The 136,426-nt window shown below is 29.2% G+C and overlaps 4 protein-coding genes and 1 non-coding gene across 8 annotated transcripts in view; 2 read left to right on the forward strand and 3 right to left on the reverse strand.

Moving 5' to 3' along the window:
- The window catches only part of LOC107450793 (putative sodium-coupled neutral amino acid transporter 12), a 20,218-nt gene extending 1,693 nt beyond the window's left edge, over nucleotides 1-18,525 (forward strand). Inside the window, exons 3-11 of the mRNA XM_071180779.2 lie at nucleotides 1,354-1,475; nucleotides 2,502-2,640; nucleotides 5,782-5,848; nucleotides 7,450-7,514; nucleotides 9,308-9,338; nucleotides 9,434-9,533; nucleotides 13,412-13,517; nucleotides 15,666-15,759; nucleotides 16,481-18,525. Of these exons, the coding sequence (XP_071036880.2) occupies nucleotides 1,354-1,475; nucleotides 2,502-2,640; nucleotides 5,782-5,848; nucleotides 7,450-7,514; nucleotides 9,308-9,338; nucleotides 9,434-9,533; nucleotides 13,412-13,517; nucleotides 15,666-15,759; nucleotides 16,481-17,262 (1,506 nt within the window). The 3' untranslated portion in view covers nucleotides 17,263-18,525. The remainder of the gene's footprint in view (nucleotides 1-1,353; nucleotides 1,476-2,501; nucleotides 2,641-5,781; nucleotides 5,849-7,449; nucleotides 7,515-9,307; nucleotides 9,339-9,433; nucleotides 9,534-13,411; nucleotides 13,518-15,665; nucleotides 15,760-16,480) is intronic.
- Nucleotides 18,526-26,348: 7,823 nt separating this feature from the next.
- TRNAK-UUU (transfer RNA lysine (anticodon UUU)) lies at nucleotides 26,349-26,421 on the reverse strand. Its single transcript has one exon. It is a non-coding gene; the product is annotated as a tRNA-Lys (tRNA).
- Nucleotides 26,422-37,125: 10,704 nt separating this feature from the next.
- Nucleotides 37,126-77,394, reverse strand: LOC107443902 (uncharacterized). Of its 4 annotated transcripts, none has more exons than XM_087149728.1 (17): nucleotides 77,100-77,394; nucleotides 74,007-74,100; nucleotides 72,039-72,092; nucleotides 70,317-70,388; nucleotides 69,777-69,945; nucleotides 68,213-68,340; nucleotides 66,570-66,658; nucleotides 62,709-62,885; nucleotides 61,198-61,565; nucleotides 58,656-58,820; nucleotides 56,806-56,855; nucleotides 51,333-51,557; nucleotides 49,470-49,695; nucleotides 46,270-46,445; nucleotides 44,897-44,999; nucleotides 39,048-39,542; nucleotides 37,126-37,356 (listed from the first exon to the last, which is right to left on the reverse strand). In XM_087149728.1, exons 2-17 carry the CDS (start codon nucleotides 74,028-74,030, stop codon nucleotides 37,352-37,354), a joined length of 2,526 nt encoding a protein of 841 aa, XP_087005854.1. In that variant the 5' UTR covers nucleotides 74,031-74,100; nucleotides 77,100-77,394; the 3' UTR covers nucleotides 37,126-37,351. The 4 variants fall into 4 exon arrangements, with proteins under 4 accessions (XP_087005854.1, XP_087005852.1, XP_087005855.1 ...); XM_087149726.1 differs by having other exon boundaries at nucleotides 46,270-46,484; nucleotides 77,100-77,393; XM_087149729.1 differs by having other exon boundaries at nucleotides 76,901-77,378.
- A 153-nt stretch (nucleotides 77,395-77,547) lies between these two features.
- Nucleotides 77,548-80,288, forward strand: LOC107443904 (2,3-bisphosphoglycerate-independent phosphoglycerate mutase). The gene has a single exon (XM_016057920.5). It carries the CDS (start codon nucleotides 77,726-77,728, stop codon nucleotides 79,247-79,249), a length of 1,524 nt encoding a protein of 507 aa, XP_015913406.2. The 5' UTR covers nucleotides 77,548-77,725; the 3' UTR covers nucleotides 79,250-80,288.
- A 2,663-nt stretch (nucleotides 80,289-82,951) lies between these two features.
- On the reverse strand, nucleotides 82,952-118,728 carry Spt-I (serine palmitoyltransferase subunit I). The gene is made up of 14 exons (XM_087149730.1): nucleotides 118,483-118,728; nucleotides 108,727-108,831; nucleotides 108,473-108,564; nucleotides 106,333-106,426; nucleotides 104,873-104,945; nucleotides 98,823-98,955; nucleotides 97,358-97,487; nucleotides 96,382-96,471; nucleotides 93,001-93,108; nucleotides 92,825-92,920; nucleotides 90,334-90,430; nucleotides 87,338-87,392; nucleotides 87,134-87,254; nucleotides 82,952-86,139 (listed from the first exon to the last, which is right to left on the reverse strand). Exons 1-14 carry the CDS (start codon nucleotides 118,555-118,557, stop codon nucleotides 85,969-85,971), a joined length of 1,440 nt encoding a protein of 479 aa, XP_087005856.1. The 5' UTR covers nucleotides 118,558-118,728; the 3' UTR covers nucleotides 82,952-85,968.
- Nucleotides 118,729-136,426: the final 17,698 nt, after the last annotated feature.

A 136,426-nucleotide genomic window follows, 5' to 3' on the forward strand; every position in this document is an offset into this window, starting at 1 on the left:
TTGCAGAAGTCAGTTGAAGAGTATGGTTTAGTATGACAATGAGCCCTACTTACAAATTGTTCCTGACATGTTTCTAGTTAAAAACATGATTTCTAATTAAAAAAAAAGGAAATTCTGAAAATCTATCATGAAATAATATTTAGATACACATTGGTGTAATACTGCCAATCAGTTTAAAAATGGAAAAAAAAAAACAGATATGTTGGAAACCTTTACGTTATTTCATAAAGTTAGTACAGTCAATTCGCTGTAACTCGAAGTACGATAACTCGAATATTACTATAACTCAATTTTTTTTATGAGATCCCGACCCTTTTATCTTTAATTTCATGTTAATTATTCTCGATTACTCGAATTTTACTCCCTTTAACTCGATTTTTTTTTGGATCTTTTAAAGCAAGAAAAAAAAACCTAGGAGCTGAAATCTTTCTCCTCCCTCTGCAACAATATCTTTCGCACTCTTCATGTAGAAGATAAAGCTGTCCCTCTTGAAGTATGTGAACAGTGGTTAAGTGAAACTTTACCAAATTTACTTCAAGGATACATTTAAAATGATGTTTTCAATATTGATAAAATGGGTTTATTTTTAAAATGTCTTCCAAATAAGACTATGATGTTTAAGGATGAAAATTGCTCAGGGGGTAAAATGTGCAAGGAAGGTTTTACTGTCCTAGTTGGAGGAAATGCGTCTGGGACAGAGAAATTGCCCTTACTTGTTATCGGAAAATACCGAAATCCCCGATGTTTCAAGAATGTAAAAACGTATCCTTTGGATTACAAGTCTAACAAAAAGTTTTGGATGACATCAGTTTTATTTGAAGACTATGTAAGAAAATTGGATCCAAAATTATTCGCTAAAAAAAAGAAAAGTGATACTCTTAATGGATAAATGCACAGCGCATAGTGATCTACCTAATTTGAAAGCCGTAAACTTGCAGTTTCTCCCGCCAAACACAACAGCAAAGTTGCAGCCGATGGACCAGAGTATCATAAAGTGCTTCAAACAGTCTTATCGTAAATGGCTTGTCAGAAAAATGATCTTAAATATTGTAAGCATTTAGAAGATTTGTAATTAATAAGCATTAATTAAATAATCCGACAATATTTTGAGAGTCCAAAACCAAAACTAACGGTAAGTCGAACTTCCGATATGTCGAAGTTTTTGGTCAGTCCTATCAGATTCGAGTTATCGCGAATTCACTGTATAAACTTTTGCAATGTTTGGAAGATTTTAGCTTTTGAATAATAAAAACTCGTGTAAATAGATCATATTTTTTTATTAATAAACTTCATTGTTTCTTCAGTTTTAATTCTGTTGTTTCAATTAATTCAATTTAAAAAAAACTGTTATAGATGGGTCTCATGTACGTTTTCAACTTGATTGTGGGAACTGGTGCTCTCGCGATGCCTTCACCCATTGCTGAGGCTGGTTGGCTTCTCAGTCTTATCATACTCATCGTCCTCGCTTTTATGAGGTAAATAATTTATAATGCATGTTACTGAAATATATTTAGAATTTAGAATTTGTTACCAATATCACATAAGTTGAATTTGTAATGAATTACCAAATTCATGTATTATGTGGAGTTTATACTATGTTTACTCATGTGAAATTTTTATTTATAATTTTCTCAGACTTAAAGCTTGTTACATTTTGCTTCAGAAATTGTGTTTTATATAAGTTATTTATTAAACGGTGTATTAAAAGTTCATAGAATTCTATATTGAACCTTAATTCTGAATGAGTTAATTAAAATTGTATTAAAAACTTTTTTATAAATTTTACATCAATTTTAAATCTTAGGGGGAAAATTAACTTATATATGATTTTTATCGTTATGTTCAAAATATCAATATTCTTTTATGTAGATACTAGTTATTTGTAGAATGTTTAATTTATTAGTAATTATTCATTGTTGTAATTTAATACTTTTAAGCAGTTTTCTTTCGATAATACAAGAGAAAAATATAAAAAATTTTCTGCTTGAAGCTAAGTTTAGTTTAATGAGCGAAACTAAAATAAATGTGTGATGCCTGTTGCCAAGTTCAATGCTAGATTGTTATTGTAGAATTGTTTGTATCAGAGATTATGACTTTTATACAAACAGAATTTCAACATAAAAATTAATATTCTACTTATGAATACAATATATGATTTGTAGTTGTGAACTGGAATGGAATGCAATGGGTTAATTTAATAATATTTTTTATAGTAAGATAATGATTATTTTAAAATTTTTATATAATTATAAAATTAGGTTTATTTATACTACTTTAAGTGAAACATAAAAAAAAAATTATAGTTTTAATTTCTTAAGAAATTCATTAAGTTTATTTTTCTCTCGAGTTACTGCTTTGTAGTTGTCATTTATTTAAAAATTAGCCAAAAAAGAATTATGATCTAATTTTCAGTTTGAACCTTTTTCTTGTCTTTCTAAAGTATTCAATGTATATTTCTGCATTGTTATTTTATGATTATAATTTTTTCCATTGTTTTGTAGTTTTGTCACAGTGACATTTATGACAGAATCAATGGCTGCTGCTAATGCTGTTCTTCATTTTCGTACTGTTAAGCATTTAAAGAAAATTATAAAAAATGAAGATGTCATAATTGATGATTGTGGAGGCCAACAGTTAGTTGTAAGATGTTTCAATATATGTAATGTTAAGAGCAAAATGTTCTTGTTTATAACTTTGTATCAAGTTAACTTGGTATTGCAAAGGAACCATAATTCTTTGACTTATTACAATTTTAATTGATATAGTTATTACATAATGCAATTTTAAACAAAATTAAAACTATAAATTTTTTTGATTACGATAAAGTGCAGTTGATTTACTGCAATTTTATTTAGAAAAATTTAATTGAAAGTATTACTTTACATATGTATAATACAAAAATTATAAATACTTTTGTATTAATAAAAACATTAAAACTCTTTTCATAAAATGTCTTTGGTAAAGAATAGGTGTAGAGATATTCTATTTTGGGACTCAACGCTGAAAACATACCAATAAATAATAATTAGATTCATATTCCAAAGGAGTTATTTTTAGAATCTTGCCCCTTTTCACTTCCATATTAGGAAGCATTAAATGATTTTCCTTAATGTGTAGGGTTACAAGGTATGCGATGATTGAGCCTTTTCACTCAGTTTCTGTTAGTACTTAATGCAGGAGCGATTGTTTTCGCATGACTCTAGCTGTGTGATGTGTTCCATGTAAGATCTGCCGGAACCATCCGGAGTTTTGTCCACCCCCTCCCTTGTGGAGAGTGGATGTGAAATGTTATAGCCACCAGCCTACCCATAAATAAAACCAATGAAGAAATAAGTGGTTCACGTCTGAATTATTTAAGCTAATTGCAACCAATGATAACAGGGTTGTAGCCCTGTTATTACACACACACACACACACACACACATATATATATATATATATATATATATATATATATATATATATATATATATATATATATATATGTATATATTATATATATATATATATATATGTATATATATATATATATATATATATATATATATATATATATATATATATATATATATATATATATATGTATATATATATATATATATATATATATATATATATGTATATATATATATATATATATATATATATATATATGTATATGTATATATATATGTATATATATATGTATATATATATATGTATATATATATACAGTGCCCGCCGCTAATAAAATCACTGGATAATAAAATCAGCCGCTTTATAAAATCAAATCGGCAAGAACCGAATCGTTACAATATTAATACATGTTAAAAGCATCCTTTAATAAAATCAATGCCGCCGCTTTTTAAAATCAAAATTTTGACTACATAATAAATCAAAAGTGCAATATTTCAGCTTCTTTTGTTCTTATTTATAAAATTTCATTTTTTCAAAGTTTAAAGACTTTTTTAGAAGAAGCAACAGTTACTCACAAGCCTGTGAAACTGGTGTGGTTATCATTTTCCTGCGATATTCATAGTGTAAGAGTTACGGAAAAGTGTGGGTGGTAAGCGGCGAGTTCATAGAAATCAATGTCAATTCCTTGACTTGAATGAAGTTTGGAGAAACCTATCTCATTCAACAGGGGGTCGTATTCTTATCTTAATTTTTATTGAATGAACCATAGAAGGTAGAGAAGTTTCTTTTGTTATCTATCTTAACAGAGAATATGAGTAGATTTCCAAAAACTGTGCGCATGTTCCGTAGCTAATTGACGATAACCTGCAATCATCAGGAGAAAAATCTGATTCTGAAATTGTTACCGATATCAAAAATTTCAAAGTTATTTTCAATCAAGAAATGGAGGAATCAAACTCAGAAGATGAAATAAACTCATCAGTGCCATCTTCAATGGAAGTCAGAAAAGCACTTAATGTATTGCGGCAAGCTTAGAACAAAGAGGAGGAAATATCGAAAACTATAAAGACTTCTATAAACTCTCAAATGATGTTGAAAAGTTAATTTTAAGTACTGCAACTCAAGCAACCATTGATCGGTTACTATTTGCAATTTAATCTTATGTAGGGTTTTACTTTATTAAAATAATTAAATTAGTTAAAATGAAATATTAACGTTGTCATTATTTCAGCTTTTAAAGTGTGTGCATTTAGAATACAAAAAATAAAATTTTTTTTTTTTTTCAAATGTTGAATCGCCTCTTAATAAAATCAGCCGCTTAATAAAATCAAAAGAACATAAAACGAAAGTGATTTTAATAAACGGCGGGCACTGTATATATATATATATCTATATATATATACACTTATATGACCAATATTAATTCTGATAATTATAAGATAAGCTATCTTGTAGCAAAATCAGAAAGATAAAAAGAAAAGATTTTCTGTGGAAAATATGTTGGATATGCATAAAATAAATTTTGGTCACTAAATACTATACCATCTTATTTTTCTAGAGTTATAAGAAGAAATTTATTTTATTTCTTATCCAGCCTTCAACAGACAAATAGTTATGCATAGAGGAGTTTTTTTCTTTACTGAGGATTTCAACTATGGCAACATTATTTTTTTTCTCCCTTCTTTACTGCATTTGGAATTGTTCTTTAAAATAACTAATAAGAACAAGATATTAAAATAATAATAAAATTGATCATTCACTTATTTTTATTTGTAATATAGTTTAATTTTTAGGGTTTCTTTTTCTTACTCTGTGCGCAACATACCTTTATTAATGCAATTTTAACTTAGATTAATTTTTAGGGTTTCTTTTTCTTACTCTATGCGCAACATACCTTTATTAATGCAATTTTAACTTAGTTCATTTCCTGGTACTTCTGTTGTGTCACATTAAACAAACTCATAAAAAGAAAATTATTAAATCTTGTTATTTTTGTTAAGAATTACAGTTCTGTTTGTGTTTCACAGTTCTCATTCTTTACCTGAAATATATTTGTTAAATAGTTTTCAGTTTAATTTATAGTTTGTGCAAGTTGATTTCTTTTCCAGTGCAATACCATTGTGAAAGTTGATTTCTTTTTCTTTTCAAAAAAACTTCTGTAGAATGTCTGGATTAATCTATTTAACTTAACATTACCCCCATTTCTACATTTTTTCCAGGATCATAAAAATTTCTTTTTAAATCAATAGTTGGATGCTATGTTTTTCCGTAAACCTGGATTTATCTGTTGTTATACTACTGCTATGCTGCTGTTTTTAAAATTGTTTTAGTAACTTAGTTTCTATAAATGTCAATTTTCGAATTAATCTGCTTATATTTCTATAGGAACAATTTGATAATGATGAAGTAATTTGCAATTCAGCAGCAAATGAAAAAGTTCCACTGTTGTTAAGTAAGTGTCATTTATAACTAATTCTCAGTTTTTACTTATTTAAAGTCATGGTCAATAATTTAAGATTGTTTAAGTTACTAACTGCCTTTATCTGTATTTAATTGAATGAAAGAAGATCATTCTGATTGAATCACAATAAATTTTGTCTACTGCAGTTTGGAGTAGAATAAAGAGAAATGAAATAGTTGCATCATAGATTAAAAATCATACATTAAATATATTAAGTATATACAATCGAACCTCGATTTCACGAATTTTTCGATATCTCGAAGAAAAAATAATTCCCTTCAAATTTTCTATACACTCAATGTTAGAAAAAACTTGATTTCACAATTTTTTTTTCTAATCCCTCGATAACTTGAATTTTTTTCCATTAATAGTGTAGATTTTTTTTCTAAAATTAAACAAATATTCCAAAAAAATTTAAAAATGGCTGACAAGGCATGGAATGATGTGTCTTCCTCTACGATAATGAATGGCTTCAAGAAGTCTGGATTCATTAAAGATCATAAAAGTAGTCAAACAATCAATATCGTTAATTCTGCTAAAAACTACACCGAAAATGATTGGAACAGATTGACCGGATTCATGAAGCTTGATGACATGGAATTTCATGACTGTAAACGTTGAGGATGCAGTCAGTGGGATGACAATGGTATCATCACTCAAACGAAAGCTTCTTGTGAACTATCAGAAGAAGAGGATGAGGAAATCGAAGATTTACCGCTCAATGTTACTAACAAACAAGCACTTTCTGTAGTGGATATTGTAAGGAGATTTATTGAGAGGCAGCCAAATATGTCAGGGGAGACATTTAAAGCCATAGTCCACTTAGAAAGAGTTATAGACAAACTTTCTTACACATCTCTAAAGCAAACAACAATTGAATCTTTTTTTAAATGAAAGTGTAAAAAGTGTTTTTAGAATACATATGGAATAGTAAATAAGGTATGTAAAGAGCATTTTTCTTTATTCTACCATCGATCACATGCGATTTTCGATAATTCGGATTTTCGATATCTCAAATTTTTTTCTCCTCTCCCTTCAAGTTCGAGATATCGAGGTTTGACTGTATTTTAAATATAAAGTATTGCAAATATATTCATTATAGTGAAAAAAACAAAACATGGTCAGAAACATATATTAAAAATAAACATGGATTAAAATTTCAAAAAACCACTTTGTTTTATGATACTGTTATGAGGTAGTTGTTTCCTGTAGAAAAATCCTGAAAAGGTCATGAACTCAAAAGTTTGAATATAATTTAGTCTATTATTTGACGCAATATTGTATCTTAAATTCTAAGAGCATCCTAAATTTAATGTCAATAAATTATTAATACTTCAATAATAGCATAAATAAAATTAATTTGAATCATTTATCATTTTTTTATAAAATAAAAAAAAAAATACTTTATGAAAAATAGAGAAACTAAGATGTCAGAAATTTTCTGTTCTTATTTCTATTTTTCAATAATTAATAATTTAATTTAACTTCATATTCTTTTGATAGTTTCAAATAATTATTCTTTTAATTATGTTGTTTTCAAGTACTAGCTGTTGTTGAAATTTTTTTTTCTATTCCTAAAATTAATTTTATAGATTCTGTTGATACTATCACAGAAAACTCTACTGAGTATTTTAATATCACTGAAAGAATAGAAATGGTAAGTAAAAAACATTTTCCTATGTAGTTCTTCTTTAAAATTTTATTTTTGTCTTAATATGTGCTATTTCTTGATTGCCCATAAGTAATGATCTGCAATTGTATATCAAATATTTATTCAATAATATTTGAGTTATGCCTTTTTTATATATACAGGGTTGCCACAGGCGACTAAAATGCAACTATTTTCAGCATAAGGCGACTATGGCAACTTTTTTTGCCTAAAAAGGCTAAAAAAAGCAACTATTTTCAGGAAAAGGAGACTTTTCTGTACTCCTAGCAATTTTTTTTAGCATAAATTGGGTAGAAAACCTGCAGCCCGCAAAATCTTCTGAACACGCTGAATTTCTTTTCTTGAAAAATAAAAAAATGTAAAATAGAAATAATAAAATTTAAAAAAATTAAATAAATAAGTAAAAGAGAAATTTTAGATTTCGAATTTGAGTCATCACTTTTTAATGCGATCAATTTGAACCAGATTCTGTCGTAAATCTATTTCGTTTCTCGATCGCCTTTTCAACGGTTTTTCCACGAAATTCTGCACAATTTTAAAAAAAAATTTCATGCGATATTACGATTCATGAATTTTGAATTTGAGTAATCACTTTTCACAATCAATTATTGATAAAAGGGAAAATTTCTTAGAATAAGTGTGTTTTTTTCAATGAAAAAGTATTTTTTGAATGAATTCTAGTAATTAAAAGTTTTTAATTTTTTTCAATAAGAAACTTCACAGTTACAGTAAATATTAAAATTATGGCTGAAAATTTGGATAGTTGTTAGTTATTCGAATTTATCCTTATTATCACTTACTTGCGTGCATATAAAGTTATGTTTATCTCATTGTAAAGAGAACAAGGTGATGAAATAACTAATGGTTAGATAAGAATAAATGTATTTACTTTTAATACATATAATTTCTATCTAAATTACTTATAAATTTTAAGATTTGAGCATCGTTTCATCAAAATTTCAGAAGTGCAGAGTTTAGCGATATTACTTTGATATGTTGGCGCATTACAATGTTACAATGCGCGTTACAAAGTAGCATTTGTTTACTTTTCGTTACCAACTGTATAAAATGCTAGTTTGTTTTAAATTTCAACTAATTATGGAAATTTTTGTTTACAATTTGTTGAAATAAACAATACCTTTTCAGGTGAATATGCGATATTTTTTTCCTGAAAAAGTAATAAATTATATAATTTGTTTCATTAATTATTATTTCTCAAATAAATGGCATAATCATTATTAATTTTCATATTTTATTTAAGCATCTATTAAAAGCTGAAGTCTTTTCATAAGACTTTTTTTTTTTTCATTGACGTTAATTTTTTAACAATTTCAGATGCTAGACAATGTTTCTTAAAAAATCTGTAATATCATGTGCTTTCCAATCTTAAGGTTTATAAATTGATACTCTTAGAATAACAGAACCTTCAGAATAACACCAAATGAGCGAGTGGCGCCAATTTCGGTGTATCATCTGGCAACCCCCTTGGACAAAAATATGACGCCAGCGCATGCGCTCTTGGATATTGTCATCACTCTTTTCAATACTATCTAATCACTCTAGTAAAATGCTATGCACTCTAGTAAAATGCTATGCACTTTCTTTGGGATATAGTGCCCATATTAAGTTTCCGGTGCACTGCCGTTAAGGTCTAAAATATTTGGACAGTGATACACAAATTTCAGTGTTGAGGTTATATGATACAGAGCTTGTATTATAATTATAAATAAATAACTTTGTATAATCACTATTTGAATAAAGCATTTATTTTATTTTTAAAGGGAAAGATGGCCATGCTGTTTTTTAATAAAAGTAAGTTAAAAAATTTTATTCTTAAGCTATTTGTTCTTTTTTTTTTGCCTAACGTTTGTAATATAATATTTAAAAAAAAAAATTTTTTTTTTCAGTTGGTGTTAACATTTTCTACGTTTGTATCGCTATATATTTATATGGAGATCTTGCAATCTATGCAGCAGCTGTTTCAAAGTCTTTGAAGGATGTAACATGGTGAGAAGAACTTTTTTTTTTAATTGAAATTCCTTAGCATCTTGAAATTCTTAAGTCTAGCATAAGCTCCAAAAATGTTTGGAAGTAAAAATGCTTACAATAATTTCTTCTTGATTAATATTTTGAGTATACTTTAAACTCTTTTTTTTAAGACTCTTTTTGTTTGTCCAATAACAGGGTGGCCCCCCACCTGGAATTATCAGGGAATTGTTTTTGTTCTGGAAAAAACCTGGAAAAATCTAGGAAATTTAGATATAAACCTTGAAAAATCAGGGAATTTTAAAGAAAGGCTGGAATTTTTTTTTTTAGATAATTTTTTAATTTCACTAATTTAAATTATTTACTAATTTTCTTAATTCAAATTATTTCATCCATTCTACCCACTTTTTTTAGACGGAAATATATTGCCAAACAGTTGAAATATCATAAACTTAGTGATATTTTGCTTAGATCAAAATTTGCTTGTACAGCTCTGTTAAACTAGAATGTCACATAAAATCTCCCACGGCTGCTAAATGAATGTAGAAACCTTTTACTGCTATGGGACTGTGCAATTTAGTAAAATTCTGGCGGAGGTGGAAGGGATTAGGATATTTGTTTCTGTTTTTAAATTCTGTCTGTGGGCTGAATCCATTTAAGGCTCAAGTTTGTTCTGAAGCTTTGGTGGCAATTTTTTTCTATTTTGACAAAATGATTCGATATGTTTTTGTATTTTTAACTTTGGGAAATTCTCCAAAAATTAGTTGGTTATAATTTAATAATAATAGATTTTATATTGCATTCTATTTCTTCTGAAAGCTTTTGTACTCCCATTCAAAGAAATTTGTGAATTATTTTTTCTCAGCAAACCAACCAATCACACATTTTTTTTTACAATCGCTAACAGCAATGTTTGTCGACAAATTGTTACAATTGTTGCATTAAGGCTAATTTTTCTATTTCATTTTAACTTTTTATAGCCTATTTTAATTTCTTAAATAAATTAAAGGTTTTTTTAAGAACTAAGTATACATTAATATTTAATTTTACTGTTTTGTTCGTAAATATTTGATCTGTATAGTTATGTTGGTAAATATTTGAATAACGTTTGTTGGTAAATATTTTATTTGTATAGTTAAATTTGAATTGTATAGTTATCAACAATATCAGAAGTTCGTGAATGTTGCTTACTTTCCAGAGGTGATATTTTCAAAACTATTCCTCCTGTTACCCTGAAAAGCTGACAAAGACTAAGGAATGTATAGGAAATATATTAAATGATGTATAAACATAAAATATAATTTTTTTTTTATTCATATGTGTTAAGTACAAAGAAGGAAAACGAGACTTAGTGTTTTAGTTCTGCACTGTACAAGACTCTAGTTGTTAAAACAAAAACAATTGACTATACTAAACTAAAAAACTATGTGTTTAGATTGGAATTCTTTAAATATTTTAATTTCATATAAGAAAAAAAAGTATAAAATTTAAAGAATTTTATCTTTTTTTTCTTTTTTAGTTTAAACAACAAAAAATTAAACAATTTTACATTTGTGACATTTATTTTTGGATACTGAAGCTCTTAAAATAATAATGCTAATTAAAAAAAAAAAACACTATTTAAAAAATTTAACTTGAGATATTGGTTTGAAGAAAATATGATCAATTAATTTTTTAAAAAGTACTGTTAAGATAAAATACAGTTTACAGTACAGCTTTATATTGAAATGTAAATCCAGTGACTCGCAAAAGTGTTGGTACACTTATGACTTTAAATGAAATAAGATTATTCATTAATTAAAATGAATATTTCAGACTGGATATTTAATAATAAAAAAATATATTCTATTCTTAGCAAAACTGCATGGAATATTTTAAAAACAAAGCAAAAGTTTATTTGTAAGAAATCAATCGTCAAAAAGTAACAAACACTTTATCGCACAAAAGTCATTGTACACTTTCGAAAAAATCTCTGCCTATTAGTAAATATTCTAATTAGTAATATTTAGTAGAGTTTCCTTTCACATCTAGAATAGCTTTTATAAGTTTGTAAATAAATGTAACTTTTTTTTTTTTTTTTTTGTCTGGTCAAATTCGAGCAGAATTTTTTTTATAAAATTTTACAAAAACTTTTTCAGCACTCGATTGTAAATTTGTGAATTTTTCCACAAATTTTATAATTTTAATCTCTGATATGAAGTCCTTCTTTTAAACATTTTATCGCATATTACACAGTGCAATAGGACACAATATATCAATTTAACAATATTCATTATTGATTTACCTTTTATGATGACAAATAATCAACTTTCAAATTTGGTCTATTGTTTTATTATGACCATGAGGCGTTTTTAAATGATAAAAGAAAATATTGCAGTGAAACAAAAATTAAAATATAATTTTTCTATCTCAAATTTGATACTAGATTGCAAATAAATATTTAAAAAATTAAATGAACAATAATTAAACAAAAAAAATTAAAGCAACAGATGATAATTTTAATTCTGAAATCAGAAAACATTTCATTTTTGTTACTATATTTGATTATTGATATCTTAAAAATAAACTTTTGCTTTGTTTTTAAAATGTTCCATGCAGTTTTGCTTAAGATTAGATTATACATCTTATCTGAAATATTCATTTTAATAAATGAATTTTTATTGCCTATTTAAATAACAGTTATAAGTGAATGAAGACTTTTGGGAGCCACTATAATTATAAAAATTTATTAATATATAATCACCTGAAATGGTTTTCCTTTTTGTTTAATGAAAATATATTAAACAATACCTATCCAAGGTCTTATTGGTCATTCTTTTTTGCAATTTTCTAGGTACACTTTGAGCAAAAACTACTTAAAGTAACACATTAAAAAAATTTTATTCAATAAAAACAATATATTCTACAAGCTAATTGTATTTTTTCTCCACATGTTTTAATATCCTAAAAATTAATGTTGGATCAAAACATTAAACAGTAAATAAAAAATCTTGCAAAATTGTCAAAATAAATTATTTTTTTCAAGATGATATGTTAAAAAAATATGATTTTAAATAAAATATTTTATAATCTAGACACTTTTTTTGTGCACATCCTGCACTTTATAAGGAAAAAAAAGCGCAGATCTGGAAGTTCAAGATTTTTACTTGGAAAACCTGGAAGAATCAGGGAAATTTGAAATCTGATTTGAGTGGCCACCCTGAATAATATACACTAGATCACAGACATTGCAATAAGTATAATTGGGTGCTTGCACTCCAAGAAAAAGGAGACAACCCTTACCCACACATGTAACCTATGACATTAGCACCAGCTAATCTTTATTAGCAAAATGACATATTAAAGTTTAGCTTGCATAAGTTAGAATGTTAATTAACAATAAGTGATTTTTCCCTACGATTTTCGACTGCATTTGAAACATACTGTATAAGTAAATTACAAAAGAATTTACAAGATTTTTGTAGACAGCAGTATTTTATTTAGTTTGTATTATTATTCCTTCATGCAAATTTTGTAAGATAAATGATGCAACTAAATATAAATAAAAAATTAATTGATATTTTGAAGCTTAGCATAACGTAATATTTTTTATAAAATTTTTTGATACCTGCAGATAATTACCAATTTTTTTTAAAAAGGAAGATTCAATTTGAAATTAGTTATAGATTAGGATAATGCTTTGGTTGGCTAATGCTACATTCATACCTCTCTCTGACTAAGCATCTTTGAAATAGTTACAAAGTACTTCACTTTGCTATATAAATCTAATTAGAACTCAGGAATCCTTAAATAAATGTTGAATTAAATCAGTAATTTCATTTTCAGTGGGGTATGCAAATTTTAATTCAAGTTTCTCAGCATGAATATTTAAAGTTTTTTTTTCTTTCTATGCTTCATAGTATTTATACGCCAAGTGGAGCTTGCAATGTTACAAAGAACAATTCTATTTCTTGTTGGAATCCTGATATTCCAGTCACCAGAGGAGATGCTTACAGAATTTATTTGGTAAGTTAAATTTTTTTGAATTTATTTGATTGTGTAAGTCTTGGAGCTAAATAAAAATTCGTAATTTAATAGGTATATTTAAAATAGCAACCATGCTCTTTAGTAAACTTTAAATAACTAAAATTTTAATAATCTTTAGTAACTGTTTTATTTAATACATATTTGGATAAACAGCTCACCAGTTGAAATTCTCAAATTTATTAGAGATTATTCAAAGCCTTTCTGATAAAATGGTTTACTGTTTAAATACTGGATATTTTGTTTTACTTCGATGAAATGTTCAAAACAATTAAAAATTCCTTTCTATTATATTCTTAAGCCTAAGCATGCTTAATAAGGTGTAGTATTTTGGTTGAAATGAAAATTTATGATTCAAAACGGACCTCACTAATAAAAATGTAGATTAAGGATGCTTATTATTGATTTATAAAAAGATATATGGATTATATATTATCTTCTAAACATTCATGCAAATGAAACCAAAGGCTGTTTTGAAAGATAAACTACACTTCAAAATAATTTATAGTCTGTAATTGAGCCTATGCTTTAAAATGATAGAAAAAAATCAAATGGATAACTGACTAATGGTCAATGGCAGTTTTATCCAATATTTTGCAATCACTAATTCAATATACAGTCTTTATAAATCCATAATGACCATTCGTAATATGCATTTTTATTAGTGATGTCCCTTTTGATTCATAAATTCCAATTTCAACCGAAATACTATATCTTATTAAACATGCTTAGCCTTAAGAATATAATAGAAAGAAAGTTTAATTAGTTTTAAACATTTCATTAAGGTAAAACTAAATATCCAGTCTTGAAACAGTAAACCATTTTATCAGAAGGGCTTAGAATTATCTCTCTTAATTTAAGCTCATAAATTTGAGGGTCATTATGGATTTATAAAGACTGTATATTGAATTAGTGATTGCAAAATATTGGATAAAATTGCCATTGGCCATTAGTCAGTTACCTATTTTCTTTTTTTCTATCATTTTAAAGCATAGGTTCAGTTACAGACAATAAATTATTATTAAATGTAGTTTATCTTTCAAAACACAGTCTTTGGTTTCATTCATATGAAGGCTTAGAAGAGGACCGAACAAAATATTGTGCAGTAATAAAATGTTTTTATTTATGGTGGTTAATTATTTTCTTCTTCTTCTATATTTTGCCTTAATTATAATTTCCCCTCACTAGACATAACAAAATCACCCCAGTTTTAAGTTCTATGCAAAATATGTTCCCTAAATATTTCAATAAAGGCAACTTTACTATTAGGTTCTTACATTTAAAATGTCAGATTTTTTATTGTGATATTAAATAAGCATAACTTAAAACTATTTTAATAATCGAAGTAAAGACCATCACAATCAACACATTTTTGCCAACATGTCTCTAGTTTTTGGAAACCACTTTCAAAAAATTTGGCTCTCTGGTGTGAATAAAAGATTGAAAGTCATTTTTAATCTGTTGTAGATTGGTGAACTTACTTTCTCGGAGAAAGTTGACCTAATGTTTAAAAAAATCATAATGTTTAAAAAAAAATGATAATGAGATGTATGTCCCCCTCAATTCCTATTCTTCTCCGAATACTTTATAATACTCCCCCCCCCCCCAATAATAGCTAAAAATAACATTTTCATGAATCATCTTTGAATTAAATTCAGCTAAATTAAACTTACTATAAATGCATGAATTTCAGATTTGAAAAAAATCATACAGTTCTAATAATTTTTGTTAAATCACTCTTTGTGTCATTTACCCCCCGACACCAATTTTTATAAATTTTATGAAATTTAAAATGTTTTTAAAAAATAAATAAGTAACACATTGTGTTACATCCTACCTACTCTGTTTTTTATTTTTAAAGAATTTTTAAACATATGAAAGTTATTAAAAATTGGTGTAAATGTAAATTACCCCAAGTGTTATTTTTACATAAATTATAGAAACTACTTTTTTTTTTAATCGATGTGTTCTTAAAGTTTACATATATGACATTTGTAAATGATGGAATCGACCCTAAGAATCTTTTGAATTTTATGGCTTTGCTATGAATATTTTTCATAATTTTGTGATTTTATTGTTATTACTCTTTGTGAATTATTTGAATGAATAATTCCTGAATTTTTTTCACAGCTTTCATTTTTGCTTTTACTTGGACCTTTTACATTTTTTAATGTTCAAAAGACCAAATATTTACAAGTCTTTACTTCATTAATGAGATGGTTAGGTAAATATATTTTATTTTTTATGAATCTTTTTGTCTTGAAATTAATTTGTCTCCCTGGAAATTATATGCTAAATATGACTAAATCTTTTTTTATATATATTTTAAATTATCGCAAGCTAAACCACTTTTATTATATATTTTTACCTTTTTGGAATAATATATATTATAATCTTTAAGAGTAATTCTATAACTATTTGAAATAAAAACTAGGTTTATTATACAAATATATATATATAGTTCTTTCGCCAGGAGTTGGCTCCGCTTTAATCACATGGTATTCGACGATACTATTTCGCTATTTTTGGGAGAAGGATGTGAACAATCCTGAAAAAGATTGCTATTTGACGATCTTATGACAAAAATATTTATCTTCCAATCTTTATGTGAATTTTTTTCTTGTCTCAATTTCAAGCACGGAGACGTTTCTCTTCTTACTCCCTGCTCTGAAATTAACTCTTTGTCTGAGGAGATGGAGCCAAGTGCCAACTCCTGGTGAACGAACTATATATATATATATATATACTAACTTTCAGACTGTCTTATGCATGAGGCACTTCAAATAATTATGTTTATGGACAGTTTTAGTGTGTATTTTAGATAACAAATAGCTGTTTCTGACATATTATTACTGCATTCTCATAAATAGATATTACTTATAATATCTAACTTCATTAAAGTTTTTAATTCACTAAACACACGACTAATTATGTTTCTATTTCAGCATTTTCTACCATGATAATCCTGGCAGCTACAGCTATAATTAAGGGAAAAGGTAAGGGACACCCACCTATTGCCAGCCTCAGTGGCGTGCCTAACTTATTTGGAGTCTGCGTGTATTCTTTCATGTGCCACCATTCTCTCCCTTCACTCATCACTCCAATTCGAGATAAAAGCCGCATTTTCCGGCTTTTCGTGATCGACTACTCACTCATTCTCGTCTTCTATTGCCTTCTTTCATTTACAGGCATTTTCGCCTTCGATCAAATCAGGGATGTGTATACCCTGAATTTTGAACCCCAAAACTGTAACACCTCCTCCACAGAGGAAAGCATTGTGCCGGAAAGCGCAGACTTTATTCGATATTTCCTTGCTCTCTTTCCTGTGTTCACACTGAGCACAAACTTCCCAATTATTGCAATAACTCTGCGTAACAACCTAAAATCCATTTTTTTAAATGATAACAGAAATTATTCATTTTTTGTTGAGAAACTTTTGTTCCCCCTTCTAGCTGTGGTTCCGCCCATGGCCATTGCTTTCATCACGGAAGACCTGACTATTCTTGTAGGAATCACTGGATCTTATGCGGGGGCTGCAATTCAGTATATCATTCCTGCACTTTTAGTTCTTTACTCCAGAAAACATATCTTAGCATCATTAGGAGTGGGCGTGACAAACAGACATGCATCTCCATTTCGGCATGTGGCTTGGATTTATTTTGTGTTGTTTTGGGCAGCAATGTGCATTGTTTTCGTAACTGTTAATCATATCATCACACAAAAATAAATTCTGACATCCATTGTAAGAAGCGTACAATTATTAGGAATTTGAAAACCTTAAACCGAGCTAGTCATATAATGAAATATACCTTTTATTATTTCAATGAAATGTAGTAATATGATAGCTCTATAATTTTTATGGAAATATGTACAGTCGAACCCCGCTATATTGAATCAGGGATATATAATGAACACTTGATTGTGATGAACATTTTTAGTGATCTCTTATGAACTCTCATTTGACTGACATTATTTTTAAACATTTATAGTGGGCAACTGAAAGATTAATGGTAATTCACTTATAGTTGTCTCTAATTTCATTTTCTCAATTTTTTCATCTTAAGTTTGCAGGAATTGTGATTGCGTTGTGTCAAATTTTACTCTTTCATGTCCTTTGCTTTTAAACTAGCACAAACAAGCTGTTAAGCAGAAAATTTGATATCTTTTATCCCAGAAGTGAAATTGGCATTAAATATTCTGAATTGTTTTTTTCTTTGCAGAAATTGTTGACTAGGAAATTCTTCACTCATTGTTGATAGGAAAATTGGTGAACTCTACTTAAAATCAAATTGTAGTTAATCAAAAAATCAATTAGTTAGGTTAAAAAATTAATTAGTTTCATTTTTATTTAATTTATTATCTATTAAATAAGGTGATAATTTATAAACAAATTATCTTCGACTGTAATTGTTATTTCCAACAATACTATTGTCATATGCTAAAAAAATAATTTTTCAAAGAATTCGAATATCATGAGACATTATTTATTTATAGATCCACAGACAGTTCACTATAATGGGGTTTAACTGCATATATATAAATAATTTATGCAGTTTTAGTCTCTAAATCAATTACGCAAAAATATATTTTGACTTCCATTGTAAAAAATAGAATTTCTAATCTCATTTAATAAATTTGCAAATCTTTATAACAAGTTTTTGCAGTTTTTAAAAAAAATGCAAGTGTGCCATTACTGTAGAATTTTGATTATTTTTCATTGTATTTTTTGTGCCATTTTTCATAACAATATTTTAATGCAATCTTGTTAATCAGTTTATTGGATTTATGTCATTAAATAAATAACATAATGATAACAATGCAATTTTTTCACTTAAAATTTCAATTCATTTCATTTTTTAAAAATAATATGTTATTTGTAAGTTCATTTGAAAGGTTGGTAATTAAGTCACAAAGTCATCTCTCCAGTTTATAAATTCATTTTAATGTTAATTCCATATTTAGGTTTACAAGTAAATTGCAGGTAGCAAAATATTTATTTTATATTTTAAATTAAAATTGTACTAATATATTTGATAAATGAACTTCTCTTATTTTTTATTTATTTATTGTATTTAAAAAGAAATTTCAGCAATAGTACAATATTCTTCGCTTAAAATTAAACTATATAACTGGAACTGTGACATTCCATATTTTAAATATAATTATTGTTATTTTATATTCAATTATATATTTTTTAATTAACAAAAAATAAATTTTTTCCTTGTGTTGTAGACATGCTTTTATTTTTTTTATTATAAAGTGTATGAGTAAATGTCATTTAATGGTGCCATAATATCTTACCGTTAAAGGAAATTTTGAGTTTAAATGAGTGTGATTGGGTGCTTAAATTTATCTTTTGTTGTGTAGAATATAAACAATATACATATTAGATTTATAAGATGGACGCTTTAATATTTGCTACGACTGCATCTCGTTAATACTCATGATGAAATCGCTTATATCAGGAGCTTGATTTTATTATTTAATTTAGGTCAATCTTATTAGAAACTGTTATTTACGCTCACGATATTTTGTTTATTCTTTCTTGTTAATTTTTTTGTTTTATTTTGTTATTGCGGGTATGCAATTTTTCAAAGAATCTTTATATTTATCGTCTTCTTTCATTCATTGGTTGTTACTGGTTTATTAATAATATGTATATCATTCAATGATGAATTCTGATTTAACTCTATTAGTAGCTTTAACATTATTGAAGTTTTGTTAAGTGTTGAAGAATTTTTTGTAAAAAAATTCTACTTTCTCTATCTTTTTTTTTTTCTTTCAAATTATTTTTTATGCTGTTTTGTTTAATTTACTCTGTTTTGCTAAATACTTGTAATTCTCTATTAGTATTAATCTATTATACCCTAAATTGCCAGTTTATTTTCGAATTTATTAATTTGTAATTATTGTTTTTTAGTCCTTAATTTATTGACTACCTTTAATTAAATGTTTATTGACGCTAGTTTTAGCGGAACCGTCAGTAAGTAAACTAATGAAGCCTGTGATAAATTTAGAAAAAGTAATACTCTTTCTGAAATTTGAAATTAGTGTGTTTCATAAAATTTTAGAATTATTTAACCCAATACCAATCCCAAGTATTTAATACATTGTATATCACTTTCAAAAATCTTAAAATTACACACATACCTAAATTATTAGTTTTGATTCCTTTTTTTTTACATTTTTTTAAAAATATCATTGTTTTTTGAGGAATTTTAGTGATGTTATTTTATGTAAGCATACCTAATTTTAAGATTTATTGTTGAAAAACCATATTTCTTTTTTATATTTAAATAAAAGACAAAATTATTAAAATATCTATCACCATATATGTGATTTATTTCATAAGTGCCTTAACTAAAATGTTATTTTGTTTTACATAATTATATCTTTATGTTCAATTATTTCTAAAACTAGATAAAAGAAACAACCCAGAAATTTAACTTCCAAATTCAATGGTGCTAAAATTTTACCTCTCCTAGCTCTACCATATGGATTATTCTATATTAGAATATTCAATTTTGACATTTATTTGGTCATTAGATAAAATCACATAAAGTCTCTATAAATACATATGAACAAACGATGTTAGCAATATATTTTATCTAGTAATCCTGTAATGAAATTGTATCTTGTAATGTAATTGTATCCTGTTATGTAATTGTATCCTGTAATGTGCTTTAATGTTAAGTCATCAAAATTCAGAAAAACTTTTGTGTAAGAAATGATATGTGTTAATCAGATAATTAACTTTTCACAAAATGTGTCTTCCTGTATTAACAAATTATGAACTATTTTTTAGAAAGAATTTTATTTATTTATTATTATTAAGGATCAATTAAAAATGCAGATGTTTGTACGTTGGAAATTCTTAGCAAACTTCTTAACCTGTACTTTTAGTTAACTCAGCAAAGAATTTTATCTTCCCTTTTAATTTTTACTGTGCTATATATATATATATATATATATATAACACTAATAATTTTGTAACACTGTAGAAACGTTCCTATATTTTTGAAAGGAAAGAAATTATTTTAATGTGTATTATAATTATTCCATAATGTTCTCATTGTATTTTTTATTTATTTATTTTAACGAGCCTTGGAATTTTTGAGCTCAGAAAAAAAAATTTCTAATTTTATTTTAATACTACTTATTTTCTAGTGATTTTTTTTCTTCTTAAAGTTATGAACAGCTCTTTATTTATAAAAAGTTCCGCATTAAAGTTTAAATTGGATCAATATGTAATACCAAGGAAAATGTAATAAAATACCTGATATAGTTGAAATATATGCTTGTAACGAAATTGTTAATTATCTGAAAGAAAATCTCCATTAAAAACGTGTGATGAATGAACATGGCCAGCTCAAAATTTTTTGTTTCTCTCTATAAATGTTATCATTATAGTCCTGATTATATAGAATAATTGTTTATCCAAACTATTGAAAACTCATTAATGAAATATTTTAGCACTTTACAGTGCAGAACAAAATCTCTTGGAAGATCTAAACACTTTTGCAGTAGATTATGGGGTTGTACAAATATTACGTAAGCATTTAAAAAAGGAGGTATTTCTGAGTTGAATATTGAACTGCCAAGGGAAGACAGGGTGCGTAGCGTTTTTAAAAAGTGCTTAATGGTGCTTATTTTCGATTTTTAAAATCCCTTAAAGGTGCTTTTTTCATTGGCTGTTTTTAAAAAGTGCTTAATTTTTCCCCTTTCCAAAATGAGATTTTTTCTTTACAGTGTTGATTTTCGATACAAATTATGCAGAAAGGTACTGTTCACATTGTTCTATTCAACGTTTTCACAATGAATTCAACCCCAATCGATTTCAGTGCATCGTCAGTTCGTAGCGTATGAAAACGCCATTCTATTTACACGATTCAAAAATTTACTTTCTGAACCTGCCTAAATATGATATTTTTTTAAAGTGCTTAAAAATATTATTTGAGTGCTTAAAAGGTGCTTATTCTTTGTTGAATAATTTGGCTACCCACCCTGTAAGAGGCAGGTTATGAGCAATGCTTACTTACCTATGACTCTTAAATACCCTTATTCTCATTGTTTTTAAGTGCAAAAAAAAATAATAAAAAAATACTCTTATAAAACTTTCAAGCTTGAAATAAAAGTTAAATTTGGGGAAAGTAAAAGTTTGAAAAATATTTCTTTGGAGAGTTTCTAAATTATATAAAGAAACTAACTTATATAAAATAACTTTTTGCAGAGCTAAATTTTTTATCTGAATTTAATCCTAAAATTCTTAAAATTAGATAAATACAGTAAAAATCAAAGCAAAAAGGTTTAATTTGTAGTTTGCTTATTTTTGCTGAAAAAGGTGGCTTCGAAAAAGGTGAAAAATAGGGTCACATAATATTTGAAGGAGCTCTATCTGCTACCCCTTTCCTCTCCACCCCACTCAAAATAAATAATAATAATGAAGTTCCATCAGATGGTCAAATAGCTCTTCTTGAAGCTTAAGCTATAGTAAATAATTGCTACTGTTTTGATTTTTTTTTTTTAAATTTATTAAGGGGACAGTGGACTTTTAAGAAATCTAAAAGGAACTATTTTATTTTCATTAGAATTACAAAGACTCCATTTAAGAAAGAAAACTAATACAGATTCTTGGTAGTTAAAAATTAATTTTTTCAGTGGTGGTGAACTAAAACAGAATGCTTTGAAACTAACAATTTTAATAAGATTATTAGAACTTTTGAACTTAAACATTCAATGATATGATTTTATATGTACATGTTAAAATTACTTCAGTTTGGTGGTGGACAAAATCTTTTTAATTCTAATTCATTAAAATTTAAATGCATTGCTCTAGAAAAATTAATAACAAACTTTTTTTATGAAACTGCGAACAATCCATTGTAGTTGGTATCTCTGTATTTATAGATTATTATTATAATAAAAAACGAATTATTTTTATATGATGTAATCTGTAAAGTCGAATTTTTCTCTGTAAATTTTTTTATGAAATAATTTTAGTTTTCAAATTTTTTGGTCGGAAATGAAGTCTAAGACAAATGTTACTCAAAATTATTTTTATCATTTTTAATACGTACTTTAAAAAAAATAAAATAAATTATAAAAATTTTTTTAATTAAATTTTATGAAAATTTTTTAAATTCATTTACTTTATGATATGTAACATTTATTTTAAACCTCGTTTGTGACCAAATTTTTTAAAAATTTTATGTATGATAAAAAATATATTCTAACTAATATTTTCTCTAATTTTAAAACAAACTTTGCGCATTAAGTATCTTAAGCTAACACTCAAAAACCTTTTTAAAAGCTCACTGCTCAATCACATTTTTGTGTAGTTGCACCGTTTTTTAAAAAAAATTATTTTAAGTTAACTTTTTGATTTATAATGTAGAAAGAATTTTATTTTAATCTGAATTTTAAAAAAATCAAGCTGTATTTTAATACATATCAGGTTAGAAAAAAAATTTTGACAAAAAAAACATTCTTTTTAATGAAGCACATTTCTCTCAAAATGTGGTGATTTGTAAAATTAACTCATTGTTATGCAGAAATGAATTTACCTTGGTCTGTTTTATGATAATAAATTGTATGATAATATCTTTGTATACTTTGAGTATCATTTGTACCAAAGTCATATTTTTGTAGTCATATTTTTTAAATGTGAATAAAAACAGATCTTATTTATCTTATAAAAGTTCGCTTCATTTCCATTTTTAAAAAGTAGGACTTTTTTTTTCTTTTTTTTGTGGCGGTGGTCAATTTCAGATATTTCAAAATGATCAACTATAAAACATATCTTATTTTTAGTTCATTTTTCTGTTAATGCATTCATAAATTATTCAATGGTAAAAAAATAAAATATTTTCAAATAATATACTAATGATTACTTTAAACAATATATTGAAATTTCAATGACCTTAACCATTTTTCTTAAATTAGTTTTGTTTGAAAATATTATGCTTGCTCAAGCCAAATATTTACCTAATAAAATATCTCATTTCCAAATAAAAGGTTTAACGTTAAAAGATTTAAAATTTTGGTCTGCCTTGGTCATCGATTTCATACCCCCTTTGGTTAGGGTCGTTGCAAACTTCGCCCTCTCTTTCTATACGTCACTGCTAAAAATGTCAACAAAAAAATTATGAAAGAGCCCGATAAATAAAGATGAATCGTTAAACTTCATGATCTATAAATTAGTTCTTATATTTTATAAGTTAAATCTGGACCATAAAGAAAGAGAATAAGGAGGGGGAAGAAAACATTTCCACTTCTCACCTTCTAAATTAAACCTGGAATCTGAAGAACAAAAATAACTATTGTTAGGAAAAAAGATCACCATTTTGTCACTTAATAAATTGAAACTGGCGTTTAAGCGGAGAGAAACAAAAATAAGGAGAAAAACTGTTATTTTCAATAATTTTCTTACCTTATAAATTAGTTCACTTCTTTACATGGGTGTCCCAAGGGCGTAATACACAATCCAAGCAGTTTTCTAAATTTCACTCGCAAGAAAAAATTTTCTTTAAAGGGCTAAATACCAGAAAAAGTACGTATTAATAATTCTTATCCCTTTCTTGTCTTTAACTTTAAAAAATCACTAAAATTTTCGCTATTTGTCTGAAATATTTGAGGGAGACTTTTAGAGATTTTTAAATATTGAGGAGGGCATTTATACCGACCGCAGACGACGCCCATGCTTTTTTACATTATAAATTGGAACTGTTGCTTGAATAGCAAGAATAAACTATAATACTACCTGAGTAGAAATTCTTAATATGGAAGCTGTTGAGACCTTATGACAAGAAAAAGAAGGGGGAAAAAATCAGCAATAAAACAAATTCCTCATCATCCATTGGCTTATTATTATTTTTTTTTGGTGAATTTTATTTCGAATCAAAATCTCCTGAAAGATTAGCTGCAGTGTTTCAACTGTAAAAGATAGATTATTGAAACCTATATTAGCAATCCAGAGAAGCATGTTCGAATTTTTATTCTTGATATCTGTTCTTAAATCTGATCAACTATTTTAATTTATTAAGAGCTCCAACATGATTTTAAATTAAATATTATTTACGCTTCTTATTTAAGACACTAAAAAGTTTCGCCTTGGAAAGAAGGCAGAGCCGGATTATACCTTTCGTAGGCCCTAGGCATAGCCGTTTTTTAGCCCTCCCCTCCTTCCCCCACTCATCCCCTCTTTTCAAAATATAAGCTAAAATTTTCTTGCATATTTTTTTTTACATTTTTTTTAATATGGATTTTAATTTACAAATTTGTTTATCGAACTTAATCTGCAATACCGACATACTGCCGATATTGCAGTTGATATTGATAATACCATTATGATTAGTTCGATGAATAACTATGTAAACACTTCACGTCAACAACAAACCAGCAAAGAAAACAGTGAAATTGATAGTGAGATTAATTACAAGTTATACTACAAATAGCTTCATAGTTTTCTTGATACTACTATGATAACTAAGTGAAAGAAATTAACATTGTCAAAAGTAAATCTTTTGAAATTATTTATAAATAAATTTGCAAGGTTGGTTAAATGTTTACGAATAGAAAAAAATTCGACAGCATAAAACAAGATTTCGTTGAATCCAAAAATCGCAAAAAAGTAATATATTAGATCATAAGATTCTGCAAAATAATTTATTACCGAGAAATATTATATTTTTATTTATATCTTCATAATTTTGTGCGAAATACTCTTGTTTTTAAAGCTAAATTATTTTTGTCAGAAATTTTTTTTCTCCCAAGTTTTTAGTAGGCCCCTGAATTTCGTAGGCCCTAGGCACGTGCCTAGTGTGCCTATAGGCTAATCCGGCCCTGAAAGAAAGTCATTATGTTGTTTTAATCTAATGTAAAATTGTATTAATAAAAGTTTCAGGGGGAGGGGGGAACGCATTCTCCATTATTCCAATATTTTACCTAGGTATATATTAGATAAAACTGAGTACTGGCATATTTCCAAAAAATATTTAATTTATTCTCAAAAATAATAAACAATTTCGCATGAATAATATCTATTTTTGGAACTGGAGGCTAATTTATATAAAAATGAACGCACTTATACCTCTGTAGGTGTACAACAGAGTACGTCGCGAGGGAAGTGGTCAGTTCGATTCTTTTGTGAGTCAAAGCATATTTTTAAGAATAATGGATTTATATTTGTCACACTTATTGTTTTTCACTTCATGGAAAAACTGATCAAATTTTCATGTATCTTTTTTTTAAAAGATCGTGAATTTATAGTTTCAACTAAGAAAATATTATGAATATTTTTTGAAAACTATGGAAAAGGAATGAATGCAAACTTAATTTTTTTTTCTATTATCTGCCACTAACAAACAATTACTTCCTATGCTTTTGAATGCTTCTTACAAAAAAAAAGTCTAAATATTTTTCTAGCCATGTATAGGAATTGTGGGATTATGTGTTTTGAATGAGTCGCTGGGTGATCAAAAATTATATCAAAAAATTTTGTGCGTGGAAGTATAATAATTTTAAGTCACAAATTTAAACTAATTTTAAATCTATTTTTTAAAACTTATTTTGCAGTATTTTAATGACGATGACATACTTTTTTCTTTATCACATGTTAAAAATTTAGCAATTGTTCAATACCGATAATAACATAAAACGCAATTGCAGTTATCATTTTTCTTTCACTGGATGGAAAAGATGAATTAGCAATGATTTAAATAGTAGTAGAATCTTTGAAAAATGAAGTTTTTCCTTGGTGATGGAGGAGGGAATTGAGCGCAAACTTCTTTGCAACGAGTGGGAAAAATTATATTCCGCCCGAACAGGGACTCGAACCCTGGACCGTTAGGTTAAAAGCCTAACGCTCTACCGACTGAGCTATCCGGGCCCGAAGAAGAATTGAAAATTTTAGTAAATAAGCAAATATTTAGATAAAAATATAATTTAAAGAGCATTTTAAATTAGAGACAATGAAAATACAATGTCAACTGATTTTTAGTTACTTTACAGAAATATGTTGCATGTCATATTTATTTGTATTCCTTCCTGTGTCAAGTTTGTTACAATGATACCTGTTTTCTTATTTTTCAGATTTCGTATATTCAAAAAATATTCTAATTTAATTTGATGTTGCGAATGAGAAATTTTTATTAAATTTTCATCATTTTTATTTTTTGGTTGTACAATGATTTTTGTTAGAATTTTCTGAAAAGAAAAAATATAATAAGGGGAAAGAATTAAATCAAATCTTGATAAATGTGGTGCCATCTGTTATGGATTTTATTAAATGAATTTGAGAAGTTGTGTGTTCGATTATAACTTAAAGATTCTGTAATAAATTTGAGTTAAAATTGAGAGTAGAATTCATAATGGATTGAGTTAGATTTTTTTTTAAAAAAGTAATCATTAAAATTTTAAAGGGAGAGAGAAAATGAACAAAAAATCGAATTTATGATTTTAGAAATTAAATTACCTAGTCTTTTTCTTTTTAAAACTTTTTCATAGTGATATACGTTGGTCGATATTTTTATTTATTTATTTATTTATTTGGAATTTTTTTCTTTTTTTTCTTCTTTTTTTTTTTTTTTTTTTTTTTGCTAGTTGAAAGTAAATGACTCGACTTATTTGAAATAAATATTTAAATAAAGTTCTTCAATCCTACTAATTTTATAAAAACTCAATAGATGGCGACGCTAAATATATTGCTATTAATTTATTAAATAGTAAAAATATAAAATTTTTAAAATTTTTTTTATCAGACTTAAATAAATTTTTAAATTTTATTAACAATATTTACATAATTAATTTCAGAGTGATGGGAAAAATATTAAATGTATATGGCAATGTTTGTTTTACAATCTAATACAATTTTTCTTACCTTCTTAAATATTAAAATAAATATTTTTAATAACTATGTCTTTTTACCAGACATATTCTAACTTAATTTTATAATGAACAAGAAATTTAATTGAAGTAATTTTCAATGGACATATCTAAAATTGGATTAAAATTATCAAGAAACTGGAAAAATGTTCAACTTCTTATATTCTTAGGTATATTGCTTTCGTGCCTTATTAGGTAGAGCTTTCATGCCAAATTGTAATTTGCCATTAAAAATTCAATTTTTTAAAAGTAAGAATATGCAAAATTCTGCAAACCGTAGAATGTAAGTTTGCAATCAATATATATTTAAGTTCACTTGGTTAAAAAAAATTATCTATAGGTAAAAAAAACTTCCTATATGAGGGCAATAATTTTTCTATTAATTTCAAGAAAAAATTTATTTAGAGAAAATCCTCTGATTTACTTGCATTTAGTGGGAGTAAATTAATAACTTAAAATTTGATTAATTTATAACTAGAGAGCATCAAAAGTCTTAAGCCAATAAAGTGAAACAATTTTTAACAATGTTCTATTTTTAAAAAATCGCCGTTTGAGGGAGCCATTCTTTATTGACAGTAGTAACTCATCCATCGAATTGTCCTTTTCCCTATTCGATTTTACAATGAGGCTTTCACATATTCGTTCATTCACACTTGAATCTAAAATTTGATTTCCCACTTCAACTTTCCCAATATATACTAATTTTAAAATCAATATTATATCTACAGGCATAGAAAGGAATAGCAAAATTATTTTCTTCCATGTTTTCCGAACCAATTTAAACTCCTGGTTCATGAAGCTTTAGCTGACAAATATCTAGTTTTAATTAATCTAATTTTTCTAACAAAGTCAGTGTTTGTTATATTATTATGCTTCTCTTAGATATGGTGTTAAGAAAGAGCAAACAAAATTTGTAAATGAGACAAATAAAGAAAGGACAAAAAAAATTTCAACTCACTCTCAGTAGCAACAAATTTATGACAGAAGTAAAATAAATTGCGAGAATCAGAAAGGAAGAACTATCAATAACAAGAATTTATTTAATATCACATTTAGGAAACCCTTTTTAATTTGTATGAAAAATACTATTATTCGGACTTTGACTGCTCATTAAACTCCATTTTTGAAACATTGGCAAAAAAAAAAGGATTTAAATCATCGATTATTTGTGGGTAGGATTATGTTAAGCGGGTTGACAACTCACTGTAAGGTCATCAAAGAAAAGAAAGCATATATCAAAATTTTTATTTTTAGATACTATTCCAATATCGAATTTTTTAAGTTATATTTTAATTTGTTTCGTACCAGGTTGTACAGTGAGAAAAAAAAAAAAAAAAAGCCCGGATTATTTTAAGTAATTTTTTATCTAATGATCGAATCTTCACATTCTAGGTCTCATTCTTGATGGCTCGAGGAGGCGTACTCAAATATACTAATTAATTAAATAATCAATATTTTAAGTTACAGAATCAGACACAAAAACGTACTTTCGCTGAATAAACATACCTTTTTTTTTTTAGACGGATTCGAATTTCTGACCCCCAATATTCACTTTATTCCTGATGGAGGATCTCTCTATTATCAGAAGATGGTAGTACCAGCTGCTGTGACGTCATACAGGATACTGAGTGAATAGCCGCGGGAAATAGGCTCCCAATAGTTTGTTCAGGAGAGAGCTCTAAAGTTTGGACCCCTTAATGTTAATTTTACTTTTTCACCATATCTCGAGAACTTTTTAAGCAATTCGATAAACTTTTGCATACAATTATAAAATACCTAAATCCAAAGATAATTTCATTGGAAAAATAACTTTCAGTAAATATTTATTATTTTATTTAAAATGAAATCATAAAACGTAATGGTTGAAAAAATTTTGAATAGCAAGGTATAAAATTTTTTGCAACATTTTAAAGTATGTAATTTTACATGACAAAATACAAAACTTTGGCAATATTCGATCAAATTTTATATTTTGATATGTAAAATTACATACTTAAATATTTACTAAAATTTATTTTTTTGCATGAAATTATCTTTGGCTAAACGAATTTTATAACTTTGTGCAAAATTTTTTCAATTAGCTTAAAAAGTTGTAGCAAGACTTAGCTTAAAAGTATACGCAAGAAGTAAAATTAACATTAAGGGGTCCAAACTTTGAATAGCTCTCCTTAACAAACTATGGGGAGCATATTTCCCAGATTGCAGCCACCCCCTGTATATATCGGGGGCCAGAAATCCGAATTCGCGAAGAAAAAAGAAAGTATGTTTCAGAGAATGCACGTTTTTGTATGATTTCTCAACTTAAAATATCATTTGCCCGAACTAGTTAGCATATTTGAAGCCATCCTTTCAAACCATTAAGATTGAATTCTATAACATGACCGATCAAAAGTTATTCAGGGTGTTTCTTTTTTTTCTTCTCATAAATGTTTTCTAGAAAAATAAAATCACCCGGTCCTACCCCACTAGTAGGTTAAGACTGGGTATGCATGTTAACTCGATGGAAAATTTAGAAATAAAAGAATTTCTGTGAAAAGTAGCAGGCATTATGCTTGAAATTTACATGTGATGGCCATACTGAAGGGGGGTGGGAGAAGGGAAAATTGTCCAGGGGAAGTCTGAGGGCATGACCAAAATTTGTTTCAAAAATATCTAGGGCTAATTTTTTTTTTAGAAAAAGATCTTTATATCAATATAAAATAAATAATTTTGAATAACATTTTTTTGAGCTTTCGTGCTCTGCGGGACCTATAAAACCTTCCTTGATCCTTGAATGTAGTTATCTTCTTCCTCTACTGCTCTGCAGCTTCAGTGGGTCCACCACAGACTCACATAAAGGGTGTGTGGGGGGGGGAGAAACCCGGTTTTATCCCGAGAACAGAGACTATCAAAACTTAACAAAACAGAGCTGTTATTAGAGTAAATTCTATTAGTTAAAGTATAAATCTTAAATATACTTAAAATGAGCTAGATTAAATATAATTTTTGTAACTAATTATCTACACAGGCACTGTGAATCAACAATAGGGTCAGTCCTTGTTCTTGTTTAGTAGAGTATAATTCAGAGTTTGTCAAGTAAAAAACAAAAATAATTTCGACACAATCAAGGCACCCGGTTTCACTCCCATTAATTCCTATATTAAAGATTGAATGTAATATGGTAATCGTTACATGTATTTATTATTGAAGGACGAATCCTGTAATATTTTTAAGAATTTTATTATTTGTTTTCTATCACTTAAGTGTATGAAAGTTGCGAAAAATTAAAATCCTAATCAGGGAGTCCTAAATTAAATAGACCGTTTTCAAAAATGTATGCATATATATATATAATGTCTGTAACATAAAAAAAATTCAACTAATCTTTTCATGTTATTTCTTTTCTGTAAATCTTTTTAATCTATTATTCAAATAGAAACACTCTTGCTCACACTTCAATATTCACATCCTGTCTTTTTATCTATTTTTAGTTCAAATATGCATTAATTACCAATTTGGCGATTATCCTTTTAACTAACTCGTGGGAAAGATTTTTTCCCTGGACCTATTTAATAGACCAATTATAATGACTAAGATTTCTCTTATTCTCTAAAATGAAACATTTTACAGATTTACTTTGCAAAATTTCCCCTAACTTTTATTGAGGAGCGATAACTGTTCTCTCTCTAATAATTATTAAATAACTTTTGTGTCCTCTTTCCCTGCATGTTTTTATCCTTCCACTCGGCAACGACGTTACAAGTCGTCAGGATAAAACAGTAGATCTAAGATATGGAACATCTGATTTAAATGGACAACGGAAGGTATATCAATCATGTCTTCAACTTAGTACTAATATTTCAACAAATACAGTGACCTCTCACTTATGCACCATTTATACGACGATTTTTATAGGTCCCAGTACATTAGATAGGAAAATAATGATAAACATCCTTCGTTTATGCGTCGCTCTAAAAATAAATTCTTCAATTATGCGCCGAAATTTTAGGCTAACATTTTAATTTTTTAATCTTTTAAATATTTTTTCTTTTTTAAAAAAAATGTTTTAAATTAAAAATGAAGCAAATAAGCAAGCCTTGTTACAGATAAAAAGAATATATAATGTTAAATCCTATTGAATTTGCTTCCCCCTGTGACCTTTACTATGATTATTACTATGATTTTAAAAATATCCTTTGTTGCAATTTTGATTATTGGGAAATTCTGATTAATTTTTGTCTTTTCAATAATTATCTTTACAATGGAAAGGATATTTTTCTTCAAATTAATGGAATACCACAAGGATCTAATTATTTATCTCTCTTAGCTAACTTATTTTTGCATTATGAAAAAAATTATACTCTTAGTATTAAACTCGTTTTTAGATATATTGATGACTTAATTATCTTTAATTTCCAAGATTTTACTGTTTTGTTAAATGATATTTACCCTGAGGAATTAATCTTACTTCGTAATCATGATGATAATATTAATTTCAATTTTTTGGATTTAGGTATTATAAGAGTTGAAAATATCTGCTTTGTTGATTTATACGATAAAAGAAATGATTTTAATTTTAATATTGTTAAACTAATTGCTTGGAATTCTAATGTTTCTAGGAGCATCTATTTAAATACCACTTTTAATGAAATGAACAGAATTAAAAGAATATGTAGTAATATTTATTTATCCAAAAAACAAATCGATAAACTCTATCAAAATTTGATAAAAAACAATGGATACCCAACTAAAGTAATAAAATTTTATATAAAATCATTGAATAAATCGTATATTTTTGTGGATATATTTACTAAACATTTTCTTTGTTAATTTACATAATTTTGCCATGCGCAAATCCATTTCGGGTAAATCCATTGCCAAAATTATTTACTAAATAATTTCTTTGTTAATTTGTATAATTTTTCCATGTGCAAATCCGTGGTTAAAATTATTTACTAAAAAATTCCTTTACTAAATAATTTCTTTTGTTAATCTATATTATTTTTCCATGTGCAAATCCATTTCTGGCCAATCCGTGGCTAAAATTATTTACTAAAAATTTCTTTATTAATTTATACAATTTTTCCATGTGCAAATCCATTTTGGGCAAAACTGTTGGTAAAATTATTTACTAAAAATTTCTTTATTGATGTATACAATTTTTCCACGTGCAAATCCATTTCGGGCAAATCCGTGGCTAAAATTATCTACTAAAATTTTTTTTCTTTGTTAATTTTTCCTTGTGCAAATCCATTTCGGGAAAATCCGTGTTAAAATTATCAATTAAATTTTTTTTCTTTGATAATTTATATAATTTTTCCATGTGCAAATCCATTTCGGGCAATTTCGTGGCTACAATTATTTGCAAAACAGGCAATTTATGTTTCTCTTTACTATTTTTTCTTAAATAAACATCTATTTTCTAAAACTATTTATGGTCAACTTTTTTAAATTATCCAGTATAATATTACCTCGCGCACATCCATTTCGGGCCCATCCTTGGTAACTAACAAATCAGTGCACAGAATAACAAATCACTTCAGCATTGCAGTAAGAACGGCACTTTAAAACCCTCTAGTTACACTCAATTTGCGCTTTTGTTTTCATATTTTGTAATCTGGCAATCTTGTTGCGAAAACATTTTTAAATCATTCTTGAAAAATTTCCCGTCCATGTAAGTACATCTGATTTCGCTACTCGCTTTATGGTCTATGTTTCATGCTGTTTTTTCTTTTTATTTTATTTTCTGTTTTTACATGTTATTTTTACTTATTGTGTTCTATTTGTTGTAATTTTTGTAAAAAAAATTTTTGAGTGCTGCTCACACTATTGTATTAATATATTTTGCTTTGGCTATATTGATACAATTTTTTTGATAGCACTCTTTTTTGCCGATATAATAGTGTGGGCTGATAAAAAGATTATAACCCCCCCCCCCGGTTTTCTTAAATAAAATTTCATCCTTTTTTTCTTTTCTTTTTTTTAAACTGTTGTGTATTATTTTTTTATTTATTATTCCCCCCCCCCCTTTTTTTTTCATATGTCTATAATTTTTCTTTGTTTTATTTTCATTTTGAACTTGTGAGTTCTCTAATGAGTTCTATTTACTTGCAGCTCATGCGTAATAAATGAAACTTATTGTTTTTCTTAACTTTCTTCGTGCTTTCTTGTATTTATATATATATATATATATATATATATATATATATATATATATATATATATAAATACAAGAAAACACGAAGAAAGTTAAGAAAAACAATAAGTTTCATTTATTGCGCTTAAGCTGCAAGTAAACAGAACTTCTTCAGCCCACACGATTATATCCGCAAAACAGAGTGCTTTCTGATATTATATATATATATATATACATATATATATATATATATATATATATATATATATATTATATATAGATATAAGAAGTTTGTCTTTTTAAGTAAAATTTACAAAACAAAGCTCAGTTTTCTTGGTACACTTGCAAACTTATCCAGAACTTCTTCATCGCTTATTTTAACGTCTCTATGGATGGAAAGCAATGCAAGCAAGTCTATTTTCCGAAGTGGTCTTTCTTAAGTAAGACTTCAGTCTTCTTAAACTTGAGAAGCTTGCCACAGTCGCAACAGAAACAGGCAGAACTGCTAGTAATTTTAAAAGAATATAAATGTTAGGGAAGAAAGTCTTGTCACATTTTTCTAAACAACTAATTGCTGTTTTGGGAAGATCTTCAGATTTATTCTGACTCCACTTTTCCTTCCATAACATAAATTCACTTTTCACGATCTCTTTATGTGACAAATCGTCTTCGTAGAAATTGAAAGCAGCTTCCAGAGAACAGAAATCTGTTTTTATACAAAATTCTGGAAGTATGTGTTGTAAGGATGCAACTGTTTCCTTGTGAGATTGATAGCGTTCCTTCAGGGAGTTACAAAAATCATCAAGGTAAAAGAACTGGTGTACATACTCTTCCCACCACTGTTCATTAATTGGACTTTAAGATCTTTATCTCCACTGTTAGCTCGGTATCTCAGCAATGATCGAAAATTTCTGTCGTTTTTTTCGGGTTCTTCTAGGCCTATTCGTCCACCATCACGATGGCCTCTCACTGCTATTTGTTGCCTTCCGCAAAATCTTATAGTTTGCATTATAGGAATCAATCTTTTTCTGTTTTTTTTTCTTCAATATCCAATTTTCTTTGAGCATTGACTTGATTGATAACACTGTCAGCTTTTTTTTTACAATGGATTTTGTGCCTTCAGCAATCAAAACTGATGTTTTATGATAAGTGCAATTTTCATGTTTACGAAATATTTCCTTGGCTTTTTTCAAATTATTAAATGCCCGTGTTACTTGATGATCTCCTTTCCCTACACTATTCGAGGGTGAAAATATTACGCAATATTTACAAAAAGATTCGGATTTTTCTCAGAATAAGCTAACCACTCAAATTCTTCTAACCATTTCATTTGAAAAGTTCTAGTATGGGTTGAAGTAGAACAACTGGAATTAGAAGGAAATTTGTATGCAGGTTGTGGTTTTCAAACATTTTCCACAAGCGAAATTTTTTCTTCATTTGTTAACGAACGAACGGAATCGTTTTGACAATAGTTTCCAATATCATAAATATTTCTTCTTACCGGGTTGAAATCCTCTGTAAATTGGGGCTGGATGTGGATCAACCGTACCAATACCTTCGACACCAGAAGAAACATTCTTAGTAGCACAGCCAACTTCAGTACTGTCGTTAACAGACTTATTTACAATAGAAGCTTGTCTCTTCATCATGAATTCAATTGACTTAATAACAAATTTAAGATTCCACAACAGCAAAATGCAGATGATCGCTATCCAAGAATCTTACTCAGAGCTACAGATAAAACGACTTGGAGCTAACTACATGCATATTGTCTGTTTCCCGCTTATATAGATTTAGTTAGAGCGCATGAATTCGAGAAGCTTTGATTTCTGGAATAGTCTAAAATCTTCGAACAGGAATCTATTCGAAATTTCGATTGGGTCTTCAAAATAGGCCATGCCTTCATTGTATGCACTATGGCACACAAACATGGCCATTCAATGCACTATGGCACACAAACATTCGCTTGAGGCGTTGAACAGGACATTGAAAGGACAGGAAGATATAAAAAAACAATGACAAATTATTTGGCGGCACTCTGTTACTCCTTTCAGGTGATTTCAGACAAACACTTCCTGTCATTCCGCATTTAATGTATGCTGATGAGATCAATGCTTGCTTGAAATCATCTCCACTGTGGCGTAATGTTGAAAAAGTTCTACTAAAAGTAAATATGCGCGTCCAAATGCTTCAAGATCCATCTGCTGAAACATTCTCAAAACAACTGTTAGATATCCGTGATGGAAAAGTTACTAAGGATGAGACTGGATGCTTAAAATTACCGGACTATTTCTGCACAATCATTGATTCACAAGATGCTCTCATTAGCCTAATATTTTCCGATGTAACACACGCAATACATTCATCATGAGTGGCTGGCAGAAAGGGCGATCTTAGCAGCAAAAAATGTGGACGTCAACGAATTGAATCTGGAGATGCAACAGTTATTGCCAGGTAACTTGGTGACATATAAATCCGTTGATGAAGTTTGCGATCCCATTGAAGCTGCAAATTTTCCAACAGAGTTTTTAAACTCATTGGATTTACCTGGCATATCACCGCATAATTTAGTACTCCGGTTATTTTGCTTCGTAATTTGAACCCACCGGCGCGCGAATAGTCGTTAAAAAATTAATGAACAACGTAATTATTTTAAATGACAAATTCCGGGATGAAAGTATATTACTTCCACGAATCCCTATTATACCCACAGATGCGCCAATTCAATTTAAACGCATTCAGTTCCACATTAGATTGGCATTTGCAATGACAAGGCCAAACAATGTCTGTTTGTGTCTTAGATTTGAGCACACCATATTTTTCACGCAGACAATTATACGTGGCATGCTCTCGAGTGGGCAAACCATCCAGTTTATTTGTGTTAGCTAAAGATGGAATGACAAAAAATATTGTACACTCCATTGCACTAAGAGATTAATATTGTTGACTAATATTTTCAGAATTCGTTTAATTTATAAAAAAAAGTTACAATAAATTAAAAAAATTATTATTTGGTGTGTTGTTATTTTCACATTCCGTCATCGTTCACAGCGCTCCATGCCTCTTCCACTCATATACTACATACGCACACACTTACAATAAATAAGATATATTTTCCTACTCTAGAAATAATTCATATGGCAAAACAACGTTTGCCGGGTCAGCTAGTATATATATATATTAGCTAATTAAATTATTGTAGCAAATTCATGTGACATGACAGGTTTTCTTCCTAGAAATTCAGGATTTAAATTAAAAAGTTTTTCACAGATGTTGATGCAACTATCTTCTACAGTGTCTTTGCTAATTTCTTTCTCAGATTATAACATATGATTGAGACTAATGGATAAATCAAAATTATTTTTTCATTTTCATTTACTAAAAGATTAGTGAAGTGATTTTCAATTAGTATCATTCTTTTATATTTTTTTTTTACTAATTGCAGCTCCACATCTTCCAGAAATATTTTAAATTAAAACCAAGAATTCCGAGAGGAAAAATGTATACCCTGCCACTTGAATTTAATGCAAGATTTTAAGAGTAATTGAAACCCCATCAAAATAAAGTGTGACTCACAAGTAAACAACAAACAAATTAACTTTTAGATAATTTTTATTAGTTTCATAACAGTCTTAAACTAAGAAAGCAGTTAGAAAATTTTACAGTTTATTGTAACAAAACAAATAATCTATTGTTCTATTTTCGCCGAATCTAAAGTCTATGAAAGACAATGCTCTAAATTTTATGCTTATTACTTAATAAATTAAATCTTCGTTTTTTTTTTTTTGCACTATCCCGAATCATATAAGCAGCTTCTTGATCACACTGAAAAAAAAATGCGAAAATTAAACAAATAATAGATAATTTCAAAATAAAAAATAGATAAATAAGTAAAAATTTGAAGTCAAATGACAACTTATAAAACAATTTCTAGTTCGCGACTAATGATTTCAACGTTTAGCGTTTTTTTTTATGACATAAGAACTGGCAAACATGTATTATCGCAAAAAATTATTTCAGTAAGCTTATAGAGCATTTTTAAACCGGAAGTCATTACGAAGAAATCGTCAGAGGAAGGCATTGGTTTACATTAGGCTGTCTGGCCAACTATGATGATGCAGCATTTTTATAAGCCTCTCTAAAACCAAACCGTGGATTAATATTTTCAAAGTAGGAAGCATTTCATTTTATAATAAAGGTAATCAGTGCAAGTTCTTCTATTCATTCTTATTATGTATCTACATGCTGTGCCATTTTCAACTCACTTTGATGGAGAGCTCAAAGCCACCCATGTTGCTCTCCAACAACTTGCTGTTCGTCTTACCCGTCCTGAGAAAGCTGTGATTTTTTTTCCCTTCAGATTCTACCTCTGCACTTCAGGATCTGTCAAGCAATCCAGAAAATAGTAGTTCCCTTGTATTGAGCTGTAGAGAACTTCTGAAGAGGATTGAGGGAAGTGGTTCCATCCCATTGTTGTCTTCGAGGAAACGAAATGGTGGACTTTTTAGCCAAAAAAGGAACTTATATTCTTCAGAGATCTGACTTTCCATTCCGCTAAACTTGAAATAAAAAGAATCTTCAAATAATCGCTCCATTGTTTGGCATCTCATGCTGCTACAGATAAGTCCAGGAATATGCTCTGTGGAACTCACAGTGTTCCGCATTAACCTGGTGCTACTGCGACTTTTGACCGGACATGATTGTCTACATTCTCATTTATTTCGCCAAAGATGACTACTTTATCAGATTGTCTTTTATGTAACTCCGGACGAGCCATGAGTGAATTGTTAAGAAGTACTGGAGAGCTAGAAGCCTAATGACCTAATAGTCAATGGTTGGCATTTGTTTAATAATGTAGTTTTTTAACGATAAAATACACATTTTCCAGTTGAATAAATAGAGTGGTATTTTTCTTTTTTTCTGCAGAAAATTTAGAAAGAAAAGTAATAATTTTTTTCTAAGTGTATATGATTAAATTTATAAAATAAATCAAATATCAACCCAAATAAAAAATACTTTTGGCATAGAAAGAAGAATTATTTTTCCTTTGTCAATGCCAAAATAACTCATAACCATGTAATAAAATTATACATGTTTCACAATGGCTTTTATAAAATTTTACATAAACCTTTAACTGTTAAATAAAGTTTTAATACAAATATTCTTGCCACATAACATAATAAAAAATATCAAAATAAAACGATACGCTACTACTATTATACCATCTTGTAAAGCATAATTAACAGAATTATATAGCTAATTGAACTCTTTAAACAATGAATAATTTGATTGAAATGCTACATAAACTAAAAATCATCTAATTCTTTAAATATAACATTAGGTTATTCTTTTTACTATATGATACAATATGCACTTTCTTTTAAAATCTTCAAGTAAATGTGACACACACATATTGACAAATTTAACAAAAATATGCGAGACTATACAAACAAATCAAAAATTATTGCTGATTTTTTTTCAAAACATTCTTTTGTTGAAAAATTCTATCCACTTACCTTGTGAATGTGGAACATAATGAGTTTGGGAATGCACCATTCCAGCACTAGTTGGTATCATAGCCAAAGGAGTGTGCTGTAGCACATGTGTTGGAGTGCCAGCATGGTTACCAGCCGTTTGACCATGCAAATGGTTCTGTAGAGATGAGGTAAAAGTATGCGGTTGTTGCTGTAAGAGAACTATGGGTTGTGGCGTCCCTGGGTACGAGGCTGCAAACGGATGACCCTGATTCGATGATTGATGATTAGGGTGAAGAGGATGCGCAGCCACATGACCATGACTATACATGACTGGCTGGGGTGTAGGAGCGTTGCTCGGATGGCCAGTCGGAGTGGGTGGCTGACCGTGTCCACCGCTAGGGGGTGGCTGATGAACTGGAGAAGGTGCAGGATGGATGTTTGGAGTCTGGGACTGAGGAGTGGATGGTGTTGAATGTTGTCCACCATTACCACTAGTCATAGCATGTTGTAAACCAGGACCTGCAGGGTGAGACACTGTAATAAAAATGAAATGTGTTAAGTGTCAACATTTTAGTGCAAGTATAGTGTACATTTTTTTGTTTTCAAATTATGTTTGAAAAATTATCGACTGGAATTCGTTTTTAAGCTTGGCATCTTCACTAATTAAATAAAAAAATATCTCTTAAAAGTAAAAAATGTTAAAATTTTTGGAAATAATTTTTTATTTACACATATTACATTAATCTTAAATCAGAGTAGAATAAGAGAAGTTAATTTATTTTTAATTCAGACATGCAATCATCAATTCAGAGGAATAAGAGCAATGTTTAAATTAGTGTTAGCAACATGCAACCACAGTGTTCACGCATTGTTCTAAAAATAATATTACTCCCTTAAGTTTTAAACACTGGAAAAAAATAAAGGGCAGTTCAACACTATTTGAAATAAAATTACTATGCTAACAGAATATTTCTTGTTCATTTTTACATAAAGAAAAGCGTTAATATATTATCAGACCAAGAATATAGCAAAGCCTGAAAATGCACAATACAAGTTAAGAGAATGAAAATATTTATAACTTGTATCCAGACTATTAAAAAATTAAAAACATTGGTGAAATAAAATAAAGAGCAACAATCTTGCTATCATAATAATTAATTAAAATTTTTTTTCAAAACAAACTAAAATTTTTTATTAAATTCATATGTTTGAGAATCAAATCAGTAACCTTCATAGATTTTCCAGTCATTAGTTTCATTTTCTTCTTCTGCAACTGTTTAATTTGCAATTCCACTTTCCGTCTGCAGGACTCTCTTTTTTTCTCTTTTTCCTGGATATTATTCTGCTTCTTTAAAGCTTCATGATATTTCACAAGTGCTTATTTTACAAATCGTAATTTTTTTTTAATATAGGAACCTTTAACACTCCTCCATCCTCCATAAAATTTTATAGCATCGTAGACAGTTCTGAGAATAACTAAGGAATCTTATTTGATATTTTCAACAAGCATGTCCTTATTAATACTAAACCCATTTCTTACAGCAGCATTGCCATGTGATAATAAGAGATGTTTGCACAACTTCTCACAAATATGAATATTCTTCAGACTTTAAAACATTAAAATACGAATAAAAGTTTCTCTTTTCAGCTTCAGTAGCTCCACTAGCATTTAAGAAGCTTGATATTACTATGGTGACATCTACATTTTTTCTAAGTCTTAGATTATTAGGATCATCAAGGTCAACCAAAAATAAGCTATCCAATGATTTTGCTTATTCAAGTATACTACTTTTAACACTATTTTTCATTAGCTGCTTAACAGGAATGAAAATATTTTCATATAAGAAAGGCATCATTGGTTTGTATGTCTGAAATTGTTTAAGGAACAGCTCAAGAATATGAATCACACAGTCACATTAGCAAAAGAATATAAAATATTAAATTCTAAATTGACAAAATTATCTTTGAAAGAAATGCGCTTAAAGCAGCAGAATTTTCAAAAGAAAGAATAATTGAAGCAATAAAGAAAACAATGGAAATAAAAATACGACCACTGAAGCCGACGTCTTCAGGGGGTACCGGCCTCGGAAGCCATAAAAAAAAATTCTTTTCTATTGAGAGAGAGGAAAAATGCCAAAATTAACCCTCTCAGTACCCCGAAGGTTTTGTAGAAGTCCAAGAAAACAGAAGTACATGAAATACATAAAACCAAATCAGAAAAGAAATTTCAACAAAGTCTTGAGAAAATAAAAACTCACATTAAACCGGTCAAACAGCAATTTTACAAACAAACTAAATGCAAAGGAAACTTTAAAACAAAATAAAACAACGCCCTCTATTAAAATGCGTAGAATGAAAAAAAAATAGTAAAAGAAAAGATTACGTAACAAATTATTATACTGCTTAACTGGGGCTGCTTAATTAAGACTTGAAGTTCGCCCTGTTAAAAGAAATAATAAACTTGTATTCTTCAATCATTTTCTTAATCAGAAAATGAATATTACAATAATGAAAAGGAAAATCATTATTACTCAAATTATTCACAGCCTCCCGAAAACTTTCAACGTTATTGCAAATATTTTTAACCCTAACCAATTGTGAAAAAACCAAATTTTTGAAAATTTTATTACACAGATTAGTATTAAAGTTGCAGAAAAAAATAACTTTAAATTTAAAAGCTTTCCTTTTATCAAAAACACCAATTTTAATTATTTAATCAACAATATCAATTTTAAAATCTAAATATTCAACATTTAAGCAATTCTCATTAGATTTCTTCAAAATCAAATCTTTAGGATAAATACTATAAATAAAATTATAATTATCACTATTAAAAAAAATCAAATCATCAATATATCTAAAAGCATTAAATTCATTCTACTTAAGAAATTTAGCTTCAAAAAATATAAAAAGATATTAGCAAAAGCACCAGAAAAGGAATTACCTTGTGGAATTCCAATAATTTGTTTATAAAAATCTAAACCATTAAAATGTGCATCTCAAAAAGATTAAACCTACATAAATCCAACCAACAAGATTTATCTACTTTCTCATTAAATAAATACTTATCAAAAATGCTGTTGCAAATTTCAATAATCTGTGCATGTGGAAACCTGTGTACAAATCTTCAAAATCAAAAGTATTAATGCTAGAAATATCATTATTATTATATAATCCAAAATTTCAACATTTCTATTAATAATAATATTTTTCTCTTTTTTAATTTTAAGTAAAATAATTTTTAGAAAATTAAAAAAACTTTTTACTAATATCAGAATTGTATCAATTAGTACCACACGCAATAAACCTAAATTTAACTGGACTTTTATGAAATTTAACAATAGGAAATAAATATGGAAATATAATCCTATTTAACCTAAATTTTAATCTTTTACTAAATGCAATAATTCTTTTTTCAATAACTTCCAACTATGTACTTTTTAATTGTTTAGATTTTCATAAACAAATTATTGGAATTCCACTAGGTAATTCCCTTTCTGGTGCTTTTGCTAATATTTTTTTACATTTTTTTGAAGATAAATTTCTTGAGTATAATGAATTTAATGCTTTTAGATATATTGATGATTGGATTTTGTTTAATTGTGATAATTTCAATTTTATTTAAAGCATTTATCCTAAAGATTTGGTTCTGAAGAAAACTAAAGAGAATTGCTTAAATGTTGAATATTTAGATTTTAAAATTGATATTGTTGATAAAATAATTAAAATTGGTGTTTTTGATAAAAGAAAAGCTTTTAAATTTAAAGTTATTTTTTTTCCGCAACTTTAATACTAATCTATGGAATAAAATTTCCAAAAATTCAGTTTTTTCAAAATTGGTTAGGATTAAAAATATTTGCAATAACCTTGAAAGTTTTCAGGAGGCCGTGAATAATTTATTGAATAATTTGAGTAATGACGATTTTCTTTTTAATTATTGTAATATGAATTTTTTGATTAAGAAAATGATTGAAGAAAACTAGTTTATTATTTCTTTTAACTGGGCAAAATTCAAGTCTTAATTGAGCAGCCCCAGTTAAGCATTATACTAATTTGTTACGTAATCTTTTGTTTTAAAATTTTTTTTTCATTCAGAGCATTTTAATAGAGGGCGTTGTTTTCCTTTGTTTTAGAGTTTCCTTTGCATTTAGTTTGTTTGTTAATGTGAGTCTAATGTGAGTCTTTATTTTCGCAAGATTTTGTTGAAATTTCTTTTCTGATTTGGTTTTATGTACTTCATGTATTTTTTCTTGGACTTCTACGAAACCTTCGGGGAACTGAGAGAGTTAATTTTGGCATTTGTCCTCTCTCTCAGTAGAAAAGGTTTTGTTTTATGGCTTCCGAGGCTGGTACCCCCTGAAGACGTTGGCTTCGGTGGTCATATTTTAATTTTTATTCCCACTGTTTTCTTTATTGCTTTACACTGTCACATGACAGATCCAGGGAATGTTTTTTTACTAACCTCAATGTATTTTTTAAAAATGGTTAAAAACTTTCAACGCACTCTCACTAACATATACATTTTCTACCCAGTGGATAGAACAGAACTTTCTATGGAAATTCTGAAGAACCAGTAATCTCTAGGAAATTAGCCCGCCTGGCTGGATTATCTATAAATATTTCATACAATGCTCTTAGAGTAACATCCAGTTGATTTCTGCCCATACTGCAATGCACCATGGATTATATGTAATCCACAAGTGCCCAGATCTAATATTTGGCAATCATTTTCAGAAAAAAGTTCTTCTTTTACAGGTTTAAGAAATTTTAAATTGATATTCGGTTCATTCATGCTCATTTGCAAAAGTAACCCTTTAGTCAAAATCAGGTGCAACTTTCTAAAAATGTTTGTGTGTCAAAATTAGGTGCACAAAGGGTTTGTGTAGTACACATTAAAAATACCGAATTAAAATATCTTATAGAGACTAGTAGTTGAATCACACCACTACAACATCCATTTGACATTTTTGTGAAATATTATTTAAGGCTTTATCAAAACATGCTATAAATATTTTATTAATTAATGACTTTTGAAGAGAGACTTGAAAAAAGAAGGAACTTATCATAACAAATAAGTTAAGTCATTTTCGTACAATGTTTAGCAATATCACTATCTGTAAACATCCGTGAAAATATTTCAGCTATGTCATTAAAGAAAGAATGTGAAGCATCAAGCTTCAATGCTCCATAACAATTCAGCTTTAAAGAACTATTCTTGGACTGAAAAGTTCAAAATATGTTTATATTTGGACATTAAATGTGAGATTGATAGATTATTTTCTCCAGTATAAATGTTTGGTACAAAATTCTACATACTAAATGCTTTCTTTTCTTTTTTAAAGCAGCAAGCTTTTTTCTGGTAGCATGGCTGGTGGTCTCCATGTTGCTTAGGCTTATAACTTTTTTGCAAAAAGAGCAATAAGCAAACAAATGCATTGCCTGGTGCTTCTCTCACCCATTTAACGAAATTTGAATTGATATTTTCATCCTTCCAATCTGCATTCAATGCAGATTTTAAATAGCTCATTATTACAGCAAAATTGTATTTCAAATCCTGTTTCCCCCTAAAGAAAATTCGTTCTAGATCATTCCATTATCTGAACAGAAATTAAAATGATCTTAACAGATTTAAATTTAGAATTTGATTGAATAATCATAATCTAACAAATAAAATTTTCATTCAAGATTCATCCTAATTTTGTTTCCCTTAAGTCGAAGCCTGTGTTAGCTACATGTATTTCGTAGTAGATTTCACTAAAACCTTTTTATTTGTTGATTTGACAAAATGCTTATTTTAATAGATAAAGAAAAAAGGCTTAAAAACAAACAGTATGTATGAAATGTTAAAAATAATGTTCCCGGTTCCATTGCTGTAAAGGTGAACTTACTATAAACATGTGTTGGAATTTGAGGACTCTCCCCATAGGCTGCTGAAGTTGGCACCATTCCTACAGGTTGTGGAGTTAAAACACGAGGCATCAGTGAATACATCTGCAAAACAAAATATATAATCTCATTTCAAAAATAAATATTCAGATATATTTATGAATGAATGAATTTAGAATGAATTTATATCAAAAATTTAAGATAAAGAGTCCAGGACTTAATTCCTATAGAAATTTGAACCATTTTCATAATAACAGGGATGAGATTGATCAAAAGGCAAAGAAGCTGAATTTCCACAAGAGTAAATTTTATGTGTGTGTAATAGTTTAGTAATAAATTCCAGACAATTTAAGATAATAAATAACTATGTGCTGACATAAAATTGTGTAATAATTAATTAATATATGAATAATTACATCGATACTTAATATTTAGTAAAAAGTAAAATTACCAATTGAAAAAATAAACTAGAAATTATATTTTTCTTCAGTTCACATAAAGGAGACAATTATTACTTTAGAATCTGCCTAGTTAAGGAAATTAAAATTACTGAGAACATACATTAACATTCCATTTCTTTTAATAAATACTGTCGCATGATTTATAGCAAAAATATCACTAACATGATTTTTTAAATTATATAGAAAAGAAATTCAACTTTTACAATTGGAATCACTATGTTTATATTATAATCTTATCCAGCTAAGGCCCTTTGAAACATATCTATAACTGTGAAGTAGGAACATATAGTAACATAACAGCTGCCATTACCTAGCAAGTGATTCTTTTCCACCACATCAACAGTTGCAATTTAGGTCAGTTTTCATTTTTTTGAAAATATTATAGTTTTGATTTGATGACTCGTCAATGACTATATTTTATAAACTTCTTATCTTGTTGTATTGCATACATATTTTTTTAGGTCAGGAGCAGAAACAAAATATTTCAGTTTCTAAGCAGTTAAAAGCGGGAATGATTAGGGAGAAGCAGGAAATGGTTTTAAAAGATGTGCTTAGGATCAACTGAAGCTTGCTCCTTCCTCCAAGGTTAGCTTTATCAATCATCTTGAATTTACTTAAGTACTTGAATTTTGAAAAATTACTTGCAATTTCTTAACTATTCGTTCTATCTGGTTGATTTTGGTGACATTTGATTCAGCATAAAATTATATATATATATAAAAAAAACCTCACTCATTTACTTAGTAAAGTTCAAGTTTTTTTCACGAGTCTCCTTCAGTAAATTCAAGATGGGGGCTAAAGCTTACCTAGGGAGAAGTGACAAACTTCAGGTTTTGTTTAACCAAATCAAAACTTTTAAAACGAGCTTTCTCATAATTCTTTTTGTGTTAAAGAAGGCAAATGAAAGGACTTACCTGAGCATAGGCAAGCTGCTGTGGTGGACCAGGTGGATGCAACATTCCTGGAGGAGTAGCATACTGAATAGTAAATTGTGGTCCAGACAGGGTAGGCTGAGCAAGAATAGGTTGTCCAGTAGCTGCTTGAACGTGCACAGGCTGAGACAGGTCATGTCGTAGAGTCATTGGCATAGCTGAAAATATCATGTCTTCATACTGATAATGATCTTGATCTTTATACCAAAAGGATTTTAAAAAGGCAGAAGGTAAATTTGGAAGAACAGAAAAACTTTTTTTGAGAACATAACAAAATGATAAAGAGAAAGAAAAAACAAAAAAGGATTTTTAAGCAGAAAAAAACTATAATGCATGCAACTAAAACTTAACAGATTGTAATAAAATAATTGAAACTAAAATTTAAAAGTAAGAAACATTTTCAAAATTTTAAAGAACAACTATTATAATTTGATTCAATAAAAAACCTTATTTGGTTAGCTTTTATATAATTTAAAAAAAATATAAGGGAAGAATGAATAAATTTTACCTTATAACATGAGTTTATTTTGAAGAACCATTTTTCATAAATAAAATATTACAATGTGTACATATTTTGAATTTATGCCAATAAATTAAACAACTCTGGCTGCATGTTTTTTTAAAACCATAATTAAACATTAAATTAAAATTTATTTAGTACGCATTATTAAATTTATTGTTATTGTGTGTCACAATTACAAAAATTTTAAATTTAAAAAAAATTATATTTCAAGTAGGGTTTACACCAAAATAGGAATAAGTAGTCCAAAAAGACCACATACTTTTTCATTGAGTGGTCTCAAAATATAATATGGTAGGCAAATAAACGAGTTCAGCAATGCAAGTATATAGGTTGTACAAATAAATGTAATGCATAAAACAGCATCTACATTTTGATTTTAAAGTATTTCAAGTACCTTAAGTTTTCCATTTCAAAATATTCTTAATGCCATTCTTTTAAAATCTCCTTTTTATTTCTACAACATGCTTATAAAACAAGATTCTCAAATTAAGCAATTGAACTTTTTTTTTCTGGTTTGATTCACAAATATTGTATTATAAATCAATATCATAATTTTTTTGAATAATTTTTTTATTAATTACTATTGCATATACATGATTTTTTCAACAGTATGTACATATTTCTAAAGTGTTTTTAAAATCCTGATATTAATTGGCTATTATGCTGACAAATATCGTTCAGGATAATTCGATTGCAGATTGGCTTCTTGAAAGCTATTGAAAACAGATTTTAATGTAGGTTTTGAAATACTGGAATTTTTTTAAAAAAAATATCATATTTTTATGACAGTTTTTCAAAATTGTGCATTTCAGTAATCACTTGTTTGATATGCTACAAATCCAATCAGTCAGTTTTTTAAATCTTTTTTAGCAGTTATTGCTATGTTTATCACACGGTTTTATTATGACTTTTAAAATCCAAATTATTTTCAATGCAATAATATAATGGACAGAAAACAGGTTTTACTTGTCCTTTACGCAGTGCTGACAACATGTGCAGAGACCTTATTAGCGGTTGCTAATTCTGTTAAAAACTATTGTAACTGCTATTATGTTTTTGAACTGTATTGTGTTGCCTGTTATAGACAGATGGCGATCATGTCTAGATGTGGAGTAGAATTAAAAAAAAAAAAAAAACGAAACTTTGCATTAATTAGGTACTTGCACCTCAAAAAATGTGTCACCTAAGAGAATTGATACTTGAAGGGCTCGGCTTACTCAAAGAACAGAATGGAAGAAAAAAAGCTACATGTTTCAATAACCAATCGGAATTGAGATACCCACACTAAGTCACTTGCAGGCATCCCATTGTAGTTATGTGAATATGCTGGTGTGAACCCTAATTATAATTAGAACACTAATAATAAAAAAACATTGATCTTACAACTTGAAGATTACTTCAGAAGGAAAAATTTTTATTTATAAATTATTGAGCATTAGATTTAAAACGAAGCGATATACTAAACTAAAGTTAGAAAGAAGTGCCATAATAAACTAAACTCAATGACGCAACATCCCATAGAGGGCCAAGGCTTACTATGCCTATTTCATTTTTTTTAACTTTGGCCTCTATGGTGCAGGAGTGGATGTTGCGGTTGGATGGTCAACCGAAAGCGGAGCCCCCAGTGTTTAGTCCCCAAGCATGCTCAGTTCTCATTTATGAAAGGCTTAGTCAACATTGTCCGACCCGAGGATCAAACCTGCGGGGATTTAATTATCGACTATGTCAACCTTCATCTATCAAAAGGTACCTCATGATAGAATCAAGTTAACATGTCTTATATACTAGTGAATTGGTATTCAATATTTATAGTGGTAGTTACGCCACATTACTCCCCTTCCAGAATTTGATCTGGGATAGAATTCGATGAATGAATACCACTAGTTGATTCATGCTATGTATTTCAATTTTTGCTCACTACATATATATTTTCCCTTCATAGCATTTCGCTCGCTATTTTTTTCTTTTTATAGCTTTTGGCTATTATAAAAAAAAATTTCTCATAATTTTTTTGTTAATAGCATTCGCTCTTTTTTTTCTTTTTGTTGTTGTTTATAGCATTTCGCTCATTATTTTTTCTTTCTTCATTATTGTTTTTTGACCGGGAGACTTTAATTACTTCACCGGATTTTTTTTTCTTTGAAGCAGTATATTTTTAAGCAAATCAACTGCTTAATGTGGATCAACCATCGATATTGGCATGTTCTTATCACGTCCACAGGTCATCATTGTAGAGTTGTTTTATCACTTTAATACAAGAGAGACTTATTCAGAAAGTTAGCAAATATTTATTCACCATATTTGTTCTATTTTTCATCCAGACTGTTGCCATGCAACATACAAGAAATGATTTATAACCATCTTGCTTAATCGATTCATTATCGATTGAGAATAATACTACAAACCCAGGACCAGTGGCACGAGAGAGCAAAGCAGCACTACCACTCAGTGTCATTGGGTGTCTTGAAGTGTCATAACTGACAGAAAATATGATGGGATAACTTATTCATTACAAATCTTAATACACATATCCTTAAATAGAAAAAGATAAATTCTGAGCTAGAAATGAACTATTTGTATTTTTTGTCTAGCTGAAGATATTTTTTAAGTCTGTATTAGAGAAACAATAATTTAAAAAAAAAAAAAAGTTAGAATATACCTTTCCTGAACCTAGGTGCTTGAGCCACTGATGGAGCAGGAGTAAACGGAGGAGCCATTGAAACAGGTGTGGCAGATACAACATAATGAGGTGCCACATTAAACATAGGCTGGGCCATACCAGGCATTAGATGAGGTTGAGGCATAGCCATTATGGGGCTCTGACTGTGAAGTCTTGGTGGTGGCTGTACGGGTGGAGGCACTACAGCTTGTATTGGAACACCCCTCTGAAACATTTTGCATTATATTGCAATGTAACTTTTTAAACTAACAAACTGCATAATAGTTTATGAGTAAGCTTTTTTAAAATATGCAACATATTAACAAAGCTACCAACCCTGACATTTTAGATTCCCAAAATATTTTAAATTTAAAGTGATAATGAAATAACAAGTAAACATTTTATAAATTAGGTACATTTTTTATGCACTGTTGTTGCAAAAATCATTTTGAATCAAATGTTTAGGCACATTTAGGCATCACTTTAAATATGGGGTGAAAATCTCTGGCTCTTAGCTCAAAGCAGTGGCAACTCTGCATTAAGGATGTATAAATTAAGGAATTTATTGGAAATAAAATTCATAACAAGGTATGGCTTTAAAAAACTTAAATACAGTACAGAACCCGTTATCCGGAAATTAGAAAACCAAAAAACCGGAACGAAATTCTATAAATTTTCCCGCCATTTTTAAAAAAAATTTTTTTTACTCATAAGATTTCAGGATTTTTTGTTCTTTTTTGAAAGATGTTTACCTTACCATCATTTTGGAAATAATCATTAGTGTATTACTCAATCGTTTTTTCTTATTTTTAAGATTATTTCTAAATAAATTTTTTTTTTTTTAGTTGGGTTTAACAATAAAAAAAAAAGACTTTTTGTAGCGATTCAGAAAACCGGAAAAATCAGTTATCCAGAATAGCGATGGTCCCGATAATTCAGGATAATCTGTTCCCTACTGTATATAGAACTGCGTTTTATCTACATAAATGCTAGGGTTCAAAGATTTTTAGAATCGATTCATTCACAAAAAAGAATTTACAATGCACGAGAAAAAAAAGAATTGTTCAGAACAATAGAAATTAGCACATTTCTTAAAGGATAAATTTTTAAATTATTTTTTTCTCCCTTTTTATGAAACAGGGTCAATTCAAAGCGGGTTCAACTCAACTTAAATAAAAAGGGAGGTAAAAAGACAAAGTATGTTTACTGTAACTTTATATTATTTCTGCAGAACATCAAATAAAAAAAGTTTTAATATTAATTAAAAATTAAGAAAACAAATGAACAATTTTAAAACCATGAAAATATGAAGGGGAAAAAAATTTAAAACCAAAAAAGATACATAAGCACTTTTTAAACATTTTAAAAACAGTTTTATAAATAAGGTTTAAAGATTTTAAGAAGCCATACAAATCCTATAAAACTGATTGTGAAACAGAAAAAAAAAATCCAAGGTTAATTTGAATAAAGTTAAAACACTCGATTCTCTCGTTATTTAGTAAACAGGCACATTTTGGAGAATGTTTCTTTCCTATACCTTTTCCCCTTATCTAATAAATTGGTGTAATTAAACTAAGATTAAAACATGTAAAATTTATCGACTTGGCAAAATGTTCCTACCCTAGTCCTTTTCCTATCTTATAATATTTGAAATCTGGTTTAATTAAATTAAAATTAGGACAAACTTCTTCGAATTTTGTAAAATGAGCCAATTTTGTAGAATGTTAACTCCTATACTCTTTCCTCTCACAAATTAACATTGGTTTTAGTTAGAATAGAGAAAACTGCAGGTAGAAATTTAACTATATGCATTACTTCAAAAAACTTACACTAACAAGGAGTTTAAGACTTAAAAACACTCACAGGAGTAAAAGACTTTGCATTGGGATTGAAGACAAACTCTTTTGCATTGGGATTTAAGGTAAAATTTTTTGGACTTTCAGGAGTTTTCCTGTTATCAGGAGTCCTTCTTTCTTCCTCTTTTTGTCTCTCCTTGTGATGATGCTTAGTTGGGTGAGCAGACGAAGTCGCAGGGTGTACTTCAGGTTTTTGGACACTATCCAGAGTGTCTTTGGGATCTTCTGAAAGCTGAAAACAATAAATAGAGTTATAATCCGAAGCAAGTTAAGAAAAGACCATTGTAGTATAAGGAATCCTCCGCGACAGAATATAGTTCCATTATATTTCATCATCAAATTATACAAATATATTTTCAAAACAATATAAAATCTTTTAAAAGTCAAACATGCCAGACAGTAACCTAATTGGTGTAATTAAATATTTTTACAATTGATTAGAGTCAACTCTGGTAATTCTGCAAAGATTAGAAAAGATACAACAGAATACACAATTTACAATATTATATTTCAGTCCTCAAGAGAGAGAAAAAAAGTATGACACTAATTTTCATCATTCAAAATAAGTTTGAAATGTATGCTTAGCATTGTGGACAGAAAAGAATAGAGTAATCCAAGTTCATTACTCTAGAGGAGACGTAATTATTGAGTGGTATTCACTTGAAATCCTAAAAATATAAAAAATAAATTTGCAGATCCACTAAAAAGTGCCAAGGATTTGAGGATGGACGAAATTTTTATTATGATATATCGTCAAATAGAATTCACAATATGATGTAACATATGATTTGATTTACTTCTTAGAAAGGAAGGTTTAAATCAAAACTACACTGGTAGAAATCTTAAAACAATCTTTAATAATAAAAAGATAACCTTAAAAAAAACATGTTTTTTAACATCTTTATAATTTTTAATTAAAAAAAAATAACTACCCACCGTTAAAACTACCACCACTAAAAACTAATTACCCACCGTTTATTAAAATCACTTTCTTTTTACGCTCTTTTGATTTTATTAAACGGCTGATTTTATTAAGAAGCAATTCAACATTTGAAAAAAAAAAAAAACTCATTTTTACGATGTATTCTAAATGCACACACTTTAAAAGCTGAAATAATGACAATATTAATGCTTTATTTTAACTAATTTAATTATTTTAATAAAGTAAAACCCTACATAAGATTAAATTTACAAAATTTTTGCAAAAAACCGATCAATGGTTGCCTGAGTTGCAGTATTTAAAGTTAACTTTTCAACATCATTTGAGAGTTTATAGAAGTTTTTATAGTTTTCGATATTTCCTCCTCTTTGTTCTGAAGCTTGCCGCAATACAGTGCATTTTCGACATCCATTGAAGATGGCACTGATGAGTTTATTTCTGAGTCTGATTCCTCCATTTCTTGATTGGAAATAACTTTGCAATTTTTGATATCTGTAACAATTTCAGAATTAGATTTTTCTCCTGATGTTTGCAGGTTATCGTCAATAGCTAAGTAACGTGAAAAATTCTCATGCATTTCATTTTCTTCATTGCTGAGAATTTCTTCGAAACAGTTATCAGCTCCATCGCCAGTGCTTAATCCACACTTTTTAAAGCAATTTGATATTGTTTGGGTTGAAACAATGTCTCATGAGTTACGAATCAAATGCATTGATTCCAAAATAGTAAGGGATTTCGATAGTTTGTTTGCAGTTAAGAGTTCTGAAGAGCTGTCACAGTCTATGTCACTAATGATTTTTTGAACAACCATTTTTCTGTAATGAAACTTGAATGATCTTATGATTCCCTGATGAAGGGGTTGAATAATAGCTGTAGTTTTGGGAGGCAAAAACACTAATGTTTTTCAAACGCAAGTCCTCATCAGTAGGGTGCGCAGAACAATTGTCTAAAAGTAAGACAACCTTTTTATTTTTCAGCTCCTTGTCCCAGTCAAGAAGAAATTTTGTAAAGATGCTGGATGTCATCCATGCAATATAGCTGTTGGCATAACTGGTAGGCAGGTGTTTCACTCCTTTAAAACATCGAGGTTTTAACTCTTTCCTATCACTAAAGTTTTTTTTTCTCACAGTTCCTGTCATGTTGCATGTTAGCAGCACGGTTAGTCTTTCCTTTATTTTTTTACATCCACCAGTCGATTCATTTTTAAACAGCAGTGTGTGTTCAGGAAGTGCTCGGAAAAATAACCCTATTTCATCTGAGTTGAAAATTTGCTCTGGTTTATAGTCTTTGATGAGTGTTGGCCACACGTCGTTTACCCAACCGGCGGCAGAGCTAAAATCAGCATCTTGCTTTTCATCATGTAATTTATGATAGACAATGTTGTTGCGGTCTTTCCATCGGGTTAGCCACCCACCCGTAGCTTCAAAATCAGAATCACCAAATAAGTTAGCAAAGTCCTGTGCTTTGTGAAATAAAATCCCACGGGAAATTGGAATTCTTCGTTCGCGGCATTTTTGAACCATTCTAACAGAGCCATTTCAATTTCCTCCGATTTTCCTTCACGCTTATGCTTTCTTGACAGATTTCCATTCTTTTTTATTTCCTCTGAAATATTTATCCTTTGCCTCAGAATGTTGAATGCTTAGTTCTAGCAAAAATAATTTACAAGAAACAAAATCGAAAGGTGAAAAACTAAACAAGATACATTGCATGCTACATCCTGCCACTCATCCATGCCATCTGCAAACTACCACAAAATCCTGATTTCTAGGTGAAAGTGTGTAATAAGCAAAAGTATTTAATATAATTAAAGACCATTCAAAATATAACGAAATAAACCACACAACTAGGGGAAACTGACAATCAACATAGGTAGCTAAAAGTTAAATCCTTAGATCGTGCATGTCTTTTTACGTTAGCTTCTTAATGTATCAAAATGAAGGCCACTATTTTGGTGCGCTGACATATGCTTTAAGTCAATATTTTGTGATGCACCGAAATATCCCCCAATCTTAAGAGATCAGCTTAATTCACTTTCATAAATTTATGCAAGATGACGGATAATGTAACTGAATAGTTAAGCTCATTGTCATACGTAGAGAGAATGTGGTGCTTGTATAAGTAAAATATTGTCAATTATAGTGATATTACGTGAAATTAATAAAGGTTGTTTTATTTGAAAATAAGCTTTTTTCACTTCTGATAGAAACATTTCACAAAAAACAGGTCTCAAAAATAAAAATTTTGGCTGTGTGAGAACTGCTGATCGCAACTTCAAAATCCTATATTCAAACTATTAACAGTTTACTGAAAAATCAAATTAACTGATTTAAAGCATAGTGGAGAGCAACAGATTAGAATGAAGTAAAACATTTCGAGGAAAGGTAGATGAACGATTACATATTGCTTTTAAAGAAAAGAAATAGGGATGATTTTTTTTAAATTTTGAATACTGAAGAAGGAAATTTCTGCTATGGGAAGAAATATATATCGCAAATTTGAAGTCAAAAGATTTACTTGAAAATTAAAAAACTTCCTCTCAACAGCATAAAGAACTACTGATGAATTAAATATTTTAACTTGCACAAAATAGCCACATAAACCACCATAGTTTAATATTTTCATAACTGAAATATATAAAGAAAGAACAAGTAAGTTTTGAAGTTTTTTTTTATCAAATTATCTTAGAGGGATAAAACCATTAAAACTTATTTGTTCTTTCTTTCTTAATTTATTTATTTGATTTTTTTCCTTCAAATTATCTTCGAAAATCCCCTTCCATCTAGCTAACCGTGGATGGTTTTTCAATCTTCCTAATGCAAATGCTGGTAAGTTCCATCAAAAAGTACTCCATGAAGGCTACTTTGACCTAATTGTTGATCAAGGAGTTACCTTGTCTTTTGGATTGGATTCAAAATTGCAAGGGTACGAGGTTGAGCATTGATAGTTGTAAACTCAGAATTGGGTTGAATGTTTAACACCAGTTACATATAGATGCAAACTATCTTAGAGAAATTCAGTAAATTTCCATATAAGGAAAATTTTAAAAACAGGAAAAATTTAAATGTAAATTTAATTTAGTAAAGTGCAGAATTATTACGATTTTATACATTTTAAGCATTTAAACTAATTTATTTCTAGAATATCCATTTTTATTTGTAGAGATTCGTGAGTTAGATGATGAAAAATATAATTAAATCCTCTGTTGGAAAAAAACAAAATTACTTTCCCTAGTTAACTTTTTAAAATCAATTTCAATAGCTGTGAAAGCTCAAACTTGTAGACAACCTTATACAGAGAGATCTTTTAAGGTGGTTATTACTGAAATCCGAATTGGTAATCAACGACTTCTTAATCTGCTATGGGGACTAATACTGGGATCCTTTCATAAGTATGTCCTTTTAGGAAAATAGCCATACAGCTATATTTATTTATCCCAGCATTTGCTTTTATCAACACCTATGAAATGACATATATACATAGGAGAGTAACTTTTTTGAAACAGAGAATTATTAAATCAATAATTTATAATTAGTAGCTAAATAATACAAAAAAGCTGCCAATTTTTTCAAAAAAGTTGTTTTGCCAGTTTTTAGTACAAAAAAAAACTTTTGCTTCAAATTAGTAATTTTAGTCACCAGTGGCAGGCCTGAACTAATTAGATGGCTTAAAACAGAAGGTGTGCTAAAATGAAGCATATTTCAAAATGAAAAAAAAAAAAAAAGAAATATGTTAAAATTTTATTTTATAACAATTGTTGCACAGCTGACCCAATTTTTTGGGTTTTATGACTAGTAATGCTCAACTCCGTAGCCTTGTAATTTTGAACTCAGATTACAAGGGAATTCTTGGATCAAGTATTGGGAGAATTTTGTCATTGTGGAGGACTTTTTTTTCATGGAACTAACAGGCATTTGCGTTACAAGGAGAGGAAAACCTCTCACGGTTAGCCTGACACCAAGGGGACTCTAACGCATGATCCGTCTACCTTTGAGGATATTTTACGTCAGTACCGTGGTCGGTACAAGTTGGGTGCGGAATTCGCATTGACCAGTCGTAGCTGGTATTCGAACCCGTTGGAAGGCTGACACTCTATCCTCTGAGCCACTATGTTAATATTTCTTATTTTCTTGGAAAGACAATTTAAATGATCTTAACACAACAAAATTGTAGACAATAAATAACTTCCAAATAAATCAGTACATGGCATAACAACATTTTGGAAGAAAAATGTACGAATTGTGTTAGTTTGCGAAGGACAGTATAAGAAAAAGCAATGTGCTAATTTTCTCTTCGGGACCGAAGGCACTCAACTTACTTCTAAATATGAATCTCTCAACAAGTAAATGGAAGAATAAGTACTAAAATGCTGAAAACCACTTGGAAATTATTCATTGTTTAACAATTTTGCAAAACTGTTTTAAATTTTCTATCCAAGAAAACAAGCATGTAATAATTTAATGTATGTATTTTAATAAATTTACAAAGAAAAATAAATTCATTAATATTTTAATAAAACATGAAAAGTTTTAAAAATTACTTTGAACTTGGCATGGAACCTTTTCAAATCTTCTGTTTTTTCATCTCGAGCTGCATTAAAAAAGATAATTTTACTGAGATTTAAATGTAATAAAATATTTTTTAAAAAAGCAAAATATATTCCAAAATAACTGTAAACCTTTCAGCAGAATTAGTAGAGTAGTGACACAGGTTATACAAAATCATATTTATATATACACAAAATATTTATATATCAAAAAGAAAATATATTAAAACTGGGGAAAAAAAAAACACGCACGCACACAAATATATATACATACCAAAAAAAAAAAAATCATTAAGTTAGAAAAAAGGGATGACAGTATGACAGTAGAATCTTGAGAATCTGAATTATTTGTGATCAGTATATTTTTGAATTAACAGTAATTCAAATGATCAAGAATTATAATTGTTTAAAATTATTATTTTTTTTACAGATGCAAAGTTGTGTTTTTCAGCCACTATTATTTAATATGACAAAACAAGAAATGCATTCGATGATTTTCATTTACAACATAATGTCATTCAGCGATCATTTTCTAACATTGTATTGCATTATTAAGTGAAAGTTTTGTTCCCATTTACATAATAAATATTTATTCCAAGACTCTTTTAATTTTTATTAGTTGAGAAGTACCATATAATACCAGAGTAAAACTCAACCCTCTGATTTCCATAAAATTTTAGAGGTTTGAATAATAGACTTCGTCAGTCAATAACAAATGAGATTATGAATAATCTTTGTATCAATTTACCCTTTTCTCTCACCCTTCCTATTTTTTTACAGATAAAGGTTTTTAAAAACAATACCTAAAATTACATTCAGATAAAAAAAAACTAAGAATAAGAAAAGTTAAGATAATTTATTCAAAAATATTTCAAAAATATAAAACAATGACAAGTTTTAAAAACATGTTAGAAAGCAACAAATTCAAAAATTCTAGAACATCTGTGCCAGATTCAACAATGCTTATCAGTGTTGTCCAATCCCATTCTGCAATGAATTCTATATATGCTGAGTCCAATAAAAATCAACTTCATCTCCATCCAAAAAATTCTAAATTCCACGCTTTTTAAAATATTTAACAATAAAACTTGAATCCACATTTTGCCATGCATCAAGTATCATTTGACACACGTTTCTATAAGAGCAGTAAGGAATGAATTAATTAATTTTTCAATATTAGAAATCATCATGCCTGATGTTGGTGGGACTTGGAGTAAAGTGGGTATGTTTTTACATGCTCTGAAAAACGTAAACTCTTTAAGTGGCCATTCGGGAGGCGTGAGATTTTTTAATTATAAGAAAGGGTCAAGGCAAGACTTGGTCTACTACCCTGGTACCAGTAGTGAGTAGAAGGTATCAACCAATCTTCCTTAATTTGAGATTTTCTTTGAGAAAAGTTCAAGATATGTTAACTTTATAGAAGAGAAACTGCAGCCTGCCTGGTTTTCCAAGATTATCTGCCAAGTCATTTCCATGTACATACACGAGGGAAGGAATCCACTGGATATGCATATTATGCTGATGAACGAAAATGTGTTTTAATTTATGCATGATGGAGATAATAATCTTGCCACTATGTGGGTCCAGTTATTAAGATGTTGCATTGAGCGGCGGCTATCAGTCAATATTCAAAGGTTATGGGAATTATTTTTCTCAGAATAGTCTCTTATCTATTGCAAGAAGTTCACTTCTGAAAACAGAATAGAAGTCTGGTTTACACTGACATAGAAAAACTGTATGTTCAGAAGATTCAATGAAAATTCCACTTCCTGCCTGATTTTTAATTTTGCTGACTTCAGTAAAACAAATACTAAATTATACGATAAACATAAAGTATGTTATACCTTTTTGTCCAGCTGTTTTCTTATCCAATTCTTTACGCCTATCCATGTTTTTATTTGATACTTGTTGATTTATAATAGTTTCTCGCATTTCTTTGTTAGCTGATGAATGAAGATTCAATGAGCGTGGCGGTTTAGGAGCAAACTTTAAATCTGTTTTGTCAGATTCTGAAATTATTATTATAAAATAAGTTTTCTTAGGAGTTGTAATTGTACAGTGCAGAAAAAAAAATTGAACAGCCGAATTAACTTTTGTTTGAATGATAGAGTTTTTAAGAACTAGGACTCAAGCTTATGTTTGAAAGGATGACCCCAAACATGCTAACTAATCAATGCAGATGATATTTTAAGCTCCAAAATCAGACACAAAAAACATACTTTCTCCAAATAAATATAACTTTTTATCGATGGCTGTGAGCCTAAAAGATATGGTATTAAGAAAATAAATATTGGTCTAAGAAATATGTTAGGTTACGAGATATGTTGGGTCCAATTAGTTAGGTTACGAGAACTGTCAAAAGTGCAGACTCTTTAATGTTAATTTTATTTTTTGTGTATTTCGCCACAAGGCTAGTTTTTTCAAAAAAGTAAATCTGAACTTTTTTTTTCAATAATTATTTACAGTAGGGAACCGATTATCCGGAATGATCGGGACCATCGCTATTCCGGATAACTGATTTTTCTGGTTTTCTGAATCGCTACAAAAAGCCGTTTTTTTATTGTTAAACCCAACTAAAAAAAAAAAAATTTTTTTTGGAAATAATCTTAAAAAGAAGAAAAAACGATGGAGCAATACACTAATGATTATTTCGAAAATGATGGTAAGGTAAACATCTTTCAAAAAAGAACGAAAAATCCTAAAATTTTATAAGGGAAATTTTTTTTTTTTTTTTTTTTATAATGGTGGGAAATTTATCGAATTTCGTTCCGGTTTTTTGGTTTTCCGGTTTTCTGATTTCCGGATAACGGGTTCTGTACTGTATTATATTTTAGTTAATAAGTGTCAAAAAAATTTGATTTGTAAAGTATACCAATTTTTATATCCTTTTAAAGAATGCATTTTCTACATGGGAAAATACAAACTTCAAACAAAATGTGCCACAGTTTTCAGAGATATTAAATTTTAACTAACCGACTTTTTAAAAATTCTATTTTTCAGAAACTATTTGACAGTTTTTGCTCGAAATTTATGCTTTGCATTTTAAAATTACGTTCCTTAAAATGATTAAGAAATTTATATACAATTCAAATCTTTTGACTATTACTAAATAAAATAAAAATTCTAAATAATTATTAAAAATTATTTTTTACATGGAATTACCTTTTGATACACAAAATTTAATATTATGTGCAAAATGTTTCAATTCACTTAAAAAATTTCAAAATGTGCCAAAATATGCACAAAGGAAAATTAACATTGCGTGGGTTTAAACTTTCAATCATTCTTCTTCCCACATTAATGGAACTATATTTCCCAGGTTGCATCTATCATCCACATTTTGAAGGTCAGGAGACTAATTTAATTGATAAAAAAAGTGTGTTTATTTAGAGACCGCATGTTTTTGCGTCTGGTTTTGTAAAATATCATATGCACTTAATCACCCCTTTAAACTATAGAATTCCATTAAGTGAAGATATAATCAAAGTGTTTTTTTTTTTTTTTGCACTGTGTATGGATACAACATTATATATAATGATTCAATGCATAGCATAGCTATTAACATTTCTAAATAAAAGATGGTAGATTTTAGAAGATCAAATTGATTGGTCATACTTCAAGTATTTCTAAAAAACTATTAAAAAAAAATATTAAATTCTATTATCTTTTAAGTTATTGGTAATTTTGTAGGTATAACTAAAATTCAAAAAATGAAAAAAAAAAATCAATAGTAATTGACACGGCAATAATGGGTACTTTGGGATTATCCAGTCGACCATTTTCGCCAAACCCGATATCATCGCCAAAAGGCAGTTTCTGTGCTAATAACTGCAAATTTTATCATAATTACTGCTTAATCTGTGACTGTGTGAGTCAGTAATTATTTAATTTTGAAACATACTGTTTTTTTTTTCCTTTACTCAGCCGCAAAATGATTAAAATTTGAGGTTTGCCTAGCACCGAAAAGATTGCAATGGCATATTTTCAAGAGTATGGAATCATTTCTTCTAAGAAAATGTGAATGAATGGTCACAATATGGCGTTGTATATCTAATCTGAAAAGCAATGTGGGGGCAACTGCATAAAGATATTAACTTACTTGCGCATTAAAAGCTATCAAGGATTTTTGGACACCAAAATGATTTAATAATATATATGGCTAGATTCAAGAATAATTCAACATGTAATTATAAAAAAAACAAGTTTCTATTTTGTTTCCAGACTATTTATTATGTATTTTTACACTTAAATTTTTTTATTATTTGATAAATTTTATGTGTTTAGAATGTTTATTTTGGAAATTGCTTTTCTTTAGGCAAAGGATTTGCATATTTTCATGAGCGTCGACAGATAATCCCAATAATGTTAATAGTTAAATTATCTTACCACCATTTAATTTATGACTTTCTTCTTGAGATGAAGTAGGAGTGGTGACTGAAGGGGGAGTAGTACGGGTAGAAGGATTTACGGGACTAGGGGTAGACGTTTGTTGAAATTGAGGAGTGGAATTATTCCCCGGCACATTAGACTGCCTTGGACTAGAAGCCGGAGTTTGACGTGGCGAAATGGAATTTGAAGAGTTCACTTGCCGGTATCCAGCTTGAGAGTTATTGCTATTTGTTGCAGTGGTTGGACTAGAAACACGCGGAAAGACCTGAGTGTGCTGATGAGAATTTCTATTCATGTGGGATGTACCATTATTTCGCATATTTCTAATATTTTGTGCAGATCTTCGCTGTCTGTGTGGTACAAACCTAATTTAAACAAACACAAATTACTAGTTTATTAACAAAAAAAGGATGAAAGTTTTAAAATAAACAGCTATTTTTATAAATAAAATAATAATTCATGTCCCCAAGATAAATTTGCACCTAGACATGGAATTATACTTTTAAATAACTACTAATGGTTTGAGGGTATCATTAAAAAAACTCTCATTAGTTAAATTATTTCCCTTTTATAAAATTAATTTTATTTTACAAATTAAATAGTTGAAGAATATCAAATTTACACAAACAAAAATCAATAACAGCATACAAAATTTTCATTGTGTCTTGAATAGAAATTGTTCTGCAGGTACAAGGACATAAAACAGTTTAGAAAATTGTACAACAGGAACAATAATAAAATGTTAAGCATCAAGGAAACAACAACAGACTAAGACTTCTGCATTTTGGAACAATCTGCTACACAAAGAAGGAACTGACATTCAAAGAATAGAAATAGTTTATATATTTTTATTCACTGCATGACATGTTGTGCACATCATTTGTGCATTAGACTAATGCATAAATGATAATTATTTTGGAAACAAATGCTTAGGTGTAAAGGCTAAGCTGCCAAATAGAAAAATTAAATCAGAAAAAAATGAAAGCAGTTTTTTTTAGAGGTATAGAAGTGATTAAAAGAAGCAAATTAAAGTAGAATACATTATATTTTCCTGTATATATGTAAGAACAGAACTGAGATTGTTCATTAAAGGATTGGTGCTAACTAGAATAAAACAAGCTTTAAGGGCAAGCGCAACAAGAGAAGTTAACATCACATTTACATGGTTTGTATATTTGTATTTCCAATAGTGAGGATTGTGTTTTGGACACAAGCTAATTTATGATTTTTTTTTTAATGATTTACACTTTAGGTTCTAGGGACAAGTTTCTTTTGATTAAAAATAGTGTTTGGGAAACACATATATTGCCATTTCTTTTACATGAATTTATTTTTGATAAGGTGCAACATAAAATTCTCAATAAATCTGGGTAATTGATGCATAGTAGATTTCAGTTTAAATTGATAAGGACCATGGAATGCAATTCCAAAAAAATTTACTCAAAACTATTTTCCACACACTGACTGGTTTTCTCCTTTAAAAAAACAGTGCAATAGAAAAGAGGTACCTGAAATTATTCATATTTTCTGGCCTGACAACAGCACTAAATCTCTCTTCTTCATCCCCATTTTCTAAAGCTGCTCTTGTTTTGTGATGCATACTACTTTCGATTTCTGTTGCAACTTTATCAGCTTTCTCTTCTTTTTGCCTATATTCTTCAGTGTTTTGTTTATTTAGAGGAATTCTGTAAAGAAAATATTTTTGATAATTATACACGATCTTAAAAAGAATGCATCGTTAGATAGTCATTCAGTTATAGATGATACAGTGGAAAATCCCGTATCTGGTATTAATGGGACTTCGGCAAGTCTGGAAAGCAGATTTTTCTGGGTAATGGGTCTTTGAGGTAAACAAAAACATCAAAATATCCTTATTTAATAAAAAAAAAAAAAAAAAAAAAAAAAAAAAAAACAACAACAACAACAAAAAGACCATAATTAATGTCAATTTAATTTAAGGATATACACTACAGAACCCGTTATCCGGAAAACAGAAAACCGGAAAACCCAAAAAACCGGAACGAAATTCGATAAATTTTCCCGCCATTTTTTAAAAAAAAATTTTTTTTTTTCCTCATAAGATCTTAGGATTTTTCTTTCTTTCTGGAAAGATGTTTACCATACTATCATTTTGGAAATAATCATTAGTATTATTCTTCGTTTTTTCTTCTTTTTAAGATTATTTCCAAATATTATTTTTTTTAGTTGGGTTTAACAATTAAAAAAAATGGCTTTTTGTAGCGATTCAGAAAACCGGAAAAATCAGTTATCCGGAATAGCGATGGTCCCGATCGTTCGGATAATCGGTTCCCTACTGTATAAATTTACGTGGCTCGCCAATTGCAATTCTGGAAGCTATTGTTGCAGATTTCCACTTGGTTTTTAAAATTCTTGATATTTAAATACGCCATTATAACATGTTCTGAATTCCAAATCAAGTATTTCATTTTATTTCTTGACCCGCTCAACTAGCGACGATTGCATAGTGAATTTGAATTGTTTTCTTGATAAATTTTTTTCGCATTTTCACATGGTTTTTAAAATTTCAATGTTATAATATGATATTAGTTCGTTTGATGAACTTCGAATCACAGTTGAAAAATTATTTTATTTTTTTATGCACTCAATAATTGACGATTTACATAAAATAACACAAGGGGATTTACAATAGCATTTTTGTTCAGCTTTCGCCCAGAATTTTCAGTCGTTATGATTTTTTAACGCTACATTTTCACACACAGGAAATTTCGAACCGCACATTTGAAGACAACTAATTTTATGCACTATATTAATGATGATTCACAAGTAAAGCCACATGGTTTTATACATCAGATTTTCATTATTGCCGCAGATTTTCACAAACATTTTAAAATCTCGATTTTTCATACTAAATTCTTTGTTCAGAAATTTCTGAATCAACCAGAAATCACCTTTTTGAGGTACTGGATTTGTGACAACTTTGTCTACGTGCAATCATATTTCTTTGTTCAATCACATTTTCAACAGTTCAGGATTTCTACATAGTTTTTCATATTTTGATTTCTCTTTTTGATTAATTAATACTACACTGGTTATCATAAATTAAGGAAAAATCACAAAAATAGCGATAACTCTTTCAAAAGTAAGCCAAACCGTGCAAAATTTGCATATGTTGTCCACTAAGAGTAGCTGAGTAAAATTGCAATATGCAAATTAGTGGCGCTGCACTCGGCTTACGTCATCTGCCTGGAGCATAAAAGTCCAAGTTTGAGAGAAAGCATACAAATTTTACTGTGATTGCGACATTGAAAATCTGAGATAGCCAATTCGTAATAATGACCTCTAGGCATCATTTGCCTGAAGAACTACGATGGAGAGCCATCGGGAGACTAGAGGCAGGGCAGAGTCAATCAGAAGTGGCCAGATGGCTAAATGTGAGTCCATCTGTGGTTCATAGACTTTGGAGGCAATTTCAAACCACAGATTCGGCATCTAGGAGGTTCAGTCAAGGACGGCCAACTGTTACGACCAGTGCCGATGACCGATATTTGACATTAAGTGCACGCAGGAATAGAACCGCTACTCCGACACATCTTAGATCCTCTCTTGCTGCAGCCACCGGAAGGTTGGTGTCAACGTCAACTGTGCGCAGAAGGCTCCACGAAGGTGGTCTGTATGCGAGACGACCAGCCATTTGCGTGCCGCTCACATCACGCCATAGGAGAGACCGTTTGCAGTGGGCCCGACAACATGTCCACTGGACGTCAGATCAATGGAGGCCTGTTCTCTTTAAGGATGAGTCCAGGTTTAGTCTAGAAAGTGACAGTAGACGTTATTTGATATGGAGAGAACCTGGGACCCGTTATCATCCATCAAACATCCGTGAAAGAGATGCATACGGAAGAGGCAGTGTCTGTGTTTGGGGAGGCATATCCTTAGGAGGGCGCACATACCTCCATGTCTTTCCAAGGGGAACCGTGAATGCTCAGGTTTATCGAGACAACATCCTTGATGCTTATGTGCGCCCATATGCCGGGGCAATTGGTGATTGCTTCCTGTTACAGGACGATAATGCAAGACCACACAGAGCTCGCATTGTTGATGATTATCTTCAACAGGAAACAATTACTCGCATGGAGTGGCCAGCTCGATCCCCGGACTTGAATCCTATCGAGCACGTTTGGGATGCTCTAGGGAGGCGTGTATCTGCCATCAATCCGCCCCCTCAGACCCTTGCCACGCTTGCAACTGCTTTACAAGAGCAATGGCTCTCACTTCCTATTGAACTGATAGACCGCATAATTGAAAGCATCACACATCGCTGTTTGTGCTGTATTGCTTCTAGAGGCAATCATATTCCATATTAAAGGTACTTTTTCTATTGCAAACCGATACTTCCAATTTGTTTATTTTATACATGTGCTAATTTCTATACTACTATTAATGTCTGATAATTTCTTTTTATGTTGTTTAATACCTTACTATGTGTTGTATATTGTGGGTAAGTTTCATAAAATTCCATGTGTAATTTCTTGAGTTATCGCGATTTTTGTGAATTTTCCTTAATTTATGATAACCAGTGTATTACAATCAGCGCATTTTGAATCACACTTTATAACACACAAAATAATCATATGGCACACTCTAGTTGTGACAATTTCATCTAAATCCACATTATTTTCATAATGCAAGAGTTTTCTGCATTCTGAAACTGAGTGAGTGATTCTCGGTGGTAGTAATCTTTATGCAAAATAAGAGAAAAAATATGTGCTTTTTTTCACCCTGTAATGTTATACCTCCGAAATTTTAAAATGCCCAATTTTGTTTCCCTAGTATACGTGTTTTTTATCATATAATTAATCGGATTAAAATCAAACAAAAATCGATAGTAGAGTAAAAATCATTCAAAAGGGGAGGATTTTCATGAATTTTTTTTAACAAATTGCAAAAGTCAATATTTTTTTTTTTTTTTTGAAAAAGGAAAAGAATTTTTGTAATTCTTGATTGTAAAAAAGATTTTGAAAAATAGATCCTTCCGGTAAACAGACCTGCTGTGAGTCAAACCTTATTAGCCTTTTCTTTTAAAACTTATTACTTATTAAAATTTCCTACATCTATTACCTAAATAAATTTAATAATCATAATAGTAAACATAAACATATATGAAACAGAAATATACAACGGATTTTAACTTGCAGTAAGCATAATTTAGTTCTTGCGTTTGCTTAGGCTTACTTCTGTATTAAAATCACCATTGAAAATAAAAATTAATAACAAAAACTATTGTACATTAATGAAAGAAATAGTTGCATTATTATTTCCTTTTGCAGATAAGAACAAAATATAAGATAGTAAATCATAGAAAAAATAAATGAAAATTTTCTACTTACGTGTAACCAGATAGGGTTTTATCAAAAGAGGATTTTACACCATATTTTTCTTCATTGGTTTTGAACATATCCTGAGGATCCCAACCGTTCTGGAATAAAAATGTACAAATAATTTACTATAACTAGTGTTACCGATAAGAGAATCTTTGTCGTAAGAAAGATCCAAGGTTTCTTATAAAAATATTTTTATTTTATTAGGGATGTCTTTTGAAAAGGAAAATAAAAAAACATTTTAGTATGAGTACCTTAACCAGTAAGATAGTATCATAGCTGTCAACATGGATAAGAAAAAAATCCAGTAGATTTTACAAAATATAAATTTAATGATAATTGTTGTGTAATGTACTAAATATTTTATACGTAAGGAATTCTAAGGATTTTCATAGTCATCATTATTCATAATTTAGAATAGTAATAGATATTTAATTCATCACAACAGTTAAGATTTTTTAATTAATTTAAAAAAAGGAGGTTTGAATAAAATCAAATTGCACATTTTAGAACAATTTTTTTTTAAAACTGATGATAAATGAGGCTCGCTTTATTATACATTAGTAATACTTTTTTTAAATAACTAACAGTCAATAATTAACTCATCAAAAAAAAAAAAAGAAAGGCTGCCATTCTCTAAAATAGATTGATTAGACCGCCTTACAATACATTTTGAGACTACTATCATGACAAAATTTGTAATTTAAAAATTCAAAGTGGTTTTATGCAATGTGTTGGAGATATAAGTCAATTGAACATCATAAATAGGGCCTTTTTTGAAACTATAACCACCATGAGTCTACTGGATTTCATGGAATTGGACATTCAACTAAATCTATAACTGACATTAAGAAAATCCGATATTTGCCCAGTTACAGTTTGAGCATCGTTCTTGAAACAATACATGATTGGTTTCCACCTGAGAAATGGTTGTATACATATGGACAACCAAGTTTTGTATACATGACTGATCTCACTTTGATTTTTCAGTAGGTGATGGAATTTTTAGTGATATATTCAGTTATTGTGGGTAAATATACAACTCATTTTGATGGAGAACTAGAAGCTAATTTTGTAACTCTACTACAGCTTTCGACACATCGTTCTCCATACAAAAAAGTGGTTATTCTCTTGGATTACACCGCTGTTTTACAAGCCTTTTCTAGTAACTAAGAACTAAAGAATTCCTGAGTCCAGCTCTGTAGAGATCTTTTAGGGAGTACAAAGTTTTCCAGTGGATACCCTCATATTGTCGGCTACAGGGAAACGAAAATGCAGATTTTTTAGCTAAAAAGGGTACTGGTATCCTTCCAAAGTAAAGATCATTGTCATTTCACTCTGCCAAATCAGAGATTAAGAGAATTTTCAAAGAATCGTTTCTCACAACAGCCTCTATTTCATGCAGGGAGAAGAACTGGATCTCTCTCTCCAAAGGGATCCGTGTTACAAACTGACCTCGTGTCTCTAGGGGGGAGGGATGTTAAGACTTTTTGGCAAAGACTATCTTAAGGCCCATTTGCATGGTTTTAACATAGTTGACTCACCTCAGGGTAATTTATGTGAAACTGGACAAAACATGACTGCAGCAGGGTGAAATAAAAACAATTATGCAATAGATGAATTTTTTTAATGAGCATAAACATGAAACCCACCGCTTCTTCTTCACCAGTACCGAGGTCTAATAATCCATCTCCTGTTGAAGTTTCACCATCCCAGGGCTCTAACTCTTTTTCAAGAACCTGTCCATTGAATTTACTGATAGCAGTATCGGTGAATGTTTCTAGAAGGAAATTTATTGAAGTATTTATTACATGATGTTTTTAAAGTCTTAAAACAGTCTTATCTTGAGAAGTACACATTGAATATAGAAAAAAATAAACATGTTTCATATTTTACCAAAAAAAAAAAAAAAAAAAACACCAACTCATCAATGGTACTAAAGTTTGAACCACAACCCCAACCCTAGGGGAAAGAAGCAGGATGCAACTTTGAAATCCCAAATTGGAACTCTCTTTTTATTTATTTATTGAAAATATAGATTTTCAAGAAAAAGCTTTAGAGAGTTAATGTTTATGAGGAGGTTAAGGGATCCACTTTGGTATCTTTAAATGGTATTTTGTTTTCCTCATTTTCTAAATCCAATGTGCATTTAAGATATTTGATTATTCCTATATTTTAGGGACACTTTATATACATAAATAATATAAGTTATTTCTAATAAATATAAAAGAATTATTCGGAATAAAATTAGATTCTTTTAAAATTAAAATGACATTAGACTATTTTTCATATAAAATAAAAAATTACAATTCTCAAGCATTAAAATTTTTTCTTAGAACTTATAACATTCCTAATTAAAAAGCATAATTTCTAATAACAAAATGTAAATTTACGAATTATTGGCTTATTGCAGAAAGTTTTTACCTCAGTTTTTATGAATTTTACAGCAACAAGGACTCTAAATTAAAAATTATAAGGTGCAAATGAAGAATTAATAATTTAGTACTCAGGAATATTTTACTTTATTCATTATCATTACGTACCATTTCAATATTAAGTTTGCCACTTTCAAATTTTCATTTATACTGAAAAAAATTCCCACTTACTTACATAACTTCTTAATTTTATCAAGAAATTCAAATATCCTTGAATCTTGTTAATCCTAGCTAATTTAGGATCATAGCCCAATCATCACGTAAAATTAAAATTAGCTGATTTTGTCATTATTAAATTTTGTTTGACAGAGCTCAAGTGACTTTTGAAATTTATAAATGTTCATCAAAAAATAAACAACTCACCTAAGTTAAAGTATTTTTATTCTTAGCAATGAGGAACAATTTTATTTTGAAACTAAAATCAAAAAATAATAATAAGAAGACTTAGTTAAATGTCAAACTATTTATAAATACTTACCTTATGAAATGAAAATTATACACAGTATAAAATTTCAATTGAAATTGTCATAAGTTTTTAAGCATTGTTACTGACATGAATTATTCTGTTTCAAACAATTTGTTTCGCAAGGGCTTTGATATTTTAGTGTCTACATTGCAGTTTTAAACCTGTTTTGCTCAGTGTGATTAAAAGTTAAAGTTTTCAAAACTAACAAACTAGCCAGTTTTGCTTTATGTACTGCTTTCATAACATTGGTTTACCAAAAATTTCCCTAATTCTTAAAGAAAAAAGTATCATATATATTTACTAAGCAAAAACTACCTCGAGTTGCAAAGTCTGGATCAACATTACAAGCAGATATCATAATCACATCTCCAAAACTAAAGACAATTTTTTCGAAATAATCATCAGGATTGTTTGAGTTTATCACAGTACTAGGATTGTTTGAGTTCTTGTCAACTCGTTGAGCCAACTCAAGCACAAAATCAGCCTAAAACATACAATTCATTAAAAACTACAAGTATCAAGTAAATATTAAAAATAAAAGTCCTTTTATAACAATAGTTTATAAATTTTTAAGAAAAAATACTTTGAAAATAAAACTTTACTACATTTACTTTTTATACAATGAATCATCTTCTTAGATACAGAGAAGACTAAAATTATTTAGTATGTTAACATCATTGGAGTTAATTTTTTATAAACTAACATCCTAACAACCAAAGTTTTTTTTTCTACCTTTTTCGGAGAAGTAAGGGCTATAAATACTTTTTGAATTGGTGCCAAATTTAAAAATAGTGTATATTTTTAATAATGGAATTATATTCTTAACTAACAGTGAAAAAGATCATAAAAGCTTACTTTACTAGAAAATGTTCTTAAAACTCCTTCAAATATACTCCCATTTTTTACTTGAACTTGAACTACACAGCCCTGAAAAGAAATTATAAAAAAAAAATGTTTTTTAAAAAATATATAATAAGAATTTAATTACAACAAAAATATTTTAAGGAAAATTTCATAACACTGATATTGTTCTTTGAACATTTAAAGTCAAATGGAGGGTTTATTATTAGTATAAGCCAGTACAGTGTAAACATCTTTAATTTTTTTTTTAAACAAAGAATAATGTATTAAACAAAATACAATTCAAAATAATAAATAGAGTTTTTCTTTCACATAACAGTAAAATAAAACCCTTTTTTTTCACTTCTATTCAATAGGGGAAATACATTATTTTTAATGCAAAAAAAAAAAAAAAAAAAGTTGCTTCTATACTAAGAGTAAATTTTAAATAAGTAATAATTTTTTTAATACATCAAGCAAAACAATTTCTACTTCAGCTGACTTAGTGATAAGAAATATTTGATTCAGTTTGGGTAGTTTCGATTAAAATTTTCTTTCCGCTTTTTTAAAACAGAAAATGGATTCTAATCTCCTCTACGTAAACATAAGGAGAAATACTGGAATGCAATTTTGCTTATTCACAAACTGATCTTTTTGAAAACTTTTCGCTTTGTTCCAATCAAATTTTTTTATACCAATTTTAATTTTAAGGTTGTAAGTATATTTTAAAAACTTGAACTAAGCTTTAAAATACTTAAATTAAGATTCAATAGAACACCTTAAATAAAAAAAAATCAAAAAAAAAAAATCCAAAAATAAAAATTAGTTAGCAAATAAAAAAGGAAAGGGCAATCATTTATAACTACTCTATTAGTTGAATTATAATTCTTCATTGGTTAATAAAGAGGATTTTGAATACATTTTCTGTCTAAAGGGGATCCTTAAGGAGATTTTACCATTATCTATTAAAAATCGAAATAGAATTTTACTTCTTCCTCATATGTCATGAATCACATACGGAGAATGAAAATACTTCATTTTTGATTTTGCTGTAGTGGTGTATACATGCTTGCTTTTTCTTATACAAAACTTCATGAAATTTGGTTTACTAAAATTTGTAACAGACAGAACTCAAAAACAGTTTTGATCTAAAAACACTTAATATTATTAAAGTTCTTCATGGATGATTTCTTGAATATATATTGATATAAAAAAGGGAACTTGTAAACATTTGCTTTTTTTAAATTTTATCCTTCAATTTAATAATAATGATTAAAAAAAAAAAGAATAGTGTTATTTAGAAAACTTCTTTTAAAAATTGTTTAAGGTTTGTACTTCGTAATAGAAAAAGCGACTAATAATACATATGTTTAAACCGTCAGAGAATCAATTTTAAAGTATTGATCTTCATAAATAGAAATTCTTTAAAAATTGCTTTAGAGGATATTAAAAAGTATTCAATATAACAAACAATGCATTTTGTATAACCAAAGTAACATTATGTCAGTGCATATTTTTTAATGTAATAAACAATACAAAAAACTTCTTAATTTATTCAAAATAGCCTTAATTAGAAAAAGTTTTGAAAAATAAACTGCTGTTATTTTATGAGTTTTCATTAGTTTAGTTAATAAGCTGTAGAAGGATGCTACTGTGGTTAAAGCGATTTCTATAATATTTCTTTTTTAAAAAAAAGGTAGCAAAACATAACATACGAATAAAAATAATCTTACTTACAACTATCTGCCCAACTGAATGCATAAGACGAGGATTAGCATAAATACCTTCAAACTGTAAACATAAAAAAATCAACTTAAAAAAAATTACATAGAAATGAGTCTTGTAGATAATATTCTCAAAGAACCAAAGATAAATTCCTCTCACAACTCTCATTTCTCTATCACAATATATAACACACAAACAATCAATACCTAAGCTTATTTTATTTATTCAATACAGATTTTAGGCTCAAATTTTATGCTGAATATCTAGTGAATATGATAAATATATACTTATTCAAAATTTTTACTAAGAAAAGAACTTTAATAATTTTATAACTCTAAAACTTTTTTGAAATTTATAAAAAAAAACATTTAAAATTTGATAACACCAAAACTTATTTGCAATTTATAAAAAAATAAAAAGAGATATGTCTTTTGATATTAAAAGGATATGGCTACAAAAAAAAAATTAATTAATTTCATTGTTCACAGTTTTTGTATCAATAACATTTTCGTACCAGAATGTTCCCAAAACAAATCTTTAAAAATGTGCAAAACAGTAGTATTCTATTTATCTAATAGATTTTGCATTATGAGAAGTGTGTAAAGTGCTCTGAAACAATGATATCAGTAATTCTTTATAACGAAAATGGGACATTCTTATTCATCAAAAATGTACAAACAAATGTAGTTCAGGATCTTTTTAAAAAGATACAAGTGGTTTCTATAGTGTAAAAAGAATTTAATTCTTCACAATGTAATTTGAAAACCTGCCACAGTTTAATTTCATTAGAAACAAAGAGTGCAAAATGTATCTGTTTTTTAATTAAAAAATATTACAAGTAATATTACTTGCTTCGTATTTGATATATAAATTACAGTAGAGCGCCGATTATCCGAACCCTTATTATCCGAACGTCCAATTATCCGAATTCTTTTTTTTTTTTAAAGTTTAGAATAGTTTTCAACTTATCAACAATTTTTCTAAATTTCTAAATCAGTAGATCTTCCAGCTGAAAAGATGCCAGGTTATGCAGCAGAAGAAATAGAAAAATAGAATACTGGTGTCGAAACACTGAAAACGTCTCCGGATTTCAAGTTTTAAATGATGATGAAATTGTTGTTGAAATTTTGAAAGAAAATTGGAACTCCTCAGACAAAGAAGTAGGTGATCAAGTTCAAGATAGTGGACCTTCTCATATAGAAGAAAAGCAATTCATTAGACGAATTCATTAGATTCATTAGCACGCAATTCATTTCAAAATGATGTTGATCCAGTTCAGTTGATTTATTTAAAAAAAAATAAGGGATATGGCTGCTCAAAAAAAGAGCATCTTCTTTGAAACAAAAGTCTTGGCTGGAATTCTTTTGTAATGGAAAATAAAGAAAAATGTATTAAAATCAGTAATTGACAAAAAAAAAAAATTAGCTGAAATATGATTTAAAAAAAGTTCAAAATGAAAAAAAAGTAAAAAAAATAAATTAAAAATATTTAAAAATTAAAAAAAAAACTTTTAAACAAAGCTATTTTAGATAGTACTGCCAGTCCTAAGCCTGGAAAAAGTGTGAAGGGAAGTTAGGGCATAAATAATAATCATTAAACTCGATTTAAAGCAACTTTCCAATTATCCGAACCACGTTCGGTCCCGAGCAGTTCGGATAATCGGCGCTCTACTGGACATATATTAAATGTATTTTTTCCTTTCATTAAGAAATCAGTATTGTTTTTTTTTAACACATTTTAGGATGGAAAATTATATCATTTAGTTGTGTAAAAACAATTTATTGCTTCATCTGAAATCTAAATTTTTTTTCTTCCTGCAATCATTGGTGAAAAAGTTTTAGTACTTATTAACATAATTAAAGAATAGGATCAAATGAGTCCCATAGTCATTAGGAAAAATTAAGGTAAAATGATTCAATTCAGAACAATAAAAAAAAAAACAATAATTTTCTTTTTTTTTTAAATATTTGCAAAACTTACATGTTTTTCTGTAGGTCCCTTCATTATTCAAAATGTTTGTCACCAGTGCCAATGACTGCCTAAGTAAGTGGTTAACCAATACACCTTATTTGTACTATAAAACAAGAAGTAATTATACAGTAAAAATGAATTTCGAAAATTACTTATTACTAATGAATGGAAGGAAAATAGAGTAGATATGTTACAAATCTATATGCTGAATGCAAAAATGTTGGCTATGGTGCCTGTGCCAAAATGGTTGTCAAATTTTGGCGACACCCTCGCATTGATATTCAAAAATTAAACATTACAAATGAGGTAAACTTGAAGGTTAAAATTGGCAGTCACCTATTACAAAATTATTGTTAACTATAATAAATATAAAAATATACTTTGAATCTGAAAAAATAGTGAATTATTGAATGATAATGTACGAGAGGTAGTTATCAATTTTGATTTTCATTTTCTTTCCTTAGTTTTTAAATGTATTATTACCATTCTTTTAATAAGTAAAGGGATAGACATTGAAAAATAATTCAAAATATTAAAAGACAGAAAAAAATGGTGTTATACCAAAAATGTCCTTAAAATAACCTTGTCAAATAACATACCAAATGAACACATTTAATAATTTCTCTACGCAATTTAAAACCTATTTCTGTTTCTTTTTTATTGATTTTTTTCCTGATTACTTTATTATAAATCAGAATTAGCAAACAAAAATAATTGTAGTGTTGTACATATTATCATACATAATGCTATCAGGTTAGGTTTGTGGTCAAAATGTTGTTCACTCGAATGATAAATATAAAAGAAAAATAATGACACACGATGAATGCAACACAATTATTCTCAACCTGTGGACTACTTGAGGTAAAATAAGGAAGAAAAAAAATCATTCAAATTTATCTTAAAAGTTAGGCCTCTCCATTACAATAAGATCAAGGTCATACTCCAGGGAGGGTAGACAAAAGAAATGGTCATACGGACCTAGACTGTTTAGGGCTCAGTTGAAATTACTTACTCAAAGCAAAACACTTTTTTTTATATAAAATTTCTCTTTAAATTGTAGAAGGTTTTTTAAGTATATGTTTAGATATGCTTGCAATGTTCCACTAGTTTGGTGAAAGAATTCTTTGCATTTAGTACATAATAATAAAAAAAATGGAAAAATTTAGTTATTAGTTAAAATAAACATAAAAAATTAGAATTATTTTAGTACATTAATGATTGATATTTTAAGAATCAAAGTTAAACCATCATTTTGAGAAGTCTTACAAAATATGAAAATTAAACTGTCTTTTAAGGAAATAGGTCAGCAGCTAAATTCGGCCAGGAGTTCTTTGAACCTTATGCCCAGCATTTGAGTAATATTCACATTTTTACTGTGCTTTGAAAATGCCGAAAAATAACCATGCTTTGTAAATTCTTAAATGTAAATATTTTTTACTTAATACCTTTCAAAGGAATAATGGAACTCTATGTTAATTGATGCCTTTTCCCTTTCAGAAGCTACAACAAGACAATTTCTTCTTACAATAGAGGATAAGTGACAATTTAAATTCTATATTTTACTTTAACTATTTTTAAAATTGTTTGCCTAGGCCAGTATTTCCCGAAGTGTGGTACACGTACCCCCAGGGATGCAGGAGCAGTTTAGCGGGGGTACGTGTTCTTATGCGAAATATCTTGCAACAAACTAAAATTTTAAAAATATTTATTTAGAAGCAAAGCTAGCCATCAAAATTTATGGTTACATATTTTTCTAATGGCTATTTTTTGCAGACTTAGCAGTTAATAATTAGTGGTGTCAACAGCCAGTTGTGATTTTTAAGCTTTGCGCAATTTTTTATAGTAAAAAATACATAAATTTTTTTTATTAGTGGTACACAGCGTTACAAAAAATTTAGAAAGGGTACACAAAAGTCATAAGTTTGGGAATTGGCCAAGGCCAATAATGTGATCTATTAAATTAGTATGTAGTAGACTTCGGTCTATAGAAGTTTTCAGAATTTAACATATTGATTTGCTATAACATGTAGTGGCTCTAGATGTAAAAAAAGGTTGAGAATTGCTGTATTAAAACTTCAATTTTCATCAGTTTTAGAGCAGTAATTATACATTTTTAAAATAGTTTGCAAAATACTTGCAAAGCTTTTAGATGCAATAATATCACTGTCTCAGACACTTAAATAAAATTAAGAGACAGGATTTTCTTATGGAACAGCAATTTGATATTTTTGAAGTAGTTTGCAAATAAAATTTAATATGCTTTCAAAGCTGTTACAAGCAATAATTAAAAGAATTTTTTTTTTTTTTAATGGAACATTCAGTCATTTATATCACACTGATCTGTTATAAACCAATACTTAATATATTCAAATTACTTAAAGAAGTTAAGGTAAAAGAAAAAAAAAATACTATTGAAAAATAAATTTCCTTTAGTTTATTTTCATTAATATTAGATAACAAATTCTGCACTTTGTTAGTTCAAAAATGAAAGAATATTTCATGATTCTTAATGTAAAAAAATCAATCACCAAGAAATGCTTTTTTTTTTTTTAAAAAAAAGAAAATAGTATGACGAAATACCTAATTATAAAAATTTTATTTATAACTGAAATTTTAAATCATGGTATTTAAAATTTTTTTTAAAAAAAATGCATAAATACCAACATCATTTTACTCACACAGAAAAAATTATTAACTGTGGAATTAAATTCAAAATAACCTATTGACGAATCTTGCGGGAGAGGAATCAAAAAAATTTATTATTTTATATTTTAAAAACTAGATAGCTTTGCTAATAAAATTGCAAAAAAATTTTCAATTCAGAAATTTACTTTTCAATTAACATAATTGGGAAGAAAAAAAAATTTATTTTTGAATTAAATGCGTTTTTCATAGCAACTTACTTCCAAATACAGATCCATTTTATAATATTAATGCAAAGTTAAATATCAACTAAATGTAAAATAATTTTTTTCTTTGATGATGTAATACTACTCAAAATTTAATCTAGTTTTTTCCATTTTCAAGCATATCATATAAATTATTTATTAAGCACAACAAAATTTAAACAAAATCGATGAACATTGAAATAATTTTCCTTACAAAAAAATTTATATAGACATCCGCCCAGTTAGCACTAATACAATGTGAATACTGCAATTGAAGTTAAGCACCTGAGTTCTGTTTAAAATAGATAGTTTCGTATGGATAATTTGAAAAAAATATTTTACTCAGGAATTTAAATGATTTCGGGGCTCTTGAGTGTCATATTAAAACGACATGCACAAGTAGCTTATTATATAATTTTAATTTTCTTTAAAATAACTTCCACTATCTGAAGAATTGAGCAGAAACACTTTTTTTTGCACTGATTTTCACTGCAAGAGAGAGTTGCCATATTTTTAATTATGAATGTTCCATAAAACAAATCTATTTTAAATTTTTATTCATTTCAATAAAAACAGGACTTTATAACTTCATATTTAACAAAAATATTTCATGAATATATGTTTTATTATTTAAGTAATAATTCAACAGACAGTTAGTGATTATCTGTAAATTTATTAATTTATTAAGTGGCAGCATCTACATAGCTTGCTTTTGACTTTCAGTTTCCGGCGGACAGCTTGTTCGTCTGCTCTTGTTGGAAAGCAAGGTTATTCAAGGACTATTGCACTCTGCCGTAACCTGTTGCTGCTATTTGAAATTAGTTCTACTCATATTTAAAAATGAGTGTTTGCTTGGTTGTTATCGATGGTTGGGGTATTTCAGACGTAAAGGAAGGAAATGCAATTTATCATGCCAATACACCGGTAATGGATGCTCTGTCAAAATCCGAAGGACAGTATCTTACATTGGATGCCTCTGGCTTATCTGTCGGTCTCCCAGCTGGATTAATGGGTAATAGTGAGGTTGGCCACATGAATATTGGTTGTGGACGTGTGATGTATCAAGATATAGTCCGTATAAATATGGACGTTGAAAGCAAGAAAATCGGTGAAAATCCCAATTTCTTAGATTGCGTTAATAATGCTAAATCGGGCAATGGTAGACTTCATTTGCTGGGTCTTATTAGTGATGGAGGAGTTCATGGACATATTGAGCATCTTTATGCCCTTTTAGAAGCAGCTAAAAAGAATGCTGTACCTAATACGTATGTACAGTTCTTTGCCGACGGCAGAGATACGGCTCCCACGAGTGCCCACAAATATGTTCAACAAGTTCTGGACAAATTGAATGAACTAAGTTATGGTAGCTTAGCTACTGTTACCGGTCGATATTATGCTATGGATAGGGATAACAGGCACGAAAGAATCAAATTGGCATATGAAGGTTTGGTTCAAGGAATCGGTGAAAAGACATCACCATCAGAGGTGGTGTCCCTTATACAAAAGCGATATGAAAGCAAAGATGATCCCCAAACTGATGAGTTTCTGAAGCCTATTATTGTGGACGAGAAAGGCTGTATTCAAGATGGTGATACCATGATTTTCATAAATTTCCGTGCTGACAGAGTGAGACAGATATCGGAAGCTTTCGGCATCAAGAGACAATTTGAAACAGACAAAGTACCTCAGAATCTGAAAATATGCACCATGACACAATATAAAAAAGAATTTCCTTTCACGATGCTTTATCCTCCGACGGTGCCGGTCAACGTGTTGTCCGAGTGGATTTCAAAGAAAGGTGCTGCTCAGTTTCACTGTGCCGAAACTGAAAAATATGCCCACGTGACATTTTTCTTCAACGGCGGTCAAGAAAAAGCTTTTGAGAAAGAAGACAGATGCATGGTACCTTCCCCCAAAGTTGCAACTTACGATCTTCAACCTGAAATGAGTTGCATGGGAGTTGCAAATGAAATGGTAAAAGTTATAGACGCAAAGAAATATCCTTTTGTTATGTGCAACTTCGCTCCACCCGATATGGTTGGTCATACTGGCAAATATGAACCCGCCATCAAAGGTGTCGAAGCAACCGACGGTGCTATAGGACTTCTAGTTGAGGCGTGCAAGAGAAACGGCTTTACTCTGCTGGTGACGGCAGATCACGGTAATGCTGAAAAAATGATTGGGGACACAGGTGGCCCCCATACAGCCCACACAACCAACCGAGTTCCATTTATTATGGCAGGATCGAAAAAATTTAAGACCCCATCACATAATGCTGCACTTTGTGATGTTGGACCTACTGTTCTTGCACTGATGGGACTTGATCAACCTTCAGAAATGACGGGTCAATGTCTTTTAGCTTAAATCAAACTTTATTCTTTAAAATTTCAATGGTTGTTGTGCTCTTTACTTTTGTTGACTGATTGGCTTATAAAAAATATATTTATTTTGAAACCTTATAAATGGAAAAATAATTTATATATATATATATACACTACATTTTCCGGTGTTTTTGCAAATTAAAAAATGTATTTTTGTTGTATAAATTTAAAGATTTATTTTTAAAATAGGTATATCATCTATCTCAAGCTTTTTGTTCAAGTTAATGTAGTGAACATTTTGTTTTCAGGATTGTTGAAATCTCAAATGTATGTTGTTCCTGATCTTGTGATGTTTTTTGGAATTTAAATATATTTAAAAGAGAGTATTGTGAAGTTTAAATATGTAGAAAGTTTAAAAGGAATGTATTGTGAAAGTTTTTTAAATCTGTAGGAAATAATATAAGTATTTAAATGTGAATATATATTATAAATATTACAATTATTAGTTATTTGAATTTATAGAATATATTAGAATTTTTGTTCTTTTTATATATGTTTTTAAAATAAATCTTGTAAGAATTTTTAGGGTAAAATTAAATGTCTATATCTATTGCTATAATTTAAACATTTCATTAACTTAAAAAAATAACTAGTTTTAACATAAATAATTTCATATTTTTGTTATAATTTTTTATTAAATATGAAATGTTATTTTACAGTCAAAAATAAATAAAAATATCAATTTATAAAATTGTTAATTCTGAATCACATTTGTTCAATATAGAAAAATGTTTACCATTCAAAATAAATCTAGAAATTGCTTTGAAAAAAATGAATGTAATTAGTTAAGCTAATTCAATCTTTAAGATTTGATAAAATGTAAAGAAATTTTGTATAATATTAATAGAACTATGTTTCGTATGATTTATTAAATATATTTAACTATTTGAAATGTTGCAATATTTTACTGATGGTATTTTCTAAATAGTTGAATGTAACTGGTCTATTAAGTGAAATTTCAATGTATTCACCACAGAAAAAAGTTATATTAACAAAATAAAGTTCATAGAATTGCATTAAAATTCTTTTCATTCCTTAGAATACGTATTAGGTACATTTTTATAGCCAGCGTTTTTTTCTAGGAAGTATTTGATTTAATTTTTTTTATTGTATAGTATTTAGTTTAACTATTTGAACAGAAGAGTTCAAAAACATGATCTACAAGGAATTTCCAACAAAAAAAGACCTGTTTTCAGACTCAATTATTTATTCAAGTTCTCTGTGTAATGAAACCTTGAAAAGTTCATAGGCTAACATAGAAAAAAAAATTCTTTTTGATAAAATCTGATTTTATTATTCAATATAGTTGCCTTCAAGGGTGAAACAACGGTTATACTGGTCATATAATTTTTCGATACCATTTTTATAGTACAATTTGTCTTTAGCCTCAAAATAGGCCTTAGTTTCGGTGATTACTTCATCAGCCGCTAAATTTCTTTCCAACGAGCATTCTCTTGAGATCTGAGAACAAGATAAAGTCGCTGTGGGCTAGATCTGGAGAATACCGTGGATGCGGAAGTAATTCATATAATTTTGCCATCATTTTCATTGACTTGTGACACTGTGAATTGTCTTGATGAAACAGCACTTTCTTCTTCAAATGGGGCCGTTTTTCTGCAATTTTGTTCTTCGAACACTATAAAATAGTCGCTGTTAATGGTTTTGCCCTTTTCAAGATAGTCTATGAATATTATACCATGCGCATCCCAAAATACTGATGCCATAACTTTGCAGCTGACTGTTGGCGTCTTTCCACGCTTTGAAGTTTGTTCATCTCGTGCAGTCCACTCTGCTGACTGTCGATTGTACTCCAGTGTGAAATGATGAAGCCATGTTTCATCCGTTGTCACATATCGGAGCATAAATTCGGGTTTATTACAATTAAACAGCTTCAAACACAGCTTAGAATCATCAATTCATTGTTTTTGGTCAATTGTGAGCTCGTGCGGCACCCTCTTTGCATAGAGCTGTAGCGTATCTACTACTACAAGATTACAACTACAATTCACTAGTATATAAGATATGTTAACTAGACTCTATGTCGGGGGGGGGGTACCTTCCCATAGATGATGGTTGACATGGTCTGTAACTACTTGCTCCACATTGGTGACCTCCGGACGTGATGTGAACACGCCTACCCTGGCAGCAACGCCCACTTCGATATGAACACGCCTATCTTCACAGTAATGCCTACTTTGTTGGATGGTCCACATTTAATAGTTGACTTGCTACTTGTGACTGCAACATTATCCACCTCCTCGCACTGTTGCTACTCAGTCTCGAGCACACAACGTCGGCCTGCATACGCTCGACTGTTAAAGGCAACACAGGAGCGACTACGACCGCGAAGTTAATACACCTCTCACATTCAGCACTTAAAAAGTACGGTAATCTTAATACAGCTCTCCCAGCATGATAGTGGTATCCATTCATCGAATTCTATCACAGATATAATTCTGGTAGGGGAGTACTGTAGCGTATCTACCACTACAAAATTACAACTACAATTCACTAGTATATACGACATGTTAACTCGACTCTATGTCGGGGTACCTTTTAATAGATGAAGGTTGACATGGTCGATAGCTACCATCCCCACAGAGCTTTCGCATACCCAAATATTCATTCACGATATGTTCCTTTGATATCTTTAGTCTCGGATATCCCGATCAATTTCACTTTACGCTAATCTAAAATTATTTTGTAGACTTTTGTTTATGTTTTCGTCGGCAACAACCTCTTTGTGGCGTCCACTGTGTGCATCGTCGTCAGTGCTCATTTCGCCTTGTTTAAACTTAGCAAACCACTTCTCAACGGTTTATTTTCCTGGTGCAGAGTCCGAATAATGTTTATCAAGCCAAGCCTTGCCTTCAACAGTATTTTTTTTCCCGCTAAAAAGCAATGCTTTATTAACACACAAAATTCCTTTTTATCCATTGTTTTTAAACTAACAAAAGTTGCTTCAATAAAAATAATATATCTCTCAAACTAATTGTCCAACAGCTGACAAATTTATACATGTGTCTTTCGAAAGTTAGAACTAACTAAAAATCATACGGATTTAACACCGCCATCTATGTGTCAGCCTTCAAACTTTTCTGCCTAACTGTTGTAAATATTGTCTTATCAAAATTAGAAAAAGAGTTGGTTAGCCAGACGCAAGGGAAAAGTCTCTACAAAATGTAGATCTCTGCCAATATTTTTTAAACACATAAAAATATTTTATTTTTAAAAAGTACAAGTGAATTTTCTTGTGCCCTGAAAAAAATAAGTTAATTGAGATCAAATCAGATTTATTTTATACTTTGTATCAGATCTTTAAAATTTTAGTTTATAAACTGTTTTCTATTAGTAGGTTTCAGATAATTGAGCTTAATAGAAAGAGGTGCAAAGCAGAAATCGGCAAGTCATGTAAATATTTCATCAGAAATACCCATTAAACATACTCCCAAATTTCTTTGTTGCCCAGCTTGTTTAAAATTCAAAGAATCAGAGATGTGTTGATAAATTGTAAATAAAAGCTTTTAGAACAAATTTCAGTTAAAGTTCCTTTATTTAAAGTAAAGAGAAAAAACAGAAAAACAAGCAACTTTTTGATGAAGTTTTAACAGATATCAAAACCTACAAAATTTGAAGCAAGTTAGTGCAAGAAAAGCTAAACTACAAGAAAAAAATATTCAGTCTGTTGAGCATCAAAATATTTTATTATAAGTACTTCAAGGCTAAAATAACATACAACAGTTTTTAATTCTGTGACAATTGATGTGAATGTGAATTTTAAAACATGAAGCAATTATCGAAAATTTTAATGTTTTTGACAAAGAAAATCTACAAACATGGGGCAAACTAAATCTGACTTTCATTATCAACATAAAATAACTTTTCTAAAAATCGAAAGATCATTTAGAGAGCATTACTTGTATTATTTTTGATAAAATTTTCAGTTTTATCAAAAATAATAAAAGTTTTTTTTAACGCCAAATTATAATTGGTATGTTAGAAGTAGGAAATGTAAAAATAGTTATAAACTAATAAGTTGTATTTTTAATTTGAAGTGCTGTAAAAAAAAAATAGAAATTTTTTTGTTATTTACAATAAAAAGTAAACAACTTGTAAAGTACAAAAAAATTGGAATGGAATAGCTTTTTCTTTCTGATACAAAATTAAATTTAAAAGTGAAACTAAAATATTAAATAAAATTATATAAACAAACGAAAAAGGCTTTTTAATGATGATTTTAAGAAAGTATAAATTTAAATACAAGTATTTATTTTCTTCAAAATCAACAAATTGAAAGCTATTTGGACAAGCATTAATATAAACTATATTGCTACACAAATGAAAAGCAATAATTGTGACGGTACATAACACCAAATTATGGAATATAAATGGACTAGACCTTGATTCAAATAAAGAATATAAAAATCTTTTCTTTTTCACTTATTCACATAATTTAAATAATTATATACACATTAAAAATGAAAAAACAAGGCATATTTAATTTTATTATAGATATGTAATAATAACTTAATAATAAGTAATGGAATATAGTATAAAACAAAAACTGAATAATATACATTGAATTAATAAGAATCTATTTTAAAGGTAAGTTTTAGAAAAAGACTAATATCATTGGAAATGTAGTTATTATTTACATTGATATTATAGGGGAGGCGGAGGAGTAAAACATAAACTATAAATTGTATAACACTATAAAATTGTATAATTAACTCACTAAGCAAAAAGTAAAACTTTATCTATTATTTAAAAATTTACTTAAAAAGAAATTTTGCAGCTCCGAAAATCCATCAATATATATGCATGATAATCTATATTTTTATCTCTTATTTCCATATGACTTAAAAATAAAAAAAAAAGTCACTCATAGTAGATGCATCAAAGACTTAGTTTAAAAAACTGACAAACATTAACGAACTTTTTCTAATTACAGTTAATAAACAAATATATCAATGAAAAATCACATTACTTTGTTTAAAATAGAATTTTAGGTAACATAAAAGGTATAAACAATTCTGCCTTTTACTTGAATCTATAAAATAGAGCCAGAGATGGTAAAAAAAAAAAAAAAATCCAGATACTTAAAACTGTTTTAAATTTTAAGGATACTAAATACATTCAAAAATTAAGTATTTCACTCAAAATCAAAAATTAATGGTGTAAGTCTGAACTCAGCTGACATTAATATGTAATTGACGGAGGGGGAAAGGTGGCAAGTATCTTTAGAGGATAGAAGGAACTTCAGTTGGTGTTTGAAAATTCTTATCCTTTTTTGCTTACACAACTTAGAAATCAAATAAATTATTATGCATTTAATATGCTGAAAAATTAGTATCAATATATGAATTCTAAATGGTCCCATTGTTGAATAAACCACACTGGTTAGAAGCACAAGGCAATACTTACTGTGTTGTGCTCACATAGATCTCATGATAGACTTGTACACCCTAGCTTTCAAATCGACAGAGTAAAGTGGACTTGGCACATTTAACTTAATCGGAAAAAGCATTTTACTGCAAAATGGAACAACATATTTCGTTAAATTCAGAGAATTAAACGAAATAGGAATTACAGGCAAACTATTAATTTTTATAGCATAAACTATAATATAAAAATATTTAAGCACTGGGAATTTTAGGGGTTTCCCAGTCAATAAAATAAAAAAAAACATTTTCATATAAATTTAAATTGACTGCATTACTTTGCATTAATAGCTGACATTAAATGGACTTGAATGTAAAATTGCTTTTAGTATATTTCTTTTTGAAATTATAATTTTGAAAAGTAATAGATATTTAATTCATTTCAAATTATTATAACAATGTCTTTAATTTAAAAATAGAAAGTTAGGAAAAGCATTAAAATATTTAAAAAAGAAAAGCTTTTAACTGATTACAATAAATGAGTCTTACTTCATTAGTTAGCAATTACTTATTTATATACTCAAGCAAGTAAAAGACTGAGAAAAAGTTATGATATATGATAGCAATTTTTTTTCCAGAAACTTTTTTAAATACGGGAATTCTGCACATGCAAACAAAAACCAGGGTAATTTTTACAAAAACCAGGGTAATTTTTAATGAAATTAGGAAATCAGGAGAAAGTGGCAAAATTGTGTGGAAGTGGCAGGAGAAAGTTTTTTTTTTTTTTTAAAAAAAACAATTTGGAGAATTTTTGGATAAAAAATGCAGTAAAATATTAAAACAAATATAAGTTAACGCCTTTTAGAATGCTTAAACTGTAAGTTACCATATTGTAAAAATAATGATTAAAAAATATATACATTATATTGAACAAATATGACTGTATCCTACAAATTACATAAAAAATGATTTTCCTCTAAAAGAATTTCTTACTGTGATTTGTTTTTAACAATATATATATATATTTTCTGTTAGAGAGAGAGAAAAAAAAAGATGAATAATTAAATTTTGAATTTTTAAAGACAATGTTTTTTCTACATTCAATAATTAATGTTAACATAGTTTCATTGAAGAAGGCAAGATGCAACACATACAAATTTTTCATGAAAATGATGTAACATAAAATGCCGTATGCACAGTCCTTAACGGGTGAAAGAAGGCAGAAGAAGCAAACAACTAAGAAATATTAATATAAAAATATGAAATTCTATAATTCAGAACATTAGCACAGGATATAAAAATAATAAAATAATTGAATTTATTAGCTATGAAATACATTTTTGCAAGCTTCAGAAAGAACAGAGATGATTAAATTAATGTCCTCCTCATTCAAAATGGCAGTGACAATGAGACGGATACTCGGTTGTGGCACTTTATGTTCTTCAGCGTCTAAGTATTTAGCAAGAGTGAGAGCAACTCCCTTATCCATGGCCTGATGAGAAAAGAAAAATATGTTAGAAAATTTAAAATAACTCCTTTATGGTTCTTTATAAAAATCACAATAACTGTTGCAATTCATTTGCATAGACAGGATTTATAATTATTAACAACATTTAAATATTAAAAAAAAAAAAAAAAAATACAGATATTGGTATCTTTAAATGATGTTATGAATTCTAATTTATAGAGTTACAAGAAATTTAAAGACATGAATGTGGAAAGAAACAGGAGTAACTTTGGATGTTATTTCATAATTTTATCGGCAGACAGTTGTTGTTATAGTCTTAATTGAGATAGATTTGGTCAACAATCAATATTTAAACTTTTAACGACTTGTAAAAGAAAGACATATGTTTGAAATTCAAAACTTAAATATTTAATGTGAACATTAATTTTAATCACATTAAGGGTGTGAATTACATTACATTTAAATGTGTATATCTGCTCCCCCCCACACACTACCATAAGCTGATTTCATCATCCTTTTTAATAAGAGCACCTACAGAATCTAAATGTAATAAAAAAAGTTTAAAATGATTGTATATTTCATAACAATATACCTTAAACACATTAAAAAATAATGCAAACTATAAAGAAAGGACATTGAAGAAGAAAAAAAAGGAGAAATAATATTTGTCAATGTTATCTACTAATTATTATAGTTTGACAGGTATAGATTTTTTCATTACGCATAATAAATGCCTCGAATTATTTTGAATATTTTAAGCTTTCCATTTATTTAAAATATAATTGTTGCTCGTTTTTCGCAATCAGACGTATTGAAAACAAACACAAAGGCGGTGCATCAGGAATAAAAGAAAACTATTCAAATGGAAAAATATTCTCCCGTTTCCTTTTAAATTTTTGAATGTAACATTAAACATAATAAATAATAAACAAATAAATGAAACCAAAGTACTTTAGAATGTAAATACAGCAGAAAATATCAGGTATACTTAAAAATAAGATGAAACAAAAAGACTTACGTAAGAAACTATTTGTTCTAAATTTGATTTATCTTCGACAGAGCTTTTTGAGAATTTGTTCGAGATGTAAAGATGCTTGATGGGTGAAATAGCCACTGATTTAGTCACCAGCTCTGGAATTCTAAACATGATAGATAAACGAATTGTAGGAAATTTAAAGATAAATAAGGTTACTGACAGTTAAAAAAATTATTATACAATTACTTTTCCAATTTTTCTTGCATACTTTTAGAATTGTCTTGCAGGTCTCTTACAAGATCTAAAATAAATAAATTAAATAAAAAATAATACCTAACACCAAACAGAGGTTCATTGATAATTTTGCTAAAACTTATTATATTTCACAAAATAACTAGATATAAATTTGATCTGTGATGCTAGTATAGGCATTACATATTTCCTAGCTTTTAATATTTTCTTAATTTCATAAAATAATTTTTTCTAAAATCCTTTTCAATCTAAATTTAATTAAATCAAAATAGTAATTAATACTTTCGATAAATTGCCAACTATGGATCTCTTCCCATGCTTCTAATTCTCCATTACGAACTATTTAAAATTTTGGGCTCTAGGACTGAGAGTTGCTTCTCAGTCTGACCATCAAAAATTTTTTCATGCTAAAAATAATGCATCTTTTCGCCCCTATAAAAGGAGTAACCTGTTATTTTGCGATTTCTCGTGACCAGATATGCTAATTTCAAAAATACTCTCTATATAAAACAATCTTTAATATACAGTCAAACCCCGCTATAGTGAACCTTCAAGGGACCAAAATTTTGGTTCACTATAACCAGGAGTACACTATATCCGTACTGCAAACAATTGTAACTCATTTTACCGAACTGCTCCGTCTTATTACACTTTATTTAAATAAATGACCAATAAAAAGAAATACAAAAATGATTAAAAAACAATATGGAGTAACAAAAAATGTGTTAACTTTTATTTTTTATTACTCGTCGTCTTGAGTACAAAAAATTTAAGGATGGCCTTTATTTAGGGATGGGAAACTGAGATAGAAGAAGCAAACAAGAAAAAATACTTATGGCTACATTCCACTCAGTAGATGGTTTTTAAAATCGGTCTATGTATTTTATGTAGACATTTCAAAATTACCAAAAAATGAAAAAAATCAGTCGAAGACAGAAAAAATTCAAAATATCCAATTTCCTCTCTTCTTTTGATTCATCATATCTACAAAAAATATTATACGTGTATAGAAAGGCAAGGGAGCGAACATTTCATTCCCTATAAACGGGAGTTCACTATAAACCATGTTCGCTACAACAGAGTTTGACAGTATATATATATATATGTGCAATAGTGCCTCTACACGAAAACACACATGTACAACAGAACAACACTATTACAACGATCATTATTCTACCATAAAAACTAGACCCAATGACATTTTAAGATAGTAACATTAAAAAAAAAAAAAAATTGCAATCGAGAAAGTTTTGAAATAAGGAAATAAAGTATGAGATAGTTACTGCATTAACTGTGATTGAAATTTGTAAGACAATTTTTAGAGTATGCACTAGAGAAAATAAGTATGAATTAAATAAATTTTTAATTTATATATTTATTTTGATTAAAACTCATTTAATGAAAACGTAACTCTATAGGAAACACTTAAAAAAATGTCTTTTCATTTAGTAATAATAATAAGCTTCAGATTTAATTTTGCCCAGAGATCAGAAAGGAAATAAATAAATGCTTGAAAAAACAAAGAAGACGTGAGAATCTTAAGACTGTTTGTACTTATATTGAAAGCAAGATGGCCAGACTGTGATTTAAGTGTGGTTGCTAAGGGAAATAAAAAATGATTGTGTTATTTGATGTTTAGTAATGATTATCATAATATAAAAATGAATAAAAAATGGATGTCCAAAGGAATTCGTTGGACCACAAACAATTTTATAGCAGTCAAAAATGAGAATTAAGTATTAATTTCATAGAAACTTTTCTTGAAAACTTTCAAGCAAACATTTTTCTTTTTATCAAAAATAAAAATAGTATAATTCCAATTATTCTGCAAATTTATTAATGTTAGAGAGTTATTCCAAAATCACAACTTTCCCTTGAAACTTTTTGTTTTTATGGAAATGTTGAAATATTAGCAGATATTTAGTTTCCAAACTGTAATACAAGTAACATATGTATTGTAGGGCACATCATCAATAAACAGGGCATTGTTAATTACTCTCACAAAATAAAAGTTTTCTTCTTAATTACTAATGTTATAAATTTAAATTTTTAAACACAAACATTTTTTGATAACTTTTAAGTTAACACATAGTAAAATTATGTAAACATACTTTTGTTAAAATAGAAAAATACATAGTTTTAATTTCACCTACAACTTAAAAACAGCAAAAAAAAAAAAAAAAAAAAACTTAAGTTATAGTAAAATGAATACAAAAATAATTTTAGCACATAACTTTACAGAGCATTCAAATTAAATGTTTAAGACACAACATACCCTCCAACTTATGAAGATTTTGAAAATAATTCTTTCTAGTGGTAGCGAACCAAAGCAGAAATTTTTAAAGCAAATGGATCTCTCATAAAACTTTTATCAGAACTTAAGAATCTAGCCATATGGCCTGCACTTTTATAAGTAATAGTGGACAAGTTACGCTAAAATTAATTTTTTTAAAATATTAAGACATTAATTTTACTACCGTCTGAAAAGAAGATTTCTGAAACTACGGAAATTCCGTAGCAGTTGGAGGGTATGAGACACAACAACCAAATAAGCATTGTAATTTTTCAATATTGTCTGAATAGTCCACAATCTGTCATAGTTTTCCCCCAAATTTACAGATAAACAGTTTTCTTCATATTATTAAAATAAAAGTTAATAATATTTCCTTTAATTATTTAACAAACAATAAAATACAAGTTCATAATTTATGATTTATTCGAACATTAACTAATAGTCAAAACTAATTAAATGAAGTATTTAAAATTATAGTAAAACTTATTACATGTGTAAGTACGTAAAATGTATGTATAAATAAAACTTAATTTAAAAATATTTCCAAAACTTTTTATTAAATGAAAAAGCTATTTACAATTTTTTTTATCAACGCTTCTACAAAAATAACAAATAAAAAAATTACTGATTTACCTAAAAAAATAAAAAAGGAATAAAATATTATAAGGAAATAGTTAAAATCATTGTATAACTATACCTGGACTTGAATCTAAAATTTCTAATGCAGCTATGGCAATACCAGCCTGCAAAGGAGGTAAAGAAGCAGAAAAGCAGTAACCAAGACCAGATAAGCGCTGCAATTAAAGTCATTTTTGTAGTTTTAATTTTTGAAATAATTTATTAAAAAAATTAACTGAATACAGCTTTTTAATCATAATAGTTTATAAGAGTACAAAATAGTTACCTTCAGATTCTAATACAAATAAAAAAAATTATCATTCAATTTTAGGAAAAACTTCAGTTTTAAAATTGATTTTAATTTAATTTTATAGACATTAATAAGTGTAGAATAGAAAATTTTTGATAGTGTTATTAATTTTCAACATCCTTAGAAATAAAACAAAAACTGGAAAATGAAAGGAAAACTTAGAAATATGATACAAAAAAAAAAAAAAAAAAACGAGAATTATTGGTAGAATCTTGTGTCTGACATACATAATACAGAAGTTCCTCAAATCAAAAGTAATTAAAATCAATGAAAAATAATTTAAAAATTGTTTGCTAAAATTATGCAGGGTAAGTTAAAGTAACGCACAACAAAGTTTAGTACCATCTTTTCAGTAAAATTACCAGCTTGAGAATTTTATTGAAATTAAGTATTACAGAGATTAGTTGAAATGCTTGTTTTTATTTCTTGCAGACAAAGTAACAACTAAATATTTGAAATGTCATCCTCTTTCATGAATGCTAAAGTGTCTTTATTTAACCAGATTTTGGAAAGACGAATTTTAGGTGTTGCAATTAATGCTAAATTTTTTTTTTCTTTTTCAAATTAGAAATGCCATTTTTTCAACACTTCATCGTTATTTTTCTCATGTTTTCTGCCATAAACATAGACTTTGTTTCAACTTCTCACAGATTTTCATTTTTCATAATGGAGAACCTATCAGCTCTTATCTTGTCAGTTACTAGTCTAGTTGTACTGAAGCTATCAATTAATTGCACCCTCATTGAGTAATTGTATATTTCTTTCAAAATTCGTCAGTGACTAGAAAATAAGATTCTTAAAAAAAATAAATAATAATAATAACAGGTCAATTTGAATATTCTCCGCTCCTGGTAAAACAACATTGTTTCCATGTACAGTAAACACTCTAAAAATGTGATCTTTAAGCACAAGATCATATACCAAACTATCATGGGCAAGCACCCAGCCCCATTATTCAAGGCTTTATCATTCAACAACCATGGCAGGAATACCACATCTGACCTCGGTCAGACAACGTGGATAGTGCCTGAACAGGTAGTCCTCTCGAAACTTCTACATCACAACCACAACAGATTTATTGTACAGTTTGCTGTGCATACACACTACTTTAGTCAGCTGCCAGGAACAAACTCACAGTCGCCTTTCACAAACAAATCGGGTGACACCTTTACAGGGTGCATAGCCAAATTATTCCAAAAAAAAAAAAAAAAAATAAGCACCTTTTAAGCACTCAAAAAATATTTTCAAGCACTTTAAAAAAATATCATAATTTGGCAGGGTTGGAAAGTTTTTGACAATTGACGGTTTTATTTTGTTTTAACCGTCATGTCAAAAAAAAAAACTTTTGGCATTGTTTCTGACAATTGTCAAAAATCATGAAATTTCGAATCATGCAAAACGAAAGGCGTTTTCATACGCTACGGATTGACAATACGCGGAAGTAGATTGGGGTTGAGTGAATTGTGAAAATGTTGAATAGAACAATGCGAACAGTGTCTTTTTGCATAATTCAAAGCAAAAATCAACATGCTAAAGAAAAAATCTCATTTTGAAAGAGGGAATATCAAGGACTTTTTAAAAACACCCAATGAAAAAAGCACCTTTAAGGGCTTTTAAAAAACGAAAATAAGCACCTTTAAGCACTTTTTAAAAACGCTATGCACCATGCTTTACAGAATGCACTACCAAAGTGCCTGAGCACAGGATCATGTTTATTGATTAGCATACATTCCAAACAACTACATTTGCCAAGTGGCACGTAAAAAAAATCAAGATTTAATGTGTCTATGCAGAATTATATATGATTTAAACTATGCTTGTATTAAACTTATCAAAAAATATTGTAAATTGTTTTTTTATTTTTAAAATTTTTTAATAATGGTTGCCTCCTTTGCTGTATTAAATAAATGTTAATGATGTTCAGCAAATTTTAATCTAATAGATTACTAGAAATAATGTTTCAAACAATCTATGTTATTTAATAAGGCTTTATCTATAAAACGGTTTGGTAAATTGCATGTCATCTGGCACGACAAACAAAATAATTATCATCCTTCCCAAATTTTAAACAGAACACATGTTTGAAGTTTCAAGGAACTTATCTCCTGCATATCATAGAATACAAGAAAGTATATTGTTAATAAGCTTATGGTCAAGAACACATATGAGATGGTATGTACTCAACAACACTGCATAATATTAGTCGTTCGTGGCTCATGCCTCAGATGGGTATGTCAGCTGAAAAAACTAAATTCCTTACTTGATGATCGACAATAAAAGATGTTCCCACACAGAATCCTCCATAACCAGGTATGGCAGCTTCAAGAGTTGCAGTAATAAGGTCTACATCATCTATCTGTAATGAAAAATAAAATTTAATGGATATAAATCTACAATGGATATAAATTTGGTAGAACTATTCCAATACCAGCTTACGGGAACATTGAAATGTTCAGTGACTCCTCGTCCTGTTTCTCCCAGTACTCCAAATGAGCATGCTTCATCAATGAAAAGACGAACTTTGAATCTCTTTTTTAACTCCAACTAATAAGAAAGAAATGTGCTTCATGAAAATCCGTTCAAGTAAACAGATTGCTGGAAGAAGAAATTATCTAAAATTTATTTTTTTCGAGTGTATTTTTTTTTTTTTTTTTTTAGTACTTGGGTATTGATAATTTTTTTCTCTTCAATAGATAATATTCTATATATATATTGAAAAAATTACTTATTCATCCTTCGTTGTACTTCTCATTTACCTTTTCTCGTTCATGGCATTAAAAGAAAAAAAATTTAAAAACAGTGAAATTCACAGCAAAAACTGAAAAAAGTTTGATGAGAAAAACATGCATATTCACAACGAAATCACATGAATCCGCACGTAAAAAATCATTTCTAATTAATGGGTCATTTCGATATTCACGGGTTGTAATAAATAATATATTAAAAACATCGAGATTTTAAAAAATATGTAAAAATCATTAGTGATAATTGTAGAAAAAGTCATTGAAAGCTATTATTTTACTATTAAGCTATTAGTATTGAAAACTATTAGTATTTTGCCTTGATTACATTAATACAATATTAGAAGGCATTATTCCTTCTTGAGGATATAAACGTGTGAGTTGAGGATGAGATTATATCTTTTCCTTATTTTGTTTTATGGCTTCAAAATAAATTTTTTTTTTCTCTTTTCATTAATCTTTATTATATTATTATATTATTTTCCATGGTTTCTCTATATTTTTAACTTTATATATATATATATATATATATATATATATATATATATATATATATATATATATATATATATATATATATATATATAAATAGTTTCTTAACATTTATTAAAATTTAATATTTCAAAAAATAATTTTAGCTAAAAAATAACTTTATTCAGAATAGATAGAAAACGTTAAATACACAAATAAAGTCAAATCAGTTAAGGTACAACAATAAATTCATCTCTTCCCATGCATTTCAAAATATAATTTTACAAAAGTATTACTGGTATTTCAATATGGAATATAAATCATTTCATACAATTAGATATTAAAATTACGAAATCAATACATTCAATCCTATTTCAAAATAATTAACAGGTTATTCTGTATTAATAGAGAAAGAAAAAGGTACAAAACTTTTAAATTAATATAGATTTCTTAAAGAAAGATTATTCTTCTGAAAGTCTAGAAGCAACTGTGTTCTGAGAATCACAGTGCTTTTTACTGTGAACAGGAGAAGGAAGAATCAACATGGCTCTCAGATATATAAATAGCAGCATTAGGAACAGTTTTCGACTAATAATTCGACCAACTGTAAATTAAATCATGAACAGCTAATTGGTTCATGTGCAGGATCTTTTGAACCTCACAAGTACTGACCTTAATATTGAATCAATAGAATAGTCTATTGATTCAATATTAAGGGAGGTTCTATTTTCAGACAATCAAATTAAACGTACTTTCAACTGATGGTCCGTAAAAACATGTTAACAGAGCTTGGATCATCCTTGAAATAATGGGATATTTTTTGACATTACTTTCCTGAAGTTCAATTATTTTTGATCAAAATCCCTTCATAGGCTTGCTTTAAAAAAAAGCATAAGAATCATCAGTTTGATTCTGCCTTAGGTCAGCATGTGTCTTCTTTTGAAATAACAAAAATTCTCCTAGCTTCATCAGTACTGTAAAAATTGCAGGCTCTCCTCTTTAGACAGGATTGAGTGCAGATAATTTTATTGACTCAATGATAATTCTGTCTGCATATATGATGCACAATTTGAGTAGCTTTTTTTCAGGACCTTCAAAAAGTCTTGAACACTAGAATCTGTTTTATTATTGCTATCTGCAGCATCCATTCCTGTGAAAATGAGTTTAACTGGTAAATAATTTCCAGATTTGATTGGATCGATTTTCAAAACATCTTGGTAACTCTTCAGATTGCACAAAAGCTCGTGCGTTTTTTTAAAAAAAAATTGTCAGGTTAAATTAAACATTTGAACATGCAGCTCATGCAAAAGCTATTCATTGCCATGAAATAATTTGACACATTTATTGAAATGGGGCAAAAAAAAAATTGATACACAACAACAATGTCTTTCTTTGCTCTACAAAAAAGTCTTTGAACAATTATTTTTTCCCCCCATCAACAGTCAGATACTTGTTTTGTCAGTGTAGTTTGAATATTTTGGGTGACATTTCCTTTATATCATTTTCATAAAATTTTTTGTCCAATACAATCCATGAAAAATAAATATTATTAAAGCATCCCATAAATACTGCAGATGCTCTAGAACCTGAAGCACAGAGCCATCTATGATCAGGTTTATTTAACAGTTGCAGTAATTTCAATTTAAGAACTGCACAAAGTTGGAAAAATAATTCTCTCTCATCAGCACACTAACAATAAAAATAAATGTATTTACATAGAATTTATAAGTGCTTTAAAAAATGACTCCTTAAAATGTTTGGAACAATAGTTAACAATATGGCATGTTTCACCATCAATATCCAACAAATGTAGATATTGATAGTGAAACATGCCATATAGTAAACAATTCTTCTTGCAGTCTTTTTCTAGATCCTTTTTGCCATTTTTTCTGTTAAAAAATGTCTACATAAAAAATGCGATCTACAAAATGGTTAAAAAGATTCTATGCCAAATATAAATACAACACAAAGTATGCACATAGAAATATTTCGACAGGGAAAATTCTAACATGTGATAGTCAGTAGTGCAATGCACAACTGAAACCTACAACCCTGCAAAATTCTAAGAATTTTCAAAAACACAAGGAGATGAAAAGAATTCTGTCTCCCTCACACACATTCTGTTCCTCCTTCCCCAACTGCTCCTAACCTCCAACCAGTACGCATCGAAGGGTGGTGCAGTCAGAATCCTTGAAGTATAAGGATTGCTACAAATAGAGAGTTTATTACTATCACATTAATTTGAGATTTTTAACAGTAAAACTGAAAGGTAAGCACCGAACTTTATACCTGGAAGAACAATATGAAAAACCCGGAATTCTGAGGTACCCCCAGAGCACAATCACCCCCGAGTTTTAATTTAGGTTCAATATGTTGCTTGAAGTTTACCCCCCCTTTCTGACACAAGCTTTAACTCTTAACTTGAATTCATTCAGGAATATTTGAGAAAACGTAAAGACATTTTATTAAGAAGTTGAATTGAAAATTCTTAGAACATTGCTGCATTATATTTATAAATTATAACCTTTAAAAATGGCATCACACTTAATTTTAGAGAATAATTATCTGCAATAAAAAATTAAAAATATATAAAAGGAAAATATACCAATTCAGGTAATGGACAAATGTCCCCTTTATTCAGATACAATCCTTCCGCAACTAAAAATCTTCTAGTCACCAGAGCTTTCTTTGGATTCTAGTAACAACATAGAAGCGTATTGTCAAAAAAATAATAATAAAAATTTGTTTAAAAGTAGTAAATTGAAGATAATGTAGCATAATTTTAAGAAACAACAAGGCAATATGGTACATTTTAAAAACTATTTCTGCAATTCTAAAGTTGATTTATTTTAAAATTTAATAAATGCTACTTCATGTATTCTTCCATTTAAACTTTTTATACATTATCCCTCATTAAACTTTTCAATTCTTTGAATATTCTTAAATTATTACAATTCTACTTATACAGCACACACAGATTTATTAAGATACATGCTTAAACTATGTATAATCCTAAATGTGCAAACAAAGGACAAGTTAATTTAAAACAATTACTATTTTTTATTTATTACACAAATGTAATGTATATCTAAATGACATCATTTTTAAGAGGTATTTGATTAATCCTAGAAACATACCAAACTTTACATCAAGTGCTTATGAAAGAAAATGAATTTAAATTTAGTTGTAGAAAATACACTCTACTTTTCTTTCGTAACGAAATAAAACATTTTAAAGTTATAAAATAATTTTAATTATTCAAATAATCATACATAATATTTTCACATACAATACTGACAAAAACACACCTGTGACATTTTAATTTGAAAAAGAGTAAAGAATAAAAATACATGCTTCCAAGATTTGAATGAAAAAAAATTTTTTTTTTGTTTGAACAGATAAAAATGACAAATTTTAGATATAAAGTTAATGTCAGAGTTTAGTAATATACTTTCTCATATTATGTAATTAATTGATTTAAAGAGAATTCAGATATTAAAAAAAAAACATTGATCAATTTAATTTCCTGCCAGTATAATATATGATGAGAGACTAAACACAAGAGATAAAAGATAACTTACAATTTTATCCAACTTTTCTTGATTTAAGAGAAGTTTTTCAAGATCATCCATATCATTATGTTTAAAGAAAAATATCTGACTTCTAGATGCAACCAGCCCTTTTTGTATGGCAAAGTTTACAGCTTCATCACTAAAATAAGCCAGTTATATAAATGATAAAAAAATACTATATAAATAAAATTTACAAAAATTTGCAAAATGTAAGCAAACATTTTCAAATTTGGTTAATCATTATCAAACTTTAAAAAAAAAAAAAAAAAAAAAAAAAGAAAAAGAAAAAAAAAAACTTATTTTTTTGTTCTGTTTTTATATGCTGTATCACGAAATACCTAAAATTTTAGAAGAAAGAATTCGTCACAAAGGAGCATTAAAAAATTACAGATAATCAGATTAGAAAAAAAGGAAGAAAAAAAACCTTTACAGATGTTTTTCTTAATAATGTGTAACATATACTTCATAGTTTCAGAAACTTAACATGTAAGCAAAAAGATATAGTTATTTCTTTAAGAATTCTAATTTTCAGCCATATCTGTTTTCTGGTGCAATTTAAAGATTATTCAAGGAAGTGCAATAAAACTATTAAATATTTCATAATTGACTTAAAAAAAAAATAAAAAAAAAGGCTAAATTTTTTATACTGAAAAAAATTAAAATAATATTCTCCAAAATTTTGAAGTCTACTTTTTTTAAGCAAGCCAAGGAAAAAAAAACCCAAATTAAATATCCTATAAAAGTAGCATATCTTAATGCATCCTGCTCAAAGTTACTTTTCCCTTTAATAAGTAAATCTCTGTGCATTAGTATCTAATGCATTTGTAACATTTATTTGATTTCCATGTTTACAATGAAAACAATTAATCTTGATTGAAAAAAAAAAAAAAAAAAAACTAAGTAAGAAAACGATTTACAGAATTCAATGGCAAAGACAAAACTAATGGCTTTAGCATTATCTTAGCAATATCGGCAAATATAGAGCTAACTTATAACTGGCCAGTGATCACTGTATAAAATATGCAGTCCCTTTTTTAAAAAGTTTTAAATGAGTAAAAAAATTTATGATATTATAATGTAAGGCATTTTTTTAAGCATTTCTAGAAATATGGTAAATATTATAAAATTCATTTCGAAAACGAAGAAAAATTTTACAAAACAAGTGTGAAATGTAGTAACTTTTCAGAGTCTAATAAAATATTCATAATAATTCCATACTCATTAAAAATAATAATAAAATGTTATATTTAGTTGGCTTGTGATGACTATTAATTTTGCCCTATAATTATAAAACTATTATCTGTCACACCATAGCGATTCACCTAGAATAACTCGCTCAGAAAGAAACTTTTCTTAAACATTTCAAAAGAAGAAGTAATAGGTGGAAAAGGTTTTAACAATTCCGCATGTTATAAATAAGAAAAAAAGGTTCACGAAAAATAATTGATATAAAAATTAAATAAACACAAATTACCAGAATATGATGTCCCCATGTTTTGAATAGGCTGGAATGGCACTTGATATAGTACAGAATCCATATGAATAGAGAACTGCTTCTTGCTGTCTCATAAATTTAGCCAATCTTTCCTCAAGTTCCAAATGAATGTCTGCAAAATAACATGTTTTGAAATATATATACCTCAGAAATCATCACAGGCATGAGAAGGGGAAAAGAACAAAACATATAAAAATACCTATCCCCCTCAAGTCCTGTTGGCTGCCTCACCGTGGCGAGGGGGTGACCCTGAGTGGAACGGGCGATGTACGTCTGGAGTTTTACTCCTGGAAGGGTCACCCAAGGCGAGAAGGCCGTTCCATTACACTCAGCTAAAGTCAACAGGCGAAGGAGCCAAGTCAGACTTCTGCCAACTGGTGCTCCAGTCATAAGACTTCAGAAGCTGCACTATTACCCCAACCATGAAATTCATGTCTTGTTCTAACTCTCATACTGCCTCGATCGTCGCGCAGGATAAAAAGGATCGCGTTTGTGGCTTTGGAAGCGGACCACGCTCGAAAAATATACTACCTTCCTCAAGTACTTCCAATGGAACTTTAAAAATCCTTCAATGTAACATCAATGGGATCTCAACCGCAGCCTCAAGAGTCAAACTTGACCAGGTGTTGGAACTTGCAAACACCCATGGGGTACAGATAGTTGCCCTCCAAGAAACCAAATTAAATAAATATGTGTCACTTAAAGTAAAGGGATATAACATCTTCCGTTGTGATAGACAAGGTAATGGAGGTGGCCTTACGTTTCTCATCAGAGACATTAATTATAGGAGCTTAGACACCAATAGCTCAATGGGATCAAATTCTGACCTTGAGACACAGGGTATCCAGGTAGCCTGGAGAGGTAAGCTGCTTAACATTATCAATCTTTATCATCCACCAAATAACAAAAAACTTCCAACAAATTTTTGCGATGGCTTTGTTGAAAACACTATCTTCATAGGGGACCTTAACGCAAAGCACCCAATTTGGGGTTGCTCAGATCAAAATCAGAGAGGAAATGACCTCCTAAACTTACTGGATGATAGCGGCTTTACTTTACTCAATGATGGCGCTGCAACGCACTTTTCTTACAGTTACCACACTTCCGAGGCACTTGACATCGCCTTAGTAACCCCTGATATTTCTCCTGGCTGCAAATGGTCAGTGCTGGAGAACATTGGTAGTGACCACCTACCTATTCTGATTGAATTCTGCAAGCGACAACGACTACAAAAAACAAGCAGAAGGTATTGGAATTTCAAAAAGGCTGATTGGAGCAGTTACACTACAATGCTAGAAAATGAAACGACCACACCGCTTGAAGAGGATATAAATTGCAATTGGAAATCTTTCAAATATGCCATATTACAGATAGCTCGAAGGACAATTCCAAGAGGTAATGTGAAGAATTATATTCCTTTCTTCAACCATAATTCCTCTCAGTTAAAGCCGCTATTGGTCAAGAGGAATCAACTGATCACAGAGCTAACCAACTCTACTAATGTCCATTCTAGAATTGAGCTAAACAGGGTTAATGCTGACATCAGAAGATCCTATGCTGAAAGCAAAAGATTGAAATGGTTGGAACTTTGCTCCAAGTTAGACTCGAGATCATCTGACACTAAACTTTGGAAACTAGTTAAGAGCCTCAATAAGGAACAACAACAACGTGAAAAATGTAACACCATAGTTGACGAAAATGGTAACCTAGCACAAGACGACAAAGCGGCTGCTAATCTTTTAGGATTATTTTATCAAGATACAAGCACCTTAAATTTTTCCAAGGAGAATTCAAAGGTAAAAAATAAGGCCATAAACGTTTTACATGGATGTCGCACAACTGCTACAAGAAACCCTATCTTCACAAGTAACTTTAATTTGCACGAATTGGAGTGTGCAATGAATGAAGCAAATCTTAACAAGTCCCCGGGACCGGACGGCATCCATGGACAAATGCTAAAACATCTGGGAAAGAAGTTTACAAGAAGATTCCTAGACATCATAAATCAATCCTGGCGTCTAGGACGCCTCCCCAATGAGTGGAAAAGAGCTATCATAATTCCGATCAGGAAACCCAATAAAGAAGCCAGCTCTCCCGATAGTTATAGGCCAATTGCACTCACCAGCACTGCTTGTAAGATCATGGAAAGGATGCTTTTAAATCGACTCATCTTTTTTCTTGATAGTCATAACCTACTCCCGAAGGAACAATACGGCTTTAGGACAGGACACAGTACTACTGATCAAGTACTATTCTTTGGACAGCGAATACGTGATGCCCACAATCACCTGCCCACAAAACATACTGCAGCTGTCTTTTTGGACTTGTCTAAGGCATTTGATAGAGTTTGGAAACAAAAACTTATTGTCAAACTCTTTACTTTCTTCAAAATTGATGGATTTGCCTTGCCATGGATTAATGATTTCTTGAAATTCAGACTTTTCAACGTCAAATTCAACAATGTGCTATCAGACACCTTTACTCAGCGGCAGGGACTTCCCCAAGGATCAGTTCTCAGCCCAACTCTGTTTTCTTTGTTTCTGGCTGGCATTGAGAGGGTCATTTCGAAGCGTTGTGAGGTAGGACTATTCGCCGACGACATCGTCTTATGGTGTTCTGATTCAGAAGTCAGCAATATCGAGAATCACCTTAATGTAACTTTAATGGAAATTCAAGAGTTTGCAAAGTGCAACAAATTGACCTTTAATCATTCAAAATCTTCTGTTAGTTTCTTCACTACTAACAAACGACTCTACAGATTTCAACCCAATATCCTACTGAATGGCCAAACTCTACTTGTTGAAAAACACCCCAGCTACTTGGGCTTCATTCTAGATCCTGATCTCACCAACAATAAGCATATAAACAACTTAGTGTTGAAAAGCAGGAAGAGACTTAAAATCCTAAAGTATATTGCTGGGCGAGATTGGGGCGCTGACGCTACCACCTTAAGAGCCACATATCTTGCACTCATCAGACCAATCCTGGAATATGGAGCACCAGTCTATAGTTGTGCATCTGCTTCAAACCTCCAACGACTTGAAAGAGTCCAGCTTTCTGCTGCTCGCATTATTACTGGACTCAGAAACAGTTGTCCAAATGACATTGTCTTGTTTGAGGCCGACCTCCAGCCTCTAGGTCTCAGAAGAAATTATCTCCTTACTAAATACTTTAACAAGCTCTCTAGCCTTGGACACCAAAACAGAACAGCAGATTATCTACTAAGGTGGAGCAGCAACCAAAGACTAAAGAAGAACAGCCCACTTAGCCAGGCCGTAGTTAACAATGTACTTGCTGGAAATGTCGAGGATTGCCTTAATAAACAATTCATTGACCCAACTGAAGGACTACCTGGTGTTTATTTCCATCAACACCTTTCATCACAAGTTAACAAGAAGCTGGATCACCCGGAATTGCTTAAGCAACTTGCTTTAGAGGTTATTAATACCATCCCCAAACAATCAATACTGGTGTACACAGACGGAAGCAAGACAGAAACATCATCATCTGGCAGTGGTGTCTACATCAAATCAAGTAATGTCTCCCTCAACATCTCCAAAAGGAATCCTGATTTCTGCTCGGTGTTTAGAAGTGAACTCATTGCTATAGATACTGCCCTGGATTCTCTTCTAACACTGCAGGATCAAAATAACATCTGGATCCTCTCTGACAGCCTCAGCTCCATACAATACTTAACGCATTGGAGGAAGGTGAGAGACAAAACAGGTGCTTCAATCCTACAAAAAATTAAAATCCTCTCACGATTGCGTGAAGTCCACCTCCAATGGATCCCTTCTCACGTTGGGGTTCTGGGCAATGACATCGCCGACACTCTGGCTAAGGAGGGGACGAAAGAAAATCTGATAAGTCCAAATTCCCTCACCTTCATGGAGCTGGCATCAAAAAAGAAAAAAGAAGACCTCGCTTCCTGGCTCGTACCCCCCAAACATCACTGGTACCAGAGCACCAGTCCAGGAGGTGCACTCAACATTCGGTGCAACCGCAAGGACCAGACTGCACTTACCAGGCTTATCAGCGGCCACCTTAAGTCCCTTTCTTTTGAGGGTAGTATTAAAATCTACCCTAACTGCCCCAGGTGCCACAACATGCAGGCTTCCCCCCAACATATACTGGACTGTCTTGGTCTGGACAAAAGGGACATTCTTAATAACACACTTATGGTGGCCGACTTCCTCCGGGTGATGAATTTCATGGACATAGTTTAGCCCTGCTAATTTTGGGGATAAGGAAGAGAGAAAGAGAAAGAAATACCTATCGACTCACAAATCATGAAAAAAGGTGAGTAAAACTATTTTGCACAAAAAGAAAATGTTTAAACGGTTTACATCCTTATTTAATAATTTTATTTTTTACTATATATGTATATTGACAATCCAACAAACTGTTAAGCTTCATATATAAATCCTGATTAAAACGAATAAAATGACAATGAAATTTATATAGTTAGAATTTCTTCTAAAATTAAATTTTGTTAATTTTTTCTAAAGTTAAAAAAGTTGTAAATTCTACCAAAAATGAGACGAATCTCACGCCTGATATTTAAAAACACATAACCGAAAAAGTAAAATACATATTTTAACACTAAAAAAGATTGCATACTAGGTTTTAGCAAAAATAATAACACCCTATATATTTTGGGGGTTTGAAATCTCAATCCCTTGAAAAAAAAAAGGTATGTATAATTCAGAGAAAGTATGTTTTTGTGTCAAATTTCTTTACTTAAAAAATCATCCACGCTAATTAATTAGCATATTTGAGGTCACTCCCTTGAACCATTAAGAATGAATCCCAGAACGTAAAGATCTGATAATTAGATCAAAAGCTATTCAGGCTGGTCCGTTTTTTAATTTGAGAGCTGTACCTATCAAAACAATAATTTTTCCAAAATAAATAAATAAAAAATATTTTAACAATAATAAGCCCAAATGGTATGTAAAGGTCCCTTTTTATAAACAAACTCAAACAAGTCACATTGTCAATTCTTACTTAAACATTTAAATGAACTATATTTCTTATAACCCTGATCGACGTGAAAATTGAAAATAAAATTTAGTTCAAAAAATTGTTCACCATGCAAAACCTCATTGTTGTATCTTTAGAAATTTGCAAGCTTAGTAAACATGTCATGTTAATTTTACGAAAGTGGTAACCTAGTAAAATGATTTTGGTAGACTAAGCATTAATTCTACTGGATGCAATTCTAATAAAATCTCAGAAGAAATTTTTTGGTTTGGAATAGTGAAATTTTCAGAGCAAAAATTTCATTGAAGAATTTCAGCTCCTCTAGCTTTTTTTCCCCTGGAAGAATAAAAATGATTGTGATTTTACCTTGCGCTCAGCAGTGAAAAAAGGGTCTTGCTTTTAGTCTGGTACAAAATGTAAAAGTAGTAAATAATAAATGCAAAAGATAATCTTATTATAGATAACCAAATTTTTTTTAATTATCATTGAACAGGTGATTCTTTTCAGATTTACAACTCGGCAGCTTTGTATTTTTGAACATCACCTAGAGCACCTAGAGCTTTGTATTTTATCACATAGGAACTCCTGGATCAAGAATAAGGACAAACTCACCTTTGTGGGAGTATATTTTGTAATCAGTGTTTGCGTTACTCAGTAATAAAAACTACAGATATCACTTACGACGGCTAGCCCAACAAAAAGAGGATTTAAATACGGAACCTGCCAATCAATGGGAATATTTTGTACATCAATTCAGTAGTCAGTGTGAAGCAGAAATCAAATAGGGTAACTTTATTCAGCATTATATCACCAAAGACATCCTGACTAATGACAATAATTCAAGTGCTTATAGGAAGAACATTCTCAGCAACATTTTTGGGAATTTAGGAACATCAGCTTTAGAAAATATAGCAGCAAGATAAATTCTGAAATTTTTCAGAATGACACTTGATACTTTCTTCCACTAAATTCTTCCTATATGCATTATAGATTTATAATAGAGCAGTCTCTTTTGTTTAAAATAATTGTTTTGTTTTGAACATTACCAACAGTTCCATAGAAGCCCCGAGGTCCGCAAGAACCCACACCGTATTTTCTTAAACATTGTAAGGCGGCTTCCTAAAAAATGAATAAGAGATATTACAATAAATACGAAGTATTACAGGAATGTATTTGAAATAGATAAAAAATTATTCCATTTGTACATTAAAACATTAAAAGAACTAAAATAATGAACTAGTAGCACACGTCTGGGAACAAAGTTAACTCAGTGACGTAACTACCACACTAATTATTAAACATCAGTTCACTAGTATATAAGATATGTTAACTCTATTCTATCTTTTGATAGATGAAGGTTGACATAATCGAAATAACCTTTCCCCACAACTTGAACATTACTAGGTTGTACTCGCTGATTCTCTGTGCTACACCCCGTAAGTGGGTCTGAATTTTTTTCAGCTCTGAAGACATTTCTTTAGAATAAATTCTGAATAATAAAGTTATAATTGGAGACATTGAAATCCAATCAGACAAACACACACAGTATTTTGCCAATGTATACAACTCTCTTCATAATTGCTAATTGTAATAGATAACCTCTAAAAGTATTAAGAAACATACTGAATCAATATACACACCCTGTTTAATAAATATATGAGATGTATTTTATACCCTAAAATATATTGCACTTATAAGTGAACGATTTAACCATAACACATCATGCATTTTTCTCAGCAGGGTAAATTAAAAATAATAAAAGGTAAAACTTTTCTAGTTTATCTTGGTGTATAAGAAATTTTGGTTTTATTTTCCTGCAATTTCAGTCAACTCAGCTTAGACAAGCATGCTGATGATTTAACAAATAAATTAACACCACCTTTTCCATTTTGTAATTAATGAGTTTGACTACACTGCAGTTATAAAGGAATTAAACTGTAACCATGTGTACCAAACTGTAACAACATTGTACATTTCTATTGCTTGATTTGAAAAAAAAATTATTATTCCAAATAGAAAATTTATATAGATTTAATTACAAGATTGTTAAACATGACAGTCTTGTTTATCTAGAGTTTTTTAGCATTTGTTTATCTATCTAAAAAGTATTGTCCATTTAATTTTATTTGTACCCATACATTCCTAGTTTTTTTTTTTAGAAATTTCTAAATTTTAAAGAAATAGAACTAGAGATTTTAGATAAAATAATTTCCATGAAATCATATATATTTTTTCATAAATTTCCAATAAGAGAACCCTGGCTGATCCTGGGTTGTTTAATCCTGGATTGATCCCTGCAATTATATCAGTTTGTGCAAAGTAGCAAAAAATAACTCAAGGCTCAGTTCAAACTGAAGTGCCTCTCATAAAAAAATTACACTCCATTTCTCTTCATCACTTGCAAAATATGTTTAAATTAAAACTTTTTGTATAAAAAATAAGTAACATGTAATATATTTTATGAAATTGAGAACAAATTTCTTTTAAAAAAACAATAGAAAAGTACCTCTAGTTTAGGATGCTCTACCAAACCTAAATAATTATGAGTTGCAGCATTCAAACATTTCTTACCGTCCACAATTACCATTTTCCCAACTTTGCTAAAAGAATTAAGTTAAGAAAATTAACAAATAAAATAAATTATTATCCGAAATTAACAGCAGAAAATAACTACAGAATAAAAAAAATTACATTAAATATTCTAAAACAGACTAAAAAAATAGAAAATGATTTCTACCTTGTCTGGGTACTTAATTTAAACCAATACACACAAGGAAAACTAATTAGCTTACAGCAGAGGTGGCATGTTTTTGGTGTTGGACACTTTTCATGGCTTTAAGATCATGTCATTTCTTTACTTAAAAATTTCGAAAACATATTTGTAATTATATAAATACTTTAAAATTATACAGATTGTAGTGTTTTTGTTAACTTGATGCATCAACTTTTATTATTATTTTCTTTTAATAACTAAGCAATACAGTCAGCACTGTCTTTTTATCTATTTCCAAAAAAATTAATACCACGAAAATTATTTCATTACAGAAAATTCCCATTATTTAAAAAATAAACAATGGAGGCTACATAACTTAAAAATTTTAAATCCCTACATTTAATAAATATAAATGTTATATTATTAAACCGTAGGATACTAGGGCTGCTTTGGCCAATTTTTTTTCTCTTTAAATTTAAATTTAGAATTAAAATAGTAAAACAGGAAATGTTAGTACAGTAAAACTTGTGTAAGTAGACCACTTGTGGTGCATTGTTTTAGCGGTCAACTTCGACAAGTGGTCAACTTATAGAGGGGGTGGGTCATTGTTTATTTTTTCGTTTCCTATATCATGTTGCTGTATATTTAAATTTTTTTTTACTTGACTTAAAAATTTTATTCAGAAAATATGTAAATGAATATCTTAAGAAATGTGTGAACTTCAATTGTGTGAAGTGTGTGAACTGAATGAACTTCAATTTGATACATATAATTCTAATATTTAACTAATTTTTTCTAAAAAAATAATTTCGTTAGTTATGCATGTGAAGTGTTTAATAAGTATAATTTCTTAAAATATCAGAACACGAAAACATGCAATTTGAAAACTTTAACAAAATAAAATTATTTGAACATTTTAAAATTTATTTACTACACTGAAAGATCAAAGACCATAAATAAAGGTTCAAAGCATATTTCAGAGCATTCATTTATTCAAATGCTCACTATTGCAACTGGAAGAGCAACTTTTCAACTAACACGCCTGTTTTCAATGAATGGATGAAAGAAATGGTCAAAAGCTGACCCCTTACAGTTTCCCCTGATGGTCAACTCACAAAAGGGTTTAGATTAGCTTTTTACACTATTTCACCAAACAAGTGAAATTTTAATATACATTGCAAAAATGACAGAAAATTTTCTGATTTTTTTTCTGGTCAATTTATGAGGGTTTTAGAATAGAATTTCATAATACTCCTAGACAAAATTGACTTATTTCAGTGGTCAACATACAAGATGGACAGGTGGTCAAGCTACAAAGGTTTTGCTTCTTTATATTATATAGGAAAAATTCCATTCTTGATAATTGAGGTCAACTTATGCAGGTGCCCAACTTACAAGGGTGGTCAACTTGGCAGGTTTCACTGCAATAAGCTTTTCTGATAAACATTAGTTCTAAATTGACATCTTTAGTGAACAATAAATAAACTTGTTTTTAAAGTTTTAATTACCATTAAAAAAAAGAGAGCCCTTTATAAGGTTGGGTCAAAGTAGCTCCTGCTTGGACTACCATTTCAAATTATGTCTTTATAAAACAGAGAAGGAGAGAGAAAGAGATGAAGAGAAAAGAAAACATGAATGCAGAAATTCTTTAAAACTAAAGAAGGAAAAATCTACTTCAGGGAAAATATACAACGATAAAATGTATAATTTAGGTTATTTTCAGCCTAGTAATTACCAAAATCGATAAAAATGTCCTTTTTATGACTTTTGATGAAATTTATGACATACTGTGACTTCTCGTGTCAGGCTTACCAAGACAAATTTAGTAGTCACGTATTACAATCTAAATTACAAGAAACAAGCTAAAATAGAAAAGGATAATACAAAAGGTTAGATTTCAAAAAATAAAGCTTGAAAATGAAAGTAATCTTACCCACTTATTGTTCTTGTTTTTAAATTTAAATTTTCATCAGATGGAGGCACTAAAGGTTCTGGAGTCCATTCAGCAATCAATTGCTCTTTTTCCTTTAACAAATAATATTACACATTAAAAAGTGAAATCTTGAAACTGAATATATTGAGATATAATAATAAAAATATAGCTTATCCAAATTAATTGACCTTAAAGTTAATTTTCAATTGTTGTGAAAAGTTTACAGAATATTCCATTTTATTGAATGAACTTACGCGTTCAGTCAATTCCATTCTCTGAGGTTTATAGCTTTTGTGAACAAGTAACCATATTACCCAGACAACTAATACTGCTTCTAGAGCAAGATGGTACGTAGGTGCCTGAAAAAAATAAGTGGTAAAATTTGCATATTATTGTATAAATATATATACAGTCAACCCTCCTATAACACGGTGAGTGCGTACCGCGTTCTATGGAAACCTCGCTATAAGAAACTCGGATTTAACCGTACAAACCAGGCTAATTCGTAGCGCGTTCTATGGAAACCGTCTACCGCGTTGTATGGAAACCGCGCTATAAGAAACGCAGAATTAGTACAAATCACATCATTTGTACCGCGTTATATGGAGACCAATAAGGAAAAGATAAATTATAAATTATTTTTGTTGAATTGAAGAGTTTATATAAAGAAATGATACCAAAATTAAACTAAAAAACTGTTTTCCAACAAAAACAAGAAAGACTTTTGTAAAATTTAATCTTTCAACACTCATCCTCGCTGTCAGATAATATGAGTCGCCTAACTTGTCTTCTTTTAATACGCAAAATGTCTTCCTCACTTGGCTCATCTTCACATTGATTTTCGATTGTAGCTTTTTTTTCTAACTCCACTAAAAACTCTCTATAGGGAGCTAAGCAATTTCTTAACTCTCTTTTAAACTTTGCGCTACGCACCGTTGAATGATCAGTTTCAATGAAATGGAGTTCTAATTCATTAGCCAAATTTAGCCCTTTTTTCACATCTTATAAATCGACATTTGGCACCCATTCGTTTTTCTTATTTTCGTTTACCAATGGATTTGAGGTGGGTGTATCAATTAAATCCATCAGTTCATCCTCATCTAAAGTTTCTTCCCCGAGTATGAGTTCTCTTACATCCTGATGGTTTGTTGTAAATTCTTCATCTCCTAAACGAGAAGCAATGTTTACTATTTCTGTAACTGGGAGTGAAATTGCAGAATCATCTTGTATTGCTTGAACCATTTCAGGTAAAAAGGGTTTCCAACAAGCATTAAGCGTTGATGGCTTAATTTCCGCGCAAGTCGACATTTATAAATCGTTCATAAATTCATAAATCGACATTTGGCACCCATTCGTTTTTCTTATTTTCGTTCACCAATGGATTTGAGGTGGGTGTATCAATTAAATCCATCAGTTCATCCTTATCTAAAGTTTATTCCCCGAGTATGAGTTCTCTTACATCCTGATGGTTTGTTGTAAATTCTTCATCGCCTAAACGAGAAGCAATGTTTACTATTTCTGTAACTGAGAGTGAAATTGCAGAATCATCTTGTATTGCTTGAACCATTTCAGGTAAAAAGGGTTTCCAACAAGCATTAAGCGTTGATGGTTTAATTTCCGCGCAAGCCGATGACACGGTTCTAATACAATCTAAAATAGAAAATTCCATCCGAACTTGAGTAAGGATTTTATTTTCACTACTTTCTAATCTGTCGAAAATGGTTTGGAAAACTTGGCGTGTGTAATACATTTTTAAAGTTTGAATGACTCCTAGGTCCAAAGGTTGTATTAATGACGTGCAGTTAGGAGGAAGGAAGAAAATTTTTACATTTGGATGATCCAGTTGTATGTTGTGGCAACCAGCGTTATCAAGAACCAATAAAACTTTGAAATACAATTTTTTCCATCATATGGGTTTCCACTGCCGGGATAAACCAATCCTTAAATAAATCTTGGGTCATCCAAGCCTTCTTATTAGATCGCCAGAATACAGGCAATTCGGTCTTATTAATGTTTTTCATAACACGTGGAGTTGAAGAATGATTTATTATCATAGGTTTTATCATCAGGCTCCCTGATAGATTGCTGCACATATGAAGGGTGACACGCTCTTTTGAAGGTTTAAACCCCTGAGCACGCCTTTGATTTTTCAAAATGAAGGTTCTAGATGGTAGTTTTTTCCAATATAATGCCGTCTCATCGGCGTTAAAAATCTGATGAGGTGAGTAGCCTCCTTCATTGATAATTCTAGCTAATTCCAGCTTATAATTCTCGGCAGCCTCAGCATCTGCTGAGGCCTGTTCTCCTTGAAACATAATATTGTGTAATGAGTACCTTTTTTTTAGTTTTTCAAACCACCCTTTACTCGCGACAAACGAATGATTTTCTAGCTCTGCAGAAGAATGCCCAATATTCCTTAAATTTTCATAGATTTTAAGTGCTTTCTGCTTGATAAGATTTCCACTGATAGGAATCTTTTTGGCTATACAGTCTTCCAACCAGATCATTAACGCCCGTTCCATTTTAACCAGATTAGAATTTCGGGTGCGAGTAACACGTTTCGCACCTAACGGACAGCCATCTGCCACAGTTTTCCTTATATTGTCTGCATTTTTCTTTACGGTTCCAATTGTAGATTCATTCAACTTGGTTGATTTTGCAACCAAAGATAGTTTTTCCCCGCCTTCTAAACGATTTAGAATTTTGATTTTATCTTCAAGAGATATAAACTTTCTTTTTAACTCTTTCCTTGTTTCTTTCCTGTTTGACATGATGCAAATCTAGGGTTAATAATTACTTTATTTTTATTATATCAGAACAAAAGAAGAATATTACTTACAGTATTGTGTAATGTTGTCCAATTATAAACCACAAATTAAACAGCAAAAAGCTGAACGAACGGACGGTGCAGAAATTTTTTTAGAAAGACTTGGTCACCAACAAAACGTGTGCACTGTGAAAGAGCTCTGAAAAGACTAAAACCGATGTCGCTATGAGATAAGCCGGAGATAATCTTTATGTAAACATATCTAGTTACTATGCCGCGATCCCACTGCCTGGACCTACATGAAACTGGCGCTATCTGATCCCTCATAATTCAAATAGGCCCTAACGAACTAAACAGCTTAGGCTACGCGAAAGGAACTTATGGGATGCTGTTGACGGAAACCACGTTCTGAGAGTACCGCGTTATAGGAAGGTTGACTGTATACATATATGATAAGGTGAGGTTAGGGTCAAACAGTGAAATATTAAAATCTTGTGTGAGTTCTTTATAGAAGGTACCTACTGACTTACAAAAATTCTTACTCAGGGTTCTGTCATGACATTTTGTGAAAGGTCCTGTTTTAGTAAAATTGTGAAAAAATTACTCGTAATTTGTGAATATAAAATAAGCGTTAAGTCACATTCTTTTAACCAGGGTCCTGATTTTGTGAATTTGTGCAAATAGGGTCCTGTTATTGCAAAAAACCTTTTCAAGGAGTTTTTAAATTTTAAATAGATACAAAATTATGCTCAACACTGTAAAATTATAATAAAAAAATTATAAATTTTCAAATATAAACAGCAATTGCTGCTACTAAATTAGAGATGCAACACAAAAATATTTGGTATTTAGCCTATACTGCTGAAGGCAGAATATTCATTTCGGATGAATAATGGAAACAAAATCACTCACATTTTTAATAATTTCAATTGACATATTTTAAATAATACAACTTAGTTATGTATCACTTCTAATGTGTTACACAATAGGTAAACTTAAGCAATTCTTAAATTTATAATATTTTTATTTTTTAAAAATTGACATAAGTTAATTTTTATTTACATAATATTTTATCAATTAATTTCATGAATAAATATATATTGCTCAATTACTTATTTACAAAAAAAAAAATTATCATTTAATATCAATAAGAATGCACACATGATATTTGTTATATTTTCTTAGAATACTACACTTGGAATTTATAATTTTTTTTTTTTTTACTTCGAAGAGGTAAAGGTACATAATTAAATGAGATCAAACTTAGCATTAGAATTAAAGCAGAAAAACAAAATTAACAAAATATTAGAGCAATATACGTCAATTGCCAGTAGATTTGAAAATATCTATAATAGCTGAACACTAGGACTGGGCGATGTTAAGATTTCAGCATCGTGATGCATCGCCACTCAAACATCGTGATGTTTCGATACATCGCGATGTCACATTACTATTTCACATTTGGTTTTGCCAAATTTTGCATTCTTGCACACCTTTACTTTTTTTTTTATTTGATGCTACTGTAAAGTAAGACTAAATCTAAAATTTTAAATATATATATTAGATTTTTAGAATTTAAACTTTGTGTGTTTGTGGAAAAAGGAGAGTAAGATTTCAAGGGGGATATTCAGAGAAAATTTATAAAAGTGAAAATCTGCCAAAATGCATCAAATTTACATTATACGAACTATATTCATTTTATAGGTATTTAATTTCAATAAAGTTATATAATCAATAAGAGAAAAAGTAAAGATAGGAGTAAATTAAATATATGACTTTATATCCGGGCATATCAATGTTTAGTAAATTGATTATTTTCTTCTTTTGTATTAAAATAATTCGATAGACTGTCTTTTTCAATTTAAATAAAACACATCTTTTCAAACTTTTCTGAAAACAATCGGAAGTTTTTAAAGTAAAGAAAGAGGGTATTGAATAAATAGTTAACTAGTGAAACGAATAATTCATTAAAATTTTACATGCAGCTTAAAAAAAATGAGAAATTATCTTTAAGGATGAATTAAAAAAAAAAAGAATAGTATTTCAACCTTAGCCAACAAAAATTATCGTTAATTTTCAACATTCTTAAAGATGGTTAGGTATCTTAGACAAAAACACATCAAAAAATTATTACATTAAGAAATAATTTTTCTAGAAAATAAAATTAGAAGATATTGGTACATTTTTTCAGCTCTCATATTGTAATAAATTTATCTAAACATGGATATTTTAGCAATTAATATTTGATATTTGTGGATAGAGTGCAGTGCATGAAAAAAAAAATTACTGTTGACTTCATAATTGGATTTCAAAAAGTCTGATTTTTTTAAAATTTATTTTTCAGAAACTATTCAACTAATTTCTTTTAACTTTTTTATTTTAAAATAAAAAGTTATATTTTTAAAAAAAATTTGTATACCTTACAATTCAAACTTTTTTCGACTATTACTAATAAAAAAATTAATTAAAATCATTTTTACATAAAATTATCTTTGGATAAACGAATTATGTCAGCCAACTGCAAAAATAAAATAGATACAATTATAAAAATAAAATTTTAAGTGTGCATTGAGCCAACAATTTAAAAATCTTTATAAACAGAAAAATAAAAAACGTAATAGAAAAAGATAAAAAAAAAATATATATATGGATTGAGAAAGCTAGAAAACTTAGAACAGCCGATGCGCATAACCTCTTGACCTTTCATTCTCCAGAATTTCTTGAAGAATATCTTTCAATAATTTATTGAAGGTAGTAACCTTCAATAATTGAGGAAATTGAGAAAAACCAGTATAAAAACAAAATTTCCTGAAAAAGGATTTTATGGAAATTATTATGGCTTCAATATTGTAAAAATCAATTATTTGAAATTTTCTTTTCAAAATTATTGATGACCTAATGTATTATTATGTTGATAAACTATATTTCGTGGAAATAAAATTTAACTGCACACTCTTATTAAAATTGTTATAAATAAGAAAGATCAAAAAGCAGTCATGTCGAAAAAGAAAATGACAAAGAAATAAAAACGAAACGACTGTCTTAAAAAGAAAATTTGCGTTTGAGAAGTTGTCGGTTCAAAACCTCGTTTGCAAAGATTTTTTGCAAAAATATTAGATTTTTTTTTTAAATATTTTCTAACAATAATAATAATCATTTTTTAATAATTGAAAACGTGGTCATTATGCAAAATTGCAGCTTTATATAAAATTATTAATGAAAACATTTTATCCATATTGAGGGAATGCAATTCTTCAGATTTAACAAAGAAAAATAAATAGGTAAAAAAGTAAATAAATAAAAAGTCTTATCGAAACAGAAGATCGTTTCTTCAACAAGACAAAAATGATCTCAAAGTATTGTCAAATAACAAAACATAAATAATCCTCCGAGAATCACTTTCTTTTCTTGGATTTACATGAAATGAAGAAAGCACCTTTTCATCTTTCATTGGCGATGAGTTATAGTCACATCGGAAATCATCGTGTGAGCACATCGTTACTTGACAATTCGCGAAGGAAGAAACACAAGGGGAAAGATCGTCTAGTCACTTCGGAAATCATCGTGTGAGCACATTGTTACTTGATGCTTCGCGAAGGAAGAAACACAAGGGGAAAGATCGTCTAGTCACTTCGGAAATCATCGTGTGAGCACATTGTTACTTGATGCTTCGCGAAGGAAGAAACACAAGGGGAAAGATCGTCTAGTCACTTCGGAAATCATCGTGTGAGCACATCGTTACTTGATGCTTCGCGAAGGAAGAAACATAGGGGAAAATATCGTCACGACAATCGATGTCGCCGCATGATCGGGGGAAAATGCTCATCGCGCGTGCTTACGAACATCAATGTTGGAGAGGGAGAATCGTGCTTCGCGGCATCGGGAAACATCGATGTCAACCTGGCATCGGAAAACATCGTGCTCGCATCGGAATTCACGATGCTTCGAAAAGGAGGCCAGTCTAAGCATCGGATCGGCGATGATTGCACAACATCGACGTTTTCCGATTCATCGATGTATCGCCCAGTCCTACTGAACACTCAGCATCAGTCAATTTTTCCAGCCCATTTACAATAATGCGTAAATGTCTATCGAGTGTCTCTTGTTTCATTCTCGTTCGCAACTCAGTGCAAACAAGATTCATTTTCAAAAATAACCTTTCAACAGTAGCTGTTGATGATGGTATAATAACCGACAATGTTAATAATTTTAATAAATTAGGAATTAGAATTTTAATAACTTAGTTCATTTACATCCATCTTTCTTTTTTTTCCGCAGGGAAGGGTTTATTCAATTAACAAAATAATGAGGATAATTTGTGAAGGGTCCGATTAAAAGATAAATTATTTTGTGAAGGATCCGTTTTTAAGTTAAAATATTTTGTGAAGGGTCCGTTAATGGACCCAAATTTCTTCTAAACAGACCCCTGTTACTTTTAAACATTTTTTTTGAGAAAAATGCATAATTTAGTGTTCAAAATCATAGTTCAAGGCTATTAAAATATGGCTTTCAGACCACAAAAAAAGAATCCACCTGGCCATCCTTCAGTTGGTAAACTAGCTGGTTCTCCTCTTCCTTACCCTATTGTTCAGATTCCAGGAACACATTTCACTCAGAGGTGTACAAGCATAGAGAGTTCTTGGCTCAAATCACAACTAATTAAAGAAGTTAGTACAATACTTACGACGTGACATTAACAGCTAACAAAAGATTATTCTTTTAGTTCGATGTTTGCTTTTCAACATGGCAAAAAGAACAAAATTGTCACTTTAATTGAAATGGAGGTTTAAAAAAAAAACCTGATGAAAACTGTTCAAAGAAGGTTTTGACAAAGTCATTGAATGGCTCAGAATCAACGTTAAGAGGGACTCTGTTTAAGGATTTAAATTTTTTTTTTTCTCCAAGCAATTGTAATAGCAAACTGAGAATAAGGTGTTCTATTGAAAAAGGAGCAATGAAAAGAATGAGGAATTTTAAAAAGTTAGGTTGACATAGTTTGAAGAAGCTTATGCCTCAAAACTTCGTGTTAACGTTGACATGAGATTGTAAGACGATCAGCTGTCAAAGAGTTGTGACACGCAAAACTTTTTGCCATCAGATGGAAGGGACAGAGAATTAAAAACATACGTCATTTGGAAACTTATGTCTTTTCTGTGGAAAGTACAAATGTCAATGAAGAAGCTGTGCAACAATGGAAAGAAACGCAGACAATTAGAAAGAAAAAAAAAAGGACACAAACTGAAAAATAAGTCAAAATGAGACTCTTTTTGTTTTTCTAAATAATGCACAACAAAACTTTAAACATTTAATGGAAAATTATTATCATGCCACAGTGGGAAAAAAGTTTTTTTTTAAAAAAAAAGATTAACTTTCTTGCAATTCTGATGATCCTGAAAAAACTTACACCATTAGTTATTGGAAGATTAAAGAAACCATAATGTCTTAAAAACATGAAGCTTTCATGCAAATATACTTGCAACAAAACAGTCTAGATGACATTGAACATTTTTATTTCCTTTATAAATTTGATAGGAAAACGGATAAACAAAAAGTTCTTTTATTAGTGGATAAATGCCCTGCTCAATCACAAGATCTACAAAATTTTAATAACACCAGTTATTTTTCCCTGGGAAATACAGAAGAGAAATTCATGGATCTGAGCATCATTTGTTGTGTAAAACAAAACTACTTCTAAACATAAATAAAAATTTTCTCCCAAATTTTTTGTTTTTATTCTTGCTTTGTATAAATAGGTTTTTTTTTTAAAAAACAATATGCCGAATAATATTGTAACCTTTTAATTGATGAATGTTTTAATAATATTAATGGATGTTTTCAATAAATGAGTGAAAAATAATTACCACTTTAATATGCTAACATACAAATAATAATAAAACACACTAAGAACAGATTAGATTGAATATGCTTTTATGTTACCTTACAGATTTAATTAGCATGGAAACTAATAGTGAACTGCCAAATTTTATTTTAGAAATATATTTTAAAGAGTTATTTCCCTCTTTGCTTGCCAGTAATACAAAATTAATATCCTTCAGTATTATTTAATCAATATCATTATTTAGCTGCAGACAATTTTAATATTAGTAATCAATGAAGTTTTATTAAATATATATTTCGTTTTTTTCATCCAATGAATCAATACAAATAATATGTTTAACGCAATATATAATATAAATTCTATTATTAATAATTATTCAAAATAATGGAAGGATAAAAAGGTTCAAAAATGACATGCATGGATTGCACATAAAAAGCAAGTTTTAATACCAAAAGTTTAGTAATAAACATATTTTTCCAAAGACCACCTATATATTGACAATCATCATTCGGATATTAAGTCTATATGCGCCCTGCATATACATCTGTAAAAATCTATAATACTTACTTTTATTAGATCTTTCGTTATATAATAATAAATATAATTTAAATGAACAAAGCTACATAATTAAAATTTTTTTTAAATGAGTAGACTACATTTGAGGGCGCCCCTAGATTCTTACCAAGTTGTGATCGCGGTTCATTGCCAAGCAGGCCGATGTTGAAACCCAATCGTGATTCTGATAAGTTTAGATTTAAGCCTTATTTTTAAATGTTCAAGAGTATATGTAATTTCAGAGGTCCGTTAGTTCTACGTTGGATACCGGCTGGCACTTTTGCTTATGGTCAATAAGATCGAAGGTATGTGGGCACTCATAAACAGAGTACACGGATACTATTCATGATAAATTAAGACAGTATCTAATTGCTAATAGAGAATTCTGTGCACCTAAATCTGAGGATATTCAAGCTTAATGAAGAAGTGAGTTTTTTTCCTTTTATTTCTGTGCTTGCTCCATTAATTTTTGTTTCGATTCAAAATAATATTCATTTTATTGTGTTATTTAATTTTGTTTATATTGGGTACACTACAATTTTATAAATTTTCGGCCGCCATTCCTGTTACCACAGTGTTCCAAGCAAACAGGAATGGCGCCAAACATAAGTCGCAAATTTCGCCAAGGGACACCCTCAAGTATATTTTTATCAGGAGCAAAAATATGAGCGAGTAAGAACGATTTGATCTTCGAAAATGAAACAGAGTACTCATGACAAGCAAATTAATTTTCTGTACTATTTATTGTAAGCACGTCGTGTTTAAATAATTAGCATTTTAAGTAAGGATTATCATAAACAAGAACATCGGAAAATCTCTGACTATAAAAGACTTAAATTATTTATATACCTGCAAGAATGCAACACACATTTCATACAATTCCCATGTTGTTTCGGAATGCATTTCATACGAATTAGTTTCCATTTATTCCATATAATTAAGTAGTTCCAGTAAAAGCAAGAAAAAATTACGTCGAATTGAGAATGCTGAAGGATAGAGAAGAAAGCACACCCAGATCATAGCAATACATTGATTGTTTGATCAAGTTTCATAACAAATTGATTTATTGATGATTTTGTTCCCATTGAATGGTTTACCGTGTAAAACTCAGCACAGATGGCGCTAGAGCAAAATTTCCAAGTTTTTAGAGAGCCACTAAAAATTTTTACTTCCAATTTTAAAATTTCAATTCTAGGGCAGGGGTTGAAAATTTAACTAAGCATATAACTTGTTGTTTAAGTTTCAATCACGATTATAGATTTTTATTTATTAGTTGACTTTACATTTTATCGTATTCCAACAAGAGAGCGCTTGCTCACACGAATATGTGGACCCGGAGATCGTCAGAACCCCAACTTCTTCACCTAACTGTAGCATTCTGGAATACTATTTCATGCACCGAATATGAGGCCCTCAACTCGCGGAATTTCTTTCAGAGCTGCCCACTTGTGGCTGTGTGATGCACATGTATGTATTCTGAACATCCAACTTAATTGCTCTTGAGTTCTGTGAGCTCTTCGGTTTTCAAATCCAGCAATTGTATTTGAAGCATCAATTTCAAATGGCTCAATGTTGATCTCATTTGTATTTGCGTTGAGAGGATTTACTATGAATGCAAGAGTATTTTTGTTTTGTTTTGAATTGCTTGAATTCCTCAGTGAATCCATCCTTCAAGTTTTTTAATGCTGAAGTAATTCTCCTTATGAAAAAATCGAGGTATAAATGAGGTATAAACGAGGTATATTTTAAAGGTATAAAGGAGGTTGTTATTTAAATACGTCCTTAAGGTTGAAAAGAGTGCAATTGAATACCTCAAAATCAACCTCAAATATACCTTAAATATACCTCCAGAGGTATATATGTTTCAACCTGTGGTGTTTAATTTTACATCTGTGGAGAGGTAGATATTTACTACTTTAAAGTGTTTTATTTTCAATTTTAGGTTATTACTTATCAGCCTGAAGTATATTTTTTTACACTTGTGGAAGTATTTTTTCAACAACCTAAGGTGTGTCATTTTACACTTCAGGTTATTATAAATCAACCTCAGGTGTATTTTGTTCTACCTCAGGCAATTCTTTTTCAACCTCAGGTATATAATTTTATGCTTGTAGAGGTATACATTTATTAACCAGTGGTGTGTCGTTTTACACTTCTGGTTGTTATAAATCTACCTCAGGTGTATTTTGTTCTACCTCAGGAAATTATTTTTCAACCTCGGGTATATAATTTTATGCTTGTAGAGGTATATATTTATGAACCTGTGGTGCGTCGTTTTACACTTCTCCTGGTTGTTATAAATCAACCTCAGGGGTATTTTGTTCTATTTCAGGTGATTATTTTTCAATCTCAGGTGTATAATTTTATACTTGTAGAGGTATATATTTATCAACCAATGGTGTGTCGTTTTACACTTCTGGTTGTTATAAATCAACCTGAAGTGTATTTTCAACACTTGGAAAGGTTATTTTTTTATTAACGTCATGTGTTCCATGTTCTACCTTAAGTTATCATAAACCTGAAGTATATATTTTTGTATTTTTAGAAGTACTAATTTATCAACCAAAGATGCGACATTTTACACTTCAGGCTTATGTAGCTCAACCTAAAGCTGTTTTTTCAGTACTTACGAATGTGAGGTGTTCACCTAGTTGATTATTTTTTAACCTCACTATATAAAAAATATACTATATATATATAAAGATATTATTTATATTATATGAAGAATAATGTATGTCATTACATTTTTTCACTAGTAGAGATCTTCATTTAACAATCTGAAGTTTCTAATATTAAACCTTCGGCAGTATTTGCTTCTTTTGTTAAGTTATAAAAGAAGGTTTTAAATGCATAATTCTTCTGTAATTTTAATAGATTGAATTAAATCATCTTAAAATAAACTTATCCAAACTCTACAATTAGTAAAACCTATCTATGGGAACTCATATTTTTAGAAAATAGTTGTCTAATGTGCTTGAATTTCTTAAGCTATAAAACTACAAATTTAAATAATTAGTCAGCTGAAATTCAAATACTTTTATTTAAAACTGAAATTTAATTTTTACAACAAAATTATTTTAAATACTGCTTCCGTCTACCTGTTGAAACTTGTAATTATTGGAACCTAAAAGAAAAAAAAATGAATTAGTAAGTAAGTCATATTTACAATAATAGTGGCAAGTTTTAAACTATTAAAATATTAGAAATTATTTTTTTTTTGATTTAAATTAATTGGATGAAGTTAATTTTCTTTTTCAGATAAATAGTAGTATTCTTCTGCCATTTCTATTCAATCCTCATAGCTAAAAAGCATGACAGGTACCACAGCCACAAAATAAAGTACACTGAAATCAGTACTACCATTAACAACATTTACAGAAATTCAAAGATATAATTCCAATCTTAATATGCAATTTTACCACTTTGTATTTTTCTATACATTTGGTATCATTATGGTACTTGTAAGTTTGATAATTATATTTTCTTTCTTTCTTTTCTTACAAATCTTTAAACTCAATAAACCTAGTCTATATATTTTTAAACTTTTTGTCAGACTTTATGAAACTAATAGCTTTTTCACAAATTTTAGACGCTAATTCTGAAAAGGACTTCCGTTATTGTCAATCACATAAGAGTTTCTTAAAAAATAGTTATTTTAGTATATTTCAATAAATGTAATCAAGAATCAACAATCGTCTAATAAATTAAATTTTAAAGTTATGTACCAATTTTTATTCTTTTTTTACACTCAGTCGAATAGAACAAATTACAAGTTGATAAGGAGCATTTATTTTAAAGTTGTGAGTAATTTTATGTGAGGAAAATGTCTAAGAGAGAATGATTTGAAATAATACTTTTAAAATAAGTTGAGTACAATATCTCCTATATAATTTATAATACCAAGCAGAATAAAACTAATAGCTAGTTGTTACAAACATTTGTTTAAATATAAAAACACATCCCATAAGATAAAATTCAAAAAATTGCATATTACTTTTAACCAAAAATGTCTTTATTTGCAATTGATTTTATTCAATTCAGCATTAAAATTGCATAAGAAACTATACTGGCTTATTTCTAAAACATTTAAGATTTCCGAAAGTCGCTAATTTTTGAAGTAGTGAACTATAAACAGCTGCATAAAAATGCTCATAACCTTGAAACAAATTGTCATATAAACTTGAAATCGGGTTAAATTTAATTCTATTCAATATTTCAATAAGTAATAACAATCTGCTTAGTAATTAACGTGGGTAAATTGAGAAAAAATAACACGTAGTGAAAATAGCAGTGTGATCAAACATAAAAAAGTGAGCTAGTACAGTTACTAGTTTTCAATTATCAAATATGTAACAAACTATTGTTATCAACAATTTAATAAATGCTGTAGTTTATTAGGAGAGATTACTTTTTCTTTATGGTATGAATTCAGAACTATTTCCCAGGGGAAGGCTGAGCAGTAACTTGCTAGTCACTTCTTCATCGCTGCTGAACATGTGCTATTTACAGCCTAGGTCATCTCAGCAATATCAGGGAACAGTGGATAAGCTCTGTAAATATATATATATACATATATATATATATACATATATATATATATATATACATATACATATATGTAAGAAAAAGAAATTGCAAGTTAATCAGATTTTTAAAAAAAAAATTCAGATTTAAAATGCAGTGTTATTATACATATTTTGACTCATAAGCAACAATATAAACTTTGCAACAAATATCCGAGCAAGCGATAAGCATGCAGCTATAGTAGAATTTCAAAGCAAAATTGCTATTTTAAAGATATTTCAATTTTCAATGATTTATTTATAAGAGAAATTATGAACATTTTACTCAACTAATCAGCTTGCATACTGCAACGTTGAAACATATACATTTAAGCAAAATGAAAGAATAGTTATATTTGAATAAATTACAAACAATAAAATATACTGTGCATAACCTGCTGTAACGATTTACCAGTAACGTTACCCTAAACAGCGACGAGAAATATTTCGATTGTTCTCTCTTATTGCTAAGCCTACACTAATAGCTTCTAAGAATATCCTCCAACTTAAACTATTTAAGATCAGAAGGCATCTTTAAAACAAAAATAATAAAATTTAAGTTTGAAAATTGAGGCATATTTGATTAAAAGTGATAAAACCAAATTAATAAATGTCAAGCACACTTACCGAATTTCGAATACACTTTCGATTGTCAAGTCAACACACACGCCATTTGCCGGCTCGCACGGAACTCTGGGAATTGAGCTAGTTAATAAGAAGTGTACTTTAAACAACCTTTAAACAAGCTTAGGTATAAATAAAATGACTTCATACACCTCAATAAATACCTCACTCTCGTTAGTTGAAATAAGGTTGATTTTTTTATACCTCATAAATACCTCTTTTGTTACAAGTGTAAGAAAAACAATCTGGTATACCTTGGAAACTACCTCATCAGTCTGGTTGATATGAAGTGATTTTAAAATAACCTCAAAATAAGCTTAGGTATAAATAAAATGACTTCATATACCTCAATAAATACCTCACTCTCTTTAGTTGAAATAAGGTATTTTTTTTAATACCTCGTAAATACCTCATTCTCGTTAGTTGAAATAAGGTTGATTTTTTTATACCTCATAAATACCTCTTTTGATACAAGTGTAAGAAAAACAACCTCGTATACCTTAAAAATCACCTCATCAGTCTGGTTAATTTGAAGTGGATTTAAAACAACCTTAAAATTAGCTTAGGTGTAAAAAGAATGACTCCATATACCTGAATAAATACCCCACTTTCTTTAGTTGAAACAAGGTAAAAATTTTTATACCTCAAAAATACCTCTGTTGTTACAAGTGTAAGAAAATCAACTTGGTATACCTCAAAAATCACCTTATCAGTCTGGTTGATGTGAAGTGAATTTTAAACAACCTCAAAACAAGCTGAAGTGTATATAAAACAACCTCGTACACCTTAATGACAACCTTTACGAAGTATAATTTTTATTCCTGTTTTCTGTGCAACCTTAAATATACCTCAAATATACCTTAATACCTCTAAAATACCTCAAATCAACCTTAAATATACCTTAAATTTTCGTAAGGGTCGTGTCAATAGATGCACATTGGTCTCATCGCGATATTGCATCAGAATTTTAAAATAAAGTAATTTATACAGCTCTCCATGTCTTTAACTAAAAGATGTAATTTATTTTCGAAATGAACTTCTTCTTCAAGCAAGGCATAGGCCGGGTTGCCCTTTCCTTTCAGTTTTAGATTTAGTTTATTTTGTTTTATTGTGGTAATTAACATTTATAAATAACGATTACGAAAATAGAAGCTATTGAGAAATTAGGTATTTAAAGATATATCTTCTTATTTAAGGGTTTTGGTAATAAATTATAAATTTTTTCGTATGAAATTGGAGAGTCGCAAACATCAAAAGAGCCGCAGGTTGCCTACTCCTGCGGGTTTAAAACTCATCGTGACACTTCCAGAATACTACTTCCGATTGATTTTTACGCCGAAGCTAAAGAACGCGCTTCATCCAATATTATAATATTTTCAGTACTTACAATAAAACATGTTTATTTATGTTATGATCTTAGTTTTCTTAAATTTGTTTTAGGCTAACGACCTGTCAGAATAAAAAAATTACAAGTTTTAGGAAGCTTGCTAGTGTTTACTTTCAGTCAACTATTCATAGTGAGATTTTATTTTATTTTATAACCATTGTTGATCAGCTGACTCAATTTTGTGTTTAAGACTTCTAACTCCGTAGCATTGTAATCTTGAACCCAATCCAGAAGACAAGGGAACTCCTGGATGAAGTATTGGAAGAAATTTGGCCTTCGTGGAGGACTGTTTGATAGATCTAACCCGCATTTGCGCCACATGAAGAGGAAAACTACGAAAACTTCGCATGGTTAGCCTGACGGCAAGGGAACTCTAACCCATGATACGTCTACCACTGAGGATATTTTTCGTCAGCATTGTGGTCATCCTAGATGTGGGAGAGCGTAAATTTCATTTAATCCACTTACGGTGAAATAGTTCCGAAAAGCGATGCGTCATTATTACTCTCCGCTTGTGACGCTTAGCAATAAGAGTAGACTGAGTTTTCAGAGAATTTTCTTATTCTCAACATCAATTAAAGACTAATTGATTTCTACCTTTAAATGATAAGTAAATAATATTTGAGTTGAATACTTTAAGATACATACAACATATACTGCTCCTTTTCTAAAAATAAAACATAATTTTTTTTCTCCATCTGACAATGAAAGTAATTTAAGTAAATTAAAATCTGGCTTTTAAATCCAGAGATCCCCAGCGGCGACATGGGAACATTAATGCCGCACTATGCTTTAAAAAGAAATGCTGTGCTGACGAACTTGTTCCTGCAGTATTGCCGAAAGGAAGGAGGAATAAAAGCATTGGTGTGCTTGATATCAGAAAAGGTGCTGATCCACATGTTACAACTGCAATACAGAAAGGAAGCGGTCGAGGAGTTTCTGTGTGCAGCATATAAAAAAAAATGAAGTGTTGACCCACGAGTTCTGGCTGCGGTACCGGTGAGCATTCAAAAAACTTGGTTCAAATTTCAGTTTAGTAGATAAAGGCTCTAGGTTCAATTTTAATGTAGATGTGATGAATACTATGCCCTTGTTTTTAATAGCTTTTACTAGACATAAAGAATAATGTGCCTTTTATTTTTAATTGATTTTACTGAAAATATTATTTCATGTTTCTCAATTTTAAACCTTGAAGTACCTGATAAATTGTACGTATGTAATGTCTGCTTGCAGCATTTGGAAATGACTTAGAATTTTTTTTGGAAAAACTAAGTATCAATAAACTTGCTTGTAAATTTTTAATTTTGTGAGCAATTTCTTGATTGATTTTTTTTACTCGAACCTGGGTAAAGCTCTTGCCAAATCTTCTAAATTAATTAATATTTAATGAAAAAATAAGGTTTAGAGGTAACAGTACAGTAGTATTGTGATTAGTTAATTCCTCATAGTCTTATAGTTTAGTTTTCATTATTTTATTTCACATGTTTGATTATACAAATCTTATGATAAAAGTAAACTTAACTTTATTTATTGTTTAATAATTGTAACTGATTAAAAAATTATTATAAATCATAATATTTAAATTTGTGTAACCTATAAGCTTCGGGGAGCTGTAAAAATTTGCCATACGACGCCACTGATAAATTATTTTTTTAGTCGTGGTAATAGGTACTAGTGGCGGTACTGTCCCAATATATTTTTTATAGATTTATGCTAATGTAAGGAAAAAAATTCGTATTTTTATGAGAAAACTGGATCATAACATGTGATTTATCGGTTCATTGCGAATGCGCCGGCAGGTCGTAATTTCTAAAATTACTTTTACATATTTAGATTATAAAAAAAGATATCTTTTAGTACAATGCATTGAATTATCTTAATTTTTTTAAATGAAATTTGTATTTTTGTGGAAATTTTTATAAAAACTGAATGACATAAATTATTATTTGTATCAACTCAAAATTGCGATTATTAATTAAAAAAGTTTTCGTATTTAATGATAATAATGAATAACGATAATTAAATTGCATAAAAACATTAATCAATATGACTATTCATAGTACAAAGTAAAAATAGATTGCAGATATTTTACTTCCACAACAAAAAATAAAAAAAATATTATACAATATAGTGTATTATTTATATGTCTGCGAAAAAGAAATATGTTCATTACATAAAACTTAATAATAAGTTATAAGGGATTATAATTAAAAGTGATTTAATCTTTCAAGAATTTAAATGTTGTTATAGCTGTTCTTAGGAGATATTGGAAACAAAGTATAATATTATGAGAATTTTTAATTCTGAAGTCTTTTACTGTACAATCTGAACTAAGAAGATAAGAATCAAGATAAGTAAGAAAAAATATTAATAAATGTGCAATGAAATAATATAACAATAAGCTTTTTCGATATTTCTATATTTTTAAAGTTATATTTATTTTTTGCAGAACGCGGAATAAAACTTATATTTAAGGGACTATTTTCATCTAAGGCATTGTAGACAACAACAACATAGCTCACAAGATGGCTGTAAACTTCGAGACCTAAGAATCAGATGCATTATTAAAATCAACTTAATTTTTGTTCTTGAAATGATTTTAATGATTTTTCTAAATACATCCATTTATCACAAAATCATAGTTAGTTTCTAATCATTTTTATTTCATTTTATTGTCGTATGTAGAAATAGATTGGACCAAAGAAACTTATTTCTCACCAGTGTTAAACAGCCGAATTTAATGGGCTTATAATTTTAAACTCAACCCAGAAGACAGGAAAACTATTTGATAAAGTTCCGGCAACGAGAAACTCCAGCGACGGCTGATCGATTTGCATACAACTAACACCCCACATCGATCCCAGTACCGATGTTAAATATCTCTTGCAGATGAATCACAAGTTAGGATCAGTGGGAGGTTTAAGTGTTTTACCTCTCTGCATAACGCTAACGAGGCCTAATTCCATTAAAAAAAGCTGGGCGAATGTAGTTCCAAGCAGCCCTTATGAAAAAATCGAGGTATACATGAGGTATAAACGAGGTATATTTTAAAGGCATAAAGGAGGTTCTTCTTTAAATACGTCGTTAAGGTTGAAAAGGGTGCAAAGGAATACCTCAAAATCAACCTCAAATATACCTTAAATATTCCTCCAGAGGTTTATAAGTTTCAACTTCAAGTATCTAATTTTATGCTTGTAGATTTATATATTTATGAACCTGTGGTGTGTCGCTTTGCACTTCAGGTTGTTATAAATCAACCTCAGGTGTGTTTTGTTCTACCTCAGGTAATTATTCTTCAACCTCAGGTATCTTATTTTATGCTTGTAGAGGTATATATTTTTCAACCAGTGGTGTGTCGTTTTAGACTTCTGGTTGTTAGAAATCAACCTCAGGTATGTTTTGTTCTACCTCAGGTAATTATTCTTCAACCTCAAGTATCTAATTTTATGCTTGTAGAGGTATATATTTATCAATCAGTTTTGTGTCGTTTTAGACTTCTGGTTGTTATAAATCAACCTCAGGTGTATTCTGTTTCAGCTCAGGTGATTATTTTTCAACCTCACGTAATTTTATGTTTGTAGAGGTACATATTTTTCAACCTAAGATGTGCCATTTTACACTTCTGGTTGTTATAAATCAACCTGAAGTGTATTTTCAACACTTGGAAAGGTTATTTTTTATTAACGTCATGTGTTCCATGTTCTACCTTAAGTTATGATTTCGTAACCTCAAGTATATATTTTTGTATTTTTCGAAGTATTAATTTATCAACCAAAGATGTTTTTTTTTAGCACTTACGAAGGTGAGATGTTATACGGACCACCTAGTTTATTAATTTTTAGACTCACTATATAAAAAATATAATATATATATAAGGATATTATATATATTATATGAAGAATAATGTACATTAAATTTTTTTCACTAGTAGAGATCATTTATCAACCTGAAATTTTTAATATTAAACCTTCCATAATATTAAACCTTCCAGTTCCCATAATATTAATTTTTAATATTATGGGAACTCATACTCGTATTTTTAGAAGATAGTTGTCTAAGGTGCTTTAATTTTTAAAGCTATAAAACTACAAATTTAAATAATTAGTCAGCTGAAATTCAAAGTACTTTTATTTAAAACTAAAATTCTAAACTAATAATTTTAAAACTAATAATTATCAAGTCGATAGTCAATTTCACGCCAGGTAGCGGCAAGCATGTCGGCATCCACAGAGGCTATTGCGGTTGTAATTCTGGCTTTTAGGCCATCAATGTTCGACACGATCCTCCTGTAAACATTGTCCTTTATAAATCCCCAAAGAAAAAAGTCCAGCGGCGTTATATCAGGTGATCTGTGTGGCCAAGGAATTGGACCTCCTCGCCCAATCCATCTTCCTGCAAAATGGTCATTCAAAGAACTACGAACGATGATACCCCAATGAAGTGGTGCACCATCTTGTTGCAGAAAGACATGTGACTGAAGCTCTTCTAGTTGTGGAAATACGAAGTTCTCCAACATATCTAAGTATACGACTGATGAGATTGTCTTTTCTGTAAAAAAGAAAGCTACCTCTCGTGAAATTGACTATCGACTTGATATTCTCCGTGCGACGAAAGGGGCACACGTGGAAGTTCATTGACAAGGGTCATGAAACTTTTTGAGTCTATCTAACCATTAATGTTATTAATTTTAATCTATCTTTATTATTTTATGAGTTATTAAACATCAAAATGGGTCCGGGACTTTGTAAACACCCTGTATAATTCCAATCTCATTATGCAATTTTAACACTTTTTATTTTTCTATACATCTGTAACATTATGGTACTTGTAAGTTTAATAATTAGATTTCCTTCCCTTTCTTTTTTAAAAATCTTTAAACTCAACAAACCTAGTCTATATTTTTCAACTTTTTGTCAGACTTCATGAAACTAGCAGCTTTTTTTAAATTTTTGACACTGATTCTGAAAAGGACTTATGTTATTGTCAATCACATCAGAGTTTCTTAAAAAATAGTTATTTTAATAATTTTTAATCAATGTAATCAAGAATCTACAATCGTTTAATAAATTAAAATTTTAAAGTTATGTACCAATTTTTATTCTTTTTTTACACTCAATCGAATAGAACAAATTACAAGCGGATAAGGAGCATTTATTTTAAAGTTGTGAGTAATTTTATGTGAGGAAAATGTTTAAGAGAGAATGATTTGAAATAATACTTTTAAAATAAGTTGAGTATAATATCTCCTATATAACTTATAATACCGAGCAGAATAAAACTAATAGTTAGTTGTTACAAACACTTGTTTAAATATAAATACACATCCCATAGGATGAAACTCAAAATAATGCATATTACTTTTAACAATAAATGTCTTTATTTGCAATTTATTTTATTCAATTCAGGATTAAAATTGCTTACTATACTGACTTATTTCTAAAATATTTAAGATTTCCGAAATTCGCACATTTTTGAAGTAGTGAACCATAAACAGCTGCATGAAAAAGCTCATAACCTTGAAACAAATTGTCATATAAACTTGAAATCGGATTTTATTTCATTCTGCCCAATATTCTAATAAGTAATAACAATCTGCTTAGTAAATAATTAACGTGGGTAAAATGCGAGAAAATAACATGTAGTGAAAATAGCAGTTTTGTGATCAAACATGAAGAAGTGAGCTAGTACAGTTACCAGTTTTCAATTATCAAATATCTAGCAAACTATTGTTATCAACAATTACATAAATTCTGTAGTTTATTAGGAGAGATTACTTTTTCTTTTAGGTATAAATTCGGTACTATATCCTAGGGGAAGGCTGAGCAATAGCTTGCTTGTCTCTTGTTCTGCGCCGCCGCGCATGTGCTATTTACAGCCTGGGCCATCTCAGTAATATCAGGGAACTGTGGATAAGCTCTGTAAATATATATATATATATATATATATATATATATATATATATATATATATATATATATATATATATATATATATATATATATATATATATATATATATATATATATATATATATATATATATATATATAAACAATAATATAAACTTTGCAACAGATATCCAAACGATAAGCATACAGCTATAGTAGAATTTCAAAGCAAAATTGCTATTTTAAAAATCTTTCAATTTTCAATGATTTATTTATAAGAGAAATTGTGAACATTTTTCTCAATTAATCAGCATGCATACTGCTACATTAAAACATATACATTTAAGCAAAATAAAGAGAATAGTTCTATTTGACTGAACTACAAACAATAAAATATACTGTGCATAACCTGCTGTAACGATTCAACAGTAATGTTACCCAAAACAGTGACGAGAAATATTTCGGTTATTCTCTCTTATTGCTAAGCCTACAACGATAGCCTCTAAGAATATCCTCCAACTTAAATTATTTAAGATCAGGACGCGTCGTTAAAACAAAAATAATAGAATTTAAGTTTCAAAATTGAAGCATATTTGATTAAAAGTGATAAAACTAAATTAATAAATGTAGAGCACACTTACCGAATTTCGAATAGACTTTCGATTGTCAACACACACGCCATTTGCCGGCTCGCATGGAACTCTGGGAAGTGAGTTAGTTAATATGAAGTGTACTTTAAGCAACCTTAAAACAAGCTTAGGTATAAATAAAATGACTTCAACACCTCAATAAATACCTCACTCTCTTTAGTTGAAATAAGGTATATTTTTTTATACCTCATAAATACCTCAATATCGTTAGTAGAAAAAAGGTATATTTTTTATACCTCGTAATTACCTCACTCTCGTTAGTTGAAATAAGGTTGATTTTTTTATACCTCATAAATACCTCTTTTGTTACAAGTGTAAGAGAAACAACCTCGTATACCTTAAAAATTTATCTTATGAGTCTGGATGATTTGAAGTGAATTTAAAACAACCTCAAAATAAGCTTAGGTATAAATAAAATGACTTCATATACTTCAATAAATACCTCTTTTGTTACAAGTGTAAGAAAATAAACCTGGTATACCTTAAAAATCTCCTTATCAGTCTGGTTGATTTGAAATGAATTTTAAACAATTTCAAAACAAGCTGAAGTATATATAAATCAACCTCGTACACCTTAATTACAACCTTTACGAGGTATAATTTTTATTGCTGTTTTCTCTGCAACCTTAAATATACCTCAAATATACCTCAAAACAACCTTAATACCTCAAAAATACCTCAAATAACCCTTAAATATACCTTAAATTTATAAATGTAGAGCACACTTACCGAATTTCGAATAGACTTTCGATTGTCAACACACACGCCATTTGCCGGCTCGCATGGAACTCTGGGTAGTGAGCTAGTTAATATGAAGTGTACTTTAAGCAACCTTAAAACAAGCTTAGGTATAAATAAAATGACTTCAACACCTCAATAAATACTTCACTCTCGTTAGTTGAAGAAAGGTTGATTTTTTTATACCTCATAAATATCTCTTTTGTTACAAGTGTAAGAAAAAAAACCTCGTATACCTTAAAAATCACCTTATTCTGGTTGATTTGAAGTGAATTTAAAACAACCTCAAAATAAGCTTAGGTATAAATAAAATGACTTCATATACCTCAATAAATACCTCACTCTCTTCAGTAGAAAAAAGGTATATTTTTTTATACCTCAATAAATACCTCACTCTCTTTAGTTAAAATAAGGTAAACAAAATTTTACCTCCAAAATACCTCTTTTGTTACAAGTGCAAGAAAATCAACTTGGTATACCTCAAAAATCACCTTATCAGTCTAGTTGATTTGAAGTGAATTTTAAGCAACCTCAAAACAAGCTGAAGTGCTTATAAAACAACCTCGTACACCTTAATTGCAACCTTTACGAGGTGTAATTTTTATTGCTGTTTTCTCTGCAACCTTAAATATACCTTAAATATACCTCAAATCAACCTTAATACCTCAAAAATAACTCAAATCAACGTTAAATATACCTTAAATTTTCGTAAGGGATTGCTGCCAAGGGAGGCTGCTCTGAGATTCCTCAGGATTTATACAACCAAATATCCTGAAAATTAATCACGTGTTCTTCCAATTATATGTGCCCAATGAATATCATTCTGTCATTTGCATTCCTTTCTGGTACTTAAATTCTTTAAGATCAGGACGTGTCTTTAAAACAAAAATAATAAAATTTAAGTTTGAAAATTGAAGCATATTTGATTAAAAGTGATAAAACTAAATTAATAAATGTCATGCACGCTTACAGAATTTCGAATAGACTTTTGATTGTCAACACACACGCCATTTGCCGGCTCGCATATAACTCTGGGAAGTGAGCTAGTTAATATGAAGTGTACTTTAAACAACCTTAAAACAAGCTTAGGTATAAATAAAATGACTTCATACACCTCAATAAATACTTCATTCCCTTTAGTTGAAATAAGGTATATTTTTTTATACCTCGTAAATACCTCACTCTCATTAGTTGAAACAAGGTTGATTTCTTTATACCTCATAAATATCTCTTTTGCTACAAGTGTAAGAAAAACAATATCTTAAAAATCACCTTATCAGTCTGGTTGATTTGAAGTGAATTTAAAACAACCTCAAAATAAGCTTAGGTATAAATAAAATGACTTCATATACCTCAATAAATACCTCACTCTCTTTTGTCGAAATAGAGTATATTTTTTTATACCTCGTAAATACCTCACTTTCTTCAATAGAATAAAGGTATATTTTTTTATACCTCGTAAATACATCACTCTCGTTAGAAGAAAAAAGGTATATTTTTTTATACCTCGTAAATACCTCACTCTCGTTAGTTGGAATAAGGTTGCTTTTTTATACCTCATAAAATACCTCTTTTGTTACAAGTCTAAGAAAAACAACCTCGTATACCTTAAAAATCACCTTATCAGTCTGGTTGATTTGAAGTGAATTCAAAACAACCTCAAAATAAGCTTAGGTATAAATAAAATGACTTCATATACCTCAATAAATACCTCACTCTCTCTACTTGAAATAAGGTTAAAAAAATAATGCCTCGAAAATACCTCTTTTGTTACAAGAGTCAGAAAATCAACCAGGTATACTTTGAAAATCACCTCATCAGCCTGGTTGATTTGAAGTTGATTTTAAACAACCTCAAAATAAGCTGAAGTGCATATAAAACAACCTCGTACACCTTAATTACAACCTTTACGAGGTGTAATTTTTATTGCCGTCTTCTCAGCAACCTTAAATATACCTCAAATCAACCTTAATACCTCAAAAATACCTCAAATCAACCTTAAATATACCTTAAATTTTCGTAAGGGTAGGGCAGGTCGGGGTAAATTTTTCTTTACACTTGTAACAAAAGAGGTATTTATGAGGTATAAAAAATCAACCTTATTTCATCTAACGAGAATGAGGTATTTCCGAGGTATAAAAAAATATACCTTTTTTCAACTTAAAAGGGTGAGGTATTTATTGAGGTATATGAAGTCATTTTATTTATACCTAAGCTTATTTTGAGGTTGTTTTAAAATCACTTCATATCAACCAGACTGATGAGGTAGTTTCTAAGGTATACCAGGTTGTTTTTCGTACACTTGTAGCGAAAGAGGTATTTATGAGGTTTTACAATTACAATTTTGTTTTTAGTTACAATTTTGACTTCGTGATTATTGGGAAAATGATAACACTAAATAATCAACTCAAAACTCTTTATTTACTATGAAAAATAATACACTATGCAATGTCTCAGTTATACGCGTAATTCAACTTAAAGTAACATCAGTGTGACTTCTGTTGTTGCAGATTGGATGACAAATAACTTATATTAGGTTGTAAGATGTTATTTTAAGCAGGTTTGTTAATTTTTTTTGCTAGTTATTTATTGTTAGCTTGTTTTTTATGGTAATTAATTGTTTTTTGGCATTAATTGTAATTTTTTTGTTAATAATTGCTTATTTTTTATGTTTGTTTTCGTGAATTTTAATTTAATTGGTAAATTGCTTCACAATGAACTTCGTGATCGCCCTTATGAAAATTTAAGGTATATTTAAGGTTGATTTGAGGTATTTTTGAGGTATTAAGGTTGTTTTGAGGTATATTTGAGGTATATTTAAGGTTGCAGAGAAAACAGCAATAAAAATTATACCTCGTAAAGGTTGTAATTAAGGTGTACGAGGTTGATTTATATATACTTCAGCTTGTTTTGAGGTTGTTTAATATTCACTTCAAATCAACCAGACTGATAAGGAGATTTTTAAGGTATACCAGGTTTATTTTCTTACACTTGTAACAAAAGAGGTATTTTTGAGGTATAAAATTTTTTACCTTATTTCAACTAACGATAAAAAGGTATTTATTGAGGTATATGAAGTCATTTTATTTATACCTAAGCTTATTTTGAGGTTGTTTTAAATTCACTTCAAATCATCCAGACTCATAAGATGGTTTTTAAGGTATACGAGGTTGTTTCTCTTACACTTGTAACAAAAGAGGTATTTATGAGGTATAAAAAAATCAACCTTATTTTAACTAACGAGAGTGAGGTAATTACGAGGTATAAAAAATATACCTTTTTTCTACTAACGATATTGAGGTATTTATGAGGTATAAAAAAATATACCTTATTTCAACTAAAGAGAGTGAGGTACTTATTGAGGTGTTGAAGTCATTTTATTTATACCTAAGCTTGTTTTAAGGTTGCTTAAAGTACACTTCCTATTAACTAACTCACTTCCCAGAGTTCCATGCGAGTCGGCAAATGGCGTGTGTGTTGACAATTGAAAGTTTATTCGAAATTCGGTAAGTGTGCTTGACATTTATTAATTTAGTTTTATCACTTTTAATCAAATATGCTTCAATTTTGAAACTTAAATTTTATTATTTTTGTTTTAACGACGCGTCCTGATCTTAAATAATTTAAGTTGGAGGATATTCTTAGAGGCTATCGTTGTAGGCTTAGCAATAAGAGAGAATAACCGAAATATTTCTCGTCACTGTTTTGGGTAACATTACTGGTGAATCGTTACAGCTGGTAATGCACAGAATATTTTATTGTTTATAGTTTAGTCAAATAGAACTATTCTTTTTATTCTGCTTAAATGTATATGTTTTAACGTAGCAGTATGCATGCTGATTAATTGAGAAAAATGTTCACAATTTCTCTTATAAATAAATCATTGAAAATTGAAAGATTTTTAAAATAGCAATTTTGCTTTGAAATTCTACTATAGCTGTATGCTTATCGTTTGGATATCTGTTGCAAAGTTTATATTATTGTTTATATATATACAAAGTTTATATATATATATATATTTACAGAGCTTATCCACAGTTCCCTGATATTACTGAGATGGCCTAGGCTGTAAATAGCACATGCGCGGCGGCGCAGAAGAAGAGACAAGCAAGCTACTGCTCAGCCTTCCCCTAGGATATAGTTCTGAATTTATACCTAAAAGAAAAAGTAATCTCTCCTAATAAACTACAGAATTTATGTAATTGTTGATAACAATAGTTTGCTAGATATTTGATAATTGAAAACTAGTAACTGTACTAGCTCACTTCTTCATGTTTGATCACAAAACTGCTATTTTCACTACATGTTATTTTCTCGCATTTTACCCACGTTAATTATTTACTAAGCAGATTGTTATTACTTATTAGAACATTGGGCAGAATGAAATTAAATCCAATTTCAAGTTTAAGAGCTTTTTCATGCAGCTGTTTATGGTTCACTACTTCAAAAATATGCGAATTTCGGAAATCTTAAATATTTTAGAAATAAATCAGTATAGTATGCAATTTTAATCCTGAATTGAATAAAACAAATTGCAAATAAAAACATTTATTGTTGAAAGTAATATGCATTATTTTGAGTTTCATCCTATGGGATGTGTATTTATATTTAAACAAGTGTTTGTAACAACTAACTATTAGTTTTATTCTGCTCGGTATTATTAGTTATATAGGAGATATTATACTCAACTTATTTTAAAAGTATTATTTCAAATCATTCTCTCTTAGACATTTTCCTCACATAAAATTACTCACAACTTTAAAACAAATGCTCCTTATCAGCTTGTAATTTGTTATATTCGATTGAGTGTAAAAAAAGAATAAAAATTGGTACATAACTTTAAAATTTTAATTTATTAAACGATTGTAGATTCTTGATTACATTGATTAAAAATTATTAAAATAACTATTCTTTAAGAAACTCTGATGTGATTGACAATAACATA

This window comes from Parasteatoda tepidariorum, chromosome 8 (genome assembly GCF_982258835.1).
Source record: "Parasteatoda tepidariorum strain Cologne lab strain chromosome 8, Ptep-v5.0, whole genome shotgun sequence".
NCBI lineage: Eukaryota > Metazoa > Arthropoda > Arachnida > Araneae > Theridiidae > Parasteatoda > Parasteatoda tepidariorum.

What these genes read in the sequence shown, in the direction of transcription:
- Spt-I (XM_087149730.1), bottom strand. Translation starts at nt 118,557, where the DNA reads ATGGAAACTAATTCGTATGAAATGCATTCCGAAACAACATGGGAATTG. An exon ending in CATGGGGACATCATATTCTG is followed by an intron (nt 97,488 to 98,822) that starts GTAATTTGTGTT and finishes GGCTTATTTTAG; the next exon opens with TGATGAAGCTGTAAACTTTG. An exon ending in AATTTTAGATTCAAGTCCAG is followed by an intron (nt 87,393 to 90,333) that starts GTATAGTTATAC and finishes TATTTATTTTAG; the next exon opens with ATCTTGTAAGAGACCTGCAA.
- LOC107443904 (XM_016057920.5), top strand. Translation starts at nt 77,726, where the DNA reads ATGAGTGTTTGCTTGGTTGTTATCGATGGTTGGGGTATTTCAGACGTA.
- LOC107443902 (XM_087149726.1), bottom strand. Translation starts at nt 74,030, where the DNA reads ATGAAGGGACCTACAGAAAAACAT. An exon ending in TAAGAACATTTTCTAGTAAA is followed by an intron (nt 69,946 to 70,316) that starts GTAAGCTTTTAT and finishes TGTATGTTTTAG; the next exon opens with GCTGATTTTGTGCTTGAGTT. An exon ending in GAAAACAGCTGGACAAAAAG is followed by an intron (nt 56,856 to 58,655) that starts GTATAACATACT and finishes TTTTTAATGCAG; the next exon opens with CTCGAGATGAAAAAACAGAA.